We start from the raw sequence: 129,236 nt of genomic DNA on the forward strand, positions 1-129,236 counted from the left end.
AAGAACTCAGGAATCCTGTGTTTTCTTCACAAGCCTGCTTTGGACCTTGGTACTTTCCCTGTGCTTTATTTTTTCCATCTCTAAATGAAATTCATGAAACTTCTTCCTCCTTCCCCATAACACATACATGATAAAGTTTAAATACTTTTTCAAAGGTCTTCATTCTTTCATACTGAAGTTACTGTGAAAATGGAATATGTGGCTTTAATGAGATGGTTTTTCTTTATTTTTGCTCAACAACAAAGAGATTCAAAATCAGACTTCAGTCAAGCCTGACAGTTATTGCTGAGTTGTGCTCTATGAGGTGAAGCTGATATTATGGAGAAGTTTCTACAGGTACCAACCATTTACCTGTGTGATAGAAGTACTGTTTTATTCACCTTCTGTTTAGAGTTACCTAGTTGGTACGGGCATCACTCCACTGGGCATAGCAATGTGTCCCAGTTTAGAGTGGCCTTTTCTTCTCCTTGTCTTCTTCTCTCTTCTCAGGCTCAGCACACTCATGATGCCAAGGCTCTGCAAGTTCAGTGCAGGAGAGAGGCATTTCTGAAAAGTAATCTGAGTTCTTTACTCAGTAGATGGTAAAAAATGCTTAAGTAGTATTGAAACCAGAGTGGTTTCAGTTGCACAAAATAAAGGGATTACTGTTACACTTCCAAAAGTGACCTTAAAAGTGCAAGGTCTCCGGGGACTTTAGGCTCTAGTATCATATACATCTCTGTTACCTTGATTGGAAATGTTCTCTCACACTCACCGTGGTAGGAAACATTTTCTGTCACCTCATTAAAATAGTCAAAGCATGGATTTACCCAGAGGAGAGTGAAGGATAAATTCCCCAGCTAGCACCACTCAATGTCTGTGCATGTTCTGGGCCAGGCACTGGCTCAGCAGCAGCACAGCAAGCAGAGGGTTTGTTTCATCTGCTCTTGGCAAACTGATTGAACGTCATGTCTGGGGAAACAACAAGGCTTTAGGTGCTGTTCAGGCAGTTTTTCTAAGTGAAAAGGTGCAGAGAGCAGAGAACGAGAGGATTTGTTGAAATTCAGGTGGAAATGATCAGACTTGCTGTCCATAGAAAAAGGTTAGTTGCTTACCTTAGTTGTTTAGTGATTCACTAAACATGCTATTCTTTTTCCTGCATGCTACGTGATCTTCTTACACTCTTTCTGGTTTTTTCCCTCTTAAGCAGTATCTAAAAAGTGAACAAATGAAGTTCTGAGGGAAATGTGTGGCATTGAACTATGCGAGAGAGGAAAGCCAGAATTTGCTTTAATATAGGACTGGCAGGACCACCTGGCTCATGGAGGAAAGTCCTCAGTTTAATCCTTTTCATGTGTGTGTTACTGCTACTTTGAACACCAGAATATATTATTAGGGTTCTTTGAAATAAAACTAGTTAAATAAGATAAAACTCATGTGAGTTGTTCCCTTTACAGAAAGAAATTAATGATGGTTAGCCATCTCAATGTAATAATTTTTTATCACAAACACCAATAATCCTATTCTCACAAATACAGCAACAACAACAATTCCAAATTCTTTCCAGGCAATAAGTAACACAAAAGAACTCACCTTTTCTAGTCACATTTCCCTGGAAATGCTTTTCTGCTCTTAGTTGCTTTCTTGTTCTTGGAATCTCTTCTGTCTTATCTTTCCCTTTGTCTCTCATACAAGCAGATACTCCGACAAATCTCTCTGCCCAAGAGACAACTCAAGAAAATCCTCCATCCTTACAAGTCACATTTGCATTTGCCAGTACCATGACTTTAAATTTTGGGTTGAGGTCCCCTTTAATTTGAATAGAGGAAATGGGTGTACTTTCTCCAATCAGTTGCCACACGGTTTAATCACACCTCTAGCAGTGTTATATAGGGTGAATTGCTCCACAGTTTTGTATCACTCATCACTGCATGGTGTTATTATCTTAAATAGTGCACTAATCTGGATCATCATTCTTGTAGGTGGATTTTCATAAACACAAACCGATATATAATCCTCTGAAGAATTTCTTCAAATATGCAAGGCTGTCCTTGTCAAATGGTAGAAACAGAATGGCTCAGTTGTAGTGTTATGTGTATTGTCCATTTTTACATACTATTTTTATTGTTGTTTTGTTGTTGTTATTATATTTCCATGCAGGGCACATGGGTCATCATTTGCTATTCTGAGATGTAACATCCCTCACTGAAAACCTAGGCCATTAAGCCATAAAGAGCATGAGTTTATGTGGCTTCCAGTGATACCTCAAAAGTCTTGACTAAGAGCAAAGAAATGCCTATTGAGCAAACAACGACGCATTATTAACTCTAATATTAATATATTAGGTGAATATTTGTGGTGCAAAATAAACATTTAAATCAGAGAAAATATTTGTCTTTCTGTAATTTAACTCCCTTAGAAATGCAAGAGATATAAGTATTAAGTATATATTATGAAGCACAGACTATCAACTATCAGTACTCTTCTCTACAATGTCCAGAACAATACAAAATTTTGTTAACATAAATTCTTCATTAAAAAGAAATTACAGTTTTGCAGCATCAGCATGTCAAAAAAAGAATGATTATGCAAATGGCTGTGCAATCAGCTGCATTTTTAGGTGTAAAGAAATTGTCTAATATCTAATATTTGATAATGTGCAAGAAGTTCTAAAACCCTGGTTATATTGCAAAGTACACTGACACTTCAGAAAAGCCAATTCGTAGAGCAAGATCAAGCACCTCTCCTTCTGTGATTGCCTTTTAACCATTTAGCTTCCACTTAAACTGTGCTAGCATGTATTAAATAACCTACCCAGCTTGTTTCAGATGAACATGATATGGAGCACTTTGGAGACATAAGTCTTAAGTCATGAGAAAGCTCTCCCAGTCAATCCAGGCACTGGCTTTTGAATCCAGTTTCTGGACACCTTATTCCTGGGTGCCTTGTGGATCTCATCTTGTGTCTGATGAGTCCCATGGTGACATCGTGTGTCTGTGCCTTTTGCCAATAAAAGGATTGTTGAGACTGATAAGAGTCACAGTAATAATATTTCTAATAGCAAACTCAGCACTGCTGCATAACAAATGATGTTTATTTCATTACAAGGAAGTTGCAAAGCATAGTATTTTTGATTGCAGTTTTACAGTACTCAGAGAATAATCTGTCAGGACAGCAGGCTTTATCCTGCAGACAGATTCATTTGTAATCCTCTCAAGCATCTACCATGTGACTTCAGGAGATAAAAGAGCCTCCTTTAAAGTATATTTCCATAACCCACATTGAGTGATGCAAAGTACAGTGGTATCTCTCCCACTAGATTAACTTTTAATTATTGCAATTTCTCTCATGAAAGAGACTGTTAGATAGCGCAGCAAGTCATTCTATGGGCAGAGGACATTTTATGTTAATTTACTGATTTATTTAAGACAAGAATTCCAGCAGCAAGTGACAGTAAGTAGAAAAGTATAGCAAAACTCAATATATTCTCATTTGAGAAAATCTGACAGCGGATTCTTTAATGCTGCTCTCTTCCCAACACTTAAATTATTCACTTCCTTTCAATAAGATAATTCTTTCATGTTGTTCAGACCATATTTTAGCCTATTTTTTATGGCATTTCATTGGATATTGGCATTATGTGATGTTACAGATACTGAAGTGCTTGCTTGAAGCTTCACTAGCACATGATACGTATTAATGTCTCTTCCAGAAATCTTCCAGTATAAATGGGTTCAAAAATCAAGAGAAAAGAGAAGTCAAAAGCATAAATATATTAAATAAGTTTTATTTGCTAGATTTCTATCTGTTACACTCAGCTATCTTGTTAAACATCCATGGATGATACTAGCAGAAACCTGTCTAGTTACACAGTGCTAAAGTGTTTTTGTCTCTTGTGTGTGTTCAAAGTACATCAAGAGAAAATGAATGCAAAATACACCATTATCAGTGATCATTAGTAGAACTGCATGTAGAAAGGGGCTTCTGAAAACTTATTTTTGTAGATGAATGTAGATGAAACTACATTTCCCTAGAGGGAAACAGAGGAAGAGAGGTAAAAGCCTATCTTTGGAAATATCCGACAAGGAAATAGGGACACCTTAGAGATAAAAAGAGGAGTACTTCCTACAGAACCAGTCCCAATGGAGCTACACAGGAAACCTGTATTTATTTCTGCCTCTGAAAACACAGGAGCTCTAAATCTCATGTCTTCTGCAAAACAGCTCAGAGGCAGTAGAGCAATCTCCGCCACTCCAATCTGCAGGAATACTGAAGAGCCGCCAGGAAAACCACCTGATACCCCCTGACACATAGAGGTGCTATTATTTACCACTCAGTAAGACCAGCAAACTATTATGCTCAGCAAAGAAAAATGTTTTAGGTCTAAGTAATTATTTTCCCTGTGACCTTAAAATATCCCTGTTGTTAAGAATTTTCCTTGCACAGGGCAGTCTCTGTAATAGGATCAGGCAGTATGTTTCTCCATGCCAAGTCACTGAATGCTAAAATGATTTGTCATCTTTCGCCACAGGCCACTGCCTGACACACACATGCCACAGTCCAATATCTCGCCTGCTTTGACATCAAAGTGTCTTTCTTCGGCCATTAACAACAAGAAGAAAGGTAAACAATGGCAGAAACTTCCATTCTTTCTGGGAGAGTTTTAATTAAATAAAAGGCCTCAAATAGTTTAATGTGACTAAGGCAGGGGGGAAAACCTTTCATCACAAAATGAATTAAATCTATAAATCTTGCTTATTCTCTTCCCCTGCATTTTTTTAAATTTACTTCACAGACACATTATTTCATTCTCTGCTGAAGTTTATGACATTATATGATATCTCCTGGGCTTTCACAGTCTATCACCTTTTACAGCTCAGTCTTAATGCCCTAGGTCATAAAAGACAGAGTTCATCTCATTTTACAAAGGGGAAAAGGGAAAGAAGTCCTATGTAAAACCTCCAGCTGCAGAAGGATTTTCACTTGCTGAAATATACAGTTGTGAATAGGTCCACTGAGGCTTTTCCTAGCAGCAACTCTGCCTGTTTTGAGGGATGAGTGATTTCTACAGCATGCCCCAGAGACCTGATTTCCCAAATCCAATCAGCAAAGCAGAAATGCAGCAAATGCTGTGGTCCAGGGTGGTACCAAGGTGCAGCTGGGTAACATTTTCAGGTTTGGTGGGGTTGTCTCTGGTCTTCCTATTTAGACGTAGTTAATCAGTGCTATTCATTGATGTGTCTTCACAGGACCATGTCAGGGACATATCACTTTTCAAGACAAGTCTCAGAACAAAAAGCTCACTTCTTGTCCATCCCATTTTGGAGGAAATAAAATGCAAAAGAACTGTATGTGCCAGCCAAAACCATTGCAAGATTCTTCATTCAAATGAAAGAGGTCCTTCCGATGGCAAGTGGCGTTATAATTATAGACTAGAAAAGAGCAAGATCAGCAGCTGCTGCTGCTGCTGCTGCTTGCGTTTGTTCCCTGTGTAACTGACAGGACAGAGTACTTGGCAAAAACAGACTTCCAGAAGTGGAAAGACATTTTAACCCCTGTTCTTGTCAGTCCACTCCTCTCAGGGCTCAGCAGCAGCAACCCCTTGCTTCAGGTTAAGGGAAGAGCAAGGTGATTTTTGCAGATCTGAAGGGGACTTGGTTAAGGACGTCTGAGAAAGAGGAAGGGTCCAGGATTTGCCTTCGGGCTTGGATTGCTGAATCAAAATAGCAGGTCAGTGGATACAGCATAAGCTTAATGTGTTTTTATAGTTGGCTTAACTCAAATCTCACTTTCTCTTCTATGCCGTAAACTAAAACATAAGGTGAACAATGACAAGGGGTAAGTCTGCATAGAGGAACTATTTATTTATATATTCTGTAAAGAGCCTTTCATGGTCAGTTAGCAAACATTGATGGCTGTTATTTTGTATTGTGGTTTCTGTCTGAATCCTAATGCATCCTGAAATTCTCAGCCAGGCAAAAATCCCATTTACAATTGGGTTCAATATTGACAGAGAGGACACCCTTATATTTTTAGCTGTTTATGCCTAAGGTCTTCTGATGATCTTTGCAAAAGTGGAATAATATATAACTCACATTTCAGTCTGTGCTTGAGAAAGTTTCAGAAAGGATATAAACACTGAGTAAAAAAAAAAAAGCAGCATCATAGATATGAGTCAAGGTCTCTACAGGCATCAAATGAGCATAACTTGTGTTATGTCCTCAAAAGTCACAAATCCATACCAGCAAAAAGCCTAACCCTCTATCTGCTGATGAATTTAAGGGCAGCATGATAATTAGGAATGTTTTTCATTACACTGTGCCTGTGGTATCTGATCTAATGTACTCTGTCCTTCTTCAGCCCTGGCCAAAAGAGTGCTTAGGAAGGAATGTGCTGGGGGGCATCGTTATGCTTTGCTCTTCCTGTCCATCTCAGTTTTAGCTTTTTAATTTCCTGTGGCCATAAGTAATGTAGGAAGGACTCTCTGCCAACATGCTGCCTATGAACCAAGGGCTTGGGACCACTCTGCAAGAGCCAGAGTCAGCCCAAGGCTTTACTCCAAAACTTCCTGTTGCAAGGGGAGGCCATACCTAAATGGTTGTGTTGTTGTCAGAGAAAAAAAAAAACACAAATGCAGATTTAAATTTGTGTTTGCTGTGTTGAGAAATTTAACCAGACAAATGCATAGCTGTCTTTCATAGCTTTGTATAGTCAAAACTGTTCTGTAATCACCTAATCTGACCTAATGTATATTTTAAGACTTTGAATTATATTATCCTGAAGTACTTATATAAACCCAATGATAAATGTTGGGTTCTGCCATTTCAGAGGCAGAAAGAATAAGAAGGGGCATCCACTATCTTCCAAGAATTTCTATTCAGAGTCAAGGGCAATGGGTAAGGTGCTAAGCGATGGCTGGAATGTGATTAAATGAAATATAGTTGCTACAAGCAGACAAATTGCATTTGGTGGATAAAAATCTTCTCCCAGTCTAATGCATGCAGAAATATTCTTAATCCTGATTCCTGTTATCACTACAGCTCTGCATTTGTGACCAAAGCCAATCTACTAGGCCTTGCAAGACAGGACTTGCTTCAGATCTGTAGAGAAGGTAGACCCACTTTGTCCAGCTTAACTACTGACGAGTTTTTGGCACTTTCCACTTTCTGATAGCTGGGAAAAGGTATCTTTCCTGAACCTCCAATGCAGAAACAGAGAGTCATGTTTTTGACACTAATGGCTGCCTTCCTGTAGAGCTGCAGAAGCTCCAAGGGTGTTGCAAGCAATCTTTTTTCCTCTGTGGCCCACAAGAGATGCCCAAATACCAGGAGAGACCAGCAGAACCCCTCAGCCCCTGCCTGTCTCAGTTATGTGAATTCTTCCCAAAGGTCATCTTCTGTCCTACAATTTGCCCTCAGCTTAAAGATCCTATACAAGAGGGTGACTATCTAGTCCCCTGTTCTGATATTTGGCTGCCCCCACAGTTAGCAGTTTATGTTTTGTTTCATCCTGCATTTGTCTAACTTCATCCTCTCATTGTTGCCCTGTGCTCTGCTGAGGGTCTGGGTTCTTGCCAAGCTACAACCTCCCATTATCAGACATCTTTCCTAGATCCAAGTCCCTGCTGGAGATTTCCCACTGGCAATTTCCATTACAAAATGGATATTAATGGGGGGATAGAGGCACACTTGTTGGTGGCATGGCTTAAACACATACTCCATACATCAATGGGCAAGATCTAAAGGCTCCTACAATAGTTCCAGGAAACACAGTATATCTTTGAGCATATTCTTTAACCCCATTCCTCCCCTATAGCCCAGCCACAGATTTCTTTCATTGTTCATAAAGCCCCACTTTTGCTGGAGAATTGACATCTTTGCCTCCATTTTCTTAGGCATTGCATCCTAACCACAAGATTTTTAGCAGACAGGACTGCATTTCCATGCATGCCAGTCAGACAAGTTGGCTCTTGCATTGAACTCCTTAGAGTACAACAATGACAACAAAAAATTTAAAGGTCTGTGCCAAGGCTCAGGAAAAGAAAAAGTATCATCTGGATTCTAAAGACCAAATCCCATGCTTTTTTTTTTTAAGAAAGAAAAAAAAAAACCAACACAAAAAATAATCTTCAGCCCCATGCTGGCAAATATCAAGCAATCATTCTGCAGAGGAAAAGAGACAGCCTGTCAGCAATACAAGGCTTATAATGTCTTTTCCCTGCTGATTCCCTTGGTGACTAAAATAAAAACTGGCACATTTACAGGTGAATTTTAATGGCTTACATTATGCTCTGCATCAGAGACACAAAAATATTTGTCATCTATTAACTAAGAGTTCAGGTTTTTCTCCCCCACCCCCCCCAATAAATTTGCTACAGTGGCATCACAAAAATATAGACAAGAATAATATTTGTGATACACAGTAACTTTCTTGAGATTTTGTGATTGTCTTAATTACTCTCTTTCTTGCATGCTGTATAAAACTGTTTTCATTCGCATTTGGAGCTAGGATTTGTTTTGTAAGCATATGAAAGTTCCTGCAGCATCTCCCTGCACTGGGTAAGCAAGTACCAAACCCAGCACAAAGTATTTACCTGTGTATTTTCAGTTGTACTTTAATTACACTGTGTCTCACACTACCTACCTGAGCAGCCTTAGGGCTTGTTTTGCAATGCTGAAGTATTGAGGAGCAGTCTAGCTGCCAAGGAGAGAAGTAATAGCATTCCCCAGCTGATTTCAGCTGCTGTCGTAACTGTTAATGAAAGAGGCAGTTCCCAAATCTCATTTGTTTTTCAATGATTATAATTACCACAGCCAACTAAAAATACTGGTCGGGGATGTACACGCATTTGTGGAATTTAGCTTCACTGCTGTAACCAAGAAGTTGAAAATTTTGAAAAAAATGTCAAGCAACTTTTTTTCCTATTCTTTGCTCACACTAGAGTGGAGCAAACTGAGTGTAAGCAGAGAGTGCAGAGGTGTAATATGTCCCAGCCACTGCCTCCCAGAAAGGTGGCCACATTCAGTGCTAACTGCTGGGTTTGGGTGGTCATTGACATAAAGCCCAAATACAGCCTTGCACCAGTCAATCTGCAGGTCTCAACAGGGCTTGTAACTGCAAGATTTTTTTTTTTTCCCTCTCTATAGATATATGAATACAAACACCATGTATTTATGTACACATATTTTAGATGTTTAAACTTACATGTATATCCATGTATCTATCTATACAAGGGTACATTCAGGTTAGGATACGCTGTCTAAAATGTTGTTGGTGTCCTGCTTCTCTTCTACTGTTTCTAGGCCCAGCCTACCACGACGATGACAGTCACTTATTCCAGCAAAGTAGCAAATGCCACTTTCTTTGGATTTCACAGATTACTCCTAAGGTGGAAAGGCAGCATCTACAAATTGCTGTACAGAGAATTTCTTGTTTTTGCTACTCTTTACACAGCGATAAGTGTATTATACAGGTACACTCTTTCCAATTCACATCTCATTAAATGTTATACTGAAGTTTCAGACTTCCTAGAGTTAGGCTGATGAATGATGGGGGGAGGTTACCTCTTTACTTATTATCTTTTTTTGGACATTTTCCAATGTGCTTACCTTTCCATATTTACTTTAAGGTTCCAGAGGAAATATGTAGAGTGTCGATACTGTTTATCATCTTCAGCTGATTGTGCTTTTAGCCTAGCATTGAGCAACCATCCTACTGAAGTTAGACTAAATAAAAATTAAGATCAAGCTTAGGTTATACAGCTTTTGTCACTCTGACATTGAGCTGTCAGTTGTGAGAGTGCCTCCCTGCTTTAGATCAAAGTGCCTCCCTGCAGAACTCTGTCTTTGGTTGCTCAGTGGGAATTTAACAACACTGAGGTAATCATTTTGGAGTGAAGTTATATAGCCAAGAAAAGCAAAGTTTTGCTTCAAGCTAGGAAGGCATGCAAACTTGATTTTTAACCTTCCAAAGAACCAAGTAAAACTGCATGGAAGCCAGACATGGTTATTATCTGTGTGTTACCCAGCACCTGGCAGGAACATATTACAAGAAGAATTGCTTTTTTCACCAAGGTGTGAATTAAACACTGTATGACAGATGCAATGCATCAATTAGTACAGTGAAACTTTTAATTGATGAAGTACATTACATAGAAGTATTAAAATTATGGTTCAGTTCTTAAAGTGATCTCTAATTAGAGCTCTGCTTTTTATTGGAAACAAGGAGAACGTGAGCTCCAGTTTTTCTCTGATTAATCACTATTTTTTGTTCAGTAATCTATACCTGTAAACAAAGAAAGAAAATTATAGCATTAATATGTAAAGGAACATCAAAGTCTCACAGTTTTTTAAATTAATCTTGTTTTATTGAAATGCCAGGCAATTGAGGACCATGGTAAATACACCACAGAAAGCTTTCTATATGTGCTCCAGTTTATTGCACAATTGTAAGCAAAACCCACCAAATATTTGTTATATGTTCCATTTATAAGAAGTTAAAGAATAACTGTAATAGTCACCTATACAAATAAAAAAAAAAATTATACTGAAGTTTGTTGTATTTCATCAGACACCTTTTCCTGTGGGCAGAAGCTACTACCATGGCCCATTTGGTATCATTTGGTGAATATTTTCCTGATTGCAAAATACAGTTGTATTTTAATCTTGTGGAAAAGAAAAATTTCATAGGAGTAAGAATTAAAAAGCTGCTGCAACAATGTAACATTTTCAAATCAGAGGAATTTGATTGGTAATCTTTTGCAATTCAAGCAGACCTGAGCATTTCCATTAAATGCCACTCTGGAAAAGGAGGCTAAGCTCTACTTGCAGACTTAGAGCTTGCTGTCATCTTTGGTCTGTATGGGACAGCAAAATCTTCCAGACATATTGATCCAATTAGTAGTACCATTCAGATTAGTCCTGAGAAAACTACAAAAACCAGGGAATAATACTGTTGCTTCCTCCAGCTTCTTTAATACTTGCCAAAACTGTTTGGACCTTTCCCTTTAAGAATTTGCTTGAAGGCATTAGCCAAGGTTGCTCCCCAGTGTACATATCTGATTATTTATACATGCTTGCACTTAGTAGCTAGTGCCAGAATATTATGGAAGGACAGATACATTTTATTTTTGCTGCAGATTTTTTCTTACAGGTAGCCAAAAACGGTTCTTTGAAAAATTATCAATTTACTGTGACAAATATGCTGAACAAATCCCAGTAACTTTTGTGCTTGGTAAGTACCAGTTAAATGTGAAATTATTCTTCAACTATGTCTCTGTTCAGGCATTTTGTGAATGTTGGTGCATGGAAGCATTTCAGAGCTGAGGGGCATGTGGGAGGTTAGAGGTTCACAATAGTCATCTGCTTCCAACACCAACAGGCCTTCTCAAGTTCGAGTTGCTTTCATCACATCAATGTTTAAGCTCATGTTTTTAATATACTAACAAAAAAGGTTTCCATATATCTAGATCATGCCCACTTACACTGATACCTTGTACGTGATCTCCCAATGAAATAAATTTACCCTGAGTGTCACTACACAAGAGGAAATTTGGAAATTCATGGGTATGAGATACTTAGCTGGAATGTACTGTTACATTGCAATGTCCATTAAATAATTAGTATTTATTGCATCCTGGGTTTTGACATGGCTTACTGCATTTATTCTGGGAAATATAGCAGCTTAGTGATATGAACAACACTCTGCAAACTAAAATTAAAGTAACTGAAATCCTGATAGGCACTGGACTTTTTTTTCCCTTCTAACCCTCAGGTTTCTATGTAACTTTGGTGGTGAATCGCTGGTGGAACCAGTTTGTGAACTTGCCTTGGCCAGATCGTCTGATGCTGCTCATCTCCAGCTGTGTGCAGGGCAGAGATGAGTACGGGCGCTTGCTCAGGAGGACTCTGATGCGTTATGTGAATTTAACATCTCTGCTGATCTTTCGCTCTGTCAGCACAGCCGTGTACAAAAGGTTCCCCACCATGGACCACGTGGTTGGAGCAGGTACTGCACTTTGCCTCCCCAAAATTCCTTTCCTTTCTCTCAGAGGTGGGGGCTCAGGGAGGGAAGGAGCCAGCCTCATTTTTTCTTTCCTGTGGCCCCACGTGTGCCTCGTACTAACCCACCTCAAAGCAATCACCTTTTTGTTAGTGACTTAGATGATATAACCTTAAGAGTGCATCTTTAATGTTCTTAAAGTCTTTAGCAACACTATAGAAATCAAACTAGCTTGACAGTCTTATGTGAATCTGCTTTCAGACCCCATGGAGGGGCCTGTCTCAAACACTCAGGCATATGGAGCAGGTACAACATTCTCTAAAGTACAAAAAACTCCAAAGTTGCAATATAGTATGATGTAGTAGGAATGGTGACTTGTTATATGGCATTGCCCCAATGTCTGGGATATAACTTGGTCTGGGGTATCAGAGGCTGATCTCTGTAGGCACTTCACAAGTACAGCTTTATCCCAATTTTATTAAAGTAGACTGCATTTTTAATAGGTTGCACATTTTAAGTGTTGTGATTTACTTAAAAAACTCCTCTGCCCCAAGGGTTTTTTCTTTGTATTGAGAAACTTACTTTAAACTTAGTTTTTTCAATGATAACTAAACTAAGTATTAAACATGTCTTTGCTTTCTGTTTCTTTCAATAACACAGTGAGTGTAATGATGGTGAAGAGAGCTCAGTCGTGTAACACTTTAATTGTCTCTCAAGAACTGACTGCTCAGTATTTAAAGGCAAGGTGTGGCACTGTGCCTTCTGACTGGCATGGTCAGTGTCAGAGGTAGAACAGCAGTGCAAAGACGTGGGGATCTGTTCCAAATAAAAGTCATGTTTTCTACTGAATGTCTTGAATTTCTTAAAATTATTCCTTTGGCAGAGATTAGTAAGCAAAGTTTTAGCAAGTTAAAATATGCAGTGTAATATACATATACACATTTCAAATATGTGAGAGAAGCTTTAGATATTTAAAAAAAATGCCAGGCAGAATGTACCAATCTTACTTTTAAAAAACCCAAACCATTTATGTAGGATTCATTGAATTTTAAAGCTCTCTTCCTTGTGCTGTGCAAAAAAACTGTTTACCTGTGCCAGTGAGAGGTCAAGGAAGCTTCTGTCCTGTCCCCAGCAATCTGCTTCTATTATGCACTGGAAAATTACAACATTTCCAGGCAGCTAATCCAGCTCTGCCTCCCTATTGCTAATGACAATCTGTTCCAAAGAGACAGAATGTCACAGCATTGTACCAAAATTGTGGACTGGAAAGCAAGTTTTGAGCGTTGTTTTTTTTAACAGTGAAAAATCTTCTACTATAAACTGTATATAAGTATAGACAGTGTAGCCAGCTCTGGATACCAGCACCTTTTTTTTTTTTTTTTTGTAGGTTTTAATTCATAGTGTACTGCAGAGTTTTTCTTGATGCAGTACTGAGCTTTTCAGGGTATATTTTGCTCCTGTTAATATCCAGTGACTTAGACAATACTCTGCAATCATCCCCTCCCTAGCTCCCTGTGGCGTGGCATATCAGACTGCCTGGGAAGGAGGCATTTAATATGAATGTGAGCAGCACAAATCTGATACTTACAGCACAGTCATCATTGAAACAACTTATGATGATTTTGCATTTTGCTGTCAAACTGTGAACTGCTGTGACATAACTATTGCTACACACTTCTCTTTTCAGCAAATGAACTGCTTAAATTCATAGATTTTAAATTTGAGAACAGTGCCACAATGATCTAGTCTGACTCATCCATAACACAAAGCACAAAAGCTTGCTAGCAGCATCCTTTATCATGCTGCAATTTCTGACTGAGCTGTAATACCTTCTAGGAATGTAATCAGCCCAGATTTAAAATTCAGATGGGTGTACTGGAGACTACACTGCATCCTAGGTGACCAGACATTCACAACAGTAAACTTGCTGCTGAAGAGTGACATCTTATTCTCAGCCTGAACTTGCACAGTGCTATCTTCTATTCACTGGATTTTGTAATAGGTTTGGGTTCTTCTTTTTTTAATTAGAAGAAAACATATTTTTTCTCTCAATAGTTACCTGTTAGCAGACTGCATAAAGGCTTGAATGAAACTGAGGAGCTTCACCAACTCTTCCTGTAGGATACAGTCTTGAGTGCTGGGCCTTCCTTCTGACTCTTTTTCATGTTTTAACACTCTTTATGGAGCTGTAGACAGTAGGTCCATGTGGATTCACTCCTCTATGATGCTGACTGCTGGTGCACACATGCTGTAAGTGTCAAATGCCCAGCAGCTGTCCTGAGCACAGCAATCGTGTTGGCTGCAAGGTGCAAGGGGGAAGCTGGATGTTCAAGAACACAACTGTTAAAAAACAGAGTAATGAGTGAGCAGCTGAGCAGAGAGCACCCCAAAAGAGCTGATGGGAAACACTGAAGAGAAACATGAGGTATGAGCTCAGCAACATGAGTATCTATGGGTGGCTGAAGACTGCAGTCCCAAATCCTCTACTGGAAGGAAGTACCTTAATTAATCCTTTCCCACATAACACAGAAGCAGAAAATGAAACTTTTATCTACTTGATCATGATCCTTCTTCTCTAACCACTAGTATTAAAAATATTTAATATGAATTACCTGAACCAGTCTTGTCTCAAACCATTGAGTTTTGACAGGAGAACTGAATACTCTTTGAATCACTCATGGGATAGCATGAGTGATTTTGTCCCAGTCAGGCTTGTGTTCTCATCAATAATTTTCCTGTAATATCTCTTTGCTGACAATGTGATACTGTTCACATTAGTATCCTTTGATTGTTTATTGATTGCTCTCCATGTCACTCTTCTGATACTTTCACAAGGATTCAGTGCCCTGTCATTCCTCAGATCATCCTTTTCATGATCCTGGCACAATGTTTGACAAATATTTCCCATTTTCTAGAGCTACTTCAGTCTTCCAATGCTTGTCAAAACCAGTATTCTTGTTTATAGAGTTTCTTGGTTAATTCTTTGAATGCTTCTAAATAAAAATTGCATGACCATATTTAGAAACCATGCAATTTTAATAACTGAAATTTTATATCCTCCCTTATATTTAATGTAATATAAAGTGTTTCCTTACCACTGCAAAAACAGTGAGATATTCTGAACTGCATGTTGTCTGTATTGCCAGCAGTAAGAGCAATCCAGAATTAGTATTTTCTGCAATAAGTATACTAGACATTATTAATATTAATCAAAGAGAATATTTAATCAATATTAGCACAAAACTTCAATGCCAATTTGAACTTTATAATTTCAAAAATCAGATTTTGTTGAGCTTTCTGAACAGAAGGTGCCCAATTTCAGTGGAAAGCTGAACTGATCCTTGCTGTTCTTTGTGACCCCTTCAGACTGAGTCTTTCCAGAGCCTCCAAATGACTTGCATGCAGTGTTTACTCCAGACTCAATTTTTTGTTTTTCTGTCTGTTTCAGCCTGACAGACACATGTTTTCCTGTCCTGTAATAAGCAGGCTGGCTGGACAAAAACTAAAGGCAGCCTGAAAGACTGACTTTTAGGAGTCAGAAGCCATGATTAGCAGGTTAATTTGTCTGGTTGCCTGATTATTTCTGTGAAGTTAATTATGAGAAATGCAAAATGCCCAGGGAACTTTTAAAAGCTTTATCTTATTCTGTTCTGAAATTCTATGATACTGCATGAGCACTGTCTCTTGCTGCTGAACATTTCCTCTTCCACAGTGTCTTCTGTCCTGTCCTTGCCTTTCTTCTCAGTAGTTGCAGTATTTCATACCTCCTGTGTAGGTTTGTTCCAACTGTACAATAGTGACATTTTCCTCAAAGACAGAATATTTAAGATCACTGTGTTTAGCAAATCTCCTTTAACTTAACTCACATTTCTATGCATCACAACTGAGTTTATATATATTTATTTGTGTGCTGTGTCATGTGTCATTAGCGATGTTAGCCATAATGAACATATTCTTAGTTACTCGTTGGAGCCTACTGTCAATTCTCTTACTGAATTTTCAGCATTCAAACTTGTAATTGGTTGGCTGAGCCCCCTATTTTGGGGCTGTCATGTTACTAACTTTGTCTTATTTCAGAGCTAATGTCAATACAACAAAAGAAGCTTTATACCCACATGATAGATGTCACATACCTGAGCAAAAACTAAGATCCTTCAAACATGACAATTGCTCCAATCCCAGAAAATACAGGATTTGGAGAAAGGAAAATGTGAATTTTCTGAAGTTGTTTTTGTCAAAGCCTGGGTGGAAGGAGGACAGCAGAGCAGAGCTTTCTTCCCCTGAGGGGTAGAGGTGTTGCTCCAAAAGGCAGCTGCTCCTTTGCCAGTCCCAGGCAGAGATTGGCTCTGGTGCAGGATTTGTCACACACAGCCCTGGCTCCCTGGTTCTGTGACCTTGGACTTGCTTGCAGCAGGAGGAAGCAGGGCTTCACAAGGCAGGAGAACTCTTCAGGAAACCTAAAACCTTCCCAGCTCCCCAGCAAGGCAAATTGCCAGGCAGAGAGCATCTTCAGCTTGCAGCCCCACAGCATGTCACCTGGCCCTGTGTCCTCTTAGCAGTGGGATTTCTGTGCATGATTCCCTCTTCATCACTTTGCATGCCTTCATAACCCCAAAGAAAACATCAAACAATCTGTCAGGGAAGAATTTCACTGGCAGAAGGCACACACTCTGTTGGGCTTTGTTTCATGCATGCACTTGTATCCTCTGTTGCTTGCTCACTGCTTTGCAGATATAACAAAAAATTACCAAAATCAGAAGGTCATGTAACTGCCCTTACAATATGTCCAAATGCTTCTGAAAGCTATCATTGGTGAAAAATGTTTCTTGACTGATATGTCCAGTTCCTTATTTTCCTGAAAGCAGAATATGAAACTAGAGAGTAATTTGTACAATTCTTAGTATATTCTATGTATCTACCATCTGTCACCAGTTAGATATAAGACCACAGTAATAATAAATTATTGCCTATATTGGTAAAGAGGAATTTAGCATGGGAAATTAATGCAAAAAGAAGTTCTTTCAAGCAAGATCTGTCCTGAATTTTTTTTAAGAAGAGGTTACTAGTTAGAATTATAAGTTGTGTTTAAAAGAGTTCTTTGCAAATAATACATAAACAGATAAAAACATATTCCAAATGTATAGAATCAGTAGTACTGAAAGCATAGAATAAATGAAGGTTGTTTGGGGTTTTTTTGGGTAAATAGGTTTTATGACAAAATATGAAAGAAAAATTTTTGATGATCTTAAGTCTCCCCACCTGAAATACTGGGTCCCATTTGTCTGGTTTGGAAATTTGGCATCAAAGGCACGAAAGGAGGGAAGAATTCGAGACAGTGTGGACCTGCAGACACTGATGAATGTAAGTAAAAAAAGGAAATCTACAAAAAACTAATCTATTGTTTTTGAAATTGCTATGTTGCTTTTCACTTACATAATTGGTTTTATTTAGTATGCACAGATCTCCTGTGTCATCTAAATGACCTTACTCAGGATTTATCCCACTTTTCTTTGTGTACCAATGCACACTTAAACACACAGCAACATTCACTGGGATTCTTTTTAATATGACTAAGAAGGTATTGCAAAAAATTGATGAGTAAAAAATTATTGTAACAGCACTCTAAATTCATACTTGTCCCGTTGCTTAAAATATGAAAAATGAGAATAATTTGGCATTTTGAAGATTTTATTATCAGCTTCAGAGAATATAATCTCCCTGAATATTTCATTATGTGGTAAAATATCATTTTTATGATGTAATATATTCTCTTTCATGTATCACTACACTGTGAATAAAATAGAAGCAGAAGATGAATAGTGAAGAAATATGAAGTATACTAAGCACTCCAACTCCATAAAGTCAATATTCAAATGGGGTGCTGGGTACAGTTATAGTATCAATTTATATATACTTTACTTTATTTTCTCCCTATCCTTTTATATGTGCAAAAATAAACTGCAACAAAATATTTACAATTCAGAATTGTATCCCATGCAATTTTATTTTGTTGTGGTTTCTTGTTGGTTGGGTTTTCTTCTTTTTCCCTTTTAGGAGATGAATAAGTACCGATCTTGGTGTAGCCTTTTGTTTGGTTATGACTGGGTTGGAATTCCACTGGTCTATACCCAGGTACTGAGCTATTATCCTATAGAAAGTTCAAAACACAATTTCCATAAAAGGGGGGTTGGTACCAAACATTCATGATATAAAACATTCATAGTCCCAACCTGAGTCTCTGAGATACTGAGTACTGGTTCACTTGCACAGGATCATGGAGGCCTAGCTAACTATTTAAGGCATATTTAATGCAGAGATGTTTTGAAGATCTTGTGTAATTTGGAAGAGGGGAGGGAAGCACCGAAATGTTCTTCTGTTTCCTGAGTGTTCTTCCTGGCCATAATTATTCCTGTGGCCTCTGTATTTGCAATCCCTCCTACAGATTTGTAAATTATATGGCAAAAGGCAGACAAAGGCCTTTGGGTATGGGTTGGCCTATGCATAGGATTGTATTTGTTCATGATTTCAATGAAGTTCTGTTCTTTGCAGGTTGTTACTCTCGCAGTCTATACCTTTTTCTTTGCCTGCCTGATAGGGCGTCAATTTTTGGATACTGACCAAGGGTACCAGGGACATGACTTAGATATTTACATTCCAATCTTCACACTGCTGCAGTTCTTCTTCTATGCAGGATGGCTCAAGGTAAGCTGGCTTTCTGGACAGGTGAGGGGGGAACCCTCCCTGGGGGGCAGGTCCCCTGTGACACACGTGTAAAATCTCCAGTGAATACTGAAGTTACACCAGAGGTGAATTCAGCCTGAAGTGTTCTGTGGTCATACAGAAATAGCATGCAATGCATTTTTAATTCCACCTGACAGACTGTATGGTAAGAAATGGTGGTGAATGTGAAAGAGCCCATTTTAGTAGCACCAATGCCACCACAACTCCAAGTATTACTCCCATAAGGTCTCTGGACTTGGACTATAAAGTGACAGAAAAGAGATTTAAAAAACCCTTTCTCCCACTCCATTCTGCAATGGGGAGCTATGGCTGCAGACCTGGCATCAGCTGAAAGGGACTGAATGATACTTTCTTCTTGTGATCAAAGCTGGAACTGTCTGCTGTTAACCTCATCAGATGCAGGCAATTAAAGGTCCCCAGTTCCAGAAGGCTATGAAAGAGTGACAGACAATATTGGCTAAAACTCCACTGCATAAAAATGTTCATTAAGAAGAAGAGTTGTAGAGGAATTGGATGCTGCCCATCAGCCCATTGATGACTGCTGGCTAACATATCACAATCAATCTGATAGTTCAGTAATTAAGCCACATACTTCAAGGTGGTTCTCTCCTCTGAAACAGACTTGCTGGAAAAAATTTTCATTGGGGTCCATGTACATTAGATTTCCTTTTGTGTTTATCAATCATGGATGGAAACATAGAGCTAACTTTTCTGTTAGAATATAACTTTTCTGTTAGAATATAGATTTAACACAGTTGGCCGTATACATGCCCTCCCACAGCCAACTCTGAAGGGCAGAGTAGAGAAAGCAGCACACCAAGCTGGCAGATTGTGAGGAAAAGTAAAGTGTGTGCAGGACAAGCTACTCTAGTGTTGTGTCCTAGGAAATGAGGGGGAAAGGGATTTTGCTGCATAGCCTGGATGGGAGCGGGAGAGAGAGAGGAAGGGAGGCTGGTACAGTGAAGGCAGCAACTTCTGGAGAAAAGTGAGGCTTTATCTGTAGTCAGTGTCTTCCCATTATACTAGAGGGTTAAAAACTGTAAGCTGTTCCTCTTGACTGCCCTGCTGGTGCCCCTGAAATGGGTTTTCCTTCTTCAGCAACCAAGGATGTTTATAGCATCTCCTCCTATAGTTAGGCTCAGAGCTTCCAGCCATCTCCTGGCTGTGGCAGGTATGAGATGCCATTGTAACTGAAAAATATTCTGCATAAGGAAATGAGAGAGAGGAGAAGTTTTGGAAGTTAATTTAATATCAGCAGAGTTTCCTCAGACTGGGGGTTCATCCAAACCTTCAGTGCCCCGAGTCAGGATATTTTTTCTTGAAGGTTACAGCCAGTTTCCTGCTGAGAGTGTTGGACTTCGGCTGCCAGGCACCAAAAAGGGCCCTGAGGTATTGACTTCCAGTAACTTGGCAATTCCTCAGAAATAATGGATAAACTGAGCTCATTCCTTGGCCTCAAGCCTGGTCTGTAATACCTATAATAAAGGGCCAAAGTTTCCCATTACATGAGACACTTCTAAATCCCCATTTTCTTTACAGGGACAGATGAACTGCCCAAATACAGAGTTTAGTTGTCCATCACTACATTCTTTTCTGGAGAATAAAGTCATGTCTCACATGCCAGGACCAGGTCAGCCAAAAGAAACCACCACCACTATTTGCTCTGTCCCAGTCCTCACTTTTTTAAGCTCACATGATAGGTTTTATGGTGGACTTTTGGGTGGTGGTCCACTGGCTTACATGAAGCTGATCCATGTCTTCCCTGGAGAGCCACAACACTGACTGTGTTCTGGTTCCTCCCTTTTGCAGCACTTTCATAACTGTACCCAGAATTTAATGCCATGTGAATGAGTGTGAGCAGAGGTGACCCCTGTCTCCTTTCATTGCTCCCACCTTACAGGTGTTTTTGTAGTGTTAATCTACTCAGCAGTTCTTTTGTTGTGTGCCCATGCTGGCCGGGGAGGTGGTGGCCTCAGAGAGCCAGCAAGTGCTTATCCACAGGGACAGCCTAGAGGCACACAGGAGAAATATGTAGGGACCAGCTGCCTTACAGCTATAAGTGATTTAGACATAGCTGTCCATGGTGAGGTTAATGAACAGGACTGTTTATTAAACAGTTGCTTTACCCATATCCACATTAAACCAAGGACCCTACTGCTGCTCCTGTGCATGGCCCTGGTGATCACAAGGAAGGCTTGGAAGGGTCATCAAGAATGTGATCAGCTTCAAAACCAGGGCTTAAAAAGATAAACAGAAGGAAAAAAGAATAGAGGGGAGAGGATATTTAATGTCAGTGTACCAAGAAACTAGGAAATAGAGAAGCACTCTGCATTTCCTAAATTTTTTTTTTTATTTAACCTTTTTTCTCCCTCCATCAGCAGTATGTGCTTACTCTCTACACAATGTACTTAGTAATCATGGGAGTGGGGAGCAGTCTCTGTGGGCTTTTTCACTGGATATGGGGAGCCAGAGACAGTACCTTTCCAGACTAGCTCCCAGACTAAGGTACCTCACCATAAATGTGTCTGAGCTCACTGTTTGATTGCGTCCTCCATGGGATGAGCTTCTGCCCTGCAGTTTAACCACTTCAGGTACACAAACCCAAGCCAGCAGGCTGAATTAAAGATAGGTTCTGTCTCTGGGATTTGGCTAGCATGATGCAGAGTTAACTCGAGTCAAGTTTTTTGTATGCTGCTTTTCCTCAAAAGCCCTGGGAGGTTGCCATTGGGGTTAATGCTGATAAATAAGTAGGGGCTGAGGGCTGAGGTGGAGAGATGAATCCTACTCCCTCCAGCAGACTCCAGCTGCAAGGCTTGGGAATACTGACCCCATGGACTGGTGGACTATTGCAGACAACAGTGCAATAACAGAGCCTCTAGCTGCTAAACCATTCATTTAAATGAGCCAAAGCCAACAGTAAGGAAAGGTAATGACTATTGGATGTGACAATTACCTTGGCCCAGACACGTCTTAGCTCCCAGCAGGCCAGCACTGACAATTGTGATTGACAGCACCAGCAAGGCACAGAGATATGAATCTATAGCGAAAGCAAGCTGCTCCTTGGCTAGGCTGGCAGAACAATCACACAGGAGCTAAAGCTATGATTGTAAGTGACAGGCAGGGAGAGAGAGAAAAATCCAATCCTACTTTCTCTACAGCAGTAGTCCTGACATGGCATGCCAGCCTCTCGTCACTGTCTCGTTTTCTTTCCAGGTCGCTGAACAACTCATTAATCCGTTTGGAGAAGATGATGATGATTTTGAAACTAACTGGTGCATCGATAGAAATTTACAGGTTGCTGTTGTTATTTCTACTTCTAGCTTTACTCTACCATAGGTTATCATTATATCTAATGCTATGTCCTTAATTGAGGAATAAATCAGGACAACAAGTGCTAGCAAAACATATTCTTTCCCTGAAGGATCACCTGTGGCTGAGATCCACAGAGTTTGTTTGCACAACCTAATTCATCTTGATTTTGGTATTTGGCCTTTACAATGCCTGACTAAACATGCAAACAGCTGACCTTAAATTATAAAACCACTCTATGCCTGGAAAAACATGTAATGTAGGTCAATCCTGCAAAATCCAAAATTCATTCCCACATAGATAAGAACACATTTTGCTAATCTGAATGTCTCATGATTAAAATATTGTATATGAACCTTCCTTTAAAGGGAAAGGCAGCAAAAATAGTAAAAACACTAAGCAGGGCCCTGAACTAATAAGCAGGGCCAGTAGCATGACTCATGTTGGGAGACTGCTGTCAGCCACAGCAGTATCTGTGGTCAGCACAGGAGCAAGTGTCCCCAGTCACAGGGGCTGTGAGATGACAAGGGTATAGTTTTACCCCTGATTCCCAAAAAGCCTTGGCTGTTTTGCTGTCAAGGAGCTCAGAGACATGAGGAGGTCCCACAGCACCTTGCTGCTCCCCCTGCATAGAGCCAAGCTCAGGGCTGGCTGAGCTGCTGTCGGACTCCAGGAAACCACATCCCAGGAGTTAGGGGGAGCAAGGGCCAAATAAACCACCAAATTAAGCAAAGTAACCAGAGTAAGCCATGCAGGTATGTGCAAGAATGGGAAAGGACTCCACATGGACAAAAATGCTCTCTGGCTTATGACCATGTCAGGTGCTCATGCTACTGTGCCTTAGAGCCTGTTCTGTAAAATTTATTAAAAAAGTGTTCACATACTTGATTTGGAATGTCTTAAAATGGCAATGAAGCCTATCAGAAAGATTCTTGACCTCTGGACACTTCAAGGAGCACACGTGTAATACTTTACACAGATTTTCCATAGCACATGAAGGATCACATCTAACTCATTAAACGTGTGGGAAGGACTTCAATCTGGCATAAATATCTCTGCAGTACAGAAGATTCAAGATTCAAAATTTATTCTCTCAGGAGTATAGGCAGATATAGGGGGTTTATTTTGTAATATTGAGTCTCTTCTAATGCCCAGGCCATCATACACAGCTTATGTTAAAGGGTTTCTGAAAGAAATGTTGACCCAGGGAGTATAAAGTAGACTATTTCATATACTCCACTATGTTGAAAGTGACATGATTTGTGCAAAAAAAATTTAAGGTTTCACTTCTGGCTGTGGATGAGATGCACATGAACTTGCCAAGGATGGAGAAAGATATTTACTGGAATGATACCTCTGCCCGCCCACCCTACACAAAAGCAGCTGCTGATTACTGTATTCCCTCCTTTCTTGGATCAACTATTGAAATGGGGTGAGTGGCACTAAGGGTCCTTAATGCCATCAGGAAGGTCACCGCCCCCACAGTCTGCACTGGCTGGCAGACAGTCAGTGCAGGGATGTGGGCTCTGATGATACTTCCAGTGGAGAAGGTGGAAATGGGAAAAGAAATTAGGAGGGAGTGGACAGGCTGGTGTTGGTGGGAGGGTGTCTCCAGTGGTCCATGTGTTCATCCAAGCTGTGCATGCATATCTTAAATTGTATAATCAATAAATAGAGCGCATTTGCAGGGAGGGTTTGTTGATAGTCTCTGAACACATATGTTGAGAGTCTCTGAGCACAGGATGATACCTGAAGACAATGACTGACTTACCTTAATGATACTTGCTTTGCTGCAGCTTCTTCATGCATCCCCAATTAGCAAAACAGCTATTCCTTTGTTCACTTAGTTAGCAGATGACAGCTGAAATCAGTCCAAACTTTTGTGAAGATCAACAACAAATCATCTTAAATGTTTTATGACTTTTCATTGACTAATAATCCTGGCACGGAAGTTGAAATGGCAGATTTTGTGAAGGTATGAAGAGGATTTATTTGCAGAGATCAGCAAAGAGCAATGGTTACAAAGACTAGAGGGTATGGGATTGCCCCCTGTTGTCAGGATCTATATGAGGAATCAGTGACAGGCCAGTTAGCTTAGAAGCTGTTAGTTTAAATACTTGTGACATGCTGTAATACAGACAGATCAATAAGTGTAAATACCATCCTGACTGACAAAATACCAGGCAAGCAGATGTTCTCATCTGAAAACCTTTTTAAAAACTTTACAGAAGACTTTTTTTAACTTTAAAAATTATCTCAAGATATTTATAATTTTCCCATCATTTCCCACCTTTATAAAAATAAAATGTCTTTAATTTTTTGTTTAATTTGGCTTTTAAATTGTGGTTTTCTCTTTTTATTTTCCTTTTTATTTTTTCATTTTTGCATGCATTCTACTACAACGGATTATGGTTTTACCACACACAGCCTTTTCAGAGGTTATTTCCTTCTGGAAAAATATAAAATGGCAAAAAGAAAAGTAAAGAAGGAAATAAAAAACTAAAGAAGAAAAATTCATAGAATATAATTTATTTTAAGGTAATTTCTAGGGGGAACAGGTAGCAAAGAAGAAACATCATTAAGTCTGAAAACAATTTTTTAATAAAAAAGTATTTCACACAAAAACTTAAGGAAGGAGAAAATGAGAAATAGCTCCCTGAGAGCTCCTGTGGAATGCAAACAGCTCTGATGTGTTGACTTTTTATTAATTATCTTCTCATGTGAACCGTTTCTTTGTTCATATTTCTAAAAATTATGGATAACTCTTATGCAAACTTCAAAAACAAGCTCTAAAAATTCTTCCAAGTCCAAAGCAAATATATAAAACTTGAGCCCAAACCCAAAGTCTTCTCCAGCCACCACAAGCTAACATCTGGAACAAGTTGCCTAAAGAGGTGGTAGGTGTCCCATTCCTGTAAACATTCAAGGCCAGGCTGGATGGGGCCATGAGCAACCTGATCCAGTTGAAGGTGTCCCTGCTCATCACAGGGAGGCTGGATTAGCTGCCTCTAAAGGTCCCTTCCAACATAAACTATTCTATGATTTTCACAAATGCTGGATGAAGTTTCTCTGTCCCTCCAGGTTAGAGCTGCCTGCCTGTGCTCCGTGCCTCAGGTTTGGCCCAAGCCCCTTTGTCATTCTTGTTCTTAGGCCAGGTAACTGAGCCAGTTTGGCTTGCCCAGACTGCACTGTCAGTGACGTGCACTGAATTCACTGGCATGTGCAGCAATAGTTGTTCTCATGAAGCACCAAGGCTGTGCAGGAGAAGAGTACCAGGTACAAGTGAGACCTACAGATACACTGTCATGCCCCAGAAGTGAGATTTGGCCATCTGAGTAATTTCAACTTTTTTTGAAACTGTTGTCCTCTGCTTCCAGCAGTAGCTTTTTCACTGTTGCTATTTTTCTTGAAGGATTCTCCTGAAAAAGTAACTACAGCACTGAGTAGGGTTCCTTTCTCCCCTTTCCCTCACCCTGAGCACAAGCCTAACCATGTTAGAAGGTTAGGCCTAAGAAGGCTGCAACTCAAATATGAAATGGTGCCAGATGCCTGGCTGGATGCCCTGCCAGCCTGGTCTGTAGGGGAAGAGACATCTGGATGTGGAGAGTTCTTTGTGTGATCTGGCTGATTCAAAGGCACAGACACTCTTTCCTGGCACCCTCATCTTTTTCTTCCTTCTCTTTAGGGACACACTAGGGCCTTGGTTCCTATGTCTTGGGTCCTATGTCTGAGACAGAGGGATAAATGTGTATTGATGCTTCCTGTATTTAAGTGACATGTACTACCTGGCTTTACTTGGCAGGCTGGCTGATACCGAGTTTCTCTATGGGGAAGAGTGGCCGTGGGAAGAGGAGAAACACCAGAGACAGCATTCGGTTTTGAGAAGAGTCAAGAGGTTTCTCAGTGTCCATGAGGGTCCTTCATACCCCACTCACCAGCGCTACAGCCGGCAGACGAGTGAGAATTCAGTGTTTTTCCCAGCAGATGAAAAAGGGCACATCAGACGGCTGCAGGAGATGCACACAAGAGGGAGGCACTCCACCTTAAGCTTCAAGAAGAAACATGAAGGAGTTAGCAGAAGTAACAGACTTCATGGTAGCCGAGAGCTAGGACCCATAACAGAAACCTCAAGGAACGAGGCACAGTTTGGTGACAGTGACACCTCATCTGACACAGCCAGGCCAGTTCCTGAGGTCATTGTTTCTGAAGCCCAAGAGATTGAACGTGATGTGCTGGACAAATCAGACCTCCCAACAGAGCGCTCTGCAAGCATGCCAGAAGAGAAGCTCCAAAGGATCATAGCTGAGGCAAATGTGGCTCTTCTGAACCAACACTTTTTCCCCCCAGAAATGACTCCATACCTCTCAAGTTCAGAGGTGCATCAGTCACTTCCTAGTGTGATAGGAGAGCCCAAACATGAGCCCCAGGTTAGTAACATAGCTGGTCTCATAACAGACCATGAGAGAAACCTTCAGCGATGGAGTTTACCAAGCTTCCATAGTCCTAGTACAGCATCAAATGCTGATGATGAACCACCTTCAACAGATTCTGGAACAACTTCACCCCAAAGGACATTGAGAGATGGAAAAAATGGTACTTCTGCTTGTGCTCCACAAACATTTGACATGCAGGACTTATGGGAAAACCTGGACAGTAAAGAAACAGCCATAGTAGAATTTTCTAATGAGGAGAGTGAAAGAAAACTTTGACCATTCTTCCTCTGGGTTTGACTGAACTTCTTGTCTTCTCTTGAACGGGGCTCTCACACAAATTTGCTGAAAGTGCAGAAGGGCAGACTCAGTACTCAGACAAGTCATGAACAAGATGCAACAGAGGATTTGGGCACCTAAATAGGAGGCCTCGTGGTGACATATTTTAAGCCACTTGGTCACTGGCTTGAAATCTGTGACCCTGTGGGAAATACATTTACAGAGAATACTGGGAGCCTCAGGATGTATATGGCAGTGAGCTATGTAGATGTAACTAGAGGAAACACTAGGGTTTTCAGAAGAGTGGGTATGGTTCTGTCTACTTTGGATATACACTGAACTCTACTGCCTTTGTCTGCTCCGTCAGCTTAAAGTCCGTGACATCCCTGTAAGATCCACCAACAGTTTTTGTTTCTACTCAGGTGGCTCAAAGGCAAGATGTGGGCTCAGTTCCTTTCTCAGCCTGGACAGATTCAGCCCATCATCTCTCACTGCCTGGAGGAACACTTGAAAAATCAGGCCCCACATTTGTGTAGGACAGTATTCTGCCCCACACCTGATGAAGCTATGCCACTAAAAAGTAGAAAAAATAAAAGGATTAAATGTTTGATTTCATTTTAAGTAATGGAAGGTGCAAAATAGCTGATGAGCTGGGCATGGTATGTCTGAGCTCTGGAGCACATATGTGGCATACCCAGTGACAGTTTATTGTAAAATGAGGCTCCCAGGCAGCTTCCCTAGGGATGACAGGGCAGCAGCACTCTCTCAAGAGGTGATGGAGCTGAAGGTGCAACCAAGCCTAAGACTCCACTCTTGTGGAGCTCTTCAGCTGGAAGTGCACTGGCTGTAGTCATCCCAGGCAGACAATAAAGTGACCCATGACTCCTACCAAAACTGGTCTCCACTTCCGAAACCTCTCCCTCATTCCCATGCTAACCAGATGTACCACACACATTCTTAATTAACCCAAACCTGAGTCAGCATTAGGTGGCTCCTGCGGCTCCAGAGATGACCAAGCCACCTCCCCAAACCTGCTGATAGTGACCTGGCCTTTCAGCTATCACTCCTGCAAAAGAAGTCTTAAAGTAGGCCAGGAAAGCAGCCACAGCCCCTTGGGTTTAGCTCTCAGCCATGTTTACAAAAGTGCAGTCTGGAGCGTGTTGCCAACATTATCCCATCAGTGAGTAGAGGATAGACAAAGGAGAGACAAGGTAGCTCAGGGACTGAAAGGACAGAGAGGGGGGGGACCAAAAGCTGTGAGTCTGCAACAACCAGCAAAAGCAGTATGGACTGCATGGACAGCAAGTCCATCAGCTCTCTTGCTCAGAAGGCTACACTTCAAAAAACAAACCAGCCTCTCTGCCATAGTAACTGGTAACACCAGTGGCTCCTGGGAGACTTTAGGACTCACTGGACCTGGGAAGGGAATGAAAAGACCTGCCTGCTCCTGCTCCTACAGCCAACAGCTTAGGAGAGGAACCCTTCTAGCTGGTATCACATACAGCAGGACCCTATCTCATCTGGGTGGGCTTTGAACAAAAATCAACTGCCCTCCCCACTTGTTCTTCTTCCAGCTTTATTTAAGCCTGGAAATTGGCTCCTGCTGCTGTTTGTTAGGCACAGTCTGAGCAGAGCCACGCTCTCAAACCCTCCAAAGACACTAGACAACAACACGTTTGTTTGTCCCATCAGTTCAGGAAGCAGAGGACACCTGGCCCAAGGAAGCACTGTTTAAACTCATATTATGTGAATTCCAGTTATGCAGGAAAGCCAAGCACAGATTTGCCAGGCACCTATGGAAGGACTTCTTCACACCATGGGATGAGGTGACACTGGTGTCTGACAGCAGCTTATTGAAATTTGATCACAGTTTGGAGTCAGGCGTTCTGGTGCAACCTCACACTTGCCACTCCACAAGTCTTCAGGCAATTCAGGTTGCTATGTTTAGGTTTGACCAACAAAATGAGAAACTCTGTGGAGTGAAATTATACAGAAATAAACAGCACCTTAGCCTAGCAGTCCAATTTTCTGAATGGCCCTTATGCAACTTGTGGAAGCATTCCCTTTTTCCTCCTGATTCCCTCTTTCGTGAAGCTGAAGCCACACTTTTCAATTCAGTGTTTATCAATGTAATTGCCTCTGCAGCTGTCAAGGAACTTAATTTACCAATGTGCTTAAATAATAATAAATGGCTAATTTTAAGTACAAACAATACATTTTAAGGACAGCCAGACAGCTCCAGTCACACAGCTAGAAACAAAGTAAAAGTAATTGCTGCTCTCCTCTATACACTTTTGTCAGAAGAGCAGTACAAGTTTCTGGGGAGTTTGGCCAGACATGTATAAGAAGGGTTTTCAGCAGCTGTGAAGGAAGCCTGGCCCACAATCTAGCTCTCTCCTCACAGTACATCAGCTTGAGGAGCTGTGCTTCATGCTGTACGGGAACTTAAGCCAGAAATTAGAGATGACTCTCAAGTGTCCACCACAAACCTGCACTGAGTGTCCTGTCCCACCATACCTGCTCCCTCCAATCCTTCACACAGCTTCCACCAGGGCTTAAGGTATTGGACCAAAATGCTCTTTGTCCCCAACCCAGACATCAGCTTGTTTCATCCCAGCACTGCTAAGCGTGAAAAGCCTTCCCAGCTTCTTGTCATCGAGCTCTGCTCATCTTCTTCTCAGCCTGGCTGCTGCCCAGGAGGCACACTGCTGCTTTCCACCAGAACATCATACATCTAATCAGCAATGATTTTGCTGCCTCTCCCACTCGCTCTGCCAGCACTCCCCGGCCCTGCAACAGTGTTCATTATTTGATGGAGGATGAGGGTGCCACACAGCAGCCATTAGGTAGATAAAAGCTTAATTAGGAATTACAGCTCTGAAGTCACGCAATGCAATCTATAAAACACAACCCAGTGGGCCAGCTCCAGGTTAGCTACAGCATTCTGTTCATTGCTTCTAAAGAAGCTAGCGCTGGGATGAGTTACCAGAAAAATTTCCTCTTGTCATTTAGCCTGTTATCTCACTTTGGCAAACATCAGTGTACTCTGATTTGTATTAAATTGTCTTTTGGGATTATGTGCTCTCTTACACACTTCTCTCAGTAAGCTGTTTGCCTTAGCATGGTAAATGGAGTATTTTGGCAAACCCAACAAACTGCAATCCATGTTCACAGGTATTAGCAATCATGAATTATTGCATGAATAAAGGCACTTTGAGACACACCATTGTCCCGGTTTTACTGAACTCTCAAGAAGCAGTTCTGGCAAGGGTTTGACCTAACATGCAAATCAACTTGATGTCTACCAGGAACAGCAAGGCACAGAAGCTGGCAAAGTTGGACAAGGATAGAACAGGGCCAGGATAGATGAGTAGGTCAGGGCAACAGTTGGCTCCAATCAGATGGTGTTAATCTTGAGCAAGATCAGATATATCAGAACAAAGAGAGGACTAGCCCCTGTGCATGCTGCCTGACTTTCCACCTGTTTCTAGGATGTGTTCCCACTCTGTGCTGGAATTCATAGAGCCAAGATGGGACTGACTGGCTGTGGGGACATGTCCCAACAACCTGAAAATCTTCTGTTGTAAATAACAGATCTCTAAGTCTGACTGCAAACTCATATTTATGGAACACATACATAGTGTATGTATAATGGAAATGTACCGGAGTGTTAAGTATGCTGCGTAGTAGAGAAAACAAAAATACCCTGCTGCTGTTAAATGGGGGATGGGGCTTTATAGATGTTTGTTTGTCTTGGTTCATGACCAAACAAATGACATTTTCTAGACAAATAAGTTAGCTTATGGTAAATCCACTGTTTAAGAGTGACATGGACAAAGGGGAATCAAGGCAAGATTGGCCTGAAATACAGGGTAACTTCACACAGCTCAGTCTCATCTGCAGAAAGAGACAGCTGGCAGCAGAGTCTCTTTTGCTAGAGGTTGATAGCCTGGATGCCAAATGTGTAACACAATGTGGCTGCAAATAGAGAGTCATGGAAACAGGCACCGGGGAGAAAGATTATTTCATATTGGAAGGCAAGATCAGTATTTAGAGATACCTGCAGGAAAACCATCCTGTTTTTGTAATACTTACTGAGTCTTACAACTGAAAACTTAAAATCTAAGGGGCTGTGATACCACCAAGACCAACAGCTGATATTGTTTTTGGTCTGTGCCAGGCACATCCAGACAGACAGCAGCAGCAAGTGCCTGGGGGCCACCAACTTCTGTTCCAGGGACCACCATGGGGCCAGTCTCCACCTGCCCATGGCTCTGCCCTGCTGGGAAGGTGCCCTGTGCCCATGGCTGGGACTGCATTTGCAGGCTTTAGGAAGATACAAGCAGCCCCAACATGCCAACACACTTTTTATCCTCCAGGACAGAGAGCAATCTGAATTTTCAATTGTTGTTCCACCCTCAACTCCCCTTCCTCCCAGCACTGGAACCACTGTAAAGAAACATAAAATGTAACTGTAACAGCACTAAGGTAAAGCAGATTTTGTTTGGTCAAGTTTTATTCATGTGTATGGGGGCAGTATCAGCTTTAGCAATCCAAACAAATAACCCAATGGGTAGAATTTAGGTGAATCTTTTGCCAAATCAGCGCAGCTACCTGTGGCTGTTCCATCTGAAACTCCTGCCACTGCTGACAAGAAGTGGCTGAGCAAGGGGCAGTAGATGTGTAGTGCTGGTGAGTGGGTCCCATAACTCATCTGAGGGGAAGGAACACTGGTATCCCTTTGCACGGGCTGCACTCTGGGTTTCTAATGTGAATGGATGCTGCTCCGGCTGCTCACACTGCCCAGGGGGAGAGGAGTCAGGCACTAAATGCAGCATCTGACCTAAGGCACAGACATCAAATGCTGAGACCCAAAAAAGGAGAATTATCAAGGTATTATGAATCCCAGGGGAAAAGCAGGTCTGAGAGGTGGCGTAAGGAGCAGGAAATTGTGCAAGGAACAGTAGCTGAAATTAGTGGTGATGCCACACAGGCATCAGTCAAATTCCCTTCTATATAAGCTGGTTGGAGCAAGCTAATTTAAAGAGAATTTCCATGGCACTCAGGAAATTAAGTTGAACAAAACCCAAACCCAATTCCAATGTAGGAAATGAGGTGGAAACTAGCACACAAGAAGAAAAAAAGGTAGCCAGACCAGGCACAATTAGGATTAGTTTTCCCCATACACAGCTGCTGTCTTTTCAGCCTGGCACAGTTCAGCATTTTTATTCTTCCTGATCTTTTGCAAATCTGAATGCTGACCAGCTCTGCTGCTTTATCCTGAGAGCTGTAGTGTTCATGAGTTACTCAGGAAAAATTGTTTCACCGATGTAAACATATAGATATTTAACCACACTATATCATCTGGGACAAGGATCACTGCAAAGTCCTTAAAACTTAGAGAGGAACAACACAATGTGCATTTAGGTCCAGAGTTGCAGTAAAAGCTCTTCTTCACACATGTGTTGAAGATCATTACATTAACTTAAGACAGAATAAATGCTATTACAGCTCAGTAGTAATCCTTTCTGTGAACAGCTTTTGCAAATCCCACTCTGTCATTCCCACGGTCAAAAATACAGTAAAATGCAGACATGAAGACATCTCCTAAAATCCAGAGTGAGCCCGTGCGAGTGGGGATGTCGAGAGACTGAAAGCCACTCATGCAGAAGGTTTGGTCATCAATAGACTCCTGGAAGGGAAAGCACATGTGCCTGCAGCAGCCTGCTCCATGCCCAGCTCAGGGAGAGAGGAGCAGGGAAGCTGCTGACACTCACCTTTATGATGTAGTGCTCTGCTGCCAGCCTGTACTCGTGGTGTCCGATCGTGAAGCTTATGTGAGGCAAGCTCGACAGTCTTCTGCAGTCTACAAGAAACTGGAAACAATGCACGGACTGAGATGGGATTGCTTTGTCTTTCTTCAAGTACTGCTCTTGGATTCAAGGCTTTTGGAGTAGGTCATAGTGAATTTACTACAGAGAAACAGCATTAGGCTGGCTTACAGCCTAACAGTGCCCTCCAGCTTTCGTGTACTCGGTCAAACCAGCCCAGCAGCCCAGACCACTGCACCCTAGAGACCCTGGGCTGATGAAAATCCTTGCAAGTCCCAAGAGAAAGGAGGTAAAGGGGCTCTGATAGCCTCCCTGTGCAACTCAAAGGCAAAACTAAGCGTGTGAGCCCCAGCCAGCCTACATCAGCAAGGTCTGCTGAGCAAAAGTTCTCCAATGCTCTGGCCTTGACAGGGCAGAGGGAGCTGCTCAAGCCACAGAGGGAGCACCCTATGGGTGCAGTTCACCCCAGGTCCTCCCATATACCATCACTTTAGGGGGAAAAAAAGATAGTGAGGAACGCAGCACTTTGTGCTTATACTTTGCCCTGGAGTGGGATTTAAAGAGTAGAAGGACTAAACTCCGGCATGATCATTAATGTACATAAGTAACATATTCAGTTACAGTAATGGAGAAGATAATTTCCTGGCCTTTCTAGTTATTTCATGAAAAAAATGGTGTGGGAAACAAAACTATAGAATACTCCAAGTCCAGAGGAACCTTTGCTGTAAACTGTAGTGTTTTAAGTCATTTTTTAGAGGCTTCTTAGAAGGAAAAATCTGCTTTTTGCTGTTTTTCAATCTATTTTATGAAAACATAACCCTACGTCTTGTGCACACTTACCAAGTGTCATACCATTAGAACAAAACAAATCATGGGACAAGGGTACAAAAAGCCAGTAAAATGATTTATAGGATACAAGAAGCAAGACATAATTCTTTTACATAGCTATTACAGAATAGTACATCCAGAACAAATCAATCCTTGCTGAAAAGAGGTAGAAGTTCTGGTAAAACCCAGGATGGATACACTCACTTTTACTGGGATAAACTTGAGTCAATATGTGCAGTCTGTCTGTGATTGCTAAAAATCTGTCACAGAAACTCCTATTTTCAGGATGCTTTTTTGTGAAATCTGAGATACCAGATGAATGTTCTTAGGTCAGCACTGGTGTATATATGAACCTACACAGCAATGACCCATTCCTTGTTTGTATTAGGCTAGTATAAGTACATTGGAAATACATATTTTATCTGTGTTCATTAGCATGAACCGTTATAAAATCAACTTGTTATCAGAGCATACTCTTTGGCATGTATCTAAAAAGTTGAACAAAAACAAGATTAAAGGTTCGACTGAGAAAGAATCAGGAGCCTCAGGAGCAACACAGAGGTCACTGCAAGTCCTCCTCTTAAAAATGAAAGTGAATTAAGAGTCCACTTTAGTCTGCTCTATGTCCAGTGCACTGGGCACTTGCAATACTCTTAATTTTCTTCCAAGAGTAGCTTTGGGTCAGGATCAAGACAAACTGAGATTAGCTCAGTTGGTTATAACATGGTGCTAATAACACCAGGGCCGTGGGTTTCATCCCTGTACAGGCCATTCCTGAGAGATGGACTTGATGATCCTCGGGGGTCCCTTCCAATTCAGAATATTCTGTGAAATGCAAATTTAACAAAAGCCACACAGGGTTTGTTAACAAAGTTAACAAAAACTCAGCTTTGCTTGAGCACTGGAGCTGTGGCAATGTGCTGGTGACCTGTGGGAGTCTGTGGGAGTCAGCCAAGGGCCAGCAATAGGCACGGTAAAATAAACTGGGTGTAAAATAAACTGCTCTTTCCCTGGAGGCAGGACAGGAAGGAGTGGAGAGGAGTGTCAGCAAGGGAGATGCAGGAGGCAGCAGCAGGCAAGAAAGGAAAACCAGGAAAGGGTCAGTGGGGTAAGGTTCACGAGGAAGAGTAAGAGCCAGCAAGCCTTGTCCTGTACCCTGCAAATAGCCAGCATTGTGAGTGACACTGATGTGCATCCCTCCCAGGAGCTCTGGCATGACACCAGCTGCTGACAGTGAGGGGTCCTGTCAGTGAAGCCACTGTGGGGCTGTCATTAAAATACCATTCCTGACATGGCTGGCCATCAGCACCAAATCCCTTCTGGCTTGGGAGAGCCAACAGCTAGAGCTGGGGACTCAAAAAGACTCCGGGCTTCCAAAAGAAAATTATCTCTCATGCAGAGTACAGATCCATTCCTCAGTTCCCATTATTTCCTTACACACCAGTATAGAAGATGAAGTGAACATTTAGGAAAAGGACTGGGACAAGGCATATAGGTCAAAAGCAGCTTGGCTCAGAGCTCAGTGCTGTCCTGGAAACAAGGCTTTCACTGGCACCTGTCTAAGCCATCATTTCTGTTATTTTTCAACCCTTTGGATCATATACCAGTTTCTCTTCCTCTCTAGCTGTTTTCTGGCTGCACAGTTTTTACCTCTCCAGTATTTGATGGGCTTGCCCCAATATATGCCTGCAATCGCCTGATTTGTGAAGAGGGGCCGGTGATAAGAGAAGTGCCCGAGTCAACGATGGCTTCGCAGCCATGGGAGCAAAATGCCACCCGGCCCTGGATCTTTATACTGCAAATGAAAAAAGAAAAAAAAGCAGCTTTAAGCAAATGGCATATACACTGTGACTGAAACACTGTATTATTGCCAGCTAAAGCATCAGAGTACTGACTGAAGTTAATCCCAGAGAACAAGTGACAGGACAAGAGGAAATGGCCTCAAGTTGCACCATGGTAGATTTAGACTTGATATTAGGAAAAATTTCTTCACAGAAAGCGTTGTGAAGTGTTGGAACAGGCTGCCCAGGGAAGAGGTAGGGTCACCATCTTTGGAAGTGTTCAAAAGATGTGTGAATGTGGCTCTGGAGGACATGGTTTAGTGATGTACTTGGTAGTGGTGCTGGATTGACAGTTGTACTCAATGATCTTAAAGATCTTTTCCAATCCTAATGATTCTGTGTTTCTATGATTAAAACTAGCTGCCAAGCTTTGCTAAAGACAAGAATATCTGTGGACCCACTTTTCTCTCTTGAGACTCCTACAACTCTAATCATGTGCTTCCTGCTGATGAATTCGTCCTCACCCCCAGGTATGTGTTCTCATCAATTTAGGCAGAGTGCTAGAGGTGGGACAAAGGAACACAGGCTACTTTGACCAAAGTTAGCAGGACAGATGAAAGCAGGACCCAGAGCTGGATTCTATTCCTGGGTGCCTTAACCTCTTAACTGAACAGTCCACCAAGACTCATCTTGACCACTGGTGTATCATATTAAAACATACTAACATGCTCTCCCAGATACCAGCCACCCAGGTCACAGTGGATTTACAGAACTAACAAATCCCAATCTCATCCTGGTGAACCCCTCTTTGAGGGGCTAGAATACTGCAGCTGAGCCCTCCTGCTCCTGTGCCACCAGGTGTTTCTTTCTCTGGGGGTTTAGCTAGGGAGGTGAATTTCACCAGGTTTTTTAAACATACATACATACATACATACATACTTGTTCATGTGTATTTGCCAGTAGCTTTTCTCAGTGACTGGGACCCAGTGGATTGAACCTTTGTAGAGAGAATGGTCTATCCCCCCCAGAATCAACTCACCGCCGTTCTCGGTGTCATCTCCTCTGAAAGCAGAAAACAGGTTAACACAGGCATGGGAGCATGCCAGTATGCACAATGAGATTACACTTAAAAAGCAAAAGTCAAATCACAGCCCTTTCTTAATTCAGATATGGATGGCTGAAAGGGATTACTACTAAATTATCACTGTATGTGTTCCAACTCATACCCTCCAAACAACCTCTGAGAAGACTTAATGTTGACACCAAGGTAGGCATGGGGAGCAAGCTGAGCCAGTTGCTACTCTCAGCTCAGAGGAAACACTAAAGAAATAGGTGTAGTTGCAGCTGGGTCCAGATTAGGGACCAGTATTTTTCTGAAATGTGGCTATTTGGGTGTAGCACAGCACTTCTGCTCATCTGCATGGGCCAGAGGGAAACCTCTGGCAACTGACATGGTGAGTCTGAGCTGGGAACTTTTCTTTTATTTATGACCTGCTCCAACAAGAATAAATCTTTGTCCAAAAAGTCATGGTCCTCTCCATAACATTTTTTTTTCTTTTCATGCTATAATTTTCAATGTCAAATTGAAAACAAAGAAACAACACAAAGAATCAAAAAAATGGGGGGAATGTCTTTCTAGGGTTGAAGCTTTATACAGATGCACAGCTGTTTCTATCAACAGTTAAAATAGATTTACTTCTTTTATAGCAGTGTTATTTTAAAGACAGACCTTTTCAGATAGAAAGAGAAGACTGGCTCCTCTACCAGCTGCTGGTTCATGATGCTGTCAAACACAGGCAGAGCATTGCCCACTGCTAAGGAGGGGTAGCCTAAGCCCAGTACACCATCAAAGTGGGCAAGGACAAAAGTTGTTCCTGGCTCAAACACTGACTCGCCAAAGTCCTGTCCCTTGATGGAGATGTTACTTATCTGTTTGGTAAAAAAAAAAGACACAACCACCATCAACCAAACAAAGAACAACCAGAACTGAAAGTAATGACACTACCAATAACAAGAAATTAGCCATATTTCTGATCCATATCAATGCATTCATTCAATTTATAAAACCTGGCTATCTTTGTGTGACTTGCATCAACATAGCACGCGCCCATTTGGCAGGTAGGCAGCACTGATTCCTTAGAATGCCTTAATTATGTGGCTGCTTCTTCATTAGCCCAGAAGAGGATCCAAGAAGACAAGTAGAAATGAAAAATAAAATGTGATGCATTTGTGCTGGTAGTCCAAAGCTGAAGCAGAACCCACACCTCTCAGCTTGGTGGGACCTCAACCTGCCCTTGCCTAAACCAGGAAAGGTTTTCCAGGGCAAGGAAACGGAAGTGCCCTGCAAACAGCTGATCTGGAGGCTGACAGCCATTTCTGGGGGACACTCACCTGCAGTGTGTCTTTGCCAGCAATGCCCAGAAGCTGTCCTGAGCCGTACTGCAGGGAGAAGGCTTCCCCTCCATGCTCATATGAATCTGACTTGAAGGACTTAAATTTCTGGTGCACCCCTACACAAAAAAAATATGACACTTCTACACTGAGGGGAGGTCCTGGCAACTCACCCACTCCCCAATGCAGAACAAGATGAGATGTAGGAAAATGAGATTTTTGCTTCTCTCAAGAGAAAAGTGTTGAAGAAGTACTGCAGGCATCTCAGTTCCCCTGCAGACATCCCAGTTTTTCTGTACCTGAGAGGTAATTTTGCATTTTAGAGAAAAATTAGAACAGAAATGGGCATTTCCACCTTTGTTGGCAGATCTCCCAGGTCTATTTTCACACCTTTTACCTCATGGTGGGTGCAGAGGGACTCTGGGCAGTTGCAGCCGGTGCCTGCCCTGGCTGCAGAGTGCCATGAGGGACAGAGGAGCAAACTGGGGAGAGGAGAGCAGCCCTGAGGGATGCTCCAAACCCTCCCCTTGCAGATCCCAGCTGCAGGCAAGCATTTGGGAAAGGAGAACTGGGCAAGGTCTCTGCAGCCAAGCCAAGAGAAGTACCAGGGAGAGCACCATTTCTTACGGCAGGCCTCGCTGATGCAGTAGGCGGACGGGACCCAAAAGTTGGAGGAGCCGGTGTCGAAGACGACGGTGAAGCTCTGTGGCGGTGTCCCCACGCTCACCACCCCGTAGTACTGAGCCTGCGGGAGGAATGAGGCCCTCAACCCCGGCAGCCTCCAGCCGGCTGCTCTGAGGAAGAGCCGAGACCGGGAGCATCCCACAGCGCTCCCTCAGGGCCTTCTGTGCAATTGCATCTGAACGGGAAGGCACGGCACACCGAGCGTGTCTGGAGCGTGACGGAGGCATTCTCCTCTTAGCCCTCACCGCAACCGCCTTCGTACGATATGTCCTACCATGAGGCCAAATGTCATTCTGAGGAGTTACAGTAACCACAAACCTATTCTCAGCAATCCCCTACACTGGACAAACACCAGTCGAATGAGCCTGAGGTGGATTCTCTGTTGATAACCCCACACTAACTCGATTCTTTGCCCTTCACTTCCTCCTCCCATTCATCATCGCAGGCCTCACACTCGTCCATCTCACCTTCCTCCACGAAACAGGATTAAAGAACCACTAGGCATCCCCTCAGACTGTGACAAAATCCTGGCAGATCCTAGGAGGTCGAATCTGCATTCGTATGGGGATCGTTTTTCTGAGTCGGGGGTTATTTGGGCGAGTCAAAAGTTTAGTGCAGTTAAGAGGATGCTTAGGGTTAGTGATAGGGCCAGTATGAATAGGATTATGTTTATTACTCTCCTCTGGGTTTAAAGCAGATTCTAAGGATTGGAAGTCAATTGTAATTAGTATACTGGAAGAGTAAGATCCTCATCAGTAGATAGAAATGTAGAGGAATAATCATACGACATCTACCAAGTGGCTTCGAGCAGCAGGTTTTACTGCAGCTGAATGAAAAACGTGTGGCATTTGTAAAGCCTTTTAAGCAAATATTCAGCTGGGTTCCCTATGGAGTCAGCAAACCCTCTTGCACTGGCTTCAGAGGTGACAAGGTCACCCTCAAGATGAAACTCTCACATGAGCACACAGACTTTCAGGCTGTTCCTTGCTGATGTCAATAAGAAAACAGTGTTGCAAAGTCAGGACGGCCTGCCCCTGCCAGCTTCAGAGGGCTCTGACCAGGGGCACAAACACTGTCTTATGTGGCTGCCCTTTTTCCTTGTAATTAGCGGTTATTCTAGCAAGTCAAAAACTATTGTGTTGCACAAACTGTTCCTGATGTACTGGACAAAGTTCATCCAGCAGATGAAGAAACCACTGACCATCCCTGGATACCAATTGAGACTGAGATAATCTGTGAACACGTGAATGCTGGAGTGAAGTGCTTATCCACATCCCGAATACAAGTGTCTGAGTGCTCCTATCTGGCCCTGGAAGAGCATTTCAGCATTAAGAGACCTATTTTTAGGAAGAGGTATTTCTGGAATTCAACCACAGATAGAAAAGCAATAGCTAGTGCCAAACTTTTTTCAGCAATACAAGTATTTGAATATGTACTTCAAGTGCACACTTGTTAATTAATAAACTGACGTTTCTGACCCCAGAATAAGCAGTCTGAATGAGACAATCTTGAAAGGGCAAGCAAGCATGCCATTTAAGAGAATATCCAACTATACAGTAGGATTCTATTTCTTCCTGCATTAAACAAACCTAAGTGATGTTCATTAAAAAAAAAACAAAAACAAAAACAAAACTAAAACACATACAACCAGAAACCCCACATACACACTGCAATAAAACCATTCCTGGTGCTACCTGAATATGCTGGGGAAGTGGGTTTTGCTTTGTTGTTTTGAGATTTTCATTTATCCCTCTTTGAAATAAGCTTTAGAGCAGGTTGAAGTGTTTCAGTGTCCTTTGTTCTTCTTCACATACTTATTTCTTTATGGCCCTCAAGTGTCAGTAAGTTCTTGCTGAATGAATTTGGCCTTCCCTTCGATTCCATTTCCTGTTCAGGTGAAGACTTCACAACATTTCTGCAGCTTAGTTTCCCTTCAGATAAGCATAGCAGAAAAACCAAATAAAACAGAAAACAGAGACCATCCAAATGGACAAAACTCCAAAACCAGGAAAGACAGCTTACAAAATGGTAGACCTGCTGACTTGCCTGTCTGAGATCCAAAGAAATTAATATATTTTCCTTTTTCAGTTTAGATGGTAAATCCACCCAGGTCAGTCTCCAATATTTAATACATATTAAACTCCAGAGATAAAAGCAGAAAAATAAAAAACTCTACTTAAGTCTTTATCATCACTGATTTGTGATTCCACCTGATCAAATAAATGAGATTTGAGGGATTTTTTTAAACCACAGAAGCATCCAAGAGTCTGGTAAATAGAACATGACTAAATGAAGCAATCAGATTCTGCTGTGAAAAACCCTGTAGTTTGCCAAGACTGATACAGGCAAACCTCCCATATTTCTTTGGGGACCCAACCAAGTCCACTACAGATCTGTACAAAAGTAAAACTTGTCACAGGACTACCACTGCTACTCTGCATCAGCTTTCTACTCAGGTCCCATGCTATCCTAGATCTAGACATGCTTTATTTTGCAGATTGCAACCTGTTTTTTTATGATCTAATATTTATAGCATAAAGCAACAAGACACCACAAGCTCTAAAATTTCATTGACAGACTAGATTTGAAATGTGCTGGGAAAAGAACCCTGCCTCCAGTAGAATGATGAGTCCTAATGATTGCATTACCAAAACTGTACTTACATTCATGTAATCATACAGCCTTTCTGAAGCAGTTCCTACTGATAAAGCAATATCTGCTGGGAAACAATGCAGATACCTCCGGGCAAAAACATCAGGGTGGTGATTCCTCCAAAATTCCTCTAATTCTCCCTTTTCCTTCAGCTGTTTCTTGATAGATTTGAATCGAATCAAAGGGATTCTATGCAAATAAAATAAACACACAAAAAAACCTGATCGTCCTTTCTAGAACTGTCATATATTCCATCTATTTAAAAAAAAGGTTTCTTTTTTGAGACCTCAAGTAGCAACAAGCAGAGGTCACCCATGAAGCCAGCTGTGTGCCAGTGAAGGTAGAGGACTTTTCTTACCGTTCCACAGCCACGATGAGCGGGATGTAAACCACTGCCAAGAGTATTGCCCTCATGGCTCCAAGAGGTTCAGAGTCTAATGACACTCCTTTGCTCACAAGTCCCTTTTTTATGGCCTGCTGTCAGCTGAGGGCTGCTCGCCAGGTCAATCAATCGCAGGAGGTCAGTGCTTTGGCAGAAAACTGATTAATTTACCCTCAGACTGGTTTGTGCAAATAGTGGTGTCCAGTGGAGCTACTCAGATAACCAGGGCACAGTCTAGACCAAACGGACATTTAACCAACAATCCTTAATGTCTTTTACATAAATATAATTCATGAGTTGAGCTTGGCTCCTTCTAGAATGAGAAAGAGGAAGCTGTCCAAGCACTTACTGCTTTTCAAGCTTGCTTTAGTGAGATGTTGCTCAGAAGTGCTCAATGCAGAGAAAGAGGACATAATATACATCCATTTCCCTTCTGCAGGAGACATTTCAGCAGGGCTGAGAAGACATTTGGTGGGCTTGTGACAAGTCACCTCCTAACAGCTGAAGTTTAATTCCTGATCTGTGAGAGAGTTCCAGTCTAAACATAAATGTGACTGCCATGCCATAAAATGGATCTTCAAAGTAAAAAACACAACAGTACAATACTGCAACATACAGTAAAAACCAGCAATAATTTTGCACACATTTCAGCAAGACATTTCGAAGAGCTCTCTTGGATTTATTTTCGGGCAAGTTTCCTGGGGTTAGTGGCTCCCACTCCTGCAGGTGAGTTCAAGTCTAGCCTGCAGAGAAATAATGGTGTCAAAAAGAGGCTGATTTGGCAGAGCATAACCCCCAGCCTGTCAGCTGCCCAGGAGGAAGCAGAGCACTGAGTCTGCAGTTTACTTGCAAGACTTTTTGAATCTTTCCTCTGCAGAAGAAAGAGCACTAAGCAACCACATATACAGCCTAGCATATACTAAAGCTAACTTTGAATAATCAGCCATTTTTGTTCAAAAGGCTATGGTAGGATGCTGGGAAAAGAGAAACCACTTTTTTTTCTTCACAACACACCATGTATTTAAAATAAACTGTTCACTATGCAAAGGTGAACTGGAACTAAGGAATTCTCTCAAAAGAGAGCAGATGTGCAACAGCGCAGCAAGGAGTGAATGTCAAAGGACACAGAGGAGGCAGCAGTTGTCATCTTCTGCTCCAGCAGCAATGTCAAGAAAAAACAGCAGAAAAACCCAATCACACAGCATTTGTGAGCCAAGAAGGGGTCTAAATGCCCATCACAGACTTCAAATAAATACAAAGGAAACAAAAAAAATTTGCTCCTTTAAGTCATTTCCCTTGCTATGTCAGACTGATTGAGTATGGGTATGAGAGCCTTAAAATCAATAAGTTTAGAGCTCTATTTATTAGTTGCCCCAGATTTTGAAATACAGTTTGCTTTTTCCAACATACCTCCAAAATTGTAAGGACTAAAAAATCACAGCAAAGGCTGAGCCTGGTCATCACACAGCTGCAGGCAGAGCTTTGGAACTGAAAAAGCACCAGCATCTCTATTATAATATCTTGTTTCAAAAAATAATAGAATCTCAAAAATGCATCTTTTCTGTTGATTTCTATTTTATTCTAATTTTTTTCAATTATCTATCTCTGAGTAATATTCCCCATTTCTCCTGAACTCAGAGGTTTTAAACAAGTTTTACAGCAAATGATCACATTTGCTGCCCCAGAGTCATCCCAGCCACTGAGGTGCAAGAGCTGGGTGCTGGAAATGGGAATGGTGAGCAAAGATTTGTGAAATCTAGAAAGAAAAGGCATTTCTCAAGGAGCCCCCACCTGTCACTTGATGCACAGCAGAGCAGATGTCATGCCCTTGGGTAGGGCAGCGCTGCTTTGACAAGAGCAAGACAATGTCTGTGCCGAGTGCCTTTATCACTTGAACTTTTCCTCAAATGCTGCAAATGCTTCTGGGAAGTCGATAATGTTCCTGTTGGAGGGCACCACGGTGACTTTGAAGACATGAAGCTTTCAAAACACCGCCTGGGTCTACTGTGAGGACTGCCTTTGCCTTAGTGCCTCCACTGAGTGGCTGATTCTCAGAAAGAACACGATTGTTCATTTTACTGCAAGTGTAGTCCTTCATTAATCCGCACACAGAGGTTATTCTTTCCCAAATTCTCTGATCTCACTCTATGTTCCAAGCAGACATTAATTTAGCTAACAGAGGTACAAAATGCAGAAACAAAAGGTCATTGTGACCTTTTTTGATAAGCTGGAATAATGATTAAACTACAGTGCAGAGGATCCCTAAGAAATAGTTATCTGCAGCTTAAAAGTTCCATTAAGGAGAAATAATTCAAGTAGAAAAAAAAATCCATATCCATATCTGCAGACTTAGTACTTTGCTAAGTTATTTGTCTACATATGGATTATTGAGAAAAAATATGCCTAAACTATACCACTGATATATTCTTAGCTATCCTCTTGTGTTGTTATCATTAGTAGGTTGTCTGAAAAAAATTTGTCAACAAGACAAGGCTTTGCTGTGGATGTCTATTCATTATTAATTATGCCAAATGCATTTGGTTTTCCACACCTTTAGTCTATAGTGCCTTAAGGGGAGGGATGTTTGCCTTCAAAAGGTGCCATGGCTGTTTAGAAATGAAAACAAATACAACAATCTGCTGACAAATTCCCCACAGTGGTCCTCTGACAGGCCACAGAGCATCAAAGGAGTAAAGAAGTGTCTAAAAGGAGATTCTCATGCAGTGCAAACTGGCTTCTTGCTTCTGGGATGCCATGCACAGCACATCCCACCATCAGAGAGGGAACTTTCAGGCCCTCTATTCCACAGCACCACCACGGATGACTGTGCCATCATCTTTGTTCTCCAGGCTTGATGCCCTGCCCAGCTTCTCCATCTAAAACTGATTTTATGGCACTCAGGTCTCAGCACTGACTGCTCTCTGTCCTGTTGTAGAACTGCTCCCCAGGTGCCCTCTCTATTGTTCTCCTCCATACATTTCATAGCATCACTGCTGCATGGCACAGCCACTCATCTTGTGGGGAAAAGGCTCATAAACATCCTATAGCCTATACCCAATTGTTAGCTAAGAGCTGCTTTACATTTGAAAGCAAGTGATAGTAGAGAGCTCTATATAACTAGATTTGACCAGAAATCCAGACAGAGGCCACCTTAAGTGGTGCCTGTTCCTCAATTTTCTGCTTGCTCTGCCTTTCATTTTTCAAGAGTGTGTGGCTCTCAGCAGTCACAGATTTTGGTACTATAGCACCTAATACCCCAAAACCAATCGCAGATTGTTCAAAGAAAGCGTACTCCCTAAATATGGTAAGTGTGGGAAATTACAGCAATGAGCTGTAGATATCAAAGCAAAGAGCCAGGTGGTGAAAAGGCTATTTTCCCTTAAAACACTCTGCCAGCTTTCACATCCAAAGCTCATGGCAGAGCTATGGCCAACACACAGGCAGAACAACCACAGAATGGGTTGGATTGGAAGGAATCTTAAAGATCATGCAGTTCCAACCTCCCTGACATGGGTAGGGACAAATACAAGTCCCCAGGAAAGCCTGAAATAGCAGCAGCTCAAGATGTCAAACTATGCAGAGGTTCCTATACATGGGAATGCTCCCATGTAGAAATTAGAACTGAACAGCAAAATGGGTCATGATGTGACTAGAACAGTTTACACTGTCACATCTAAATAGCCATAACTTTTCAAAATCAGACTTATTTCACTCATAACAAGTGAAAATCTTGATGGAATCCATGGGAGTTTCTTGACAGGTTTTGGTACAGACACAGGAACTGCAGCAGCACAGTTGGAAAGCAGAGGGAGAACAACCTTGGCAATTTGTGATAGCATATTACATTGAGATTCAGACAAGGAGTAAAACAATGTAATGAAAAAGGCCGCACAGACAAGAAATAAAATGTAATGAAAAAGGCCCTACACAATCAAGAGTGCCAGAGGCTATAATAAATACCATTAAATTAGGAACATAAACAGTAGAACCACTCAAGATAGCAGTTTGCCAAGTATTTGTGTTAAAGCTTTAAGATAAGTACTGGGGTGGCAAATTACACTCTGAAATCCATGTATTTGGCGCCTTTCAAAATACATCCCTGAAAGTGCCACTCATCCGGAAAGTCAGTCAAGTCTTGACAGGTATTTTAAACAACAATTTGATTATATCCGACATTTCTGCTTAAAGTTTCATGGAAGTTAAATATCTAAGCTTAAAACTTCAGTCTGCTGTGGTGTTTACTTTCCCAAGCCCATCCTTGCTGCCTGCATTGGCTACACAGACAGCACAGCTGCAGCAAGAAGTGAGGGGCTGGGGCATTGGCGTGACCCTAATTTTGTCTGGGGCAAAATCAGAGAACATTTACAGTGTGCAAGAGGAGGAAAGAAGGAATGCTTGCAGGGGGAGGGCAAGCATGTGGGAGTGTGGGTGAGAGAGGGAGACCTGGGCCCTGAGTCGTCCTGTCTATAATCCCCGTCACCAAACACTCAGTCAGTTATCAGAAGCATTTCAGAGCCCTTGAGATTAATGGCTGGTGCCATGTAAACAGAGCCTTATATTGGGAAGAACGAGTTACCAACAAGCCAGTGTGCAGCAGGAGACCAAGGCAGCCTCCTGTCCCTCACAGTCCCAGCCATCTCGAGATGGGCAACAGTTTGAAAGCCATACTTGCATTTGTGCCCTCTAACAAGTGCCAGAAGTACCTCCTAGAAGACCTAGAAGAGATGCCAGTGGATAAAATGGTCGATCTGAGTGGCAGGCAGATGAGGCGGCTGCCTGTGCACATCTGCTCTTTTAGGGAATTGGTTAAGCTGTACCTGAGTGACAACAACCTGAACCATCTACCTCCCGAGCTGGAGCAGCTGCAAAACCTGCAGATCTTGGCACTGGACTTCAACAACTTCAAAGCACTGCCTCTAGTTGTGTGCACACTGACGCAGCTGTGCATCCTCTACCTGGGCAACAACAAGCTCTGCAGCCTGCCCCTGGAGCTCCGACTCCTGCAGAACCTGAAGACGCTGTGGATCGAGTCCAACTGCCTGCAGTACCTGCCTGAGGTGGTGTGCGAGCTCAGCCTGCTCAAGACGCTGCACGCGGGCTCCAACGCCCTGCGCGGCCTCCCTCGACAGCTGCAGGGCCTGCAGGAGCTGCGCACCATCTGGCTCTCTGGGAACCTGCTCTCCGAGTTCCCGCCCGTGCTCCTGGACATGCCCTTCCTCGAGGTGATCGACGTGGATCGCAACTCCATCCGCTTCTTCCCCAGCCTTGCTCACCTGCCTGGCCTGAAGCTGGTGATCTACGATCACAACCCCTGCAGGAATGCGCCCAAAGTGGCCAAAGGGGTGCGCAGGGTGGGCAGATGGTCAGAGGAGACCCCCGAGCCCCGCAAGCGATCGGGGGCGGTGATAGATATCACGCTGGACGAGAAGCCATTGCTACCTCCTGCCGCCAAGGCCGAGCCAGACGCCGAGCCCTGCTGATGCTAAGCTGCCCCTTCTGGCCAAGGTGGCAGCGCACTCCCACCGCTGCCCAACCTCTACCTCTCCCTTGCTTGCTGGTGTCCAGGGAGCACCACACCGCATGGCAATCTTAGGAGTACACGCACGAGCTTGGAGATAATGTGACAGCAAAACTCTTGTACAGACACCTGTCTGTCTTTTTGCAGCACCCAGCACTCTCCCTAGAACAGACTTCTTCCCTCTCCCATGCTGGGACCACACAGAGTTCACAATACAGATAAGACTCAGTTTAGATGTTTGCCATGGGTGGATTGCATGGAGCACATATGGACTTGCTGCTCCTCACCCATGGGCTCACTCTTCTCCCTTCTACCTTGTTGAGGTGTCCCAGCTCAGCTGAAAGCCACTGCTCAATGTGATCCCCACCGCTCTAAAGCAGCATTGGTCTCAAATTACTTTATCTGAAACATAGCAATACCTTTCCCTGTCTGCTGAGTGGGAAGCGGTAGCAGAGTCCTGGCTGTACTATCAAGGAAACAGCACATATGTACAGGGGGCTCTCCTCTTTCTTTCTGCAAAATTCATACTGCTGAGCAGCATCCAAATGATGGTGAGGAAAGCTGTAGGCTTTGGTGCTGGGTTTTGTTACTGACAACACTGCCTCTAAGGGCAGCTGTACAGGACAAGTTTTCATGCAGGAGCAAAGAAGAAAATCAAAGTCTGACTAAAAAGGAAAAGCCACAAGAGCTGCAAAGGTAAACTTGCATGAATAAAATCCAGGCCTGTGAGCTGTCACTATAAGCTTGCACATAATTTGATGAGACAAACTTTACTCAGATGATTTCAGCTGGGTATTTCTCAAGCTTGCAACTTGGAGCAGTTCACATCCCCTAAAAATGCACTTTTTCCTAAGCTTTGCTTTAATTGAGTAACAGAAATCTGGCTCAAAGTGACATTTCAAACTTTAGACTCCATAGCATGGTTGAATTAGGTTTTCTAACAAGGATGGAAAGCCCTTGGTGGCACACTCTTTGAGTCTGTCTCACCAGCACAGCCTGCAGAAGCAGCAGTTGACTTCCCAGAAAAGGTTTGATTCCATGCCAGTTCGTGACTGTTTAATGTCATCTACATGCTTGAAAAATTATCTGGAAATATATAGACTCTGCTAGCACTTGTTGTCTTGTAAAATGAAGTCCAAATTTGCATCTGGCTGGCACGCATGTAGTGCACTCCTAGTGAAATTAAATAAAAGCATACTAGCAGCTTGCCAAGTTAAAAAGTCCTTCTTTGGAATTAACAGCAAATTCTTTATCTAGTCTTGTTCCAACAATTTCTTCCTACAAAAACAAAAGCAGGACATGAGTTAGGGGTGCTGTTTTAATATCTGAAGTCAATATTTTATATCCCACAGAACTGAGCTGGTACTGTATTTATCTGAGGGGATGGGGAAGAGCGTGCTTTCACTGGCTTATCAATGGTCTCTGTTTCACTCAGCCCTCTCCACACAGCACTGTCACTTCTGGAGAGCTGAAGAGTCTCTGTCAAGAGTTAACGGGAGGATTCTGTAAGCATTTCATTTTAAGAAATCTAAGGGAGAAAAACCTTTGCACACATACTTGCTTACTTCAGCTTAATCTTTCTGCTTTGGCAGACTTGCCCTGGTGTTTGTACACTTGCAAGGGCCAGAAGGTCACAAGGCCTGTGGGCACCATTCTGGGCCCTCACACAGACAAGGGCCCCTGCTTGTCTGTGCTCACAGTCCTCACAGGTCTGCATGCAGACTGCTGCAGGCATCACAGGCCTCCTTCCAACCTAGGCACAAAGAAACCTGCCCTGTCAAGAAACATGTTGCCTTTGCAGCAACTAATAGAATAGGAAAGTGAATATGAAGACAGGATTCAACAGACATAAAAGGCATGGGGCAGAGAGGGCAGGAAGTGAATGTTATGGAGCCTGGCCTATTTTTGCTAAGTGTCCACAATTTTAAGTGTTTGTAAAGTCAGCCCAATACTTTATAGATCAACACTCAGATTGTTTAGTCCAGAATGTTGCTCTCTGTTGTATTGCAGTAAATAGTTTATTTAGTAGTTGTTCTGCACTGGCTAATGGGAATTCTGTACTGAGTGTGGTATATCATGTAGACTATTCCCCCTTCCTCATCACATGGCTTCTCCCCATGCACTCCTTTCTACACCCTGGTGGTCTGCCCCATGGATACCCCTCCCCTTGCCCCTCCCCAATGGCATCCCATTGGCCACGGTCCTCTTTCCCCGCCCCCTTTCCCCTGGGGGATAAAGCCCCACTGGACTCTTTTGCCGCCTGGGTGGTCGCTGTGGCCGGCAGTGTCCCATGACAAGCCAATAAACAGGATACTCGTCCCCACGTGGTGGAAGAGTGCTCCTCATCTTTTATCTTCAGTCCATGCAGGTCCGTGTGGGCTAAGGGTTCAAACTAGCCGGGTTGGACTTATATAAAGCTCAGAGAACCATGGGTTATTGCACCTCTCAACTCCCCTGAGCAGAATGTAAAATTTGTGGTGTAAAAAGCTGTAAGATCACTTAGTTGTAGTTCTGGGCATTGACTGAGGTTCCTCATCCACTCACTCTCTTCCATCATGAAAAAAAAGAGTAATACTTCGTATCACTAGAAAAAGAGACCATCTAACTTCAGAGCCTGTTTCTAGGACCAACTCAAAACCTCTGCAGCCAGGACTGGAATACACCTTTCACACTTACACAGCAGGTCAACACGAACCAGCAAGCCACAAGGGCTTAGTCACTCCCTGAAGCAGCTGAGGCCTGAGGCTGTACACCACAGCTCTCCTCATGGATCTGCCCTTCCTGGTTCTACACAAAGAAATACAACTTTGGGGAATCTGAATTTTTTTTTATTACTGTGTATTTTAAGTGGAACCTGGAAGGAACAGAATGAATAGGGTTGTATAAAACCCCTGGTTTATACACCCCTGAAAGTGAATTCTTCCACACAACACACAAAAGCTCCAGTAAGTAAAAACCAACTGAAGACAGTGCCATTGATGGAGATCTGTTTGTCTCAAGCTTCTGTTCCATAACCTCACAAAAACTAGACCATTAAAAAAAATTACTAGGTGAGATCTGGTCCACACATCCTCAGGTACTGAAGAAAATTTAACAGGGGCGATGGTCTGGTACACGTTTTCTGGGGAGAAAAAGAAAAATCAGAAAATTCCCACCACACTGATGCCCACCAGCCCCTCCTCACCCACCCTTATTTTTAATCTTTAGTTAGTGTTTTGTGTTCAGTGACAGCTTTATCTCACAGCACAAAAACAGTACCACCTCAAAGCTAACACACCACCCATGACCATGCTAAAAAAAAAAAATCTTTTGATTCAAAAAGCCGTGAAAACTACCTGGTAGCAGGCCCACAGAGGATAACCTGCCTATGAGTGGCAATTCTTCTCAAACCTTTTAAGAAACATGTTTCTGTTTTAGCTGCAGATTCTACCTCAGAAGCAGCTGGACATTTCACTATAATTCTTGCCAAAAGAAAAAAGAAAGCACGATCCCTTACATTTTGGTCAGCCACTTGTGCAGATGTTTAGTGGTGACCCAGGATTAACTAGGCATTACTCAGGCACAGCAATTTAAGTTTGCTGATGGCTCTAAAGGCCTGATGACACTGCTAAAGCAGTAAAATTATCTAATATGAACATCAGCATGTCACATGTCAGGTTCCCTTTCAAGTAAAGCATTTTTAGACCAAGACTTTTCTGCATCCTTACTCCTCCACAGAAGAAGGTTTACTCTGCACCACTGTGACTGACCATGCAGATACTCTGATCATACCTTGGTGCTGCTTTAATGATGTCATCTACACGAAGAATCATTTCTGCTGCTTCAGCTGCACTCAGCAACACTTGTCTCTTGACCTGGAAACTTTCTGTTACTCCCAAAACAGACATGTCCCCAATGACACCCTCTTTCATATCTGGAAGGAGAAATACATTAAGAGGTGTTTTTTTGGTTTTTTTAACTCAGCATTTTTAAAGGAAATTACAAAAAGCTGAGAGCACAGTAACTTACCTGCTCAAATGAACTACACTGATAGTTAGGGAAGTATTAAATAAAGTCTTCTACCTCAAGAGTCCTGATTAAAGCCTAATGTTGCAATTACATATGAACACTTGATGATAAAAACTTTATACACTGTGATGAGGAGACAAGATCCCAACAGGACTCTCAGCACTATGTCCTTAGGTACATTAACTTCAGGGTTCTTCTCCACCACTCTGTGGTTGTTGTTCATTTGGGTTGAGTTTTTTTGGGGGATGGGGGAAGGGGCAAAAGGAAGGATGTTTGGTTCTTCTGGGTTTTTAACTGGTTCCTGGTTTTAAAACAATGTTTTTATTTTTAAGCTTCCTATAACTAGACTCAGTGTAAGGGAAGTGTTTTTTAGAGGTGAAAACCATGCATTTAAGAAACGAAGATTTTCACTCTACTGTCAAAAGCCTGGTAGAACAAAAGGAATATAGTGCTGTACACAAAGTTCTACGCAAAGCAAACAAATCAACATACTCAGCTCTCCCTGCTGAATATACATGACAGACATACATGAACCACTTTAATGAGCCCAAAGGACCTGGCCAAACAGCAATTCAAACACAGAAGTAAAACTGATCCCCTTACCCAGTCCATAAGTAGTCTTCCCTTCACTATGAGCAGCTCTGAGCTGAGCAACCAAATCAGCACTGTCATAGCCAGCATTATCAGCTATTATTGTTGGGATCTAAGGGGATAAACATAGGTTGTTTTTAATTAACATAGGGATTGATTGTTTGCAAATATGAAACATACTTTGATGTTATCAGTTTACAACTGAATTTCAAGAAGATGCTTCAGAAACATGCCAGATGATCTGTTTACTGCGATAAGTATAGACCCAAACTACCTTTCTAAGAATTTCAAGACTCTGTTGTAAGAAAGTACTATGAGGACAGAAGCATGTTAGCAATTTGTATGCTCGTTTTACATGGACAGAAGTAAAAAAAGAATCTTGTCATTTTATCATTTCAGACTACAAATGGAGAAATGTTTTCATTTAAAAAGCACAAGTCTGCTGGTAAGCATTAACTACCTGACCATTCTGTTCACTGTTTCCAGGACAGCAGTGCAAACTTGCATGTGCTGACTGAAGAGATAATGCCAAGTGTTACTATGCTCTTGAATTTAATTTTCTTGGGAGAAAGGTTTTCCCTAATTCAAATTGCAGAAAGTAAATTTTTTCCTCAAACTGACAGTCTGTTATCACAATTCTATTAATGTTTCTTGTGACACACTCATTTTCTACTAAGATGCAATCTCCAATGCAAGACCAGAAATTTGTAGCTAGTACTAGAGTATGAATACACTCAAACAGCACTAGAGCACCAATGGACAGAAGGGTTGCTCTTTTGTAAATCAGTTTTCAGCTATCTAAGATGAGATTTTTATGTGCTATTTTTGTAGCACTTTTAACCAGCAGGTAAGGTGAGCAAGAACCATTTAGAGGAGGGTTAGCATATGAACATTTACAAGCCTGTAACATGCAGAATTATTAAAACACCAGTACTTTTTTCGTAAGATAAAAAAACAATTTCCCCCTTTGTTTATCCAAGATGTGTTGCTAAACTTCACTTCTTTACTTTGGACAACCAAAATTTTTAAAGTGAAGCAAATATCTGATGTCACAAGTTAGTAAACTTCGTGAAACTTTGTGTCTTAGCCCAGCAACATGATTAAATAAACCTACCATTCGTAAAGCTTTAGCAAAGGACTCCATTGCAACAGACTCTTTGCCAGGTGTTCTGACAGCAAGTTCTGCAACAGCATTAGCCATCAGCATCTCTGAACAACCTATTCATTGAAGACACACAGATGTTACATATCCAACCTTCAGTAATACCAAATGTATTTGGTACAAAGGTACAAAGAAGGTACAGGTACAAAGAATCTGATATTCACCTCCACCATACACAGTTCTTGTGTCCTTCACAGTCTGCGCCAGGACACAGAGAGCATCATGCAGAGACCTCTCTGCTTCATCCAGAATCTGCTGGGTGGCTCCACGCAAAACTATGGTGCAAGCTTCACCTAGAAAGCACACATGTAAAAGGATTAAAAAGAGAAACCAGGACACAAAAATGGGCTATCACAAAGCATTTACCATGGTTTTGCTATCACTGGAGTCAAGTTCTGTATTACTTAATTTTGGGAACAAAAGAAAACATGATGACATTTCAAAGACAGAATGAAATTATGTGCACAGTGCTATTGCTTTGGTTCCACAGCACCATATTTAATTTAACAGAAAATTAATATTGCCTCAAAACTCCTTAAAAATTAGAGCATTGGCATTTACTAGAACAAGCTCTTCAAGTATGACACATTGCTACTTTTCTTGTCAACTGAATTTCCAAAAGCGGAAACCATGGTTCCCATCCTTAAAAATGATTATATGTTCATGTACGTAACATGAAACATCCAGTTTCAACCATGAAACTGTGCACGACTTTTACTGAAAAGCAAGGCTTTAATAGAAACAGTTACATAAATCATTACAGAATTCCTATGCATTACTGGAAACTGAACAGCACTAGCAGAGGGTTAACACAAATGTTACAATACACTGTTAGTGATAAAACACTTACCCATTGCTACTCCAGAGAAATGAATGAGTTTATCTTCTCCAATCATGACTTCTTCAATAAGCTTGCAGCTTCCTAGTTTTACTAGCTCAGGGTGATCAAAGGTTGAAGCAATTTCACCACCTGCAAGTGTAAGATCATAAAGAAATAAGAGCTCACAATGAAAGCATCCTTTCAGGAAAGGTCTAACCAAGGTGGGGGGGGAGGCAGGGGTTGGAAAAAAAAGGCTTCATAATTGCCCCCAAATAAATTTAAATTAAAATTACTGATAAGCCAAGACTGTCTCACGTCAGCATGTGGCACCAGAAAACGTCAACCAATGCTGATAAATCCTTAAAACACCTGTTTTGTTTCACATCACAAGGACTAAAATGCTTGTGAGTTGTGTCTGATAACAGAATAAACATTCATCTTTGTAGCATTAAAATATCAGTATGTTTCAAGTTTTCACAGTATTGACTGATTAAGTATTTATAAAATATTAAATGAAGTCTCTTATGCTTTAAAACTTAAGCTTGTGACAGTATTCCTTTTGCCTGCCTGATGATGGCTGAGAACCACTATTCTCCTGCATGGCAAGTCCCATTCCATGCTGCAGCAGCAATACTGTGCAGGATCTGTAAACTGCTGTACCATAAACAAAACAAGCGCTACAACGACCAAAATGGCTTTGAACACAACATCATTCTAGTTCTTGTTCCAGTTCTTTCCTCTTCCTATTAGAAAGCTCTTTACATGTATGCATTCCCCATGTGGCCTCAATAATCCCACAGTAGTTTGCAGCACTGTGTAGTTGCAGCACCACAAGAAAAACCAAGACTTGGAGCAGAGTTTGCGTATATTAAAAACTTGTCCTTTTTTCAGCTATACTATTCAAGCCATGTGGTCCGACAAGGGCCTTTTGCTCTGCATAGAAAGTCTGATTTCAATTTTTTCCAGAATGTAAGCAGTGTTCCTCTCAATCACACATTTGTCAGTGTCAATGTGCCTACTGACACTTACATGCAGTTGCTACTTCAGTTTTGCTAAGATAAGCAAGTCAGTGTCTTTTCCTTTCTCCTGCAAAGCAAATTCATCCTCCTGATCACTTTCAAAATCAACTATGATGTCCCAGTTAACTGTCTATGACTTCAGCAATGAGAATTATCTGTAGCATTCCAGAGGTCTCATTTTCATTAATTACTAAAATCACATTTATGCTGACCACTACCCAAAATATCCAGGTTGTTCAGGTTATTTAAGATCCTCCTCAAGTCAAAAACTCAGGCCCACATTTTTAACAAAGGATGACTCCTTAGTCTTCTCTATCATTACAGTCAAACAACAGCCATTTAAACCAATTGCTATCACAGAATAAAGTACTGTTAGTATTAACTTGTGGAGTTATTTTTTCTGTTGCTAAGTTTCATCTTTTCTTTAGAAAACAAACATCAAAATCTTATCAAGCAGGAACTTAACTGAAAATATTTTTAAAATATGAAAGAAGGTTACCAACTGGCACTCAGTTGCTAAATTGTTTCCCATGTTTTGTGTTAGGATCCTTTATTCACAGATGCTGAAGAAGTATGTTGAAGTAAGTTTAATGTTTACTAATGATCAGACAAATAATGTGCCCCTCCTAGTTTCATACAACAAAATACTCTACACACCTGTGACAAGAGCCAGACGTTCTACACCTGCAAAGTCTGCATGTTCAATAGCCATGACACCAGCAGCTCCAAAGAGATGTTCAGGGTAGTTGTAGATCAGCTGTCTAAAATTACAACACATCTCACCATCACACACAGAACAAACCTTTGAAAATAACACAGTAACAAAAGACACCAGCTTCTCAGTAGCATGGACACAGGACAGATTTCTGAAAGCTACCAAAGCAGTCAATGGATGAAGCATCAGCCACACATGGAATGTTAACACAACACAAAAGCAAATGTAGTGACAGGAAAACATGCAAAGCTAAGGAAAAAAAAAAAAAAAATCAAACTAAGTTTTTTGAAATGTTTCTCTGAAGAAACACTACCACACTAAGCACAGGCAGCCATATGCTTTAAGGTCTTAGTCCTTTGATCCTAAGTGCCTGCTGGGCACTTAAGTGCCGATTCTAGCAGAGTGAACTAGAACAACATGGAAAGTAATGTAACTCTCCCTTTTTCCCAAGAAATACATACCTGTTAATAAAGCAATTTATTCCATGTTTAAGAATACGATCCACTTTCTCCTTCATCTTTTCTTTTTCTGCCTGTTCTATTTCTGCCACTTTTGCTGTGGAGTCCACTCTAACACGAGAGCCAAAAATCTAAATCAAAGAGAAAAGAGCTCAGTCTCAAAATTCCATTTACAAAAACACAGTTTCTCAACAGTAGTTCTGTCACATACCTTAATCTTGTCTGTATCCATACCAGTATTTGCAATAAGAATCTTTGCATTTTCAATTCTTTTTGGCTGATTTACACCAATCTTCTTGTCAAGCAAAAAGCCTGTAGTAACAGAAAGGACTTGTAAAACTTCAAATAAAAAAAGGAGAGCAATTACTAGTTATTACAAAATCCCCCATCTTTAGTATTCAATTTAATAATAACAGTGTTTCATATAACAAATTTACATAGATGTGCAACCTTTAGCAGTTTTGTTTCTCAAGTGCATACACAATCAACACTCAAAGCCTTACCTTCATCTAAGTAGGAATCAGCCAAACTTCCACCAAGTTTCTTAATGACATGGATAGCCTCCAAATTACCAGAACCTTTCAACCTAAGAACAGCTTCTACAGCTAGCTTGACAAAGTGATCCTTGTGGTGAGTAAGTAATTTTGATGAAAGAGTTGTTCCTGCGATATTCATCAAGTCTTCACGGAACTTCACTTCATCATTGCTAAAATAAAGACAGCTCAGTTAAAGTGGAAAGTCTGAAAGCCTTAACTACCACTAGCTCCCACCATGAGTCTTTGCCCACTTCTTCAGGCCTGTATCTCTATATGTACCATATTTTCTTTTGAGGAATGCTGCACAGAATCCCTCCCCTGTCCCAGAACACAACCTTCTACTTGAAATACAAGTTTTGTTAGGAGAATTTTTGCATTCAGCTTTAGAAAGTTTGTGCTTTCAAAGTGCTAGGCATGGGAAATAGTTATATTTAAAATGTGAGTACAAAATCTGAAGTAACAGCTCAGATCTTTGTTCCAGGGAGCAAATTACAGCTTATATTTCATTTTTGCACATAAATAATTGTGAAGCTTCTTTAACTCATTAGAAAAAATACCCAGTATTTTTTTCTCAACTGTTAAAATTCAGGAACTCAGCCTTCACACTGCTTTAATAAGAGTGAAGAATTTACCAATGGACTGTAATTTGCATTGATGTTTTGATCTTGAGTAGTTTTTTATATAAAGTTAAAGCAAATGGGCATTACTAACCCATGATCCACAGCTGCTTTCAAAAGTGCCTCTCTTGAAGCCTTTGTGGCTGCTCTCCAGCCTGCAATGATGGTCTGAGGATGAATCTTCCTTGCAATCAGTAATTCTGCCTCCTATTTAAATGAAATCAATAATTATTCCCTCCCCAAAAAAGTATAGTGACACTAACTAGAAAAGACATGTTCATTTATGGATGCAATTTCAAATATAATTGAAGAAAGCTATCTTTATTTTTCTGTGGAACTGGCAAGCTGATAGATCATCCTTTAAGATGCTCTTGATCCCAGTTACTGGACCTGAGATGATCAGACTTTCTGACACAGCTCTGCAAGGAAGAATTATTCATTCTCAAATCTCTTTCATAGTAATTTCAGGTTTAGAATTTGGCAGTGTAAATTCTTCCACAAGCATAAAATCCCTACAGAATTTAAATGAACAGTATGAATTCAGGCCTTGAGCAAAGAACAGAATTTAGCAAGATTTTTTTCCTATGGAAATGGATTTCAGAGGACTGAGACTCACAACTAAGCAGTGCTGCACACTGCTCAGTGCAATAGCCAGAAAGTGAGCAGTAAGAGTCAACTTAAAATACTTGAGAGTTTATAAAAAATAACATAAGGAGTAATAGTCCAAAATAATACAAAAAAATGATGATGCAATACCTAAGGGCTGTTTTTTTGCCCCCTATCAATTTCACCAGCAACAGAGCAAGCTACTCCTTTCTATGCTATGGGAGCCCTTTACAAAGACAGGATAACACACCTCCTACTGGAGGCACCACAGAAGTACACTGACAAACATCTCTAAAAACAGAATACATCACCCTCAGTAATTCAGCTGCCAACACTGTGACAGATGTAGTTCCATCGCCAACTTCATCATCTTGAACCTTTGACATATCTGAAGGAGGAAAGACATTATTAATACTATTTTTCTCATGCATTAATTTGGACAAAAAATCAGATCTTACTTTTTGTGTAAAGAGGGAACTCTAAAAAAACCCCAGAAAAACAAGAGATGCAAATGAAACTTGGCATCCTCCAAACTCCTGCTCTTTATTTGTAACCAGTTTCAGCCGGGTGATGGTCAAGATGCTCCCCTGTGTTCCCCATCCTAACAATGGTTATCAAAAGGACACTGGATAGAAGCTCTAAGGTACAGATGCAGGATCAGAGACTATAATAACCAGGTCTGCTGCATGAACTGCTGATAAACTGGACACAGCAAACACAAAATCATTAGGAAACCTGACACCCAATAGATCAGGCTCCTGCTTGTCACCAGTAGTGGACCAGTGGCACAGTAGAACAGTCACTCACAACAGTAAACTCTGTACAGAAGTACAGTGCTCACTGAGTGCCAGAGATTTAAATCTGGGAGAAACACAGTGAACCTCTGCTGCTGCACAAATTTCTGTTCCAAATTTTCCCACTGCAAAACGAGGGGTATACAGCTGTCTTTTGTCCCTTCTGACTCCTGGGACACAGCAGGATTAAGGGAAAAGAAGATAAAAACCCAGTTTTGAAGAGGAGCACACACCACAATTTTACTTTTGCCACAGCTCTTGCAGTACCCTGCCCTTCTTACTTCAGGATTTCTGCTCCCCCTCCCTTCAATTTTTCACAGTATTTCAAGAACACTTTTCTAAGAACAAATAAAAACACCACAACAGAGTTACAAATTAAGAAATATCAAGCCTTTAAGAACTCACCAACCAAGACCTTGGCAGCTGGATTGTCAACTCCAATAGCTTTCAGGATGGTTGCACCATCATTGGTAACTGTGACAGAGCTGTCTCTCCCGGTACTTAAAAGAATCTTGTCCTACAAGATGTAAGATTTAGCATACTGCTTGAAAAGGCACTGTGACTATTACAGCTAAATTAATGGGCATGACTACCCATGCAGCTGTCTTACCATGCCTTTAGGCCCCAGGGTGCTCTTGACTAGGTCACCAATGGCAATGGCACCAACAAAGGATGACTGAAATGGAAATAAATATACCTCAGGGAACAATTTATTTCTACTCTAGTACAAGAATTATACACTATCACATAGCTTTCAACATTTTAACCAACCCTTCCACCTCTTCCACGGAGGCTTAACTGAACTTAAGGCAAGTTTCTTAACTGCTAAATTTTGATAACCAGATCAAATATACCTAAACCTCCCAGAAACCATAAGTCTGTCTCAAAGCCAGAAGAAATGCCACCAATCTTCTGAGCTCCAGTAAAGGTACTTTGGTTTTGACAATGAAGAGTTTCTCTAATTTTTAGTATTAACAAAACTCCCTTCTGTTCACAGACATGCAACAAGAACAGTCAGTTAGAGACAGAAGTTCCATATCACGATATAGTGAAAGTATTTTTAGTAATAGAAAAGACAAAGTTTAATTACCTCAAGTACTACCCGTTTCTTAGAGAATTAAACTTACCAACCGAGCTGTTTCTGCCTTCTCTTCATCTGCACCTGCCTTGAAAATGTTCACAGGAGCAAGGGAAATGGATGCCTAAAACACAGTTAATGTAAGAATATTGTTTTAGCTTCAATAAAACTATGTGTTCTAAAAGCAAATCCCCAACCCTAGCATCTTAAACAATGTTTTTTTAAATAAAATTACTTCCATACCCCATTTTGTTGTGATAACAGAAATATTTAAGAAATAGCCAAGGTTCTTAACTATCTGTCCTGCAATCTCACAGCCCAGTGAAGGATTCCAAGGCCGAGCGCAGCTGCTGGCACACTGCAGCGGACACCAGGCCCGACCAGCCCATCCTTTCATGGCTGTGCGAGCGCTGCTGCTCTGCCCACCAGCCGGGCCTTGCCTACAGCCCGACGGCAGCCACAACCAGCAGAACCAAAACAACTCTATTTACTGCCCAATGCCTTTAGCGTTTTGATACCTGAGCCGAACCTGAGCCCTTTTCTTTTTTTTTTTCTTTTTAATATCAATGCAAATTAATCATATCGGTAACCAATACACGCCTTTAAGGACCAACATTTGCAGAGCACCCAAGGCCTTAAATGAAGAAGGATCAAATACCCGCACACAGGTACCACAGCTCTCAGAGTCGCCCCGCCCCGCCCCGGCTCCAGAACCTTCGGGGCCGCCCCGCCGCCTCAGCCCCCAGCACAGCGCGGGGAAACGCAGGGCGCGGCCTCCAGGCCTCGCCATCCCGCCCGCCCGCGTGGAGCGCAGCCTCGCCGGCCCCGCCGCTCCCCGGCCCGGCCTGCCCCGGCCTGGCCTAGCCGCCGCCGCTCACCATGGTGCCGGTGCCGCCGGGAGCCGCCGCCCTCCTTCAGCACAGAACCCGCGCCGCGCCGCAGCCCCACGAGCTCCCCCGGAATGGCGTCACTGCGGCCGCCGCTTCCGCCGCGCGCGGCCTGCTGGGAGCCGCAGTCCGGCCCCGCGCCCACCGCCCTCAGCGGCTGCGCCACCGCCCCTCCGGCCGGGCTGTGCGCCTTGGAGCCCTGCGGGAAGGAAATTCCTTACGCTGGAACAGGCTGCCCGCAGAAAGCGTGCGTGCCCCATCCCTGGCAGTGCCCAGGGCCAGGCTGGATGGGACCCTGAGCATCCTGGCCGAGGGGATGGTGTCCCTGCCCATGGCAGGGGGTTTGGAGCTAGGTGATTGTTAAGGTGCCTTCCAACCCAAAGCTATTTTATGATGCTGCGGTTCTGTGATATTCCTGGAGGTCAGTTCTCAGACAGGTCGAAAGCATTTTTAGTTATTGCTTGCGGCCTCCAGCGCTCTTGCCAGCCCATCCCCGGTGGCTGCTCTTAGACCTCGGCTCCAGTTACAAGCCGTGAACAGGAGATGCCCAGCACAATCCCACTCCGCACGCTGCAATTCAATACAGAAAAATTGGTGACTGTTCCCCTGGCAGCTTTGCCAGTGTGAGACAACACTTAAACTTTGCTTTGTCACTGCTTTTCCTCTACACAAAGCCTGTTACCGGGTCATATAAGGAAAAAAACCCAAACCCAACCTGTATTACTTTGTATGACTCATCTTCAAGAATTGATTCCAGCTGGTATCTCCCTTCTTGCTCCTAGGTACTAAACTCTTGGGATATATGGAACGTTGCTTGTTCTAGATTCAAACTGGCCAGAGACAGAAATCCATCCCAATGGAGACAGCAAAAAAGAACATGACTAAAGCTCTGCCAGCTCTCACCTGTATTGTTAATTTTGTCAATACCTGGTTAGTATTAGTTCTTGAGTATGTTAGGCCTTTCGTCCTGTTTTCTTCACAGAGTTAGATACACTTCCCTCCACAACCCTGTTCTGTAATTAGACTACTAATTTAATTTAAATACCTAGTTTTCATCATAGTTATGCTGAAAACTATTTAAGTTTTGGCTAGGGCAAATAATACAACTAAAACAATGTAAACAGCTTCTCTCAGAATCACAGCTTTCATAAAGATGTGCACTGAAGTAATAATTCATTTTAATTCACGTTTGCTGCTACTGTGGTGAGTTGGGAGAAAAAATATTTTAAAGTGCTTCAGACTTATCCAAGTTATTGCCTTTGAAAGATCCAATGCTCACAGAAAAACTACAACAAAATTAGTGAATTGGGTTGAAGGGGCTTTTGACCATTGCTAAGCTATGCTTTACAAAGTGTAAAGGCAGTGACACCAGACTAGGAAGAACACAGCAGCAGTGCTGGTTCTGGGCTCCCACCTCTCCCAGCTGTGCCGTGCCCTCACCTCGCTTGTGCCAAGGGCAATTTTCCAAGTTGCACAGTATGGGAAGAAAAAAACGCCTCATTTTAAAAAAAATCTCAATCTACATGCATGACAAAGCTGTGACAGAAAACCGGCAGAAATGAAACAAAATCTTGGAGATGAATTTACAGACTTCAGAGCACCATGATCAGTTTTGGGCGTTTTTTTACTACAGAGTAATGAGTGGAATAGAGAGGAAGGGAGGAGGGCAGAGAGAGGTCCATGAAGCAATGATTTAAAGAAAAGCAAAAAAGATTATATAAACAAAACACAATACAGTGACACTAACACTGCAAACTACTGAAGTAACCCACAGACAACTTTTAATGTAAAATCAATAGTTTATTGCCATGCTACAATTTTTTTTTTTTCCAAATGAAGTTGGCACTGGTAAGGGGAAAAATGTACATAACACATTTTTTTAAAAATGCACATTTGGTAAGCTTTCTCTATAACAACAGCTTAAAAGAAGTGAAATTATTTTTTTTAAGATTAATGTGGAATGGCATAAAAATACACTCTTTCTGCATAGTATAAGAAATACGGAATGTTTGTAAAAACAAATTCACTGAAGAGGGAAAATTACTTGAAATTTTATAAACAATTTGGCAATGGTACTCCCACTGTTTAGACTTTTTTATATAAAAGAAATAAAAATCTAGAAAGCTACCTTTATACAAAGTTGCTATATTTATGCCTTTAAGTAGGAAAAAACATTTTATAATGCAAATTAGGACATACAATAATCTTACAATATGATACAATGTAATGACAAGAAAGGAACATACAACATAAGATTTTGGCCTTTGTAGAAATGTTTATTTCTGCATTTAATAAATGCATTTGTGGCACACTGGTGACTACTGTATCACTCCTACCAGTCAGCTTGGACGCTAGTGCGGTGCGTTTGGCCGGGACACAGACGCTTGCCAGGAGACCAAAGGTGATGCTGCAGTGAAGCCAGATGTGAGAAAGGCAACGTGCCTGCTGGTCCAGCCATCTGGACTGTGGGACACCATACAACACTCTTTCCTCTCATATCAGAGCATTTCTTATACATTCAGTTATTAAGTACCAAAGTCTTACAAGTGAGAACATCCGTGTTTGCGATTTGGCAAAATTTCAAAATACAAAGTTAGTACCAAATATATAATATATTATATATAAAATGTGGGTGTATGATATACACACATATTCCAATGCAAAAAACCTGCATTACTATGGAGTTAAATTCGCTGACATCCATTCCTAAATAACATTACCATTAAAAAACAGGTGTAATCCTGATCTTTCACACGTTTTAGAATCACTTCCTCTTTCATACACAACAGTTAAAGCAATATATATGCAACTATGACTAAGAAATCAAAATTCCTATAATTATCTGAACTCTGACCACAACAAATAGGATTTGGTTTTCAGTACATGTAATTAAATATATTTATATTTTTACATCCTTTTAGACCATTCCTGAAGAACTTGACCAAGCAGGTCCTCAGGTGTAACAGAGCTGTTACACCAGCAGTACTTGATCTTGCAGGAGCACATCCAGTGGCCCTTGAAGTCAACAGGAATCATTTCTTCATCTTCAAAGGACACTGCATGCAGACCGAACAAGCTCTGGAAGGGTCACCCCCCCAACAAGGAAGATTTCCTGATGACATCAAAGCTCCTTGTCAGACTTCCTTTCCAACTGCCAAGGGGCAGGACCGGAGCAAAGGATGCTCTGGGCTCCCTGGGTCACTTGGCAGGCGGTGCTGGGGACAGCCGTGCACTGCACAGCCCAGCACCAGGGACTGGCAGGGTGAGCTTCACCACACCTTTCATACTAAGGCTTCTCACAGAAAGCAGGGAGCTGCTTCCCACACTCCTCACTTGGCAATTCGGTCACTACAGGTCTCAGACAGAAGCTCTGGCTGGGACCCCAAGGCATTTAGTACTTTGTAGACACAGAGGAAGATGGTCCCTGTTCTGAAGGGCTTGAGCCTATTTTTTAATGATAGTTTTTACATAATCTCCTTTCTATATACACATATTTGCTACATAAAACAGAATTACACCAAAGTAATGGATATAGCGGAAAACATTGTCACAATATATGTATATTACCACACTAAATAATTACTAAAACTGCAAGAAAAATTTCAAAAATGCCCTTCATAATGTATAAAAATATAGAAATATCCAACACTCGTTTCATCGACCTTATTTCTCATATTCTATTTCTACCTGTACACCTACATACTTCCAAACAAAATACTGCGTTAATCTGGAGTAAACACCGTGTTAGGAAAATATCCTCGTAAGACATCTGACAGACTTACTCACATACCTTACAGCACAGCACAAGAAATAATGTATACATGGTCAGAGTTGCAGATGCTAAGTTGCTCTTTTTTTTTCTTCTGATTCACTCATCTTGTCCAAAAGAGGAAGTAATTCCTAAAGATTGTGAAAGAACCTCAACATGAATTCCTTTTTCATAATCTTCTGTAAGAAGGACATCAGCAAACCTGACTCCAACTTAACGCAGTTTTTTGTGGCGGAATTTCTTCTGGATTTTTTTTTCTTGGAGTGTATATGAATTAAAAATAAAGATATAATAAATGAACTTAAGTTTATATTAAGTAAATACTGTCAAATATAAATGCCTGAATTGCTACCTCAAGGAAGAGATGGGAAAGATCATATCATTAAATTCCAAAAACACCTAACTCTATCTATCACAATGAAGGACCAGACTCCTCTAGGGAAATAGGAGAATTTCAGATTTAAGTCCACTACTAGTTTCTACTCCATTAGTTTCATCTTATTTGCAGCCATTAAATAAATTAGTACAGTGCAGAAATGGAATTTCACCATGGATCTCACCTTACATGAAGCGAGGAATACTGCTTAAAAACAGACGTCCAAATCAGATACATCATTGTATGCTCAAACTACTGACATGAATCAGAATTTCCACTCTTACTTCACCGACAGTGAATAAGAACAATCTGTTCTCTCTTGAATCTCTCTCATTGAGAAGCAGGTAAATATAAAACAAAAACAAGAACAGCCAGATTTTGAGCCAATGCACAGTGTTATAAAACCAGCAAAATCAACTGCTGATCCGTCACCTATAAAAAGCAGCCCTGTTTTGACACTGGTTTGGAATTTGTACACTTTACACATTTCCATGATCCTTTTTACACCCAAGCCCTAGTCAGAGGTGCAAACACACACAAATATCCAAACATCAAGTGGGGGGGAGCAGTGGGGGGAAGGACATTTTATCAATTTATTATATGAAATTTCTACTTCAACACTTATATTTTCTATAAAAGCTCTGAAGACGTTAATAGGAATAGTGCTTCAATGCACATCATCAGATTCAACCCCTGTTAAATGCAGAACATACTTATTGGGGGAAACAAAAGATGTTCTAATGAGTGTCATGGTTTTCAGAATGGTCTTTTTCAATATTGTTTTAGGAAGTTAGCAAAAAACACCACAAAAATTAAAACAATTGGTCCTCCTTCTGACATGATTTTGAGGGAAAGTTTACTTTCCTGACATAACAATGGAATAAATTCTCATTTATTATCATTCATTAGAAGTACAATTCTGTGTATTTCTAGCACAATATTATGTACTTTTGGTCACTTTTCTGTATTCTTTAACAACTCAGTTTCCTTGTTTAAAAGATACAGTAATGTATGTCTTTCCCAAATCATTGCACTAAAGGAATACCTACAGTTAAAGGTTTCCCCTTGTTAAATGTGTTTGAAGGGCAGCAACAGACTGCACATTATGGATGAAAAGTAGAATTGGATGGAGATGCTACCATTTTTACAGGACCTAGTTTATGTAAACTTTACATGCCACATTTACTAAAGAAAATGGTTACATATTTCTAGTTTCTCAGTCTATACACCTGTGGGCCCAAAATAAATATGAATGGAGAGATTTCAGCTGAAAACTGAATCCTAGATTACAGACACTAAATCTAACATCACAGCCTTTAAAAGAGACTGAATTGAAAAAATATTTACCAAGTCTCAAAGGGTAAAGTGCATTGCAACTGCATCTACTTCAAGGGGCAGAAAATAAGGAATGCTAAAGATGAGTAGTGTGGGTGACAGGGACTACCCAGCATGTTTGGAGTGTACACAAAACAAGAAGGCATTATGCCACCTGTGAAACCTAACAGGTTAAAAAGTAGTTCTGGAAAATATGTCATCAGACTTCTTAATATAATTAAGGCTACAGACAGTTCAAATTTCAGTATGTTCTCAATTCTGGGGACCAGAGCTAAGAAAACATTGTGAAACTTGCAACAATGTAAAAAATTTGCTCAGACCATTCTTTTTAGCTGAGACTACTCAGAATAATGCATAGGACAGTGCACTGGAACTAAGGAGGGATATGGCTGGTTGTTGAAATTTCAGCAGGTCACTTATGATCTACCCAAAGCCTCTGCTTCCCTATTTAGTAATTAAGAATATTATTACTTCCCTGCCTCACAGATGTGTTTTAAGGGTTCAGTTAATTAGTCCAAGCTATACAGATGAGGACCATATATTGCTAAGCAGCTAGCTAGATCAAACAGGTTTGCCTCAAAACACATGCAGCTCACAAATTTAAGTGAGCTATATGCTAAGAATAATAATCACACCAATATTATTAACCCAGTAAGTGTTTTGCAATACATGGTAATTTCTCTTCAGTACAGACCAGGAGGTCCATAAGGTGAGGCAATGGCAAAGATGTGAGGGAGCAGTTACAGAATCACAGAATCAGTAGGCTTGGAAAAGACCTCTGAGATCACTGAAGCCAACCTATGACCAAACACCACCTTGTCAACAAGACCACAGCACCAACTGCCATGTCCAGTCTTTCCTTAAACACCTCCAGGGACAGTGACTCCACCACCTCCCAGGGCAGCATATTCCAATGCCTAATCAGCCTTTCTGTGAAGTATTTCTTGCTAACATCTACCTGGCACAGCTTAAGCCTATGTGCTCTTGTCCTGTTGCTGGCTGACTGGGAGAAGAGACCAATGCCCTACCAGGCTACAACCTTTAAAATGCCTAGGTCTAGGTAGTCTTTACCTTCTTGAGTACCAAGGTCTCCTCACAAGTCAGTGAGTCTATCACAAGAGTATGCAGAAGCTGACCATGAAATAAGGTTTTTTATAAAAAAATCTCTTTTAAGTTCCTCACAATGGTCTCAATGACTCTCACCTTTTACTTCAGCAAATTATGTTTTTTGTCTATCTGGTATTTCAGTACCATACAGTTAGTAAAGAATAATGAAACCAGACTGAAAAGGTGGCCTGATGCCACCTATTGGTATGGCAAGAGACATATTTCAGGTGCTGCTACTACTGCTGCCACTACTAAATGAGAGAAGACCAAAGAAAAAGGTTGTAGGAACAGAAATACACACCAATTTAAAAGACAGAAAATAAATGTAGTTTGGTTTTTATAAAACTTCAAAATTCAAATATTGCATGGAGACCCTTAATGCTTTTTCAGATCTCCAAATGGCTTTTCTTGCATGTTTTTCCTCACAGTTCAAGGGTTATTTTACATCATACCAGCTCACACAAGTCAGTTCCTTTGCAATCACAGGCTCAAGAGCAATCTCTTCTGCTGCTAGTACCAAGGTGCACCTGCAATACTGCCAGAATTCTAAGATTATTCAGACTATTAATAAACAAAACAGAAAAAAAAAGTCTAAGGGTGCCTCTGGCATATTCAACAAACAACATTCTACCTGGATGTACCTGTAACACTGAGCAGCCATCATTGTAACCAAATTCACCAACTGCAAAAGGAAAACAAGTATGCTCATAGATAATACTACCTTCAGATAATTTACTACGTATCTTTTTAAATTAAAGTACATTATCACCTATGGGTGCACATTGCTAGAACGTACAACTTCCTATAAAGAACTATCGAGTCCAGTACCCTGCCTCCCATGTAACCTGTGTTTGATGCTTTAGAGGAAGACAATAACTGCATAATAAACCTTTCCAGTTGTGCAATAATGCATGCTGCTGGAGAGCTGGGATATTTCTGCCAGGCATAAAAAAGTAGAACACTGGACGAAGACAACCATTTGACCTTCAAGAGTCTTGCTTTGTCAAAGGCAGAGAGTAAGACAAACACATAGATGATCCTGAACAATTAAAGCTATGTACAAAATTTTGACTTTTAAAACAAGACATTATGGAACAAATAAAAAGTGAACACACAAATGCAAAGAAAAGAAGGCACACTGAACTAAGAAATGACAAGAGAGCCTTAATTCATACAGCCCACCTGTGAATTCCTTCACAAAAAACCCCAAAACTCTAATGAGATAAAATTTCGTCAGATTTCAGAGGGAATTTGATATGTCACTTGTAATTCTATACCAACAGAAGGAGCTTAAAGTTGGTTTTTGATGTGTTTATAGCTCTGATCAACAACCATCAATGGGACCTCTCAAATATCACACAAGTTAAGAAAACTGTCAGGAATTAGAGGCCTTCTTGCCCACAGACAAAAAAGGTGTGGTGTTTATATTCCTTGAGATGAACCAATATATCCTGTGTATGTCAAACTGAGTGAATTAACATATTACACACAATTCATTCTGGAGGAACCACTTCAATGAGGAATGAACGTCAGATATGTATATTGAAAGGTTAGGTTTACCTGCTAATAATGCACATATCAAGAGGCTTTAAAAAGTGTTACAAATGCCATTAGTGAGTATAGGCACCAGACCAGAATATTTATAAATTCAAAACTGGCATGTCACTCAGACTCTAATCAATTAAAGAGGCACTGTGAAAGGTGGTGATGCTGCTATGCAGTAATAACTTCTACTGTAGAATGAAATAGTGTTACCTAAAATGAATACTTGCTCTACATTAATTCCCTTTAGTAAGACAAGTACATGAAGTATGCAGAAAAAGTTCTATTAGTCTATAAAAGGCGTTAGTGTTAAGAAATGCAAAGTACTCGCATCTTCAATTTTATAAACTTCACAAAAGGTGCAAATGATTCAATGCTCCCCAGGCTCACATAGGCAGGTCAGTACTGTTATGTCTAGTTTTCCTAGAAGTACCGTCATCTCGGGGCAGTGCTTTTTGCAAGCTCGACATAGCAGCAGTTCTTTCAATGTCTATCACAGCATACAGCTCTGTGCGCCTGGTTGGAGTTTGCGGAAGTGGAGTGGTGGGGGTTTTTGGAGTCTGAGGGTTGTCAGAGTCACTACCACCTTCCAAGTCAACCTGTATATAGTTGAGCTGCCTGTGTTCTAAACTCGGACGCCTAATGTCAAAGTTAAAGACTGTTGGGGTGCAGTCCCGACGTCGTGTAAATTCTACTTTATGAGCACTTGCTGGTACTGTTACATTCTCTGTATTGACATAGTTATGCATTAGATCTAGGTTATTGTGATAGCCATTCAGAGACGGGGTCTTTGGTCCTAAACTGTCGTCTTCATCTCTGCTCAGCTTCCGGGCTTCCCAAACAGGAGGCAAGGATGGCAAGTTCTCGTAGTTCAGCAGCGCAGTTCTCCTCTGAGCAGAGTTGTTAATGTTCTGGGTGTCTGAGGTACTGGTTGATGTCAAACGACCTCTCCTGACCCCTGAGGCACTAGGGATTGATAACCTATTTATATTTTCATACACCAATTTATTAGCAGATGGTGTCTCTCTACGTTCATCACTGTCGTACCCAGTGTCCCATTCAGTGTTGTTTGTGCTGCTGCCACTAACTTGATCTCTCCCAAGCTGTTCCAGTTTCTCTCTTTCCATTAACTGCCTTTGAACAGGTGTTGGTCCTAAAACAAACTTCACTCCTTCGGGCTCCAGGAGAACCTGAGCATCTCTGTCATCAGTACACATCTGATCTTCTTTCGCTTTAGTTGTTTCAGTGTTTGAAAGCTTTGATTCCAGTGGTACATGCACACTTGATCGATTTTTTCTTTCCTCCTGTACTCCAGTAGTGTTTACATAAGTGTGCACCTAAAAGGCAAAGAAAAAAGAAGAAATTCAAACACTATTGTGCCTTCCCCTCCCCCTCCAAATTTATTAGCTTCTTAACTCCCCACTCTTCTAATCCAAATACCTGAAAAGAAAAACTTGTGTTGGCAGGTGTCTAAGACCAAAAGTCACCTCTCCTGCATTTTGCTGAACTGTAGTCAGTTTTAGGTTTTTTCCCTGAAATTTTGTTATTATTTATGTTAATGTTCCCCTAATGAAAAAACAGAATTTATATCTTACACTGATAATTATTTTTATTTGATGTTTTACCTCAATTGTGCTCTAGTTCTAGAGTTTGGCTCTAATCAAGACCACCTTGGGCTGCTCCAGCCTAGCTCATAACTAGACCTGGGCAGATCACTGAGAGCTCTACTTTGTTGTCCCTTACCAGTGACCAGCAATTACTTTAGCTAAGTTTACATTCATAACTTCCACACTGCAAGGAAATCTACTGTCCATACCAGGAAAAAAAAAGAAAAAACAAACAAAAAGAAAACCACAGAGAGACCTAAGAAAACCCTCGGTCTCCTGCCTTGTGTACTACTCCAGGAACAAAAAGAGAGGTTGGGTCTACAGGAAGAACTATCCATTCTTTCTTCAAGAGCCAACAGCCTCCTAAGAACAGGAACTCGTAGAAAAATATACAATTCCATATGAAGTGTGGCACTCAAAATTAAAAAGGAGGAGTTGGCACCATATGTCACTAAGAAAGGCAGAGATACCCTCCTAGGTTATATCCCTCCAATTTCCACAGTGGATCAATACAAGGCTGAATGGGAAAGACTGGATTCCCTCTCTAAATTTTAATTCTATGTCTGGATATCCAAACAGCAAAAGTAGTACTTTACAGCAGCAGTCATGTAGCTTGCCAACCTCTCTGTCAAGCTCTGCCAGCTGAAGTGTCATTTACCAGATCACCTGACTCCTCCACTGATTTTTTAAACTCACTTACTATTCAGTAACTCCAACGATAATACCTGAGCTCTTCTGTGAGGGCTCCTAACAAATCCTTTCCCACAAGACAGTTCACAGCCCTCTGCTCTGGTTACCTTCTCTGGTTTCCAAAACTGTTTCTTGTCACACATTAAAGTCTTCCTAAACCACATGACATTTATAAATTTGACTGTCATTTTCATCAGCAACTTGAATGATGAGAGAGAAGTTTTCAGTTGACAGTTTTCAGTCTTTCCAGACTGGCAGGGTTTCCACTGAGAGGGATCTCTAGGGCCTAGAGTACCGACCTCAGAGAAACCTTATGAAGTTCAGCAACAGCAAAAAGAAGATCCAGTGCTTGGTATGAAACAACACCAAAAGTACAGGCTAGATACCAACTGATTGAAAACAGCCTTGCAGCAAAACTTCAGGGATCCAGGTGGATGGTAAGTTGAATGTGAGTCAGCAGTCTGCTCTTGGAGCAATGAAAACCAACCATGCACTGGTTTGTGCTAGCAATAGCACAGCCAGTAAGTTATTACCATCAATTCAGCTCTCACAAGACTGAACCTGAGCTCCAGAGTACACGACAGACAGCACCATTCTGAGGCTAGTGCATTGGAGGGCCATGACTAGAGCTGGAGCACATGACATACAAGGAGAAGCTGAGGACACCATCTTAGTTCCATTTTAAGAGAATGCAGGGAACCACCTAATAGCTATTTTCAACTACCTAACAGAGAAAGCAAAAACAGAGCCAGACCTTTTTTGGAGATGTTTAGCAAAAGGTCAACACCAGATGTAACAGGCAAAAATCTGGTAACATTAGAGAAACATTAGAGAGAAATGATTTCACAACAGCAGTGGTGAAACACTGGAACACATGGCTCAGATTCTGTGGAATCCCCTTGCCTGTAGTATTCAAAACATGACCAGGACAATGGTCTGTGAAGTTTTCTCTAACTTAAAACTTTGATATAGAGACTAGAGGTCCCTTCTAATGCAAATTATTCCATGACTTCTATTTGGCAAATAGAAGACTTACATATAAAGAAGCTTTTTGACCAGGATCTCTCATTATAATGTACAATTACTCCTGTTTAAAAATAGTTACTGATTTTTTTGAAAAGAGTACATTGCAAACACATACCTTCTCTATCTTTTTATTTTATATAAAATATAAATTCCTCAGCAAGCCATTCTACAAAATATCATTTTAAAGAGGCAAGGCAAACACTTTTCTGAGGCAGTTAAAATACTGTAGGAATACTTTACACCTGATACTGAAACGCAAGTGAAAGCCAACAGAACAATCATTGGAAAAATCTGAAGTAATGTAGAAGCTCAGTTGTACAAAGGGAAAAAACCACTCACTTGCTCCTCTGCTACAAGTAAAGGATGTGTTGATTCTTCGCCGACAGAGGGGAGGCGTGCGCTGCCGACAGAAGGGTGTCTGCTGGAAGGGTGTGATGAAGCATCTCCAAAAGATGGGTACCTGGGATAGCCGTTGGGTAAACTTTGCGCATTGAATCCAGGAGCTGGTACAATTATTAAAATAGAACATATTACTGTATATGAGTAAGATACTTTATATCTTAAGTTTAATGTTCAAAAGAGACAGTAAAATATGTAAAACAATATTAAGTATTCACAAAGCTCAATTTTGCTTGGAGGAAGGAAATGGAAAACAGAACAGCATCCCAGTATTTACCAGAACACATTTATGAAGCAGCCACTGAAAACTAGGTGTATTACACACCCAGTAAACTCCCTCCAACTTCTCTTTCCCCCATTAACATCTCCCCCTGACAAACAGAGACTCCTTTATCTAAGCTTCCATTTCTCTGAAATCATCAATAAACTGGAATTCCTAGTTTCAAATATCAAGCCATCTGCCTGAGATTTCAAAAATACCAGAAAATTTTAGATAAATACTTCACTCATCCTACTCAGAGCAAAAGAAAGATTCCAAACCAACTGCGCATGTGATTTAAACAGTATTTTTTCCCCCTATTTAAAAATTTGAAATCTTGCCCAGCATTAACATTTCTCTGAAATGCTACAGGTAAAGCATGTTGACATATCATAAAGCAATTCAATAGGTGTATTCATAAGTGTTCTTATGCAACAATTAAGTTCCCAAAACTTACTTCTTGAAGATAATCCTCAGCAAGTACCTCGAGAGAATGTATTACTACCTCTTAGCTTTAAATTAGCCTTCTTTTTAATTATTTAAAGATTAAATTCAAATCAAATGCTATTTTCAGCTAACTAAATTACATTCAGGTATGTCATCTGACAGTAGAACCATACTTACTGGTAGGTGTTCGAGGGGTTCTTGGTACTTCCAACTCAGTTTGATGATTATTCCTTTCTACTACTGGTTCTTCTACCACATTTATGCTGTTATTCTGCATTATCTCTTGTAACATGTTAAATAGCTCTTCTGCCCGGGCGCACTTAAAGGCAAAGATTCCTATAAATACATCCAAAAAAAAAAAAATCAAAACCCTGTAACTCAGAAACATGCCTTACAATATATATAACTTGCAAGAAATAGAACTGGAATCCACATAATGAAAACCTGTTAAAGAAGCAAAAGTGTTACAAAATTTTTATTGCACCAAAACATACAAAATTACTGTGACAACCTTTTAAGTGGTTATCTAATAGAAGAATAAGGTTCCCATGCACCAAAAGTTAAATAAGAACAGAAAACCAATTCAGTTAGGAACAAAAATAAGTTTTGAGTGCTAAATGAGGGGAAAAAAACAAGTTGGTTTTTGTTGGGTTTTTTTTTAAGCTAATAAAAAGGATACCTGTTAAATAAATATGTATTTAAAAAACATTAAATGAAACTACAGTGGTGCTACAAAGGTGTATTTCCTAAATCAGATTTCTATTAAACTACCACAAAAATAAGATACCTGCACAACAGAAAAGGATTTAAACACTGGATATAAATTCAGTTTCTTTAAGAAGACTAAAATTAAAAGCTAGTAGGACAAACTGTGTGAAACAGACAGTAACAAACTAATTGCTTTAGGCTAAAGGATAGACACAGAGCACAAAGTTAGCAGCAATACCGTGTATTTTGCGTGTGTATTGTGCCACTTTGCCTTCGAACAGCAGGGAGTGTCCCAACTTACCCTCACCAGCAAAGTCGCAGCTTTGGATTATTCTTCCATTGAAAGCATGAAGTTAAAGTTGACACGCTTGTTAAACGTGGGTGCAGGTGCTCATTTTTTAAAGTGAGTATTACAATCTTAAAACACTCTTTACTGAAAAGTACCTACCTATATAGCCACTTCTGCAAGTGCAGTTATGTGAATATGCTGGCAATTACTACCATCATATATTTATTTAGGGATGCAGTGCTGTGGCAGATCAGAACCACCAGAAATGCTTCACACGGCAGAAGTTCACACAACCCCAAATGGGCTACAAGGAACAATGCTCAGCTATTAATATGCAGCTGCTGCACTGAATAGGCTTCATGTTTGCAACACTGCAGCTACAGATCTTCTACTACTCTATGTCCCTGACCCCTAATCCAGCCATGTACAATAGACATGAATGTGTAATATTACACATAGAATGTGTAATGTTTTGTATATTTCTGAACATTCACACTGGATGTTTGAATCTTAATGGACAAACCCCAGAATTTTTTAAAACTCTAGGTTCACAAACTTTAAAAAGTTCCCAGTGTGTTTCTGAGAATTTCAGCTGCATTTAAATACATTCATATCAAATACAATGTGAACTGTCACACAACATGGTGACATACCAACTTCTCCAGGTTTTATATCCTCAATTATCTGTTAGATGTGGTCCAAAGATGTGTCTGCAAGGTTTTTAATACCTAGCACAAACTCAATGTTTCACCATCATTGCTTCTCACAGCTTAACAATAGAAATAACTTGATATTAAAGGAAAAACAGAAACAAGAATACTGACTAATGTAAGAAGTTGCTGGGCAGTATTCAGGGAATTCTCAAATGAAAAACTTCGTCACCCCATGAAGTGAAGATGAAGTTTTGCAACTGTGCCCACAAAACCCACTGTAGGTCTCAGGAACAATGTTCCATTGCAAAAGGGCAGCAGAGAATATTTTCTGCCAGATTTCTTTTTTCCCAATATTCACAGTATTTTAGTATTACATAAGGAAGGCAAGAAACAAAAGAGGGAGGAAAGGGTTGCTGCTTACATGGCCTGCCTAATCTTGTTTATAAAAAAAAAAAAAAAAAGGAAAAATTAGAAGGAAAGTGGAGAAGTCAATTAGACTTGGTGTAAGATTTTGCAGACTTGCTAATAGACTGTAGAAAACAACCTTCAAATTAGTATTTCAATTAAGTATTATTAGTATCTGTTTTCAATGTTCAGAAGAAACAGTAAATTCAACTGCAAAACACATTAAAGTTATTATCTTCAAAACAAATTTTATTACTTTAAGAATGATGAAAATTTAGTTTAGTATGGAGTATATTGCAATGTTTGAAAATATCTCCATTTCTCATTAGGAGATGAACTGAGAGTGCCTTTTAAACTCCCATTAAAAAAAAAAAAACCTTTTCTTCCTTTACCTTCGCTTGGACAATAAATATTGAATAGGTTTATATGCGATCCAATTCTTCCATCTTTCTGACTTTTTAACAGTGAAATTAAAAAACAAAACCTGTGATTTCTGAATGTCTAAAATTATTGATAAGAACACTGGTAAATGCCAAAAATCCAGAAGAACATTGGAGCTTAACTTCACAACATATGAATGTATAAGAATTCCAAGCACATACAGCTATTTCACAGTAGGAAGATGCAAAACAAGGCTGAGAGCTCAACAAAAACAGCTCAGTCCCTCAGGGACTGCTGCAGGGAAGAGAGAAACACCTGAATATTCTCAGAGGGAGCCAACCTTGGCCAAGGCAGGCATGGTTTGGCTACTGGAAAGGTAACCATCTTTTTCTGATGAAAGCCACTTGGAAAATAATTGAGCATAGCTGAAGTATACACACCTCATATAAAACCATCAAAATTTGAGAATTATGTCATTGATATTAATGAAAGTGGTATTTGCTTTAGGAAGAGGATGAAACACCAGTGCATTACTGAAGACAATAATAAGCTAGGGCCAGCCATGCTGTTCATATCAGTGCTGCAGGCTCTTAAAACCTTAAAAATAGAGAATTTGTTGAATTCTGAAGGCATTCCTTCACAGTTTCAGATTCTACTGCCTCTCCCGGAGGTCAAGGCAACCTCTGAGGCAGGAGAATTTCCCTGTCAAAACCACCTCCTAAGTTGACCAAAAGAATACTCACATAGAACCTTGAAGTTGTCCAGATCTACAAATGCCAAAAAACACATGCAACTCAAATCCTCATTTTACCAGAAGACCATTCCTCATAAGGTAATTTTTTTCCATAAACCACATTCACATACAGAACTATAGCCTTTATAACTCTTGCCAAAGGACTGGCAAATATCTTCCAACATCAAATAAACTTGCAAGAAGCTTTATATGCAAAATTTCCACGTACCTTGTCCAGTTTGACACCTTCGACCACTTTCAAAAGAGAAAAGATTTGAGTCATAGCCATAGCGACGGAGACAGAGGTAGTGCCATTTGACAGAGTCCCTTTTACGGGTGTACAAAACTAGTTCTGTATCTGTAAGTTCCATTATGCCAGAACCCAGTTCATTACCATCATCATCCACGTTAATAACCTATAAAAAAGAAATTAAAAAGCATTAGGTAATTACTCTTTCGAGAAACAACACCACTTCTAATAATCTTAATGCCTGGCTGGTAGACTCCATCTGTGCTATCGTATTAGTTACAATCCTTGAAGTGAATGTTTAAAAGAAACAAAAAAAGAACTTCACAAACTAGTTTCTGTGCTATCCTAACCCAGAATTCAGAAAATTAAAATAATACTTATTTAAAAACAATACAAAGGAGGCTGCCTAACATTCCTGTAAAATCTGATGAGAAATTTAAAGTAGAAGAGATTTGCAGGTTAAATATTTTTTTAAACTGGCTTTATGTACATATTCTAGTATTCCCATATGGATAAGGCATACCTCAGATAATGGAATCTTTCAGAGCCCCATTTCTGAAAAAAAATATTTGCTTTGTCATATAACTCTGCTTACAGTTGGGAAAAGGAATGAGAAAGGGTAAGTGGCTCCAAGAAAAAGCTTCCTTCACATACATGTATAGCCTTGCACTGTGCTGAATCAACCAACAGTTTTAGACATTTTGTTGCCTTTTTAAAGTCAACAAATAATTCAAATACCTTATAGTTATCTTGTGTGAAAAAACGTATATAAAGCTAAACTCTTGCTCTTTCTGCTTTTAGGCCAGTTTTGAAGTCATCTGCATCCTTTATAGAATTTGGACAATATATATTTCCCCTCTATTTTACCTCACAATGCTGCTTGTAGTAGGATTCTTTCTTAATCAATAAAAAAGCTACTGAAAAAAATCCCTACGGAATTAATGTGATTCCTTAAAAAATACATTTTCAACTTGAAATCTAGTTAATTGAAAAGAATTAGGAATCATTTCATCTGCCTGTGAGGCTTATGCCCATTTTCCTCATTTTGCAGATTACATTCCTTCATCTCTCCCTCCCCTACCCCTCCGCTAAACAAACAATAGAGAAATTCTACAAGGAGAAAAATAGGAACTAGTTACACAAAGTGATGCATAAAGAGGAAGAAAACAGAAATCTATTTTATCCTTCAGCTTTCTTAACTGATAATATTAAACATTTCCAGAAATTCCCATGGCTTTAAAGCTCATTTCATGGTTGCCCTAAGGCAACACATGAATCAGTTTTCACTATGGAAGCATTACATTCCTTTGTCAACTCACAGAGACAGTTTGGAGCACAGAAGCAAATCTGACTTCTGTGACCTACGCAAAGGTATGTTGACTTACAGTCACTGACTTCAGCTGCTTCATGCTCAACATGTCAAGCACATGAACGAGTGTTCACAGGCTTATAAATTCCAGAGATTTTTTAGACAAAAGGGCACTTAGAAATAACATTTCTCCACATAAAGGACAAAAGTTTTCAAAATGTATAATCAGTAGCAACCTTCAAGTCAAATCAGCAGTCCTAAAATTTTCTATTGATGATCCCACATTCAGGTTCATGATGTTCAAAGGTTCATAATTCAAAAGCTACTGATTCCCTTATGCTAAGGACTCCTTTCCTAATGTAACCTTCCATAGGCAACACTCCTTACTTGGGCTCTACCAACTGAAATGGAGATGGATGAAAATCACAAGCCTCTTCTCCTTCCTGAAGATCCAAACTGTCCTAGCAAGGCTACCCTGTCTAGGGAATTCCTGTCACTGCTGAGAAGAGAGGGTTTCTCAAAGGCACAAGAGAAACCTGTAGCCACAAGCACCTGCAACTGCAGTGTTTCAGCTGTTCAGAAATTTGCACTCTGTTTTCATTACTTTTTTTTTAATCACAGATGTGGTCTGTAAGAAAACAACAAAATAGTTCACAGCACATCACACCGGCTGCATACCTTAAACTTGTTTCGGTGGTTATCTGGGACAGTTTCTTTATCTGGACAGCTACAACAGCTACCCATGACTTCTTCAGAAGACCATCTGATCTCTAAAGGAGAAAAAAAAACCCAACCAACAAAATGATCATTTAGTTGAAGTAAAAATGAAATAACATCAACAAACAAGCCAATGCAAATTACTCTGACATACAATTCTTCATGATGAATCTTCCAGTTGCATTTAATAAAAAAGTCAATGTAGATACTACAGATATGATGGTTAATTTGGATTTGACAGTAAGGAGTGGCAACACGGAGCCGGCAAAGTCCTACCAATAACTCACCTTGAGGTTACTACCAAACAGACTCATTTGATTTGTCACCTTAATTCCCACGGTAGCAGCTTGGGGGAAAACAAAACCCAACCACTTACTGTGTAAGATTTGAATTTCCTAAACCAGGCTTTTACACAAGGCAGCTACCTAGATTCCAGTTCCACCTAAATGAGCATTCCCTGGCTCAGGAGCACAGCACTAGAGACACACCTAGAAGCCCTGGGCTGTAGCAGGTTACCAGGCACCGGCAACACAAAGAGCCCATATGGCTGCCCTGGCTTTGGCAGCTCCGGGTTCCAGGCCTGCAGGCAGCCCTCTGCTGGCAGCCATGCAGTAAGGCTCTGTGCTTCCAATTTAGAATATTTCCCATATGGCAGTGTATATCAAACTATGTAATCAAAGACAAGGGAAGGAAAAAACCCCACATCCAACACAAATATTTTAAAACTTGGGGTTTCCTTATTTCTGTAAAGTTCTATTTGGATTAAATTGTGTTACACATTCGTTTTAAAACAGTAAAAGGTGGTAACACTGAACAGCATGGCTAAAGTAATGAAACAAAAAAAAACACCTTGGTATTTTTGGTATTTTCATTTAAAGACTTCTGTGTGTATGGCAAAACTTTCACAAAACAGTTTAATAAAATGTTCACAGAACAAAGTTTCGCAACTTGCTGTTTCATCCTCTACCACCATGAAATTGGGTTAAGTCTCACATTTCTTAAATACAAGAAAGTCTGACAAAAGAAAACTTAACCCATTCACATAATTTTTATATTGGATAAGAACTAAAATTTCCACTACACAAATGAAAAATCCTGGAAGAGAGCTATTAAGTCAACACCAGAAATCAAGAAGAATGAAGACAGTATGGACTGATAAGTTTTCCTGACTAGAGGGAAAAAAATCCAATGTTATCATCTTAAGAAAATCATTACTTGGTTTCTAGACAGGCATTTGTATTAGCATGCAGCAGTAGTGTTCATGTAGCTCTTAACTCTGCTAAGGGATAAGATGCAAAGAATACAATGAGGAGCAGTTAACTTTTCCACTTTTTTTCATCAGAAAAGCTACTCAAAAGAGATCTCCTACTCCTACTCTAGAGACTGTATAAATCAGCCACCAAGAATCCCCTGCAGAGGTAACAACACTGCTCCAATTAATCCAGTGATAAAGAGGCAAAGTACCAGACACCTATTCAAAATCATGATTCTTTAATGTCATTTCTGTCCATAACATGAAAACATGCATTATATTGACAAAGATTTTTTCCCCAACTCAAAATAAAACTGGGCATTGCTTGTTTGCTTCTACTGCTGCAGAGAGAAGCTATGCTACACACAAACTTTTTTTTTTCTTTTTCCATTGTGAAGTTTTGAAATTTTTATAGTGGTAGTAGTAGCAGTAGTAGTAGTTGTTCTTTCTCTTCTGTTGAGAAAGGGAGATACAGGTAGTAACACCTGATCCTGGTTTCCTACCCTGGCACCCCTCAGAGCCTCACTACAGTAATGTTCAGATGTTCCTGTCAGCCTACTGCCACGGTGCTGTTTACCCTGGGAATCCCCTGCTATGAAGAGCAACAGGTGACAATAGCCTCAGGGCAGATTAACAGGGAATACTCTGGTCCATACAATGTAGTTATATATGCCTCAAGCAGCCTTAATAAATATGCATGCACTTAATAAAGCCTAGACTGAGACCTCCTCAAATGTTTTTTGTAGTGAAAACAGAACTACATAGCTGCATGCTGTTAGTATCAGACTTTCTATGCATTCAGCATGAAAAAACTGACCAAGTCTGTTGAATACAGGTGCCTGCTTCTTTAAAAAAACTTTAAAAAAAAACAACCCAGAACTTAAAATGCAACGCACTTTGGAGAAAAAAAAATCACTAGAGTTGCAAGAAGAAAGCTGTAGTATATTGTGTATATCAAGATTTTTGAAGCACAGCCTCTGTACCTCAGGAACAACAAAGAAAGGGTATGTAATCAATAATCATACAAGCTTGTTATTTTGTCTCAAGTATGCTCTAATATTAACATTTCAGAAAACCAAGAACTGAAATGCTGCTTCAAAGGAGAGATGTGAACAAAGGCTATGAGGAAGAAATTAAACAGCTAGGGAACTGGCAGAATTAAAAATCACTCACCTAGATTTGGCCATTAATATTCCCAGCCTCTGCTGCAGCATCAGGGCTTCTGTCATACTCAAAGTGTCATGCTGTCTTGTCACAGAACTAATCATTGGACCTAGAACTGGAAGGGTAAATAAAAATAACATTTTTTCCCTTGTTTTTAAGATGACAGTTAGTAAACTAAGAAAAATACATGCTTTTGTTTATAATTATTTTGTAAGTATTATGTCAAGCAAGGTCTTCACGATGTTTTAGATAAGACTGAGCTCTGAGTTGCCCTGACATTTCAATGCTATGGAAGAAAAAAATCTGGCACTCCTTTCTGCAATGCAGCCTGTCACACTGGGGACTCCATTCATTCTCCACTCACTGCATAGCCAGTTCAGTGTGGAAATGACAGATGTGAAGCTCCCGTTATCCTCAGTGCATATCAACCCAACCCAACGCAAAGCACAGCAGACAAACAGAAGAACAAGTACAACTCACTCTATTTAACTCCCTCTTGCTTATCCTACTGAACATACACAAATGTTGACTTGTATGGCTAACACATCACCCTTTCTCTGCTTCCCTCATGATTCTTGCTCCATGACATTAACCATAAATTGCTTGCTTTTACTTCCCCACCCCCTGGATTATTCTCACACTAGCTATCCACTCACACCTAAGACTTAAAGCTAACTGCTGCTTCCATCATGCTAACAGCTGGCAGTCTCTGTTCTCAGTTTGTAAAATTGCCAAACGAGCACTTGATGTTTCCTTTGATGCTGCTTATTAAACTCAATAAAAGGGCTAATTTCTCAGAATAATACTTTATTATTATGTCTATGCAAAGTTCTTTGAGACCACTGCAGCTTTGCTTATACATTTTTTACTGCAATTCTTTGTATTCATCAGCTGTCCCCAGTCTTGCCCCTGGATTAAAATCATCTTGGCAAACCAAAGCTCTCTGCGTTTTTGCATAACATCACATGTAATGTAGTCCTAATTTCATCCCAGGTCCTAGGCATGATTACATCAGTTGCAGAACCCTCTTACTTGTGAAGGGATTGTGCAAGAGATTACCAGAAATTCAACACTGGCAAATGCAAAAATAACACTCCTTGCAAAGGAGCTCTATCTGTTAGGAAAGATCAGTCACATAGTCATGCAGTCGAATGGAAACTCTAGCTGGACAGGTATCATAAAGCAAATGAAACATAACTGTTTGGAAAGACTTAAAAGTGCCAAACCAAAAATACAATTCTACTGTATGAATCCATAGCATACCCACAGATGTAGTAATGTGTGCCATCAGGGCTCCCCCGTCAAAAAAGACAGAGTAAAAGCAGAAATATGCTACTTAGACAACTCTGCCTGAAAAAAGGAGCACACAGAGCATGAGTACAGACTTATAGGTGCAAAGAGAAGATAAATAAAGCACAACTATTTTCCACATGCAACCATTAGGGAACAGCAGTTGACATTATTAAGGGGGGGTTCAAACAGATAAAAGTTCGTTCTTGCACATGATCTGTAGCTAAGCTTTGTGATCTGCAATGTCTTGTGGAAATGAGTTCCAAAATGTTAAAGATTCAGAATGTAAATTGGACAGATGCAAGCTCCACGAAGAACTTTTAAACTCAAGGATGTCATATCTTGCTCAAAAAGTCTCTAAGGTGCAGATGCTTAGAAGGGTCTTAAGGAATGATCATAAAATGTTCCTTCTTACTACTCTCTTCCCTATATATTTACTATTGGCTCTCAGAATTTACTATTTACTGTCAGAAACAGGATACTGGACAAACTGATACTTCAAGTGTGACCCAATAAGGCCATTCTGATTAACATATATGGATGATCAACTCAAATTTGTGAGTGCTCTGCAATAAGACATTAAAAAAAGGAAATAATTAACAACTTATACTTAACTTGAAACTAAACCCTAGATTTCACAAAGGTACCAAAAGGTAAACTGATTGAACTGCTTGACAGAGATGTATTTTTGCATACAGTTGTGTACCTATCCCTCTGCAAGGTCAAGTTTTGGTTATGGGATGACCCTACCCAATCAAGCTGGTCTTATTAAACTGTGGTTTCGGTCAGGTTAGATTTCTGCTGGCTTAGCATACCAAACCAGCTAGCAGAGAGTATAGCAAGTGCCAGAGCCAGCTGGGGACAGAATCACAGCCTTAGTCACATCCACCCAGTTTTCAGAAAAATTAGCCACTTTACTAATGACTGGGATTGAAGTTTACCAAATCCCCTACTAAAATTTTCAGAAGAAGCAAATGGAAAGAGGGGGCAGAAAACGTGACCCACCCACTCTGGTGAAATCTTAGGAGGTAGTCATTAGAAAAATAATTCAAATTAAAATGTTCATTGGCAAGCTATCCTAATGCAGGTATGTTTGCACTGGTCTTTACCTTGGTATTTTTCTAGCACAGTTTTAAACCTTTTACATGGTTTGGCTACCTAAAGCAGAGTAGCCTATTTCAGTTACCTAAGAATGATTCCTAAACAATCTAAACAGAGTTTTATAATGGATTAAAGAAAGCACACAAACTTGCAGCACCTAACTTCTTTTAAATGTAAAGCAATAACAAAATTCTCCAAACAGTTGCTTCCAATCACAAGTTGGCTGTTTATTCAGTTCGGGACTTTTTCAAATTTTCCCAGATTGCAAAATATTTACCCAAACTTAAATATACAAGAAGTAGACATTTCCACAGTCACAACCCCAAGTTATGTCTACAATGTCAAATTTAGTAGCTGTAATTTCCCACTCACAAAGCATGAGTGATGGTTGGGTGCAGTCCTGCAAGGAGGGGGAAAGGGATGGAGGGTATCTCCTGCTTGTCCCTAACACATTCATTACAGCATTGCAAGGTAAAAATCCCAGGCAAGAGAAACCAGGACCAACACTCATCTAAACCTTGTTAATGAGAGTGAAAGGAAGGAACTGCTGTAACTTCACTAAGATTTATTTCTTGGCCTTGTGAAGTAAAACGTGGCTCTTTCCCTCACAGATTAAGCAAGGCCAACAAGTTATGCTAATCTCTCAGAAGTTGAGGAAGACAAGGCATCAGTGTAAACAAGAGTAGATACTTTAAAAAGAACAACACAGTCAAAAGCTTGCAGATATTCTGACATTTGCAATTGTGCAGCCTCTCCAGGCTGGCAATGATGAGAACAAGGCATGTATTTCCCTCGCACAAGAAAGGCCACACAGACATGCTGCTATCCTACTCCTCATTTGCTCAAAGTCACCCCATTCAAGTCAGCTCAAGGTTGCAAAGCTGATCTGAAAGCTGGTTTTAACTTAGTTCTGAGTGCTCTGGTTGCAGAATCGAACATTAACTTCAGGAGGTATTTTCTGTACACATAAATTCCTCTCACAAACGTCCTAAAAATCAGGCAGAGAAAGAACCCCAAACCATAGCACACCTCAGAAGAGGCAGGGAGAAGCAAGGGTGCCTTGTCTATTAACCCATTTTTTGTACAGTCTTTTCAAATGAAAAAGTGGCCTTCTAAAGCACTAGATTGCGACAGTGCTAGGCCCTCTGCTATGTCTTTCCATTTAGTCATATGTCATATGTCGTTCCATTTAGAGTCCAAATGTTGGCTGTCTAAACTACATCTAAACTAGACACTAGGAGTAAATATCACATATAATGTGCTAGACAATTGAACACACTGAAAGAGGCAAAGCTAACTTGGATAACTTCCTCCCAAAGTTCAAAATTCCTGGCCCTCAAGAATTTGGATGTTGACATTTCTAGAGGGATTCAGAAAAGTATCCCAAATTTAGTATTACAGCAAGCATCAGTACACCTGCCCATCCTGCAATCTCACATTCAAATACTTGAAGAAATCACAGCCAAATCCCTACAGATACATTCTAACTCATCTTCTCATCTCAGTTTCTGAGCACTTGTTGATGTCAATGGTTTTTCTACAGCAGGTGATAATTTCACTTGGAAAGTGTTGCCTCAGAGATTAAATTGAAACTGAGAGTATAAATCTGAACATTTCAGGTTATTCATAGAAAATTTCTAAGTAACTCATTACATGCTCTCCTCATGAACCAGAGTAGTCACTACAGCAAAGCTCCTTTCAGCCTTCCACACAAAAGAAACTTGCCATGAAAGTGTTAGACAGCAGACAAATAAGATAAACCAATTTCACATATAAGAAAAATGTTATTCAGCCAGACAATTACTGCTTTATTGGCATGCTATTCATTTCAGGATATAGGTGAAGGATGCTGAATGGTACTGCAGTCAGTCTTATGAATTTTGCTGGTAGCTGAAAACTGCCAATTTTCACAACTGGCAACCAATTAAATGGATAACCTCTGTATCAAATGTGATATATCCTAGGTCTTTGGAGTTGTGATGTAATCCATGCTGGCAAATTCTACATGATTTAAGAAACCTGGTATCCTACTCAGACTTAAAATAACCTATACTTTGACCTTCTGTTTATTTTGGCTAGCACATCTTTACTGCCATGAAGCCAAGTTTTTCAATTGGAAAACAAAATGTTTCTGGTACACGGGACTCCCACGTACCAGACCTCACATGTACATAAGAGATGAAGCACTAAAATAAAGCTAGTAATTATTGAGTGTGGCCTTAAAATCCAAGAGCTTTATTTCCCCAATGGTCAAAAAAAGAACTTCTTTGCTTTATAATTACCAAAAAGAAAAAAAGTAACATCTGTACATCAGCAAAGACTGACTTGAATGTTTGGAGTCACAACAGACACAAGAGGTGCCAAAGCTGGAACGTTGGCCCATGGAAACACAGGGGTTTAATGGCATATGAGTGTTCAGAAGAGCAGGGAGAAACCCCATGAGAAATACAGCAAAAGAAGCACAAAATGTTCTCCTTGCCTGCCCACGCCTGCCACCATCATTCAAATCAACTCATCTTCTTGCAGGTGTTCTGGAAGGCTCTTGCCTTGCACAGTCTGACAAACAGCAATGTAACAACAATTCACACCCAAGAAGCAAATGCGTTTTGGGGACAAGGAGGTTTAATAGTTAATAGTTTAACAGCAAACTGAACCAGGGTCAGACATAGTCCTTGCCCTTCATCCACCTGGCAACAATTACTAAGAAAATTAATATTGAAGGTGCCTCAGTACCTTAGAAGGATGAAAAAAGCAGTACTAACAAACCATAGCAGAGTTAAAAACTACAATGAAGGAGATCCAAGAAGAAACTAAACATGCTGAGAAATAGTTTGGTGCCACTGGCTGCAATTAGGGAAAACAAAGTACTAAGGGTTGAGGTGAAGCTGCAAAATCTAGTTTATAACTTTGCTTATGCTAACAGGTGGAGTTTTCACTCAATATTTTTATTAAATGAGCATGTTGTCAGACTTATGATTAAAACACAGCAATAAATGTATACCCCTTTTCTCTCTTTAGCCCTTTCCAAAGGAAAAAAACAAAAACAAAACAACAAAACTGACATAACCCAAGCTAAACTGTAAAAGCTTTCTGGCTCCAATGAAAACAAAATTATTGCAACCACACAGCAGCTTGAGCAGACCAGCTTGCCATTTCAGTGCAGTGCCCTCAGAGCCTCTTTGAACACGCCCTGAGGAGGCTGATGCAGGATCACACCAGAACTCGCCCTCTCAGCAGCATTCCTTTGCCGGCACCTTCAGCTGCTGCCAACTGCCTGCTCCTCAAACTCACAGGAGACTTTTTTTTCCTTACTCCTGCTTTTTAACACTCAGATCACCTCACAACTTGACCTATTTTGCTGTATATGTTTCCACATATTTGGATTCAAAATGAACAACTTTTTATTTCATATTTATTAGAGCCATATAAAAATAGCTAATATCATTTAATAAAACTAAAATTGAATAAAATGAAACACTGGAGCCTTGTTGTTTGTTTAAATACAGAACTAGCAACTGATCTTGAAAAGTCATTATGCAAAAATTTGAAACGGTATGCTACTATTAAATTAATTCTTTACAGTTCTCTTTAAAAGTGATCATTTCAGCAAAATGCTCAAATTTAGGTGAGATGGTTAAACATTTGCAGGAACACTGTTCAACAGTAATTCCTTAAAAAAACCACATGCTCATTCTGACAGAAAAGCTTTTATATTCACCACAATTACCACAGAAGTGAAGATTAAAGACCAGGTCAAGTAGCTGAGCTAAGATGAGCAGAGAGAACTGCAGCAGGCAGCAATGTTGTGCCAACTCGAAATACTTCATGGCGTTTAAGACCAATTTACACAACACCAATCCTACACCTCTCCACTTTGCTCTAGCATGACATTCTAAGAACTGCATTCCCTTATCCTGAGATGTGGTACCCCCATACTTAGGCCTGTCCCAATGCAATATAAAGGGTAATCACACATTTCATTCAGGTACTAGGTTGGTACAACTGCTCTATTCAACAAGTGCACACAGACACACATACACATACAGCCTTAAAAAGGAGTTTCAAACTTTCACCTCAGTGCATTTTGAAAACTCTAGGTTTCTAGTGAACATGAACAACCTCAGTGCATTTTGAAAACTCTAGGTCTTTAATGAACATGAATCTTGAACAGGAGCACAAACGCTGTTTGCTTCACCATCCCCATTTGTCCCTCTGAGGATGTGGGACATCGTTGCTTGTTCTACTCTTTAATCACTCTCCAAAAAATTATCCTCTTACGCTACACTTCCAGAGAAACAAGGCTTATGTTTTACTTGGTATCATTTTTAAAACAACTTACACACATGCAAATATTTTCCAATTTCTTAGTAAAACAATTTCTCCAGATCCACACCACCATACTGTTTCCTGTGAATGTCTGCCAGATTAACTGCATCCTTTTAAAAGAAACAGGAGAACATCAAACTCCAAACCATGACATTAGGTTAAACAGGCAAGCATTATAAATTGTTTTATTCTTGGAAAATCTGAATCTCTTTTAAAACATCCTCTAAGAAATAGCATATACTGAAAGCATCATTTTTACACAACAATAAACCAGCAGAAATGGGACTGAAGTTTTAAGAGCTGTGCTATGGAAATGCTTTTTGGATACAGGATCAAGGAGTAAGGCAAGGAGATGGGAAAATATAGTGGAAGGCTACAATAATTAAGTAATGGGGCCAAGGAAGAGAGAGAATCTAGCTTAATTCTTGAAAAGGAAGCCTGACTTGAAATTGTTTAAATATTGAGTCAGTTCTCCAATATTTAACCACAAATGCCGTGTACAACTTGAGGCCTGCTACTCTTGCCAAGTTTTCAAAAGCCAGTAAAGTGCCAAATCTTGTCATTAAGTAAATGGCATTGAGTTTATATTTTGCAATATTTTAATCCTTGAAAAATTGTTTGTTCAAACATTTCAGTAAGGGTTAAGTTCTGCTTTCATGTTTTTGACATGTTTTACACACAATTTTCTAATACATTAATAGAAACTACTCTGGAAAGCCTATGAGGTCTTTCTTACTGAAATTTTAAGCAGATTCAGCAAGAAGTTTTCAAAGCTGAGACCATGCCACTGTGTTTTATTAAAATAAATAAATAAACAAACACAGGTTGTATATCATTTTAGTATGTATTCTCCATACATGCCCTTGTTCATCTATCCATTGTTTCCACTACCAGCAAGTTCTCAGCACTGGGAATCTGGCCTTACCTGCACATCAAGCTTTTATATATGGTTTTTATTTCTTGGAAAACTTACAACCGAATCTTCCCAAGATCTCATTAAAGCTATTAAAAAATAGCTTGCCTTCTTTAATTACCACTTTTCCACTTTCCACACAGAACTCTTCCCATCACTTCTGAAGGGCTCACAATTTTCTTAGTTCTGTTTACATATCTCCTCATGTGCTTCTTGTACATTTTTTTCTTCCCACTTTAAGGAGACACTCTAATAATCATTTAAACTTACCTACCCAATGGCCCCATATCACTACATAAAAGGGAAAGATTAACAACAGCTAGTTAAACCTCTAAATCAAAACTATGCAGGTTGGTCACTGAAACAAAATCCACAGTCTTAGGGTATCTTTTGTCACCACTGAACTGCATCTGCCAAAAAACAAGTTTAAATTAAATTTATTTTCTTTGTATTCACAGTGAAGAAGAGCATAGAAACATTTAGTTAATGTGGCTAATTTGCTACATCATGGTAACTTGATTGAGTAGATGTCTGTCTGTGCTTTGGGCTACACCAACTCATTAAAATTCTGATTATTAGGATGTGTGTGGCAGATTTAAGTAAAACCCAATTATAATCACATTTTTGAATCCAAGCAATTATTTTCTCTTTTTCATTGCTGAATCTCTTACAGTCAATTTTATGTCATTAAACAACTGTATCTTTGAGTTGTTAGTGATTTAACATCCTCCCCATTAGTCCAGTTGATCCATGCCCTAAAAATTATTTTTCTATTTGAGATGGAAGCTACTAAATACCAGTTTGATCTACCTGTACAATGGAGAGCAAAGCTTCATTAAGCAAAACAACCTTTATTCATAGTCCTCCATAATTACCACAACTAGAAGATCCACTTCCTTATATTATACTTCCATGTGTTTAAAAAGCTCCATTTAGGGTCTTATAAAATGTGTCCTTCTTGGTCACTGCTGAAACACTACAGAAACATCTGTATTAGCCTCCTTCTCTCAATACAGAGCCCTACAAAGATAGATTCTGTTGTGGATGATTTACATCACATTTGACAACTGCTGTTCAACGTTAAGATCAGGCACCGTTTTGTTCTAACAAAGAATAAATATACCTTTTTATAAATCCATATTGTCTGCTTTGCATAACTGTCCTTTTAGTATTTTTAAAAGCTATAAAAGTACTCTTAGGAGAATATGTATCAACAGGAATGTGGATGTCAGCACATGCATGTCAATATCCACACACCAGAAGAAGGAGCAGGACAAAGATTAAAGCTTAGCTCGCCCAGATAAGGAAGAGCACCAGGAGTGCTCTAAGGAATTCCCACAGGAGCACTCCCAGCAGCAAGGCCTGATCAGAACAGCCACCAGTGGAAGAGCCTGCAGCTAATACAAGTTTGCATCTTACTGTGTATATTGTTCCCTTTCCTGTTACCACATCCCCAAAACAGACTACTGATACATATTTAAGACATATAAAATAAATAAAACAGAAAATTAACAGATGCCCCTCCTGTGACTCATGGAAGCTGAAGATTAAGAAAAGCATATCATAACATCTTATGATGATTAAAACACTTAAAAGATCATGCAAAAATCATTCTGGCATTACCAGTCAATAAAGATGCCAGAAATGCCAATAAGATTTTACAGTTTTTTTCTTGTCCTGTGTCACTCACAACAGATGCTGGCTAAACCACCTTGGCACAAGTCTGGCTGCATGGTGAGCAAGTGGACCCAAGAGTGCAAGCAAATTAAATCTGTCAGAGAATGCATCTCAGGTAATTGAAGATCAAAGAAACAAATATCACCTTGCCCTCCCATAGGATCTTGCACTGAATTATGTTAAGCTATTCTTCCTAAAAAAGATAAAACTCAATCTCTGATTTCTATGATAAAATAACTGTCATAGAACCATTGGTTTCATTACAAAGTTAGCCTGAGTAACCACTTGCTCTCTTTTACTTTTCAACATAAGGAACTGTAATATGAGAATGAACATATGGCTTGCAAACACAGCCACTATTTAGAATTCCTCAATACCATCAGCTGTGGACCTCATTATTTGCTACTATTTACATAATTAATTTTTTTCCCTCGGTCACCTTTTTGAATTTCTATTACCAACTCTATCTTTATTTCCAGGAAGAGTATGGCCTGGGATGACAGGATTTGAGATGGTGGAAAAAGGGAAGGAAAAAACCAATCTGATTTTCTTCTTCTTCATGAAAAATTTAATTCCTCCCAGGACATTACTGTAGCTTATTCTTCATGCACTTTACTGTCCCATATATTTAGATTGAAAGACTCTTTGTACAGTGAAGGTGTCCATTTTGAAGAAAGGATGTTTTTAGTCGACTCTGTGTGTCACATGACATTTAGAAGCACTGGGACATTTGACTACACAGAAAATTCAAGTTCTCTTTCCTGCACTGAAATTATTTCCTATTGTCATAAGTGGCAGATATTTAAGGATAAAAAACAACCTTTTTGGATTTTCATTTTTGTAACACATGCATGTTTTCTAATCAACAACTATGATGCCAAAATGTGTGCACTACATGCTCTCACAAAGCAATCATATCCAAGATTTGGATTCCTAAGTACCTATGAAGACTGAATAAGCAAGAGTGACACAACTAGGCTTAAAAAAAACCAAAAAACAACCTCCTAAGTGAAAGGCCTAAAGAAGTGCTCTGAACTTTCCCAGCACAGGCACAGTAGCCTTAAGTTTCAGCTTCAGACTAACTTCACACACCTTCTCTTCTCCTTGGCCATGGGGAATTCCAAGCACTGCAGAGTGTCAAATATCACCTGAAACACTGGAGCCCTCAAAGCCTGCATACAGATGTTTTGTTTCTCCAGAACTGCATTCAGTGGTGATCTCTAAATACAAGTTCACGCTGGCTATATGTTTCTGTATTATTTTTGTGCCTCAATCTTTTGTGCTGCAAATTTCTGTAACTTCTAGATAATAAGAAAGAGGTTGATGTAGTTTAAATACCACACTAAAACTCCAAATCCTTTTGCATATGGAAAATAAACTGATTTGATTTATAGCTAGCCCTTGCCCATCCATTTTGTTAGCATCTGATGGCTATATTGAATGCCCATTTTCTCTCATAAAGAATTAATTCTAGAAACTGCTGAAGATGCCAAAACTCTACTACCATTACTAACCATGACAACATCAAAGCAGCACCCACAGCACTCTTTGAAAATGCTATCAATTACACAACAGGGTCTTATCTTTACTTGGGATTGAAGTCTCCAAAATTTACCCTCCACAGCTATACAGTTTGTGATTTTTTCTGATGAACTTCCACAGTGGAAAACATATACATTTGAAGCTAGGGGGGCCAGCATGTGTAGAGTACTCTACATTAATTCTTCATATTTATATGATTCTCTCTTTCACAAATCACTACTGAAACTGATCACACTCTGTGATAGCGTATGCCAGCTGTGCTATTTAATGGACAGTGAAGTAGTACCACTTGGCAGAGATCATTAGCTTATAAGGTCCAAACAGTAGCTCTGCTGTTAATTTTTTATTATTAAACTTCAAAAAGGCCTTGCAAGCAAGAAACCAAAACAAATGGAATTCTGAAGCTCTGAAAACCCTGCAGACCTCCGTGTGAGTTGTCGATTCTGAGGCAGTATTGCCTAAAGCAGACGAGTTGTCTCCTTTATGAAGAGTCCCTATTCATAAGTCAGCCACCATCTCCTAAACCAGCAAAATGAAGCTCACAATCTCAAGGTTCATTTCATCTTCCCATCCCTCTTTTCCTCTCCTGCAGTTCAAGCAGCTCTTTGCAGGAGGCAATGAAGAATTGCAATGGGATAAACTGACTTATGTTCCTCCTCCAGCTAATACATCTCTACCTGTATGTATGTAAAATACCATTTACTTCTACTGAGAAATAAAATACAAAATAATAATAAAATCCCAGAACCGCCTGAATTCCAGCTGTCTCAGGTTTTCCTTTCTAGAAATATTTTTTCAGTTACCCATCACTTCCAAACATCAGCAGGTCACTCATAACTGCTCATTGTTTTCCTTGCTCAGCTTTTTTTTTTTTAACCTGGACCAGCTTCCTGATCAGGTTCACCACATGAACAGTCAAACACAAGTCAGGGGCTGGCACTGTTTACACCGACAGCACCACAAAGAGAAATGCTCTTTGAAACCCTGCCTACAGATACATCTTGGTAGTTACTTATTCCATGTTCCAGTTAAGTAATCAGTCAAATCTTACTGTCCATGAAAAGCCACAGAAAACCTGAAACAAAGGACAGAATAAAGAAGAATTCAGATTTAGGCAGGTTCTGCTAAACAGAATAATTAAGTTATGGTTCTGACCAATCCACGGGACATGGAGCTTAATTCTAAAGCAGTTCCAGCAGGATACCATCCAATACAACAATTTTCCAGAAGAGGACAGGTAAGTTTAGTTAGATAGTTCAATCAGCCAACTTGCTGTTTCAGAGTATTAGAAGTCTGCCCAAAAAGGACACAAAACCCAGTCATTTGCAGATGCTGAAAGTACAGCCCTTTGTGGGTAAAAACTCTGCAGTCTCTAGCAAACCAGCACCACTTGTTTAAAAACATGAAATGTAATATGACTTGGCACAAATCCCATTTAAATAACAAACCCATAAAGCTTGCTGGCACTTACTTAGAAAGGAGTGGAAAGAAAACAAAATCTATTCTAATTCGCTCAATTCTAAGAACTAGATTCGTATTTTAAATGTAGTATTTATACATGACTCAACATCTTAAACTAGACTTCAAGTACAGAGGAATGCAAGCTGAAAACCAAATCCAACAGATAACTGACTCACTAAGCCCCTTCTAGATTGACTGTCTAGGTGGAAACTCAAAGCAGTAACATATCTAAGTACTGATTTCCTTTGTTATATTTCTCTACTCCAGCTTATTAGCATTTCTTCAGTGAACTATATATTTTACCAGCTGTTTTTGAAATAAGGGAAATTGCTTCTTACCATTGTTAATATTCAAAACCCTGTAAAGTAGTTACAGCATCTTCTCATTCCCTATAGCACATTTCAACTGCTCAGGGAAGTCCAAGGAATGATACACAAAAAGCCTAAACCAGCTAAACTGAACTACCACTGTCCACAGAAGAGACTAGCTTTTACTAGTTACCATAACAAAATACAGTTTTATTGTGTGAAGAAATGCAGTTATTTTTGAGGTGCTCTCTTGTGTGTAAGAGACATGGGATATTACCAGATTCCTGAGCTGTTTTATCTTAAACAAGTTCTATGATTAGAAGTTACAGTTAATAAATATTTACACAAAAAAATATTGGCTACATGGAAAAAAAGTTTACACTTTAGTAAACTTAGTTTACACTCAAGATGAGATAACTTGATAGAATGTTTGAAAATGAAAAAACCTTCTAAACCATTAATTAGGAAAACTACCAAATAATTAAACACAGAATAAATACATGATAATTAATGTCTGCAGTAAGATGACAAGAAAACTGGTGGAACTTTGATGTCTTGAGCTCCAAGATCAAGGTTAAAAAACTTTCGAGAATACATAATTAGGTAGAAAGTTAACAGGTTGCAATAAATGGGTGAGATGTAGTATCTTATCAGAACACAAAGGAGTCAAGGTAGGTTCATGCATGCTAGTCTTAAGCAACTTATAATAAAGAATAAACACTGGCGTTAAAAAATCCAACCAAACAAGAAAAAAACCCTTTCTCCAATACTTACTGATTTTCAAAAGCAGTTTCAGAATAAAAACTACATTTGAACTTTGTGCTGAAATATATTCCTGGCAAGAACTAAATTCCAGCATAACACCATGTGACATACTAGACTAACATAAATTACAGAAGCAGTTACTGAGGACCTTAAAAAATTGAACCATGGAAATAAAACCAATAAACACCAATATTTTGAAAGTATGTGGATGTTTGGATAGAAAAATGACAATGTTTGCTACGTAGGAAAAGCTACAAAATCTGAAATGTAAACTTTAAGGTTTCATTAATGTAACTGGTACTGTTAATCTTTTATAATTACTTACTTTGGTGTATTTTATAATGACTTTCACATATTCATTAAAGGAGAAAATGTCACTGAACTCTCTAAGAGAAGGTTTTCCAATAGCAAACAGTTCAGGTAAGATTTTTATGTGACAACTGATTGATAAAAGATGATTACTGAACAGAATGTTCGTTCCTTTTCTGTCTACCTCAGTTACTTTTTCCTGTCTTTTCTATAGCATTTCATCTCTACATACACCTCTGCTGGCAAACACCCTGAAAATAACAACTGACCCTTTTGTACCAACCTAGGGGGGTTTAGTAAATCAGAAGGTGATCAGTAATAATCACCACACTGCCAGTTATTCTGTCCAGTAGAGACAGCATGAGATGGAGCCAGGTGACAGGACCAGAGGCAACTAAGGCCAGGACCTTTTGTTTCCAGGACACCAAAAAGAGTCTCTGTACAGCTCACTGATGGTCTTTCCTATGTTGTTGAGAGGTTTTCTTTCTGTTACAGTCATCTTCTCAATTCCTTGCACCCTCTCTTCTCAGGAAACCTCATCTCAAGTTATCTGCCTCTTCCTCCATTTTCTTTGTTCAGCTCATCCCTAGCTCATATTTGGGAATTTGCTACCACCATTGCTGTCAATCTACAATCACTTATATAATGTAGTTTTCTTGTTTTGCATGCCTGTCTTACCCATTTAGACTGTACTCTAAAAAACAGTTGGTAATACCTGCCCTAATATTTATACTGCAGCTATCACAGGAGATGTGACTGCAGCTGATCATTACACACAGTGTAACAGACACAAACCCTCTCAAGTCCAGCATCAGCTCCTTTGCAGGAAAACTTCTACCAGTCTAAACTGGAGCCCTTTTCATGGCACAGCTATCTTGCTTTTGTCTGTTCCCATGCAATGAAAATATTCTGCATCGAAGAACTGGCAATGAGCAGATTTATTTCAACTATGTTAAAACTGGCATGCTTATAATAAAGTTTAAGTACCTTGTGCTTCATCCTTAATTTGTGTACAAGTTATGAGGGGGTTTTGTGTGCAATTCCACACAAAATACCTGATATTGTACTGCTTATAACCTTTCTAACCCTAAACCGTGAAGACACCAAACACACATTTGATTGCTACAGGCAATTTAAAAGGGAAAGTGTATGGTTTGTCAGTAAACTTAGCTTAAACAAAGCTTCCTAAGAAACTACAGCTACACCTTATTTATGGTCAGCACAGTGATGACAAATCCACTTTTTAATTTTTATCTTTAAAAACTTTCTCTGCAATAGTTCAAGAGACAAGGGAAGAAAACATAATGGTGGAAGACCTTGAAATAAAGAAACTTTCAAGACACGCTGTACCAATTAGCTTACTTTTCTTACAGAAACTGTGTTCTTGGAGATAATACAACTAGCAAGTCCAAAGGTCCATATTTAGGAAACACAAGCATGTCCTAAACATTTTTAATGTTACATATTAATAGTATTTAAAATATTTTCTGTAACTGTTTTTAGAGTCTTGCTTATACATACTAAGGTGACAGAGGCACCCTGTCACAAAGCCTCATCTTTCCCTTAAACTCTGAAAGCTGTATAAAAGAAAGTCTATGTGGCAAAGAGAAAAGGTGAGTGAATAGAACATGTACCCATCAAACATTTAAAAAAACTTACTGCCTGGCAAAAAAAGTTAAGCCCTTATCAGTATGGATTACACTGTAAATGACCAGTGAAAACTTTAATGAATAGTCTTTAGGAGGACTTATTTCTACCAAATGCACAAAAATTATCTCATCAATCTGCCCAAGTGGTCCAACAAACTTGCAATTTTGGATATAGGCATGTTTGGAAACACACTGGCAAGTATACTTGACTAGCTAAAAAAACTTTGATCATTACTTGTATTGAAATATCCATTAATTACCTACTCCCAAAATACACAGAATTACACCATTTAACAGCCTCTAAAGTAAGAAGTTCAATCTTTACCCAAACTACACAATAAACTAGCAGAAGGACGTGATCATTTGTACTCATCAGCATGGTGACACAGATGCAGAGTCCCTGAGCATGTAGTTTCTCTTTCCCAAAGCTTTACTACACACCAGAACCCCCAGTTACCCAGTGTCACTGGTTTTAATCAGGGCAGACTTTACATGTGGTCTCACCATACATAAATCCAGTATTTGCTCTCCTAACTCTGAAATAGCTTGTTGGTCTTCACTTCATAAAAAGGAATAGCTTCTTTGAGTTTTCTATAAACTTCAAGGCACCAACTGCCCACCTGTGCCTCCATCTCACCACTGCTACTGCTGCCTGTGCTAGCTAGATAAATCCTCCCACCTCTAAATATCAACATAGATCTCCAAAAAGTTGTACCAGATCTGTGAGAACTAAGAGAAAGATTTTGCACTAAAAGACAGTCCCCTCAAACCACCACTTAAAAACAACCAGACAAATTAACAACAGCTCAGCCATGTATATCACACTCTGCATTTTCCCATTAAAAATTACATATATACACAATATGAACTATTAAAGGATGCCATTAAAATTTAAATGTATTTTCCACATCATCCCTTAAATGTATTCCTTAAAGTATTTTCCAAGTCATTCCTTAAAAGCCACATCTTCAAATACCAGAAACTGATGCTTCCAAATTCAAAATACTGAAGTGGTCTTGCTTATTTAGTCTATCCAGAAAAAGACAGGAGTACAAATAGCAAAGCCAGATGTTGTTAATAACATCTAATTAACACCACAAGGTTCCTACTGATTCACTGCAACCCCAGAAACCTGGACTTTCTGCTGTTTTCATACAACCAGGATAGATAGGATGTTTTTGGGAAGAACACAGAAAATAAGTGAACAGCTGTGTCTAATAACATCGCCCACAGTCAGTAAAGCTACAGTTAACATCAAAAAATTAAGTTTCTTGTAGTAATATTTCAATCATTCTGAATTTAAAAGTCAGGAGAAATCCCAAATAATTTTGCATTTTAATATATTCTGCACATCCAAGGACAATACTAATCTAGGCAAAACGTACCCAAAAGTCCAATTATTTTGCAGGTAGCAACAAGTACTTAACATGAAAAGGAAATACAAAGGTTAAAAGAAAAGTGTGCGTTTTCTACTCCTATAAGCTCATGTTAATAAGGGCCATCTTTTATGTCAAAGCTTTGAACATTACAACTTTCAAACAGTTGAAACTGTGAAAGCTCTTTTGACCTTATACTCAAGATTAAAGCTAAAATTCTACAAGTTTTGAGTTTCTTTTAAATATTCTCTTTCATAATTAAAAAAAGAAGATCCCACATAGATATTAAATGTGTCCAAGAAGCCATATTTAAGTATACATGTGATACAGGAATGAATAGGAGGTAGGAAGAAGGACATAAAAAAATTCCATAAACAGAAAAAAATCAGTTGTATTCTACTGAATATAATTTTCATTATAAGAAGTACTTTAACCACAGTGCTTGATTTTAGTCACATAAAGAGAGTAACTTAAGGTGACTGTACAACTTTAAAAGGAGAAAAAAAAGGCCAAAATAGTGAATATTGGTAATCAAACAGTTGTGTAACACTCACTAGAGATTAAGCTGGGCTGTTTTATAAATTTTTACACTGCCCACCTCTGCTTGCTTGCCCGAAAAAAAAACCCCTAGTTTTTTACTACTGTTGTGAAATCACAGGGAAGTCCAAATGACTCAATACTAATATTTACATACCTATGTCCTACTTCACTTCTTCTTCTTTATATGTTGACACTGAAGCCCAAAAATGCCAAAAATAATTATTTTTAAAATTTGTAATTTTCTCTACTGCAGTTATGTTTACTAGAACTGACATAATAAGAAGTAAGAGGTAATAACAAAACCCATCTCTTTCAAAACCAGTTCTGTGTTTCTAACAAGGGTGTATCATTTCCTCACATGTATGGAAATAGCTGTATTTTTATGAAGTAGTGTGAAGCCTTCCTTTTGTAAATTAAAAAGTCATTGTGAGGTGGAATTTATTAAATTAACTGCTTTTCTTTCTCAGAATGCTATTTTGTGTTCCCCTCAGCTAACCTAAAGGTGACAGCAGCTGAAAGACATGATCTTTCCTGCTCTGGCCATATTCTCATTAGCCAGACAAGCTTTAATCCCAGCTACTGCACTGGTCTTGCAGATCAAATGACCACACTGTGCCAACAAAAGGAAGGCTGGACCATAATGCCTAAGGAGAAATCAGATCCTTATTTTTTCACAGCAGGTCACACTTCAACCATCTTAAAGCCCTCCTGAAAATAAAGCTTCATTATAATCTAAGATGATACTACCGGAATTTGCTAAAATAAATTAACCTGTGCATCACTTCTACAGAACCCTACAGAAAATCTAAGGGAAAAGGAACCAATCTGTAGCCTCTGAAACTGCTCTCTTTTAACATAGGTTATGCAAAGCTAAGTTCATATAAAGGCAAAGTTATGTGCAAAGTGTAAATCTGTTTAAAAGTTGAGAAGAGTTTTATACATACAAAGTACAGTATTCCAGTTGCAACATCATAAATTGTACTGATAAGGCTTATTAAATCTAGACTTACACACGCAGCTTCTTGGTATTCTACAACTTCTAACAGTGCTATTTCTAACTTCCATTTACATTTTAAGTGTCAAAAATTCTGCACAAATACAGCTTCAAAAATTCCTAAATATTTAAGAAAAGGATTAGTAACAATTTAGCCAGTACAGATTTTGTTTTCTTACAGAAGTGCACTTAATTTTGCATTTTGTTTAACATAAGAACACAAAACCTCATTTAAGTGTACAAGTTAAGATTAAGCTCCTGACAGTTAAGCTGTTTCAGCTGACTGATGGAAGTCATTCCCATCGTTTCTCAAGAAGTCAAACACGGATATCAAGTTTTAAATTATACTTTACATAAGCACTCAGCATGAAACCTTTGGAAGTTTGTCATTTTCTAAACCTGATCATTAGAGTATTCAGCAAACATAGCTACAAACTGAAAGATTTCTGTCCTCCCATCTGCAAAAGATAAATAGGAGAAAAATTAATTCAGAGCAAGAAGAAACTTTAAGCCTTCACATTTCACATCTGATTTCTAATGACAATGCAAGATAAATCATTTGCTTTCACCTTACACTTACTACTGCCCTGGTTTACTGAATATCAGTTTAAAAACTTATTCTACTTGGCTTTTAACTTTCAAGTTAAAAGGATATCTTTGAAATTATAACTATGTATTGTCTGAAAATATTTTGGCACTGGCACAGAATCTGCAAAGAATAGCCCAAGCTTTAACTTAATTATCCTTTTACAAGAACTGTGGTTTGAGAAAATACAACAACTTCGTAAACATAATAATCACTAAGAGTAATTGCCTTTGGCAGTAATGTCCCAAAGCAAGTTTGGATATCCAAGATAAACCATGATTCCTATTCTTTCTCTCTGTACTTTTCAGTTAATATAAAAATTCAAAAGCAAATGAAAATGGTGTGTCTAACACTGTATAAGCAAACAAAACACAAGTTTCTGTCAGAGCAACATATTACCATCAATAAATAATGAAATCAGTCAACAAGAGTATGTTACAGAAACTGCAACCCAACAATAAAATCTGCAAAAGTTACATTATTTTCTAGAACAGAAATAGAAAGGAACTGATGGAAGTTTAGATGCAGTTACAGAAGCAGTGTGAAATAATCATTATGCTACTTACAGTGTACTTTAATCCCAGATACACTATCCACTTACTGCAACCCCTTCGTATATACTGGAAGACACCCAAAAGCACAGAAGCCACTTATCCCTGCCTAAAAATATTGCAGGGATTTTGAAAGTAATTTAGAACTAAGAAACATGATAATTAGCTAATGTTAAGACAGTAAAACACCATAATTCAAATTCATTATGTAACAGGCAAGATTAGGATAAATTAAAGCAAGCACACAAAATTCCTGAAAATCAAGCTTCTTCCAACTGATTTCAAGTCCCCTTTCTTTATCAGTTCCCATACAATCCCCTGTGCTGATTCACTGCCTTACCTTATCTTGCCCAGCTCCTACAACTTCTGTTTTAACCCACCAACCTTTAGGCTGCTCACCTGTGCAAAACACTGCAAGTTTTCACAAGTCCAGTTCTACATCTGAATTGGATGTATTCCCTCTAATAGCTGATCATTAAAAGAAGTGAATTATTACTGTTTGTAAACATATGGGCTTTGATACCACTGTACAACTCCCAGTAAATTACTTGACTCTGAACTTTTTCAATATTAGTAAACTAACATCCCTACACTCCTTCGTAAATTCCAACCCATTTATGTTGACTATCTGAATATGGGGCTCAATTTCTGTACATTACCCCCAAAACTACAGCAGGAGAAAACTGTTCACTTTAGTTGGAAGTCAATACTATTTAACAAGGGAGTTTTAATTTATATTATTTCAGTCATCCTATATACACCTGTAATGTCTCAAGTGAGAGAGATGCAAAATATAGTGCAGAAGGGAAAAGAAGCAGTTAGAAAACCACAACAAGATTATATTCATACCTTGCTTCTGCTGTGCCAGCAAGTAAAAGCCTGTAGTATGATGCAAGGAGGGCTGCTGTCAAATTCTGAAACCTGCCTAGTGCTGCAGGCTGATATAAATTCTCCTACTGCAGCAGTGACTTTTGCAGGCAGCCCTATTACACCTTCAAACAGGACCATGAGCACGTTAACTTTGCCCTTTCTAGCAACCCCACACAACAGCAGCATGAATCAATTAACCCCAGTGGTGTAATTTTTCTGTTATTCAACCTAAATTGCATTAATGCTTGACTGCTGAGGCAATACATTTTGTCTATTACATTCACTGAACTACAACCAAACTGGATAGGACAAATTTGTATGGGTGTGTTAATGCCATTTTTGTAACTCACTATGTATTGAAGCAAGAGCTGAGTTGTTTAACCTCTAGCAAACCTAGGCTTCCTTCAAGGTCATCAGATAGCCTAAGGAACCAGAAGCAATCACAGGATTCTAAGAAGTCAGTCTGCTACTTGTGTGGTACTGTACATGACTCATTTGAGAGTTTCCCTAGGGAATCTTCTAAAGTGGACACTTATCAGAAGCCTCATTACATTTTTAAGTGTTTAAAATCTCTGCCAAGTCACTACTATAGACTTATGCCATCAATTGTGAAATATGACCTTGGTTGAAGCATATCTAGTAGCTTGTTAGTTAAAAAAAAAGTACTAAAATAGATTTACAAATAATGCTTAAAATCCATATGAAAAGCTGCAATGCACCACAAAACCCACTAGAACAATTCATTACATGAGGCACAGGTCTAATGTGTGCCTGTGAATGCACACACTTCATAGAGAAGCATTTACAGTTTTCTTAGAAATAAAATGAAGTTCTGGGAAGTAGCAACCACCATCACCAAAAAGCCAGCAAATAAATTCACTGTACTCACTTGGTGCCAGCCCCCCACCAAAATCCCCACCTTATTCAGGAGACAAACACTGAGCCACTCACAAATCAGCTGCTCAACTGCTGCAGCTTACACCATAGCCTCTTAAAACAAACAAACAAAAAATACCATAAGGCCATACTGTAAACTCATTTACAAATAGTTTAATCATGTGTGTGCAAGAGGATTGCAAAACAAACTACAGAAAAAAGTGCACTACCTGCCCCCATATATGCCACCAATATTCCTGACTTAAAAATCCAAACCTACTGATATATCCAGTTTAACTGTTACCACTTCACCCTAGGGTACAGCTGCTGGGCAGAACTGTGCTATTCAAAGAAATTAAAAATATAGTTAGAGAAAGGGGAATGATCTACTCACTGTGCATCTGCACCAGTACAAAACTTTCAAGTCTTGGAAATAAATTGTGTCTATTAAATATTAAAAAAAAGGGCAAAGTACCTGGTCCCAAATTATACAATATTTAGCAATGACCAAAGGAAATCCAGCTTCTAGACTTCTGTGATGTTTGCCAAATTTCCATTTAACAATGGTTTTACTTTCACCACTAACATAAGAGTAATATATTCACAAATACAGTTTTGAAACCAAAAAAAAGTTTAAATAAACTCTGTTATCAGGTTAGTCTACCAGCAGCTTGGCAAATAGCTTTTAACATACAAAATTTAACATCAAACATTTTTGGTTACAATTTTTGGTAACCATTTTAGTTGCATTTTACTCTTAACTCCAGACTTGTATTTCATAGACAACACTCCCTTATTCCTTCTAGTTTTATGTTCTTTTTACCTGTCAATATGTAGTCACAATTTCCCACAACCACCCACTTCAAAACAGTTCATTCACACTGGAAGGTAATCAGAGATGTGACTCCACTGAAATAGTCTGGTATTGGAATGAATTCATAGAAAGCCCTTGCAATGAATGTCAACCAAGATCTCTCAGAAATCACTGTCAGAGCACAATATTTACAGTTAGATGTACTATGTAAATAATCCACTCTTAGTGTTCACCACTGCTAGACTTTATTATCCCATCATCAGAAGTGTTCTGGGATACGTCCTTGTTTGAAGTCATGATTATGGAAGGTACATTTCCCTGGTACAGCACACTCAATAAATAATATTTCATACAGAATAAACCTAAAGTGTAACTACTTTAAAAGCTCACTAATACAGTATGATAGGGTACTACTCCTTAATGCACTGCTCACTTTAGAAGTCAGCACCAATGAATAGTACCACTACATCCAATCATCAGGGCAAGAACTGTCTGACATGTCACATAACAACTGACTCCATCTCTACTTATCAGCATAAAGTATCTCCTGGTAGTCACCATTTAATCACTTATTTAGAGCTTTCCCCAGAGTACACCACTTATCATTACTACTTTGGCCTGTCTTCAAGGCCTCAGCTGAACATGTTTCTTCTCTTCAGACATCATTCTACAACTTCAAAAAAAAATCCTTCCTATGGAGAGCTTATAACCAGTAAAGCTAAACTGATATGGCAATGGCACAATCAAACCTTCAGAGAGGTAGTTTTAATTTGATATACTAACAACGTTAAACTGCTTTTCACTTTGAAATGAAACTATTTTAAAACCATACCATTTACAATTATTAAGTTACATCCATTTAACAAATTGAATTCTATACTACAGCTGAACTAAGAAATACAAACTCTTCAAGAGGAGTAAATTTATATTTAGCAGACATACATGAAGTTGTACTCTATGGGACTAGTGAATAGGGACTTAACAGAATAATGAACTCTAAAGCAGAAAGAAATAAATATTTATTAAGCAAATGTACTGACACTTAGGGACGAAAATCATTGTAAAAGAAAACACATTTGTGAAGGTCAGATGATAAACATAACACTGTAGGCAGAGAAAATCCAAGACAAATAACCTGAACTTTAGATTTTGAAGAGCACCTTGCTGCACTTTACTAGTAGAAATATTTCAAGACCCTAAGTGGCCATAAGTATCTAAAACTAAGAGTCATAATGTACACTTAAACCCAAAGAGTCCTACAGAAACTAGAAGCTTATCTAAGTTTCTGGTATATGCTGTACCTCTGAGACAACACACACATTGCTCTAGAACTAAAGAGCCACAGGACAAGCTGGAAATACTCTCCAAAGCTCTGTTATCAGAAAAAGTTCTGGAACTTAGGGAGGGAGAATATAACGGCTGCACAAGAAAGGTTCACCTCTCTACTGAAAAAAAAAAAAAAAAAGGAGGAGAGAAGAAAATACAAAAAAAAAAAAAATAGCTTGTCTGAGATCTATGTAGCACCTTCCCTTTTTCATTTCCTCTATACATTCTTTTCTAGTCCAACAATTTTTAGGAATGGAGTAGCAGGACTGACCAATTGGCATGTATTACTCAGAATTTCTCTAACTATAGGGACAACAATATTGTTAATATAATACTAAAGAAATACCACAAAGTTCAAACTTAGGGAACAATTTATTGGACTGGATTTAATATTAGGTTGCTTGCTCTTTTTAAGATCTAAAAAGTCTTAACTAAATACCTTTTAACAACAAAAATTAATATAATGGCATCCTTCCTAGCAAAACTGCAAGCACAGAAGAAACTCTTTCAGGAACTGAATACTATCACCTAAAACCTGTACAGCAAATAAAGAAAGAGATAGCTATCAGAGAGATAAGAATGCAAGCATTCACATTCATGCTGAGATCTGAATATTTGCCAATTAAATGCTTTTTGTAGCCTAAAGCAGTGGACAATTATTTAAGAATTTAAGACTTTGTCCAGTCTGGCTGCACAAATACTGTATAGTCTGACAGGAAATATCCAGCTTACTTTAGTATTAAACTGAGAGAATTAACACTAACTCTCACTGTCCTAGTCCTTTTACATTTATGGCAATACAAATTGATGATCAGCACTACATTCTCAATTTCAAGCTACAGAAGTCTACTCAGCAGATTTTAAGAGAAGAAAACATAAGGCAGCTGCCATGACACAGAAGAAATTCACAACAATTTAACGATGCTATCCTAAAACATTTCTAAAACACATACAGCAAGCTATACATTAAAATTTATTATTTTATCTATTATAACTTGTTTATTTTTTCATGATATTACCAGCCAAAAAGCCTCAAATTACAAGTAGCCACAGCAGTTTACCTTTCTCCAAAATAAACACCCCCAAAAAATCACAAACAAAATGCAAAACACCAGCCACAGAAACCTTGGGACTAAAGCTTCATGACACATGAAAAAAAATTTGAAGAGTAACTTGGCTTTCCTTAATAACAAAAAAAAAAAGTATTACCTCTGTTAATACTAGCATTAGTTCTACAATAAGTCAAGTATATGACATAGCACTTAATACTACTCTGATTGCCAGTTTAATTCAATTCTTATATTATTTCAATAAAAGCTGCAGATTATATCTGCCTCACCAAAGAAACCTGCAAAGTGCAGAAAACAATATTTACTAACTGAAATCACATATGATACTAAATGTCCACAAAATATGACACTCTATTTATTCACACAACAGATTTTAAAGCATGCCACTGGTGCACTTTACTCCAAAGTAAAATCACTGGACAAATGAATCAGATTTAAGAGACATACAGCAATATACATTCCCCAAGTACCTATAAGAAAAGATCTACAGGTAACATGTATCCCTGTCCGCTTACATAGTTTAAAATGTTATTTATTTGTATAAGCAAAGAGACAAGAAACTCTAATATCCAAGAAGAAAAGTCAGAGGTGGAGTCATTTTCTCTTGTAATAGTATTAACATATATAACATCTCAGAAGTTTTGCAAATCAAAGTATATGACGTGAAACATGCATAAAGAAATGGGGGGTGGGGGGAAGAAAAAAGATTCAAGTGCCAAAAGTAGCAAGGAAAAAGACTATGATGCAAAAATATGAGACATGGGTCTTTGAATTCAAAGACAATAAGCGAGCTTTAGCTAGATGAGGAAAGTAACAGACTACTGAAAAATTGTAGCAGCTGTATTTTGAACAGATTGCAAGATAGGAATATCAGCAGAGAGAGAAGGTACTTGAAGTACTCCAGATGGCAGATACAGAAACTTCATTTGCAAAGACAGAAAAAGAAAATGTGGTCTTGAAAATGTTATTTGGACAAGGAAGAAGTGTATTAATAAAACATGACTGTGGACTCAAGGAGAAGAAGAAGAAAGGGCTATTCCCAAACAAGTGCCTCCCTGGGTGAGGGAGGATTAGTACACTGTCAGCAGCATTGCAAACGGCAGGCAAATGAATTAAATTTGAGAGAGAAGATAAAGAACTCTGAAACATTCAAAATATTTATGATGATTAAAAACACTTAAATGAAATGCAGGACTGAATGAAGAGACATAAAGAGCCACAAAACTCTACAAAGTTTACAGCAACCTAAATATAGGAGATGCAGAGATTGCTATGAATGTGGCACACTTTGGGGTCAGTGGGAAGAGGGTACAGATGTGGGAAGATGATTGCAGCAAGCAGCACCACAAAGGCAGGAGAGGGTCAAGACTGTGAAGCCAGGCAAGTTTCCCTACATCACACGTCCTCTCATTCCCACAAACCTAAAACAGCTTAGTTATGCATTTTATAAAAAGCCCAACTACACTTTGAAAATTTAAATAATTTTTAATTGTATTAATGGACCACCTGACAGATGCACAACAGCAACTACCTTCAATTACAATTTTTGTGGTGATTTAAAAGCAAGACTTTCTTTTATTTAAACTAAAATTTGTGTTTTAACTACATGCTTCAATCAGTGTGGAGTTACTGAAAAATACAGACAGCTACAAAGTAGTCTAATACCCTCTACTTGTAATGGTCGCCTGAAAAGGCTAAACTTGTTGAGTTACATCAAGGGGAAAAAAAGGTCTCCTTATATTCCAGTAAGATTTTCTTAAAAGAAAAACAACAACTGTACTTTAAAGGAGTAATTCAAATAGATTTTAAAAAAAGAAATAAATAACAAGCTCTACAACAAACGCTAAGATGTCAGAAGAATCTTAACATACTTCCCTGAAGAAGTAGCCCTCCCTGTGTTCACTTGGTATCTTAATTTGCCTTGGGTTTCAAAACCCCGGGCTTGCCAAGAGCTATTCCATTCAAAACCTCAGGAATTCCATTACCAGTTTTCAGCTAAATTAAAGGAAAATAGAAGCATTCAATGCATGGCAAAAGTATGCACAAAGTGTTTGTTGATACTCATAAATAGACTGAAAAATTTAGCCATGTCTGAAGGATAACTGCTGCATAGTCAACTCAGTTGGGCTCTGCCTGGCTGCTAAGCAAAAAGTTACTGCTGTCAGTTCAGACAAGCTCAGCATAAGATTGATACATTGCTACCAAGATTGAACACAGCACTAGATCATTCATTTCTCACTTCAAGTTTAAACAGAAACCAAATTTGCATTTCTGCAGGAGGAAAAAAGGAAATAGAGTTCCCTCTTTAAAGCAATTGCTTCAACATCTCCATTAGGGAAAAAATGTCTCACTATCCTAAAGCATGGCAAAATCAGTCAACTCTCCACCCTGTCAAACATCTTGCAACTAATGAAATAAAGACATTTCATCTCAGAAATTCGTCTAGTATTGTGCTGATTAATATCTTTCCAATGTCCACACAATTGGGTCTCTTTCAAATCATGATATTTTATGATTCTCAGCAAGCAGTATTACTACAATCACATTTGCCCAATAAATAATGGTAAGGATGAAATGTCCCCACCTGCATATTGTGCCAGCCATCTGTCATACTATCACACAAGAAGGTAATATCTCTGTGCAAAGCATTGAAGGAAACCTTCATGAAAGACAAATGCTTCACCTGTGTCAAGACTGCAATCCCAGCAGATACAAACCAGTATGCAGTTTAACTTCTCTGGCAGTAGTTACAGGAGAACAGTGAAAATATCAACACCCTATTTTAAACTGCAGCTCTCATGAGAGATCAAAGATCTGTATCCTGCATTAAAAACACAGGAATCTGGGTATATGGGATAAAGAGTTTATTTTACCCTTCGAAAGGCAGGAAATTAAAGCAACTTTTGACCATAGAGTCAGCAGCGCCCAGTTTAGATCAGGGGTTTGCAGTAACCATCACCACTGTGAGAATGACAGCAGCAGCACCTCAACCCTGCCAGGAACAAAATCACTACAAAGAAAAGCCAAGGAAAAGAGTCAGTTCTTCAGACTGACAACATGGGGCTCTAGGCTAACCTGACTTGGGTGTACATACAGGAAAACTATCACTGTCTCAGATATGCCAACTGCCCATAGAGTATTTTACATTTGCTACAAGCACACACAATACAGTTATTTGTGAATGAGATTTTTTGCAATCAAAAAGTAACAAACACACGTACAAGAAAAAGGTGAATAGCAAGATATGCTTGAGCATCTTTTCTATAAGATACACATTTATCATAAATAAAGGAAAGGAAAAGATAAGCTTAAAACCTACATTTGGGGTATTTTTTTAAATCCTGGTCCAAAAATGTACCATCACAGAGGTGTTTCTATCTACAGCTGAAACAGGACTTAAACATCTATTAAAAAAAACCAAAAAACCCACAAAAAACCACAAAACCAAACAATAACAAAAATAAACAAAAAAATCCCCAGTTCTGTGAGAAGAAACAGCAGGTCTAGTAACTGGGCTGATTCTAGAAGCTGAAGTAAACAAAGGCCATCCAGCATGGTCAGATATGATTGCAATGCCATGCCACACAATGATTTCACATTTGCAGTGTCTGAGAGGAACACACAGCCTAACACAGATACTAGCATTACTTTGTTGACTGAGATTCAAGCAAAAAGTTCAGGGATTACCCCAGACTGCCTGAGAAGTCAGTGACAGATTGCATATCACTCCTGTGACAAGGAGCTTCTCATCTCACTACCCCGCATATGGACATAAAAGCATTTTAGGAAAAGAACAAAATAAAACATGAAATTAAAGTACTCTAAGACATGAGAGGGAATCACAATGCCATTTCCACTAATTAGAAAAGAATGCATATAGTAAGTCCCAAGCATGCAATAATCATGAATTTTCATTGTATAAACATCAGAAATAAGTTATTAGTTCTTTTTATTTAAGCCAAGAGGTAATTATTTCTGTTGTCATTTGAAGCTTGAGGGGAAAACCAAATTGTGGAGAATCCCATAGTTGCAGGAAGAGGGGACTCAATAAAGAGTGAACTAAATTCACCATCATGATTGTTGCCACCCTGCCAGATACAGTGAAGATGAAGCTTTGAAAAGTACCCTGTAGTTGGAGAATACATGACAGACATCCTCAGACATTTGTATGCACACATATTTATATGAGAAAGCACCACACACCTGTTTATCACCAGTTCAAGTTTAAAAAAAAATCATCACATCTAGCACTGATTACACAGAAGGGCCAACAACAAAAGATGGTGTTTAAGAAGAGAAAACTGAAAGTCTATTACAACTGCTGTTCTACAACTCATACACAACCAAAATACCATTTGCATGCTCTACATGAAATTACACATCTCTGAACAGCAGTTTTCAGCCAACAGTTCCTCAAATCCTTTTGATAAAAAAACAGTAGCAGACAAAAATAAAACCCATTACATTTTTACAGAAAACATTACTTAAGAGCTGCAGATAGGTCATCTCTTCCAGCATTAGCTACTGCTCAGTTACTCATCACACTGAACAAAGAGAGACTACCACCCATACAGACTTGCAACAGAGTGAATCATGTAAGAGCACACTTATCCACTTTGGGAAAAATTAATCAAGGTAACTGACCAGCAAAGGTAGGCTGAGCTAATACTGTCCATTTAATGGCTGATTATGCCTAAAGCATGTAACACTGCACATGGCTTCTCTGGTGGAAAGGATTATTACACCTGGTAAACTACAGCACAGAGGAGGAGACAAATGGATGGGGGACACTCTATCTACAATTTTCAGAGATATTAGGGGAGAAGAAAAAAGATAAAAATCAATGCCTATCCATATCCTGAAACATTTAACTACAAGCTCTATGATAGGCTGAATAAGACAGATTTTGAAAACCACTAACCATTACAGTTACTTAGGAAGAGACTGCCTCCCCAGAAACTGTGAAGTTATAATTTCTATCTTACATCAGCCTCATAATTTTCATAGATTTATTCTGTCTCTTTAGCTACTCGTTACTGCAAAATACACTGCCATTTTCTTAGTGGACACTGATCACTAACTTTCCTTATTTAACGCTTTTAAATTTAAAAATCCAATATACATGCCAAAGCAATTCATTTGTGCAGTAATTTGATGAGCACCAGTTGTATGAAACAGTAGGTACCAAACAATTTTTTTTAATTGGTTACTATATAAAAGACCAGATTCCTTCAAAGCACAGAATGAAATCAGACACACACTACCCTGATTTAAGGGGTCTTAGATGTAAATATTCCCATGAACCATATCCAAATGATGTCTTGAAACCCTTAATGCTGTACCATCTTAACTTCACAGAATTAGGCCAGTATCAAATATACTTTAAACTGGCATCATGTGTCACTGTCACCCAAAGAAACAGACACACCCTGCTCCCCTTACTGCTTGCTTCCATCCCCATCTCTGCGCCAGCACAAATGTTTGTGCAGCAAACTGATCCAGCTCCAAGCGAACCCTTCCCTGCCTGCCCCTCCCCCAGGTTAGCTCAATCCTCAGCCCAGCTCACCACATAACCATACAAGTATTTCCTGCACCAAGGAGGAAGCAGCAGAGCAGGGTGGAAGCAAACAGGACCATGTTTTTCAATGGTGGAGCTGGTCTGTGCCAGCTGTATGCCAGTGCAAAGCAGCAGCAGCAGCAGGTCCAAGGCTGGAGTCCTGCAACCCCAACAGATGTGTCTGCACCAGCCTCCCAGCTCCAGGCCTGCGGTGTGCTGCTCCTGCCCTTCCTCTCTGGGATCCCACTCCTCTGCTCACACAGCCACTGACAGCTGAGCAACTGCTGGGTGAGCTGGTTCAGGGTGCCAAGTCAACTGAAAAATCATTCTACCAAGAAATAACAAAAAGTTGCGAATTTTTAGCCAATACAGGTTCATGAACCAGTTCCCAGTGCAATCCTTACCAGCACAAGGAAGGAAGAGAAGGAAGGAGCTGAGAAGGTGGGAGGTCCAATTTTTATCAGCTTGGGATGCTGTGGAAACACTCAGACACCACCACATTTTAAATTTCAACTTGCCTGCACAGCTGAATGTGACTATTTTAATCAATTTTTTCCGAAGATTAAACCTTATTCCAACCTTTGCAGAAGCCTAAGCAGCCATAGTCTACTTGGGCACAAGAAGCAAAAAGCGAGGCCAGTTCACTACACGAACCACTTTTACCCTTCATATTCAATACAACAAAGAGGGAGCATTCGTTTCTCTAACTTAATTATAGTTTTACCAGATAATTGTTTTAAACATCACGGATTAAGTGACCTCAGATATTTGCATAAGAAGAACATACATGGAATAAAACAACTGCACTCATATTAAGTATTATCTTAACCACAGTTTAGTACTTACAAGGAATTTAAATGGTTCTGGTGATTTAAGTCATCTAACAAACCTCTCCACTCAGGAGTGAATTTCATCCATTATTCAAAAAGTTGTTTTGCTTAAACTACAAGTCCCGGTGATCACAGAAATGAACAAAATCAATTTCAATGAGGTCATAATCAGACACCTAATAAACATGGATGTAGTTACTTTCAGGCTAATTTTTGAATGTAAGTAGGAATACAGACTGTTAGCAACAATCTTTTTAATTTATAAACAATGGGATTTATAACTGAATTGTTAAATTTAGCAGAGAACTATTTCCATGCAAAGTGAATGTACATTTATGTTCATCCAGTTAACAAAGAAAAGAAATATAATCATATCAATTCAAGAGATAAGACCTAGCAACATTACAGCTCAAGAACTGAAGTGCAGAATCAGATGCTTTTTCCTGAAAACCAGTCTTCCCAACTGGCATACATTATATTTTCCCAGTTAATGAAACTCTCTTACAAAGCTAGATTCTTCCACAGACTACAGTAGCATTTTATAAGACAACTGATCTTCTCCTTAACAGAAATTTCTTGTATGACAAAAAAGTGTTCCAAAGTACTCTGCCTATAAAAATTTTAGAGAAGTAAGAACAGTTCATTTTTACCACAATTCACCACCAACACTTGAGAGAAGACACTGAACTGGAAAGTGAGCAAAAGCCTGAAAAGCTATTTAACCATATATTCATACAACTGCTGGGACACTGTTCCAACAAGCATTTTCAAAGCATTCTTGACATGGAAGTAAATAAACTCAGGGACTCTCTGTCAAGGAATAAGGTTCTTAATTTTGTTCCCTTCAGTGTGGAGCTAGCAGTTGGACCTGAACTGGTGACTTATACTGATACAGGTTTCCTTTCAAGCAGGCATAGACAGGTGTGCTGTTCAAATGCACTTGCTAACCAAAGAAAACAGACAATGGATTTCCCTGGCAGTTCTGCTGATTTCAACAAAAAAACAGAATGCTTATTGGATCTGAACCTGTATATCTTAATACCAAGCCACTTTTAACAGAGCAATAAATCTTTAAAAATTAATTTTTCATTTTTCTAAATACAAATACACTGTAGAATTAGTAGAACAGATTAAATGATAGGTTCATGATACAGAATTACTGCTAATGTTAACACCATCTAAGATTTACTCAGAAAACTCGTTTTGCTCATTACACTAAACATCACTTTGTCACTAGGCCTTAAAGTTAAAAAAAATCCAGGAATATTTAAAAGTCACCAATAAAATGCTTGTTAAAATATTAGTATCAAACCACAGTTGGCAATTTTTTCAAAAAACTTACTAAAATCTATCTTGATTTCTACACTATTTCTTCATTGCAATAACAGTATTACTTTCAGCTCACAATCCAACAACATCCCTAGTAATTTCTAATTATGATTATCACATCTTATGCAATGACTTTGAGCAAGATGCAGTGACCAGGAAGATGAAAAAATATGTATTTTTCTTCCAAAATTCCAAGTTTAGATGAGCACTCAAGCCAAATCAGTGCTGAGACACTTTTTGACGTCAGTGTGTCTTCAGATCCATCCTTGCTACATTTACAGGTAGCTATATGTCAGAGGAAGGACAGTTTAAAATGCCGAGGAAGTGAGCTCGGTATCGCTTTCATTCATATGCCCAGCACCCCTTCCAAGAGCCGGCAGGATCCCCCTGCCCTGTCTGCGGTCCCAAGCCCTGACCCGACAGAGCTCTCTGTTAATCTCGGGGCTCGCACCTCGAACGCCCCCCGGGTTTGCTCAGAGACGGGGAATAGCAAACGTACTTATCTTGGCGGGCATGTGACGGACACAGCTGACCTAGAGGAAGGTGCGAGGGCTTGACAGGTGACACCAGAAGAGACACAAGCATCAGACACGCCAAGCACCGAGGAGGCGGTCAGGCAGCCGGGACCGCTCCCCGCGCCAGACCTGCCTCCAGACAGCCACAGCAGGGACAAATTTATCGCCTCGTCTTTTGTTTCTAAATTCGCACTCGGCTCGTCCACCCCCGCTCCCGCCCCAGCCCCAGAGCAAGGCAGCGATCCCCCTCCGTGCCCGGCCTTCCCCGCCCAGACACAGCCCCGGGCCGGAGCCCCCCGTGCCCGTGGGGGCCCAGCCGCCACCGAGCTCCCGCGCCCGGACCCACGGGGGAGGAGGAGCGGGTCCTACCGCGGGGCACGTCCCAGCCCGGCTCCCGCGGGAGGAGCCCACACAAGGGGCTGCTCCGGGGCCCCGGGGCTCCACTGGGAGGGGGCGGCAGCGGAGCCGGCCGGGCACCCCGCTGGAAGGAGCCGGGGAAGGGGCGAGGAGCAGCACCCACCTGGGCCATGAGCCCCGCGCTGGCCGCCGCGCCGGGCCGCCTGTGACGGGCGAGACGGCGGCCCCGCGTCGGGCCGGGGCACGGCTGCGCCTCCGACCGCGGCAGCGACAGGGCCGCGCTCTGGGCCGGACCCTGCCCGGCTCCGCTTCCGGAGCGCGGCACGATCGCCTTCCGGGGCAGCGCCCGGGGAGCCGCGGGGCGGGCGGGGCGGCGGTCCTGGCACCAGCACCGGCACCGGCAGTGGCACCGGCACCGCCTGGGCGGCGGGGCAGCCGCGGGGCTGCGCCGGGAGCGGCGCGGGGGCCGGCGGAGGGAGGCGGCCGCGAAGCGTGTCTTACTGGTTCCTCAGGTTTAAAAAAAAAACATTAAAGCTGTAATTGCACGCAGAGCTCTGGGAAGAGTTGGCTCGGTTTGCCCTGACTGTTGTAGCACTCGGTGTCACGCTGTTACTTTAGGCGCTGCCGCGGTGGCTCCTCACCTGCAGCCGTCGGAGTCGGGCTGTGTTAGTAAGGTTGTGCTGCATGCGACTGAACGCAAAGGCTGGCGCTGTGCACATCAAAAACAAAGATACGGCACGATTGATGCGGGAAACAGGAACCAGCGGAGGTGCCACACCTGTGCAGGTTTGTGGAAACGCTTAACACTCCTGTCAGCCACTGCAGAAACACCCACACGTTTGTTCGTGCTCTCGCTACCTCCGTGTCACCGTGTCTGTTCCCTCTTTACAGCCCGATGCGTGTGACAGATCTTGGACCAGAAGACACTGTTATCTACAATGAATCTTGAATGTGTAGGTTTTGTCCCAACATACACGGAAACACACTGCTCACAGTCAGAGCAGCCAGCAGCCCGCATAAAATTCAGCTTTGTCTCTTCTTGCTATCCACCTCCTTTGGCCGTAATCGAACTTTTGAACTCTTCACCAACCAATGACTTGCTCCAAGTTGCTTCACAGAACAGTTCTGTCTATGTCTCTGACTTTCTCAGGAGTTGTCCACCTCCACTTTTGACTCTGTTTCAGTCAGCTCATGATAAGGAGAATAGAAAATGTTGCTCTCACAATTGCTCACTTCCCGTCCCTGGACAGTTACTGCTTTGTAGAGGAAATGTTGAAAGTAAATGGATCACAGTACTCCACCATCCTAAGATTCATTTAATCTGTAGGTTGTGAGAGCTGAAAAAGCTGAAGTCCATGCAGAAATTTTCTTCAGATGGACATGCTAGAAAGGTGATACAGTATATATAATACCTAGAAGGAAAAGAGTGGAGAGAGCACAACTGTGGTTTAGCATTTGTACCACTGCAGCTGTTGGCTCCTGTGCATGTGAGTCAGGGCCCAGAGGACTAGATGGATAAAGCAGAGCAAATGGGATTTTCCTACATCTGAGTCATGTAAATGGTGAAGTCATGTAGCAAACACTGTCATCTAACATACAGTGTGTGCTCGTATGCCATGAACATAATATACAATGGGCTACAAGGCAATAGGCTGTTCTTAAACATCTGCAGGATTCCTTGTGACCTTCAGGTCACAGCACTTGCCTTAAAGTCTGTTCAGCTGCACTTGTTGATCCCCATCTGTGAGTGCACATTCAACTAAGTATTGTGCCTTGCCATTTAATCCCTAGTCTTTTCAGCAGTGTCTGCATGAGCAAGGAACAAAGTTTTGATGTGTCTCTTCTTCTGGGTCATTTATTTATTTTCTCCTCCCTCTAGCCTTCACCACACCTTCACCAGTTCATTTAAAATGCTGCACTTAAATTATGTCAGGATTTGTACTAAATTAGGATAGCACAGTGTCTCTTTGACAGTCAAGTTCAACATGTTCATCAAAGGTGAGGTGCTGTGTTTGTTCATGTGTGAAATTGGTCATCTTTACTGTTTACCTGAGTGTTACTTTACCTAGCTCACTCAGATTTACTGACAGAGCAATTCAGTATTTCAATACTGGAGCTGCACTTTGTGGCTGTTCTAGATCTTTCTCCAGGGCATTTTCTTGCTCCTTGAGACCTTGCTGTGTTGCATTTGTGGTGGGAAGTTTTGTTCTGTTGTTGCTCCTTCTCATTCTCACTACATAGATGTTTTGGATCCATGACATTTTGTTGCTGCTGCTATCTAGAATCATTTATATCATCCCAAAATGAGATTATTGCAGCTCTGTCCAGATGCTGCATCAGTTACAAGTCTTTCAAAGATTACATAGCTGCTTCCAGACTTTCTTAAATTATGAATTTTTATTGCTTTAAGTCCTTTGATGACATCTTCATTTCTATTAGATCTTGCTAAACTTTCTTTATGTCAGCTTTGAAGTCAAAAGCCTTCTGTGTTGTTTCACTATAGTTCACATTCTCTCTTTTTAAAAATTAGGTGCTTCTACCATCTTTAAAGCTTTTCTATAAATATTTCATCTGTAGGTAAAATTTGTAACATTATTATTTGGTAACTAAACTTTTCAAATTGTTTGCTTCAGCATTTATTTATATGGTATTATACAGCCACTACAGGGTATGCTAAATGCATGGCTTTTCTGAGGCAACAGAATTTTAAAATTAGGTTATATAAGTATTTTTGAAAGATTCTTAGTCTTTTAAGAGGAAATAAATTTGAACTGCATCAGATATAAGATAGATTGTATTTCCAGTTGTATTTCAGTGTTGATTCAGTGAGACCACTCTTGTTCCAGATCCTGAATTCTTACAAGATGATACCTGACATGTTTTGGTGCCTTTTATAATGAAATTTGGACTCTGCAGATCAAGTGCTTTTGTCCTTGGCCTGTGTTGATTTAGGCAGTATTCAATTCTGTAAGCAGGACCACAGTCCAGTCACACACATGTTAACAACAGATTTTCTCCCCTGCACTGGTGAGGCCTTGCCTTGAGTCCTGTGCCTGTTCTAGGCCCCTGACTGCAAGAAAGGCATTGAGGTGCTGGAGTGTGTCCAGAGAAGGGCAATGGTCTAGAGGGTAAATCACATGAGGGGCAGCTGAGGGAGCTGAGGTTGTTTAGCCTGGAAAAAAGGGGACTCAGGAGAGACCTTATTGTTCTCCACAACTACCTGAAAAGAGGCCATAGTAAGGTGGGGTCATCCTCTTTTCCCATGCAGCTGGCAGCAGGACAAGAGGAAATGGCCTCAAGCTCCATCAGGGGAGGTTCAGGTTGGACATCAGGAAGATTTTTTTGATGGGAAGTGTTGCTAACCATTGGAATGGGCCAGCCAGGGCAGGTGGTGGAGTCACCAATGCTGGAGGTGTTCAAGAAGCCGCTGCTCTTTGTGCTATGGTCTCGTTGACACCGTGGTGATTGGCTACAGGTTGGGCTCCGTGATCTTAGGGGTCTTTTCCAACCTAATTGAGTCTGTGATTTATCTGATTAAAATAGTGTTTTCCTATTTATTTTGTATTCTTTCTTAATATCTGGACCTGACAAAGAGAGGGCTCTTGGGGAATGGAATGCCAGATTCTGCATACTGTTTCTGCAGTTTCCTTTCACATGCTGTTCAGAGATTCATGGCAACAAACTTCTCAAAGCCATGAAGTGGAGACTTATATCTCTTTTTTCCAAGAACTTTGGAACTTTTTGCATTTCATGTGTAGTTTGTCTTATCCTCAGGGAAGTCTTGTCTGACCAGTATGAGATGTCTACACCAGCACAAATCCTGGATGTGTTTTTGGAGATGAATATGGACTCAGATCCTTAATGTTTCAACTATAACTTCTATCTTGCAGTAAACATAGGAGAGTATACAGTTTGTCTTAAAAATAAAATCATAGCAACAGCCTCATGACAAATCACAGAAGTTTGCAGTTGCTCTGTTTTGTAATACAGAAGGCCTTTGATATTCCTGTAGGCACTGCCTAACACAGCTATAGGTGAGGGCTGTACTATAAACACTCTTTCCTGGTTTATGGCTGCTGTGAAAGCATGTTTCTGGTTGAAATGCAGTGCAGAAGCTTGTGCACTTTCTCTGCTACCTACAGTAATTGTATTCTGACACACACTTTCCAAAATCCATTTGACACAAACAAACCCTTCTTTTTAAAAATTAAAACCCACACATTCAGACTATGAAAGCATTTCAGAAGCTGGAAAACAAATTTACAAAGGGAGAAAGTTGGACTTAATGTGCTAGCTGAACAGAATAACTCCAGTCACATCACGTTCTGTGTCCCCTCATGTGTGGCACGTTAGGTAGAATAACCCTTTTTATATCACATCAAGAAGTTTTTGTTTTCACAACCAAACAAACCCCCTGCATACAGTAAGGGCCATACAGCAGCTACTTATAGCCAGATCCTGTCCTTCTTATGAAAGCACACCTCTACAGTACAGTTCATATTTGGGGTGTTTTTTTTCAGAAGAAGTGCAAGGTTGAATCTAGTTAAAACTAGTAGTTTACTGCTTTCTTGAGTATTGTCATTAGTTGTGATTTCACTTAAAAGTGAAAAGAAAGTATAAATCCAATAGTAAATAAAGGTGTCTTGCAGTTGGACATTCTAATTCCCATAGTGATTTTTTTCCTGAAATGACTGCTGGAATATGACAAACTTTCTGCTCTCACAGGGAAAAGTGGAGTAGACCTGGTCATTCAGGAATTCTCCAGATGACTGTTTGTATTGTAGTTTGGTTTTCCTCAGTTTTATAAATTGTCTTGTCCTTGTACAAATAAACCACTGATAAGGTTAAAGGATCCATGTGTTCTAAGTAATATTCTATGAAGGACAGGGTGGTTGTGACAGTTGGTCAGTAAACTTTTAAAGATAATACAAAGAGTTGCAAAAATGTAATTTTAAACTTAGGTATCTCCTCTGAAATACCTAGTCTGAGCTTGCTGTCTGAGGTATTAATTAGTTTATTCTTAGAGATGCTAGGTGTTTGGTCCTTTATCATCTGAATATTGAGAGCCTGAAAAACATCATTGCAAGTGAAGCTGCTTTTGGGGCCTCACGGGTATATATACTAATTCAGTTCTTCTCACAAGGTAATGTTCAGTGTAACCAAATTGAACTGGTTTCATTTTCCTAAAAAAGACTGTCATATGCAGTTCCTGTAACTTCTTGGTGATTGTTTCCCTGGAGAACCATCAGTTTGTTGAATGTACACACATCTGTTTCCAGGTTATTACGCCTGCAATAAACAAGTGGGATATAAATCTAATTAAGGGCCTCAGAACTATGTGCTATGTACAAAACAGTGTCCAAAGAACACCATCACAATGGCAGACTTTTACAAATAGACAACTTGTGCAGCTGTGTTTTTGACTTCCTTGTGGGCACCAAGTATGATAGAATTAGGTTGCCTATCATACAGCATTTTTATATTCTGTGCCTTTTGGGGGACAGAATAGAGGCCTCTCACAGGAGGAAACAGCTGGTTATTTTAAATCTCTGCATGCAGCAAGTGCCCTTTGCCTTATTCATTTAGTGAGTAAATACTTCAGATATTCTTAGGGCATTTGTCATTGTGCTAGTTGATACTTCATTATCATTAGTGGAATTATGTCTGTGCTTCTTTGGCAAGAGAAGCAATAGACTTTCATTTTGCTTACAAGGAAATGTGGGTTAAGTCTGCAGCAGGTCTTGGTACTGCACAGCTCAGATTTGTGGCAGTGAACATTGAATAACCTCGGTACTGGGTGAATTCAATTGCATCTGGTTCTCTGTTCTCCAGGTTTCCTATGTGGTATGAGAGGGAAGCAAGTGCACAAAGAGGATCACTTGGGATCCACGCTGAAAAAGATGCTGGCTAAACTTTTCACTGTGAAATGACATCTATGTGGCTGAAGTCACAGTGACTGGGGACTAGTGCTGAATAATCTTGGCAAATGCTGGGCTTGTGTCAGTTTTGCTCCATTACATTTTGCCAGTATTACAACTGCTATTGGAAAACTTGTGGGTGGACTGTGCACCTTTGTCTCAGCCATGACAGTGCTAATTCCAGAATGTTCAGTCAAGTCCACACTGCAAGTTCATAACCAGGTCCATTCTGCCAACACAGCAAGTGTTTCAGTGTTTCAGAGCAGAGGCAGAGCAGGCAGGCAAGTACAGATGCAAAACTTAAAAGTGTGTCCCTCAAAATCTTCAAAATAACAGAGTTGGAAGGAGCTGCTTGCTCCACTTGGAGTTGATGTCAGTGAACTTTTTTTGCTAGACATCTTTTATGCAGAATGTGCATATTCAAGGCTGGGAGAAGCCATCCTGTCCTTTTCCTGTAGTTCAGTGGTTAGAAAGCCTGAAATTCACCTGTGGGAGATGGGGGTTTCATTTCATCCTCAATCTGTGAATTTATAAATTAGTGTTTTCCACACTAATTTATAAGTTCACAGATTTCCACAGGGTGTGCTACAGCCATCATAGAGTTATTAATTCTATTCCTTCAGCTCTGAAATCAATCCACTGAAATTGTTTAATTGATCATGTGGGCTGCACTTTTAGGAATAGAATTAGCTTGCTGGGAGGTACATGTGAAAGTGGTCAGAGATGTTTTGGGAACATTACCAAAGAAAGAATTTATGGAATGCAAGCACCTTCATTGCTGGAAAACAACTGAGTGAGAATTTTTGAGACAGTCATTGCAGATTTAAGGAACGTAAGTGTTTGTTTTCAGCGTCTGAGCCCTCTTGTTGGAATAGTCAGCAAGACTTGTCTCAGGTCATACAAGCTCACCAGTGACAGAGAGGTGGGGTGAGGCTTTAGCATACAGACAAATACGTCAGACTGTGGAAAAATCAACATGGGGTTTCGTAGATAGAGGAGCTTTGTCATAATTATGAAGTTCTTTGACAAAATCAACAAACTGATAAACCAGGGTGATACATTCATTGTAGTGATTTCAAAAGAGCCTCTGGCACCGTCTCTCAGCAGTGCTGCTGAAGAGTACTAGCTGTCACAGGCTAGGAAGGAAGCCTCTCCTGTGAATTAGTAACTCCCTGAAAGAGAAGGGTTAACAAGGTAGCAATAAATAGTCATTTTTTACAATGTGGGAGAGTAGATTGTACTCCCACAGGGATTCATGCTGGGACCTGCACTAGTTAGCATACTCAGAAATGGTCTTGGAAAGAGACTTGAGTAAAAGCAGCAGCACAGTTTGCTGCTGATGCAAAATCCTGTGCAGTAGTCCACTACAAAGCTGGCAGCAAGGAGCTTCAAAAAGATCTCCTTCTGCTGAACAGCATAGCTGTTGGACTAAAAGTGGAAATTTGGTCTCTAAATGTAAAGTAATGCAGGCAAAACAGATAAAGGAAATAAAAGCAAAGCAGTGCATTAGCAGCTAGTAAAATTAATGGAATACATTGATTTTTGGTTCTGGTTTTCCCTAGCCAATGATTTACAAAAAGTTGAGTATGTATCAAAAATGATTGTGCTGCACCTGACCTGTTCTCTCTACCCTTGACTGTTTAGTCCTGGTCATTAAGGGATACTTGTGTAGCCTGATGCAGTATCCCATTTGGCAGCTAATATTGGACAGACACACTGAGATGGTCAGAGGGCTGGGAAAATGGTGTATTGCTTCAAGGAGGCAGCTGCAGGAAGAACTTACTGCTGTTGCCCTCATGGAAAAATGTGCCAGATTCTTCTCAGAGGTGCACAGTGATAAGCTGAGAGGGAATGGACACATCCTGCTAAGTTCTGCTTAGATTCAGAGATTTATTTATTTCTCTTTCTTGTTCTCTTTCTCTCTTTCAGTCTCTCTATCTCTCTTTCTGACTTTCTTTCTCTCATGAAGGTGGTCAAATGTCGTAAGATGTTGCCAAGAGAGGCATGTGATCTCCTTCTAGAGAGGTACCCAGAGTATGACTAGACATGTTCCTGAGCAATCTGGGCTGGCTGGCCCCACTTTGGGCAGTAGCCTGTCCTAGGTGGCCTCCAGAGGCCCATTGCAACAGCCTCTGGCTTCTGGCTTCTTAAGGTGGGTTCTTACCACGTGCTTGTGCCCTAACTATACATTATTTCAGATGGCATATTCATGACAGAAGTGGAATGTATTTGCTCCAGGTTAACAACTACATATTAAAACTCAATTCAAGAGCACTGTGGGGCTAAGACCCTTTGGATTAGGCATGAACAAAGCAAGAGTCAGCTATGGTGCTTTCTGTCTAGTAGCTTGACAAAGTATTAAAGTACTTTGTAAAATGTCAACAAGAGGAATTGATTGTCAGGGTGCAGCTATAGCAGGAGTCAATAAGTGGTACTGTTGTTTGTCCATTCTTAAGGTTTTTACTTCCAATGTCTTCTTTAAACAAATGACATAATTCATTTGTCAGACACTGAATGATGGGGAAGAGTTAACCTGGCAGAGCATGTGCTGCCACGTGGCATGATGTGTTTGTATAGGTACATATTCTCTGGATCAAACCTGTCTCCAGCAAGAGAGTCAGTAAAAAGATGTTCTTCACCCTGATATGTCTAACTGGGGTCAGTGCTTCTTAGTACTGGGGCTAAGATCTTTGAAAGATGAGATAATGCTGTTTGTGGCTGACTGCTTCTGTTCAACACCTGGAACGCGTGGCGTGAGCAAACAATTCAGACTACAGCAACACCCAAAACTGCCCATCACTGTTTTCTCCTGTAATAAGAACTTTTATTTGTAAGCTGAAGATCCTGCCACAGCTCAGCAACTTAACAACTGTGTATTCATTAGCAATACTTATGGAATAAGCTGAGTCCTATAGTTTTAAAGAACAAATGTACTTCAACTTAATTACAGTCAGGCCTGAATAAAAATTAAAGGGTTTGCATGTTTGTTAGTCTGTATGTGGGTAGAAAGGCAGTGAGGTTAAGATAATAGTCTCAAAAATGTATTCTCAGAAAACATTTTAAACCACAGCAGGGTGTGATTGTATGCAAATAAGTATTTTTGCAATAGCAGATTAAGCACCTTATGGAATTTGTATGGAAAACTGCATGCTTGTACTTGATGCAAAGTATGATTAAGCACCAGTGTGTGGAGTTTTTGCCTTTGGTCAAAAATTAAGGCAGATTTAAATCAATCAATGTTTTTTTCAGTCTTTTCACAGTGTATAAGTTATGAATGGTGTCTACTAGAGAGAAAACACAACTTTCTCCTTGGGTCTGCATTGTTACAAGAATATATCCTGCTACGGTTTCCAATCAGTAAATGCAGGGCAGTAGCAGAAAGTCTGGTGATAACTTGGCAACATGGCAACAGGATCTGAGACAGTGAGGGAAGAAAACTGGCAAATGGATGTAAACTTTTACCTTACTGTGTGTTTTTTGCATCAGCTTACAGACAGCTTTTCATGAATGGGTGAATGAAGCATTTCAGGTTCCAGGACTACATTTAAATAAACTTTTTTCATGTTCAAAGATTGTTAAAATGACCCTCAGGCAACCCAGTGCCTTTAGGGGCAGGAGGTACCTTCTCAAAAAGCTATCCTTAGCAGTAGTGGGAAGATCTGCATTGTCACAGGCAGATCATCTCTGCTCTACTTGGTCATTTGCATAGCTAAGGGACATTAAAATAGGCTTCAGTGTTAACTTCTAATCTACATTACATACCAGAGTTGTGTATCTGCCTTCCTGAAACTCCTTTCTCTTACACACAAATTAGCTGCAATGCAATGAAAGTGATACCATGGCTTTTCCTAGAAAATTGTCCCTTGCTATGCTCAGGAAGAAGTTTAAAGGAACATTTAAAATTGCAACCTGAATTTTGTTCTCCTAGACCTGATAGAACTGATTTAGCAAAATCAGATACGATGGTGATTGTTTTAATCCCGTTTTTCCTATCTGAGTAGAAAAAATAAAATTCATTACTTCAAATTAACTTTTATATAAATAGTGACATAAATTGGACTCACTGCAGTTTCTCTGGGATGGATATAGTACTTCAGGAAAAACATAAAAGCTTCTCTGAAGAAGTCAAATTATCATGTTGAGAAACAGTAAAACACACTCTCTCTTTTCCAAAACAATTCTGCCTACTCAGCAGTAAATCTACAGAGGGAACCCAAGCTCACACTGGCAGGATTACGCTTCTGCCTCTTAATCATAATTTGTTAGTGAAAGCAGTGGTCAAAGGAAGTGCAAGGTCAGCTGTTCTGAGCACTGGTAGAGCAGGCTTCACTCTCCCTCATTCATGTGCCGTTATCCCACAGGCTCCAAAATCACATCTGGACAGGAGTAGATGAGTAGATAACTAAGCATTGTGATTTTTACAGACAGGTGAAAACTGGAGCACTGAAAGGTATCACCTACTCTCCCCTGGAAGGGTCTCACCCCTGCTTAGGGAAAGGCTCGGTTTTTGAAGCTGTTGCTGAAGTAGTGATCATACCCTGATGTTTTAAGAGAAGAAAAGCATAAATGGCAGGGTTTTTTTTAATTTCTCCCCATCATATTAGGAGTGGGCTTCTTCAGGAAAAAAAAAGAAACTCATTACCATGTGGGCAGAAACCACCAAGTGAAGGTAATGGGCCATCCAAAGTGATGAACCACTCCGAGCCCTTCAAAAAACAACTTTTAAAGTTAGAGTTGAGACAGCCAATGTAAAAGTCTGTGGAAATAACTTTGGGCATGTTCCCTCAGAAGAGGCATAGAAGAAAAAGAGGTGACTTGTGGCAAAGCAGAATTCTTGGTAATGAAATGTAAAGCTGTTTTTACACTGCCTCATTTTGCAGCCAGCATATTATTTCTCTCTTTTAGGACTGCCTAAGTTCACACATAAGCCAGTGGAAGCAAACTACATAATTGCTTGAAACAAGGGAAATAAAAGCAGAGTTGTTACTGTAATGATATTTTAAGCAATAATTATTTCAAGCAGAAATAATTAGATTTCCCTTCAGTAGCATATAATAGCTTACATTTTAAGGCAATTTAGGGACAAAATCAAAATATATACCAACATTATTTCCTCATGCAGAAACAAGTACAGGGAAGAGTCTGAAGGATGGAAGCCTTGCTCATAAGATTTTTCCTGAAGCAGTTTGGTTCAGGTGGGACTAACTAACTCTATTAATAGAGATCTGCCCAGTTGTGTTTGTTATTCCCCACTGCTTCACTGCTTGCAGGAGGAGGGAATAATGACAGAACAGTTTTTGCTTTAATAAAGCATTTTTTAAAAAAGTTTTGTATTTACATCAAAGAACCCCAAAGAAACAGGCCTTCAAGATGAAGTGAGAAAAGGTGAAGAACTTCCTGCCTCTTGGGGAAGTTCATTGCACTGCTAAGGAAATTTCTACCCCTGGTGATAGAGAGCTTCATTATGTCAGGAGAGCCAAACTGGTAACTGTGGGCCATAGATGCTCTTTGGATGGGCTTTTCCTTCTCTCTCTGTCACACTCTTGGCCTTTCCTGAGATGTTCAATTAGTTGCTGTTTGTGTCAGAGCTCAGGGTAGACTGCATATCCTGGTTTTAAATGAGACCCTCTCGTCACTGCAGACCACTGTGAAGCAGCCTGAAGTATTTGGGGTTTTTGTTCTGCTTTCAAAATTGGTGGGTATGGGATTATTTTGTCAAAGTATGAAGCAAGATGCTTAGAGTTTTTGTTCTTAAGTTGTTTTTTTTTTTTTTTCCCAAGGCTACTTAATTCTGTAGCAAACATGCACCCACTTCAACCTTCAAGTAGCCTTTTTGCTACACATTGCAAATTTTCAGAATATTTTTGCTCTTTTTCAATCTCTCCTTTTTTAAAGCCATAACAACATTTTTCATGCAAGTGACTTCCTGGAATACTACTTTTTTTAAAATAAAAATAAGTCTGATTTGTTAAAGATGGCGAATTCATAGACAGCAGTTGCTTCTCTTACCCACTATAGTCAGACTGGGTTGTGCTGCCACAGGATGAGAGCTGTACTGTACTGAATGCTTCTTCAGATCAAAGTGGATGAAGGGTATAATTTTAGAGCTGAAAGACATTGCTTACATTTTGAGTAAAGAACTGCAATTTATCATACCACCCATCCAATATTGCCCATTCAGATTGCAGGCCTTCAGGCCTGGAACTCTGCCTGTGCATTTTACATGTGCAGTATTCTCAGGATACAATATAAATAATAATATATCATCAGTGAAGGGAATAGACCAGTGGAGCAATCCACAACTGAGTGAACCTTTCAGATATTGTGGAACAAGGCCAGGAGTACTTCAAAAACATTTCTTTTTTCACAAAGTCAGTCAAATGCCTAAATTAAAATCCCACTCAATTGCTTTGGTCTTATCAGATGAAGTATCTGTGTGTTCATTTAATATGCCTCTCATGCATTTTATCTTTATGCTTCATTTAAATATGAGAAGCAAACACATTTTATATAGTTGTTATTCTCCAATTACTACAAAAGCTTCTTGGAATCTTTGATCATGAGAATGTTATTTCAAATCCAGTTCTGCTTCACTATTACAAAGCGTCTTCACTGAAGTCAGTTTGGATGCAATTCTAACTCCAGTAGAGTAAACCACAGTCAGTCCTCAAAAAACCTGGTATGACTATGGAGCACTAAAGAGATCAGAATGAACCCAAATAACTGAGTTGATTTATGTGGTGTTGGGTTTTTTTAGACAGAAATTCCAACCAAAGCTGTAATGGTAACAAGAATCTGATGTGAAACATCAATGATTTAGCATTACATGGCATTTACAAAATATTATTATTAAAATACAGTAGATCAGCAAATTTTATTTTTTGTATCAGGGATACTAGGATAGAGGTTCAGCCCCAGAGTTTTGGTTTCTTAGGGGTATTTTTACACAAGGCCCCAGAGAAGTGATGCAGGTATATAATGACTGCTAACCAAGTTCAACAGCCTAGAATGCACATTTATTCAATGATCACAATGTATTCAGGGTTATCACATAAACTGTCTCTAGATTTAAGTAAGACTGAAGCTAGCACTCTACAGCATCAGTGTCAGATAAAGCTCAGGAAGCAACAGCAGCAGCAAAACCAAGTTACACTGCTTTTTGTCTTACAGATTGTTTCTCTAGTATTTATTGAGTGGTGAAGTAGCTGTAGCATAGAACTAAGGAGAATGATGGAACTAAGAGAGGGCAAATCTTTTGGCAAATGTGTAAAATACAGTTTAAAAAATATCTTTACTGCAAAGTCAACAACAGGGCATGCAGTAGCAATGGCTAGGTGACAAATTGACAAGTGTTTTTTTTAAATTTGTACATAGGGTATCTTCAGATTTCCAAAAGCCTTAGCTTAATACTTGTAAAGTCTTAACTATCATGAAATATAAAACATTACTAGAGTGTCCTTTCTACTATTAAAATGTGGCTTTTTCATTTACTGATTTATTACCTTCATTCACCAGAGGTCTGATTGAAATTCAGTCACTTCACAGGGATTGAAGGTCAGGTTTATTTAGTGAAGGACCAAGCATTTCCATCTCCAAACACAGAGACAGAGCAATTGCAAGCATTTAGTACCATATGGAGTCAGATTAAACTATGAACAAAGTATTTTCAGACAGTGAATCCATGAAGAGTTTTACGGCTTTTCCATTTTAAAATACACATACTGTGTCAGCCTGTTCCAAAAAGTATTGACTTTGTTTCTGCCTTTTATTCCTGAGGGAAAAAAGAGCACTAGGAAGAATTCACAGCCTTAGAAAAGTTTCTTCTTTATACTCAGCAAATTGCACAAGGACTAGGACTCTTTTCTTATTTACTAATAAAAACCAAGCAAAACTCACAACACAGTTTAGTTTAAATTCAGCTAGACTGTGTTTGCTATTTGAAGTTGTAGACTCCTGACTACTAAATGATGTCGAGTGAATCTCTCAGGATGCAGCACTAGCAGACCCATCAGTGATGGGACACTCCAGGAGCACAAAGCACCACCCAAGAGGAGCAGCCTTGTGGCTGGTGACTTGCAGGCTGGGCAGTTGAGCACACACCAAATCAGCCGTGCCCTCTGACATGGCCCACGATTTTCTGTCCTGATCCCAGGCAATGCCCATCTTCATCCAACACTGCACCTCCTGGCTGCTGCTGATATGGACTATACAAAGAAGATTCAGAGCAGCCACAAAGCTTTGCAAAGCAGCAGATGCTTGGATCATTTTAAAAAATATGCACTGGGTGCTGGAGTTCGGTCTGTCTAGTTTAGTCCTGTGTCTTTCTTCACCATGCAAACATACTTAACCTGTAGCAAGAAGGAAAAGAAAAAACAGTTCCAGTTGTCCAATATATGTATATATACACATATTTATTCTACAATCACTAAAAGGTTGTATAACTTCCAAAGGTAACAGGAAAATAATGCTATCTAATTTATTACTAAGGATGCTACTCTTTCCTGAGATGCTTTTTTTTTCAGCTTGAAAAAAAGCACTCCATTTGTTTCCTCTAATGCCCTAATCACTACATGAGGTTATGCTTTTTCTTGCCTGTTTCCTGCCCAGTCTTAGAGAAGTCCTGCAGAGCTGACTGTCCACAGCTCACTGAGAGCAGCAGCACGGGAGAGTACTCTCATGATCTCATGGTGAAGAACTAAAACTGAGGGATGCAGTTTTCCTCAGGAATATTTAGCTTACCAAGTAAATGTCTCACCTACTACATAATCTTACATAAAGAGACCGGGAAATAACATCAAAAGTTAGCTGCAAGCTCCTCAAACATAACTTCTCAACATTCTCTTTTTTACCTGCTCAGAGTTCAGGTGGATTGGGACCTGAATAGAGCTTTAGGTGGAACACAGTTATCACTCTACTCAGGACAGTAATTAAAACAAAAATAACCTGGATTAATTCTTATTTTAAAAACATAGAGATGCTTTTTTAACATTCTAGATCAGAGGTTAAATAAAATGTTCAATTTGAAAAATGCTGGTTTGTAGACTGAAAAAAAAAGTGAGATTTGCCTGACATTGCAGAATTAAGATATTAAGAAGAAAATAACATATTGGTCCCTTCAGGTGAAAAATTTGCAAAGCAGAAGCCAGTAGTAAATCAGATGTGTGGGGGAATGAACACCTAATATATGTGGGGGAATGAACACCTAATATAACAAATGCACACCTTAAAAATACAGTCATTATTAGGGGCAGAGTAGGACAAATACTGTATATTGCAATGTTAATGAAGTTATTTTTGTGGCCTAATCACTGACATTCAAGAGATTTTTCCTATGAAAATCAAGATGTAAATTTTAATTTTGGATATGTATTAGCTATTTGCGTAGGCAAGACTGTTTCACTAGAAACTTACATGACTTCATGTGCTAGCTTAAAACATTTTTAAATGGAAATAGTATGAATGTATCCTAAGCGAATGTTACATATATTCCAACTAAATATATATATATAACAATAATTTCTCATTGCTGCTATTCTTTTCTGCCATCCTAATTCTCTTTTTTCCTCCCTCTTAAGTGAAACTGTTCTTCCCTGCAGTATGCAGGAAAAATAAAGTTCCAGCACACTTGGAAGCCAAAGGTTCATTTGTAGTATTCATTAAGCAGTAAGCAGTCAAAGAAGTTTATTAACTTTATCAACATTAAGTTAAGTTGATAAAACAACAAAAGTAATTACTTTTACTGGTGGAAAATCCTGCAATTGAGTGCAAGCAAAGTATGCAGTCCAGTAGTGTGTCTGAGTTATGTTTCATGCACTCATATTGTCACACAATCTTGGCCTGAAAAAGGAAAAAAAAGAAAACAACTAAAAGCA

The 129,236-nt window shown here is 39.9% G+C and overlaps 5 protein-coding genes and 1 long non-coding RNA gene across 7 annotated transcripts; 3 read left to right on the top strand and 3 right to left on the bottom strand.

Moving 5' to 3' along the window:
* Positions 1 to 5,474: 5,474 nt before the first annotated feature.
* On the top strand, positions 5,475 to 29,959 carry BEST3 (bestrophin 3). The gene is made up of 10 exons (XM_054631945.2): positions 5,475 to 5,709; positions 9,282 to 9,451; positions 11,117 to 11,211; positions 11,752 to 11,985; positions 17,186 to 17,340; positions 18,034 to 18,111; positions 18,529 to 18,681; positions 21,934 to 22,014; positions 23,310 to 23,461; positions 25,832 to 29,959. Exons 2-10 carry the CDS (start codon positions 9,300 to 9,302, stop codon positions 26,736 to 26,738), a joined length of 2,007 nt encoding a protein of 668 aa, XP_054487920.2. The 5' UTR covers positions 5,475 to 5,709; positions 9,282 to 9,299; the 3' UTR covers positions 26,739 to 29,959.
* Positions 29,960 to 31,215: 1,256 nt separating this feature from the next.
* On the bottom strand, positions 31,216 to 41,545 carry LOC129119788 (cathepsin E-like). The gene is made up of 9 exons (XM_054631976.2): positions 41,264 to 41,545; positions 40,917 to 41,094; positions 38,197 to 38,314; positions 37,570 to 37,688; positions 36,908 to 37,107; positions 36,118 to 36,240; positions 35,048 to 35,192; positions 32,516 to 32,614; positions 31,216 to 32,430 (listed from the first exon to the last, which is right to left on the bottom strand). Exons 1-9 carry the CDS (start codon positions 41,317 to 41,319, stop codon positions 32,251 to 32,253), a joined length of 1,218 nt encoding a protein of 405 aa, XP_054487951.2. The 5' UTR covers positions 41,320 to 41,545; the 3' UTR covers positions 31,216 to 32,250.
* Positions 41,546 to 45,930: 4,385 nt separating this feature from the next.
* LRRC10 (leucine rich repeat containing 10) lies at positions 45,931 to 46,767 on the top strand. Its single transcript, XM_054632340.2, has one exon. It carries the CDS (start codon positions 45,931 to 45,933, stop codon positions 46,765 to 46,767), a length of 837 nt encoding a protein of 278 aa, XP_054488315.1.
* A 2,850-nt stretch (positions 46,768 to 49,617) lies between these two features.
* Positions 49,618 to 60,242, bottom strand: CCT2 (chaperonin containing TCP1 subunit 2). Its single transcript, XM_054631074.2, has 16 exons — positions 60,088 to 60,242; positions 59,259 to 59,333; positions 58,742 to 58,807; positions 58,537 to 58,648; positions 57,649 to 57,725; positions 56,826 to 56,938; positions 56,082 to 56,284; positions 55,790 to 55,890; positions 55,582 to 55,709; positions 55,063 to 55,166; positions 53,417 to 53,536; positions 52,731 to 52,859; positions 52,519 to 52,622; positions 51,417 to 51,516; positions 50,577 to 50,718; positions 49,618 to 49,926 (listed from the first exon to the last, which is right to left on the bottom strand). Exons 1-16 carry the CDS (start codon positions 60,088 to 60,090, stop codon positions 49,896 to 49,898), a joined length of 1,608 nt encoding a protein of 535 aa, XP_054487049.1. The 5' UTR covers positions 60,091 to 60,242; the 3' UTR covers positions 49,618 to 49,895.
* A 1,633-nt stretch (positions 60,243 to 61,875) lies between these two features.
* FRS2 (fibroblast growth factor receptor substrate 2) lies at positions 61,876 to 113,767 on the bottom strand. Of its 2 annotated transcripts, XM_054631837.2 has the most exons (7): positions 113,610 to 113,767; positions 80,524 to 80,629; positions 78,060 to 78,151; positions 76,052 to 76,238; positions 72,831 to 72,989; positions 71,888 to 72,051; positions 61,876 to 69,562 (listed from the first exon to the last, which is right to left on the bottom strand). In XM_054631837.2, the coding sequence occupies exons 3-7, from the start codon at positions 78,123 to 78,125 to the stop codon at positions 68,612 to 68,614; spliced, it is 1,527 nt and encodes a 508-aa protein (XP_054487812.1). In that variant the 5' UTR covers positions 78,126 to 78,151; positions 80,524 to 80,629; positions 113,610 to 113,767; the 3' UTR covers positions 61,876 to 68,611. The 2 variants fall into 2 exon arrangements, with proteins under 2 accessions (XP_054487812.1, XP_077034951.1); XM_077178836.1 differs by lacking the exons at positions 78,060 to 78,151; positions 80,524 to 80,629; positions 113,610 to 113,767 and adding an exon at positions 73,663 to 73,694 and having other exon boundaries at positions 76,052 to 76,179.
* A 63-nt stretch (positions 113,768 to 113,830) lies between these two features.
* On the top strand, positions 113,831 to 118,295 carry LOC143694141 (uncharacterized). The gene is made up of 2 exons (XR_013182412.1): positions 113,831 to 114,232; positions 114,338 to 118,295. It is a non-coding gene; the product is annotated as an uncharacterized LOC143694141 (long non-coding RNA).
* Positions 118,296 to 129,236: the final 10,941 nt, after the last annotated feature.

The sequence above is a fragment of the Agelaius phoeniceus genome, chromosome 5 (genome assembly GCF_051311805.1).
Source record: "Agelaius phoeniceus isolate bAgePho1 chromosome 5, bAgePho1.hap1, whole genome shotgun sequence".
Classification (NCBI taxonomy): Eukaryota; Metazoa; Chordata; class Aves; order Passeriformes; family Icteridae; genus Agelaius; species Agelaius phoeniceus.

What these genes read in the sequence shown, in the direction of transcription:
- BEST3 (XM_054631945.2), top strand. Translation starts at nt 9,300, where the DNA reads ATGACAGTCACTTATTCCAGCAAAGTAGCAAATGCCACTTTCTTTGGA. An exon ending in GCGATAAGTGTATTATACAG is followed by an intron (nt 9,452 to 11,116) that starts GTACACTCTTTC and finishes TTTTTGCTGCAG; the next exon opens with ATTTTTTCTTACAGGTAGCC. An exon ending in GGACCACGTGGTTGGAGCAG is followed by an intron (nt 11,986 to 17,185) that starts GTACTGCACTTT and finishes TTGGGTAAATAG; the next exon opens with GTTTTATGACAAAATATGAA.
- LOC129119788 (XM_054631976.2), bottom strand. Translation starts at nt 41,319, where the DNA reads ATGAGGGCAATACTCTTGGCAGTGGTTTACATCCCGCTCATCGTGGCT. An exon ending in CTCATCGTGGCTGTGGAACG is followed by an intron (nt 41,095 to 41,263) that starts GTAAGAAAAGTC and finishes TTATTTGCATAG; the next exon opens with AATCCCTTTGATTCGATTCA. An exon ending in TTCTCTTTCTATCTGAAAAG is followed by an intron (nt 36,241 to 36,907) that starts GTCTGTCTTTAA and finishes TTCTGCTTTCAG; the next exon opens with AGGAGATGACACCGAGAACG.
- FRS2 (XM_054631837.2), bottom strand. Translation starts at nt 78,125, where the DNA reads ATGGGTAGCTGTTGTAGCTGTCCAGATAAAGAAACTGTCCCAGATAAC. An exon ending in AACCCCTCGAACACCTACCA is followed by an intron (nt 72,052 to 72,830) that starts GTAAGTATGGTT and finishes TAATTGTACCAG; the next exon opens with CTCCTGGATTCAATGCGCAA. An exon ending in TACTTGTAGCAGAGGAGCAA is followed by an intron (nt 69,563 to 71,887) that starts GTGAGTGGTTTT and finishes TTTGCCTTTTAG; the next exon opens with GTGCACACTTATGTAAACAC.
- CCT2 (XM_054631074.2), bottom strand. An exon ending in TGGATACAGACAAGATTAAG is followed by an intron (nt 55,710 to 55,789) that starts GTATGTGACAGA and finishes TCTTTGATTTAG; the next exon opens with ATTTTTGGCTCTCGTGTTAG. An exon ending in TTTCTCTGGAGTAGCAATGG is followed by an intron (nt 52,860 to 53,416) that starts GTAAGTGTTTTA and finishes TGTGCTTTCTAG; the next exon opens with GTGAAGCTTGCACCATAGTT.
- LRRC10 (XM_054632340.2), top strand. Translation starts at nt 45,931, where the DNA reads ATGGGCAACAGTTTGAAAGCCATACTTGCATTTGTGCCCTCTAACAAG.